This window comes from Myiozetetes cayanensis, unplaced genomic scaffold (genome assembly GCF_022539395.1).
Source record: "Myiozetetes cayanensis isolate MyiCay16 unplaced genomic scaffold, myiCay2020 scf9, whole genome shotgun sequence".
NCBI lineage: Eukaryota > Metazoa > Chordata > Aves > Passeriformes > Tyrannidae > Myiozetetes > Myiozetetes cayanensis.
The window spans coordinates 8,939,165-9,083,343 of record NW_026088185.1 but is presented as its reverse complement, the minus strand read 5'-3'; the positions used below and the strand labels follow the sequence as shown (position 1 = coordinate 9,083,343).

The following is a 144,179-nucleotide window of genomic DNA, read 5'->3' as shown; positions in this document are numbered from 1 at the left end:
GAGATGTAGAAGTTTCCAGAAAGCAAATCAGAAGAAAAACAGGGTAAAACTCTTCATTCTTTTATCCTGTAGTTTAAGCAAAGAAATAATTCTATATTATTGAGACTGATGATTTCGTGTTACCTTTCATTACATCCTTTAGAGCAGTGCCATTTTAAAAATAATTTTTCCAGACACTTTCCAAAATAATCAAATACTTTAAGAAATTGACTGCAGTTTTCCTATGGACTTCAAAGCTGAATTGAGTCCCGTTATTTTTTATAATGGGGATGTCCCAAAGTCCTTCATTGAGGAAATATTAGCATTTACAAGCAGAAAGGCTGTTGCTTTAACACAAACATTAGCAAAGAAAAGAGATACGTTTTGTAGTTGTTACAATTCAAGGAAGTGGAACAAAATACAATCACCATTGTTACTTCTGCCATTATGTTTCCAAAAGAAAATGCAAAAAAAGTAACAGCATAAGATAATCCCTTGTTCAGGCCCTTTAAGAACTGCACCAACATTGAATCATTACCTACTTTTTTTTTTTATTTCCTCTAGAGGAATTGCTTTTCATCATCACCATTCACAGTGCATCTGCAACAAGTAAACTGAATCTTGGAGGCATGTGCAGACACCTGGCTGTGCTTTCAAGCTGTATTGGTATCATGTTTACTCTCAGATATGATTTCCAGGGAAAAAAACAAACAGACATTCAAACAAACAAACAACAAGGCACAGGTAACTCACCAGCCCCAGCAGGTCCCTCTCCGGTGCCACCAGCGCTCTCCCTTTCTCCTTCTGGGCCCCAGTCATTGGAGTACCAGGTACTTCAGCCAGCTGGGAAGTGAACCCAAGACAGCCTGGCAGCTCCCTCTGAAACTGTTGTTTCTTCTCAATCTGACATTTTGCTGCCTTTTTCACACCCTTTCTTGCGAAAGACTTTTTTTCCCCTCTAAACCTCAGCTCCCCTTTTCCCACCAGGCCCTTCACAGCCCCTCACACCGTGAGGCGCAAAGGTCGCCCTCACAGCGGCCCAGCCAGGGCACGTGTTCCTCTGGGCTGGCCTCAGCACAGGACGGAGCCCTACAGCTCCTTGCTCCTTCAGAGACTCCCCATAAATTACACAGAAAAGCTACGACTCCCTACTTGCTGTTACTTTAGAAATGTCCTCCCCAAAACACTGTCCCAGTCAGGGACAGCCTGGCTGGTGGGTTGGCCCCAGGCAAGTCCAACACCCCGTAACAGGACCTGCCCACTCCCCTACCCCACAGCAGAAAGTCACTGCACCAACACTGCTCTTTACCTGAGCACACACCTGAGTGGGTAACTCCACTCAATCCACTCAAACACTCCCACAGAAGAAAGGCTCCCTACTTTTCCTAAACCAACCACCCAGCCCCTTCTGGCTCCTTCCAACACCTTCTCCGCACTCAGTGGCCTCAGCTGAGCTGGGAGCAAACTCAAAGCTTCCCTGCAGCCTCAGCCAGGCAGCGTTGAGGGACAGCCATCCCAGGTGCAGCCGGAGGCACCTTCCTGACCTAAATGATAAGGGCCCAGGAGGAGGAAATTAATGTAACGATCAAAGATGTTTCCACAGGCTATGATTCTTTCATCTAGTGAGTCACAGTGTGAGTGCTGACAGGGGCTCTCTCTGCAGGTTAGAAGGGGTTTACTGCATTTTGACAGAGGGACACCAGTGCTCCCTGACCTGCCCATAGTGAGTGTTTGTGCTGTTGATAAATGGCCCTCATTGCTGGAGAAGGAACAGTTGGAGAAAAGGACTAGAAACCATGTCAGACACTACTTGTGTTTGCCTGAGGAGATGTGCTGTCATTCCCTGGCAGGTCTCCCTGTGCCTTGCAAATCTGGGCTGATTTCAAGAATCTGACAGAGGCAGGAACCTAAAAAAGTACTAAGTTCTTACAAGCATCACCAGAATTGGAGTATTTTTTTACCTTTTGGCATACACCAGCACATTTATCACCCCAACCAGCCATTGCATTTAGAGTGACAGCCCCTTGGACATCGAGGGAAAGAAGCAGAGCATCGTTGCTGTCACTGTAGGAGGACTTAGGCACAAAGGCCATGTCTTTGCCTCAAACCAGAGTATTTTAACAAGAGAATTAACTTGTTCACTTATTCAGAATTAAAAGTAAAAATCTTTATCATCTTGAAAATAGAGTCTTTGGGAGTTGGTGCATTTGCATAGAAAGATACTGTCATGGAAGGACGATGCCATACGGCATGCAAGTGAGGGTTGTGCTGTCTCCCTGGGTGCTTAACAGGCTTTCTGGAAGGAGATTCAATAAGTCTGTGAGACAGACACTCTGTCAAGTCTGTTTTAACAGGGAGAGGGCCAAAACCTACTGTTCATTTACAGGCTGCCCTTGGCGAAAAATATTTGCCTTCAAGATTTAAAGTAAGTAGAGGGACTCTGGTTAGCAGGGCCTGAATAGTTTGCTGACTCATACTATATATAATGAAAGCTTAATAAAATAGAATATATCTAGTTCATGAAGTCTCTTGATACTGTGTTGTAATTTAGTCCACCAACAGCCTTTATTTAAAGTTGGATTCCATGAGCCTGTTATAATGAGCTAAAAAGTGCACAGATAAGCAGTTATTTCTGAAAATGTGGCTCCCTATCGATGTATATTTTGCACAGCCTGTATATCTTAATTGAATTGAAATGAGCATGGGACCCTAGGGTTTTTTAGGTCTAGTGATGCATTAAATACTCCAAAAGCACAATAAAAATGAAAAAAACCCACTACTTCTCCAAACTATTGAACCTTATTGCTTTAGCTCTGGGCACAACACTCTTACTGCCTAGCAAAAACATACAAAAGCATTGCTTACAGCCCTTCATCATCTATACTTATAACCTTAATTTCCATAGTCTTACTTATCTCCTGCCCTTCTGATGCATCCATCTTTCTGTTTTAAGTGTTCACCTGCAATGATTGGAAAAAAGCACAGTTTTGGCCAAAGTGACAAACCATTGCCCTTTGTAGTCAGATGGGGGTTCTATTTTACTTATTTCTAGGGAAGTCTGTCTCCATTAGAGTTGAATTAAGATCACATAGTCCAGTAAATTTTTGAATCACTTGTGTCATGTACATGGTTGCATATATTAATATGAAAACCAATGGTAGCCACTCTGTTTATTAAATATACAACAAATTGAGACTGGAAGAATGATCTAGCCTACAGTAAATAGTAGGAGTAAAACTCCTTTTCCAAAGCGAATGTTTTAAAAGCTTAAGAGATGTTAATTTTAAAAACAGTTCTTGTTCACTATGGTGTTTCCTGCCTTCCATATATAAGAGCAATCCTGAGTGCTCTAAGCAAACCACCAATCCACCTGTTCTTTGAATGAAATTTGGAGACCCCAATGGATTAGGCACTTAGAAGAAAGATCTGAAGTCTTGGATGTTTACCCAAATTGAGCTGAGTCTCTGAGTATTTCTGTTTGGCAATCACTCTTGGATGACACTATTTACATTGTCACAGAGGGATTATTATTGATCACCTTGCACTACCATGACTGTTACAGTGTCTATCGAAAACAAGCAGCTTGCTAACACTGAGACTCGAGCTGTACAAATGTTCTCTTTCTGGTGCTCATTAGTTTACTCCTGCTGGCATCTTTTCAGGCCAGAAAAAAAAAAAAAAAAGCAGCCCTGATGTTTTCATTCAAAACAAACAAAACTCTATGAAAATATTTTGCATAAACTTGAACCTCAATTAAGTAAAGATGGTCTTTCTTAAAAAATAAACAGAACTCTTGTTTAGGTGTTAGAATTACAAGTGATACACTGTTAAGATGTATGGGTTTTATTCTCTATCCAAACAAAGGTCGCTGGTAGTGGGTGAAAATGTCCAGACTATGGAATAAACTTGAATTTAAAGACTGAAAGATTTCATTAGGAAGAAGAAGTTGTTGCCCACAAATTAAGTTACATTAATTCAAGTGCCAAGTAGAATACTTTGATGGATTGGAGCGTAGAACTGGACAAAGAAGAAAAGGTTTACTACTGTTATGCATTGCTAAATTAATTTCACCTGTAAGGAAAAGTATATTGATTTCATTTATCTCACTCAGTTGGTAGTATGACTGAAGAATGATTCAAATTCAGTGACATCAGCTGCATCAGACACAGAAGATGGGACTGTAGCAGACGATGGCAAGAAAAGGTTATTCAAGAGTAACAAACGTAATTTCGTCAGAGGAGATCAAAACCAGTGTGTTTTTAAGAGAAGGTAGAGCTGGATGTGTGGATTCTACTGATCCCTGAGGCTATGATAACCTTTGTTAAGTCTATGGGCTTTAGCTGTAGTTGATTTTTCATGTACTTATACATAACTAGAACACACAGACCAAAACAGTGATAATGTGGGACGTTGACTCTGGATACCTGCTGGTATAAATCAGGACAAACCATATAAATCAAAGGAGTTACCAAAGTTAAGTAATTAAGTGGTGAATCAGGTAACAGGTGAAGAAATTGTTTACATAGTTTAGTAATATGGGCTCAATTCAATATCATGTTGAAATAAATTTAAATGTTTCCAAATCACATCAGTAAATTTTGGATTAAGCTTGTATACCAAGTCACAGTGAAACAACATGTATTTTTAATTTTGTTTTTTGAGAAGAAACTTTTTTGTTTTTTGAATTTGAGGTTTTGAAATATGTTTTTTCTTTTTCTTTTTCTTTTTTTCCCTCACCTTTCTTAAAGCAAAATATTATCTTCTTGTTTTTTCCACCTAAGGACTCAGTGTGGGGCAACTTAATTCCATGAATAGCCATCTTGAAATTAATGAGATGATCCGTATGCTAAAGCTCAATATATCTGGGAATTGTCAAAATCACTCAAAGTAAAAATTCAGATACCACCACAAATGACAAGATATCAATTCAGATGTTCATAGCACTTGATAAAATTCTAAATAGTTATGTTTCAAGGACACTAAAAAATCTGATCCCATCAACATATTCTGCTGAAGCTGAAATTTCTTACTTTGATGGTTTCAGCTTCATTTCAGTTAAGGATATGCAAGAAAGACTCACTCTATTTCTTATAATCCAAAGGAGTTTTTATTTCACATGCTGTTTACATATTAGGTCTCTGAAGTAAAGCATTAGAGACCATTTTATATAGTCTTATTTTGCTTCAAAGGCAACCAGTCCAGTTTATCAGAATATGAATACATACATATGTAAAAGAAGCAGGATTGACTAAACAATGTCTTTTCTCATGGTTGCCAAACAAACAGGCATGGAAAGGAATAAAGCAGAGGATAATCCTTTAAGGAAATCCTGAAAGCATTAAAATATATCTGAAATCTGACTGTTTCTCTCTTTCTTGTTTGTTTTGAAACAGTCTCTTAGAAGTAAAATTCCAGGGTTTCATATTAGAATCAGCATTTGTGAATGAGTAAATATGGGGCAAATGTATGAGGGATTTAGTCTCTTTGTGTCAACAGGATTGAAGTGAATCAATCTGGTATGTAAAACCTTATGGGAGCACCAAACCCTCTGCAGAAACATGTATTTACCTCAAAACTTTTGCTCACATCCAAGTCCAATGTGTTATTTCTTTTCTTGTTGTCAATAACAAAAACCGTTTACACACCTTCTATCTCTTCGTGGATTTACATTGTTGTCTTCTCATATGTTTTTATATTTCACATTGCAAATTTTCTTTATGTAGTAGTGAATCTCAGGTGAAGTCTTCTTGTCCAGTGTACATCCAGAAGGCAACACTTCTTTGGTTTCATTTTCACAGATTCAGGGTATCACAGAGCCTCAATGAACTAAGATATATTAGTCAGGCCAAGAAAGTAAGAAGATTTGTGCCTAACCTGAGACATAAATTTAGTGTGAAACACATTATGCCTTGTGCAATATATTGTTGGGAAAAGTTGGTGGGTGAATGGTCCCTTCTGTGGGATCCCATGCCTTAAATCTCTCTTTCATGGAGAAGGTCATACTGATACATCTCAGAATCTAATCATGGTAGCAAGACTCCTTTAGCTTTCCTAGTGTATTTTTATTCCTAAGAAATGCTAATACTGAAGGCAGTGACATCCAAAATGCAACAAAAGAAATATGAAAAGTGTTGTTTTGTTCAAGGCACAAAACGGAGCTCTGATGTTTGGAGTCTCAATATGCAAAATATCAACAAGTATTGTCTGACTTTTATAATAGCAGCTAGGAAATTGGGTGTTATTATTAGTTATAATCTGCAGTATTTGGTATTTGTAACAAAAATTTTAATTGCTTGATCTGGATCTATAATCACTGACAACAAAACAAATAAACTCTGATTTTGGTGCAAATGTTTTACGCTTCTTCCTGAATCATAAATGAAATTACAAGATAACTATCTCAGCTTGATGTTGGAACTGGAACCCTTATCACTGTAACTGACTCAGATATTAAATCTTACTTTAATATTTGTAAAAATGCAAAGTAATTTAAACAATTATCTTGAATAAATAGAATACACAGAGCATAGTAGGAATGAGAAGAATAGAAAGAAGAATGAACAGGAGGGAAAGTTAAAGCTGAGGCAATGTGCATTACTGGTCTATTCTGCCAGAGAACAGAAAAGCAGTTTCCATTCAAAGTTCTGTTTTCCTATTATTCAGAGCTGTGGCTGCAGTCACTCTCTGCTAAACCAGCATGGCAGCTGTGCAAACTCCGCTTTAAAACCTGGTATTTCACATGTTCGCTTGGCATTTGAGCTCCTTGAGGCTCCTCTTCAGTGGATTAATGCACACACCAAGCAGTTTTCTTTGAAATGGTAGAAGTCCCATAAATGTCAGTCCTTATCTTCCTAAGTGTCAGTAGATCAGAGCTAAAATCTCTAAGTTAAAGTTGATAAAGTTAGCAAAACTAAAATGCCATTTTACTGTCCTCTTTGTTCAACACATACCTAGAAAATATGAAGAGAGTTACCATCTGCCAGAAGGATCCTGGCCATAAGTATGTTCATGGCAAAATCCTCCCTGCCCCTCTACCCCTCAAAGTATCTTTACTCCCAGAAATATGGAGAAAAACAAAAAATGAAAAGGGAACAGTGTGACTTTAAAAATGGTTTTTAAGTCATACCTTCACACAGGTAAATTCTGACCACCTTTTTGTTTACCAAGTGCATTCTTATATTCCAGATATTTTATTAGGTGCCATCATTTGATCAGTCTCTCAAGTTATGGAAAGAACCAAAGCAATTCATAGCTTTCAATAGTATTTTAATTCTGCATTTTAAAGCATCAGTCTGTAGCTTGCTGCCTGTGTTTTCCATTACACTGAAGTCTGTACTGGCTTGTAGTTCATTTTCAGGTTGGCTGACTGACTTTCGATGTTCCTTCTAAAAGCATCTGTGTTGTTGCATTCTTCTGGGACACTGACTATAATGACTGCTTATTTCATCTCTATTATCACACAGTTCTTGCATATATTATCTTATAGATATCTGCAGCAGTTCTGTTACAGTTTACTGAACTGCTTGTCCTGGAAAAGCCAAAGTCACTGGGAGAAGGTATTTACTCAGACAATGCATATTAATTCAACAATGAGAGTCCCTGTTTAACACAGCAGGACTGAGTTCTTTTGAATATTCTGCATTCTGAAACCCAGTTGTCACTAATAGGCAATGCAGTGCTGATTAAATCATGAGAAAGCCCTCTATTGCCTTGCTAAACAGGACCTGGGCAGTCAGCCTACAACTGTCATCCAGCTGAACTTGCTAGACATTAGCAAAAGATAGAACAGGATGAAGAAAGTTTCTCGAGCCTATGAAAGAGTAATTTCCTTTCCATCTGCCATTGTGGAACATGATTTGCTTTTCCCAGCCAGGAAATCTTGTAAATTCCTGGAAAAATTATGCCTGCATAGTATCACTTGACCTATGGTTCTTCTGAGACCATTAGCAGCACACTTTTCAGGAGCTTTTAGTCCAGTCACTTCTCTCAGAAGTGCCACAGGGATATAATTTTAGTGCTGGTAGCTGTCCAGTGTAGAAGGAACTAACCAGTGTATTTATGTATTATGTTATAGTTATGTATTGGCTGTGATGCTAATTTGAGGTGCTAGTTTGAGTATTGCTCATGGATTGCTCAGGAATGGGTGTTCTAGTCTGAACAAACAGGAAATTCAGCATTAACTGATATCTGAGTTGTTTCAAAAGCAAACCCATCAAAATCTTCCTTTTATTCCATCTTGTTTAATTTATTGTACTTTCATATGATCAGAATAAGGAGGACTAAAATACATATGCTTTTAAAATATAGTCAAGTGAAAACTGATTGGAGAATTGTTTCTAACTACATCAGTGGAAAAACATCAGCGAAACAGAACTTTTGCGTTTACCAAAGAGTGACTTTATACAGGTACAAATGGTCATGAATACATTTAGGAATATTTTTAAAGAAGGTTTCTAGTCTTCAGAGAGATCAAATGTGAGAACAGCTTTCTAATAAAGCTTTGTAATCAACCTAAGAAATTAATCTCCATCGGTTAATGATCATGGTCAATTATAATAGCCGAGACTGACTTGATATTTTAGGGAACCCCTACCAGAACTTAATCCTGTATTGCAATCTCTACATGCTGAGGTCCTTGACAAAATGAAATTTTCAAATAAAAAGTTATACAGGAAATCACATATGAAATCTAACTTTTTGACTGTGTGTTCTCCATTGCAAACTCAAATATGAGGACATCTAGACATATGCAAGCCATATGTCTCTGTTCATATTTTACTGTCAAATCTAGCAACAGAAATCAAGGCTAATTCTAGACCTTCATGACACCAAACATGTATAAGACATGACAGCCAAAATGAACTCTGAATCCTGTTCAAACATATCTCTAAAACATCTTGCAATTAAATGAAAGATAGCAAAACTGTGCACTTTAAGATTATAATCTTTGTGTTTTCTGCAATACAGCTGCAGCAGCCTTTGGGTTTAACACATTTGTGGTGGATTCCTGGGAGGAACAGCTCTACGCGTGTTCTCATAACTAGAAATTTAAACACTTACAGGAAGTCTCAGTACTAACAGATACACCAAAAGTTTTTGTTAGGAATGTGAAAGATTTTGCAAATTTCATTGTACTCCATCTCTATAGTTTACTTGGCACTAAGTTAATTTAATTTTGAGTACTTACTCTCACTGGAATCAATAGCTAACATGCTTGGAAGTCCAGTCAATTTTGTAAGCTGTATTAGCTTAATGAGGCATATATAGGCCCCCATAGTCCTTGAACTAATATGGCGATTTTGTGATTAATACTAATTAATGATACATCAGTGCACATTTGAAGTGAATGATGAAAAAGATCACCCAACCCTGTTAATACGCTAAAGCAACACTCAAGCAAGGCATCAGAAAGGCAAAATCTAGATAAACATGCATCAGTTTTTTGCTGTGGTAAGCTGAAATCCAACAATAATTGTTTTTACATTGTAGGAGGCCCCAAACAGATCTGACTGTTTGCTTCTGCTTTCCCAGCTTGCTGTTTCTTCCCTTTTTTTAAGCTACTCCCTCAGTGTTGTATAGAATGGAAGCCAGTAGTGAGTAAAAGTGCCAGAAAGATGGGAAATGCAGATGATCACAAAATCCATCAGAAAAGGATATTCTATTCTACATCTGTTCCTAGACCAAAGGTTTAGAAACAACGTTAGAATTTTTTCAACCTTTCACTTGTTTCTCAGACTGATGGTAAAGGAATGGGAGAGTTGAACCCTGATGCCAATGAGAGAGATTGACTTTTTATGTATCAGCAAGCGAGGGGGAGAATGGACTGAAAATGGGAAGGAATATGTACATTTTGACTGTATAGCCCTGCAGACACCAGGGGGAAGAAGCTATTGGCAGTGATAAACAGTTATTTAGTTGGATAAATGGTCCCAAACCTGGGAGGGTATGTAATGCCTTTTAATGGGATTGTACAATAGCTATACATTAAAAAAAAAATAAATTAAAAATGAGCAGACCTTAAGGGGGAAAACACAGATACTTTGACATCAATAACAAAACTCTCTTCAGGATTTAACTTTGAAAAGATTTTAAATTGTTGGATAAAAGAGATTTGGGAAAAGAAAAATTCCTTACACTAAAATTTAACAGACTGCGAAAGAGTTGATAAGGAAAACATCAGAAATGCTATTCTATGAGCTGATTAAAATTTTCTTGGACAAAGCAGTTGTGAATATAGTGCTATATGTTGAATGAAATAATAGGCTTTTTTAATCTTTTAACTTTTACTACACTTGTGTAATAAAAGACACATAAATCAATTCTTTCCAGTGGTTCAAGGAATTATATCACTTTACAAAGCTAGAAATGTGCCTTTCCACTTGGCCATGTCCCTTTAAGATGACATTCTAGTAAAGTATGTTCAATTATTCCGAGTTTGAAAACTTATACTATCTAATTTCTACTTTCAAATGATTTCACACTTTCTGGACATAATTAATCTCATTGTAATTTTGTATCTTAGCTGCTAGAGAGCAGGGGTTTCTGGCTTTCTTTCTGGCTTTCTTGCAATACTACCACAGAGTGTATATATTGTGCACAAATTTATTTTTATTTGATGTGATAATAATACAATGATCTAGACAGGAAACTTGCTTCTGTAAAGTAAGTCTTTTCTTACACACTGTAAATGAAGAATTATGCTATCTTCTGCTTCTGCTGAATAGAAATTCAAAAGCAAACCTTTCAAAGAACTTAATTTTAAGTCAAATATGATTAAGCACCTCAAATGTTTAACAGAATATGACTGGCAACATGGCTTTACCTAGGAGAAAACTGAAGGAAATGACATCTTTCTGCTGTGAAGGTGGCAGAGATCATAAGTGAAGTAGGAATGATCTCCGTGCTGAATGAAGGGTTTACCTCACTCTTAGCAGGGTTAATAACGCTGATTATTCATTGCAAATAAGGAAACTAATATTACCATGTCTGAATTAAAAGTGGCTTAGCCAGCAGCAGGAGTTTTAATAAAAATTTAACAGAACACAAAATTCAGATACATTTTAAAGCAAGCCATGTCTGAAAATTGGGAGCATGACTGGAACATGGGATAAAATACAGGTAGGGTTGTAGCATACTAGCTTCGTATGAGTTTAGGAAAGCTCTGCACAGCCCTGTTGTTTCCAGATGGACTGGAAACGAGGTGTAGCAGGCTAGGAATATGGTCAGAGGGAAGGGCAACGACTATGGCTGATGCTGCCTGGTGTTGGCCATGTACTAGTCAGCCTTGCTAGTGCAGTGCTGAATTGAAGTTCATAGACCTTGGCTTTGAGCATCTCGGACTTCAGGGTTGCCTTGGCTGAGCCAGCTTGGGTCTGCACAGTGAACACCCTTCAGGAAAACACCTGAAAGGCTTCACTTGCACAGCCTGGTAAAATCACAGTGCACAGGACATGTGTAGGGTGTCTGTAAGTTATAGAGGGGAACTGTTAATTTCAGGGGAATCTTAGCACAAGAACTGATATACACCTAAGTGTGGTGAGAAATGAGTTCTAAAAGGTGAAGTGTGAGATCTAATAGACATCTGCATTTGGGAGACAACTTTTATGATTGGACTGGATAGGCTTAGGGAAAGGATTTGAGTACTGCTTGTGTTTATTCTCAGACTTTGTGACTGTGAAGGCCAAGACTGTTTCTGTTGAGGTCTCTTCTGACACTCTGATTTAAAAAGACTGTAAACTTGAAGAGTTAAGAGGGAAGATGGGGCAAATGACTTGGATGAAAACCTGACCCCAGTAAAATCAGTTCAAACTGCTGATTTGATGGAGCTAGGATTTCACCTTGACTAAACTGCTGAGATTCTCCTAAGTGTTTGTTTTGTCTGGTAACACAAAACACCTAGCAGCAGAACCACATATTAAAACATCAAAGCCTTTATTTGCTCTGTGCCAGTTCAAGGTATGCACTGCAGTTCCAAACACTTCAGCACAACTTTATTCTTCTAAGAGAGTGGTTTATTTTCCCCTGTAAAGAAGAACTAGTAGCATGTTCTCTGAAGATAGTGTCATGCTGTCCTAAGTTGCTTGCTCTAGCAATAAAATAGGCATTTTCCTAGCACAAAGAAAATGACTAATTAAAATTTAATTAACATATTGAATGCCTTGGATGTTTCTAAAGGAAGAAGTACTTGAAAAGTAATGGCTTTTACTTAGAGTTTCTGGGTTTTCTCCTTTACTGCCAAGAAAGAGCACTTAGGTAAGCTCTGTTAAAAAAAATTCTCCATATTAAGATTTATATATAAGAGAGAAAATGTAGTGAGAGGTAGTAAAAGAAAGAGCTGGAAGTATAACTGCCAATAAAACTTACAAGGCAATTTACTACAGTGTGAACCCTGATTTCTACGTTCTTAGGTCCTTAGTTTTTATGCTCACTCATGCTGAATGACATGCAGAACTGAAGTGTGTGCCTAAATCCTGATGGTTTTGCTGGGACACACACAGGGTCACAAAGCTGGTAGGGGCCATTACAGCTGAGGATGGACTAAATGAATGGTTTTGAACACATGTGTTAATTCACATATATTTAAAGCCCTGTAACTTTTCTTCTCACCAGCATGGGAAAATAAATTCTTCCTCCTGTACTTTTAAGTCACTTCCATATTTAGCAGAGGTAAAGTCAATTTCTTATTACCATTTAATTAATTCTTATACCAGATCTCCCAGACATACCTGTGATTTTATCTGAAGATGAGGGTCATATGCCATGGACCAAGAGAGGCAAATATAGGCAGGTCTCTGATGCTGTCTTATGTGTCTCAAGCTCATTGCTGAAAGTCCACTACTATGTCTTCAAAAGTAATTTCAAAATGCAAATGCACTGGCTAACAGATTCTTGTCTCAGGAAGATAGGCAATTTCCTTGCCCCGTGCTCATTTATTTTTCATAAAGAATGAAGTATAGGGCAGAATTTTATTTGTTGACAGTTATCAGCAGTAACTCAGACTCAACACTGACCTAAATTCTTCCTGCTCAGAAGCACTGAAGTAGAAAATAATGAAGGTAGTGTTGTTCTCAAATGCAAAACTTGAAATTACTGGAATGCCTGCAAGTTCAAGGCCTCTAGTTTTACTGTTCAACTCCTTATAGTAAATTCTTATGTAGAAAATTTTACCTATTTGTTAGCTATTCCTGCACTAAACTAGATAGCCTAATATAATAGCTTCTCTCCCTCCCCTCCAGCCAAAAAAAACCCCATTTCATTGAAAAGATTGTGAATATCATTTATAGTGGAGGGACAATCCACAATTTTATGCCCAGCTATATATTTTTTATTTTCATGTGCCTGTGGAATTTAGTGCTGAAGCAGAGCATAATGGAATATCTTCAAAAAGTTGAAACGATGATGATGATGCCTTGTGTGTTGCTGTTTGAATGTAATCATTTGGTCAAAGTAAATGCATGGAACTTAAATGTCTTGGTCCTCCTCTGCCTTCTTCACAAGAGTGAATATTTTCATGCCAGAGAGGATTGTTGTTTATGTGTTTGGTAGCTTCCTAATGATGTATCATTTTAAGGAACATTTCTTTGAGAAGCAACCAAATGACCTCATTAAAACCAGTGTTAGCATGTGTCGGTGCTCCTAACAATCATCACATCAGTAAGAGCAGTTTTCATCAGTGACATTTTTATTTTACTGGAATAAATTACCTCAGCTAATGGTAATTAAAGCTCTGTGTAGAGCTTTGACTGTCTCACCAGGAAATCCCACCTTTCAGCCGAGAAGTTTTGGGCTAAGATACAGATAATATGGCAAGTTCCCAGTACTCATTGCACCCTCAAATGGATTGGTAGGCAGCCAATTGTCTCATATACTGCCTCTGAATGCAAATTTATCTCAAATGTCTTCCTTTTACTGGTTCTCTTACTTCACTGTATTTACTGTAGTTGGTCAATTACTGATTTCCCTGTGACATTAGGAATTTCTTTTTAGACACCGGGAGCTGTCGACCTGTCAAAGATTTCCTTTCAGTCCCCAGGGGTGAGAGGAGCTGAACAGCATGGCTGGAGAAAATAAATTGCTCAGGAGTGTTCCCCACTGTGCTGAGTCCAATACAGAAATACAAATGAGAGCAAATAGTGTAGCCAAGGATTGCCAAGACTGTGCTGCATGGGATTTCTCTGCACAGAAGGAGAGGGAGACTTGACCTCCCTGGTATCCATAAAGGCCAGGGAGAACCCATCCTGTTAAGTGTTGCAGATTTAAGGTATGCTACTGCAATGTTCTTTGGCCATCATCTTGGAAGCAAACAATACATGCTGTACCTTTAGTTTTACTCACTGATATATCTGAAGAAAATAGAACTATTATGGTTTTTTCCTTACAACATAGTTTTGGGTGGATTTTGGAGGACTGCATATCAGGTAAAAGAACAACACTATTTCTCCTTGAAAAGGGTAATTCTGGATACAACAAGGATGAGCTTTGTGCAGCCTTGTTTACGTGAAGGATTTTTGTTCCACGGGTACATTTCTGTAGCTGATTCTACTCTGTTTCTTTAAAGGCAAAGAAAGAGACAAAAAAATTGGAAATGTTATGAAATAACAGCCACTGGGGTTAGCGATGCAAGTGAGGTGTGCAAGTGAGGGAGAAGATGTGTTCCTTGGTCTGAATGCCTAGTGGTGTTATTTTGCTTCACAGAGTAATGGTTATGTTTTCTCTACAACTTTGGTTTAAGAAATGGGTGGTGAAGGCTTTTTAAGAAAGTGTACCATATCAAATTTTCCCTGGAAATAGGTCTGAACATCATCTTTTATTTTCTCCATACACCATCATATGTGAGGAGGCCACATGGCTTTTGTATGCCTCAGTGTGGGCCTCAGCAGCTGTAGCCTTTGATGATTAAAGTGTTGCTGTCAGCTGCAATAAGATGATGGTCTAGCCCTGAGAGATTTCTTGTGCTACTTCTTCTTTTTAGGGGTGCCACTCAAATATGGTGCTGCTTAAGGGAGATCTGGGCCCCCATCAAGGCTCTGTGTGGGGTGTTTGTGTAGCCACCCTCTGCAGTCAACTCTGAGGAAAAGGAATGAAGGTGAAGGTTAGGCATTCTGCTAATATGGCTTTTTGCTGCCTCTGAAGTATTCTGGTTCACATGAAAATAGCTACTTTACCATGATATATTTTAGTACAGATAAATTTGGGAAATGTAAAAGAGCCTGGATGTGTTGCAAAAGTAGGTGGATTCATATGCTGTAGGATATTCTGCTAATAGAGGATGTCACTTCACTAATGTAATTTTGTATTATTCATACTTGCATATTGAATTTTCACTTTTCATATTGCAATTTGTATATTTCTCATTATTATGCTTTCCTAGACTGCCATACTACACTGGGGAGTTGTTAGGTTGAGTATTTGGTCTACTTTTATTTTCTTATTCCTGCTGTTCCCTTTAGAGGTGTCATTAACATGAGAATTTGATGTTCTATATTTTTAATCATTTGTGTACCTCAGAGGGCTCATTAGACCTTGTTATTTGAAAGTGTCTGTGTGTATTCAGAGACTGATAGATAGATATATATGCATATATACTGTGGTAGAGGTTGGTATGTGTGAGGGGGGAAGCTAATGACTGTAGTCCTGTATGTAAAGCAAGAAACTTAAATATGTCATTGCTATTTAGTTGGTATTAAAGTAAGAAGGATCTTATATGCTGGAGTTCCCTTTGAAAATCTAGCTACTCATGCTAAGATGACTATGGCTTAAAGTCTTTAACTGCAGAGTTCTATGCATGAGTGAACTGCTCTTCTAAATGTCGTCATGTGTTTATATTTAAAGTCCAATGAATGCATAAACATTTCCACTTCATAGTATGTCGATATTATACAAAGATCATGTTCTAAGACGTTATGGAATATTTGAAAAGTATGCCTCTTGAAACAATACAATTTGTATTTTGAAAGTTGTCAAAATCAACACTGAGACTATACAATTCTTCTTATTTTTACTATTATAATTTTAGTAATATTATTACTATTAACAAGTCTGCATTGCTAGGAAGACTGGACTTCATTTGCAACCCAGCTGAACTATCATCATTATTTCATCATTACAATCATGAAGTTTAATTTTTTTCATATTCTTTCTGGGTAATAATTATTGGTTGTTCTGTTCCCTTCTTTCCTTGTTAATACATAGAGCATACTTGTTAAGTTAGACATCTGTAGGGTACTACCTCTCTTGTATGTTTTTTGTGTGCCTCAACATTTTTTTCCTACCTTTCTTCTTTTTTTTTTTTTTTTAGTTTAATTTCCTTCCTCATCCCTACCATTGAAGGGCTAAAAGTTTAGAACAACCTTACAGAAGGTAACCTGATTTCATTTAACTGTTCCTTGTGGCTCTTTGTGCAATCTGGTGGACGAGTTTGTAGTTCAGTTTCCTTGTCAAGAACACTTCCTGACAGCCTGAGGCGAGCCTGAGTTCTAATTACACTGAAAAAGCAGCATTTTCTTTCAAAGAAATTAATTCCATGGCAAATGACACATTATTTTTCACTACAAGGCTTTCTTTTTGTGATAAAAATGGCCCTTAAATGGTACAGTTCCTCTGTGAACAAAGTGAGAAAGCTTTAAGGAGTAATCCTTATATGAAAATAGACCATTTGTTTTAGACACTTGGTAAGTGTGAACACCTTCCAGTCAGGGATTTAATCAGTAAACCTGCAAATCTATATGGAAGACATTATTTCTGTTTCTCAGATAAGTAAATGTGGGTATTCTGGTGCTCTGTGAGCTTCTGCTAAGATCAGTTTTGGTGAAGGAAAAGTCACCTGCTTCAAGGAGTGTTGTTCTGCTGCTCTGCTTTCCTACTACAGGAAGAAAAGGAGCAGATCAGGTCCCATCTAATTTTTGATCTTCTTCCGCTACAGAAATTTCATAGGAATGAAATTATGCACCTGGAAAAGACAGTGTAATCAATCCTGATTGCATTAGAAAAGAGACATTTTCCTCCAACACTGAAAATCCATTTCTTGTGCAAGAAACTCACTGGAACTCAAATGTAACCCTGGATTCATTCCTTGAGCTGCAGTGTCAGCCAGCCTGCAGGTGTCTGCTGTCTCTGCTCGCTCTCTGCTGCAAAGATGCATTTGTTCATCTGAGTCACAGAAGCGAGCATGTTTTCATGTCCTTTGTAGACAGCTTTCGACACTACTGGCATGAGCTTTCTTCCCCAGACTGCCTGTGGGCCTTTTGTGAGGGCTCTCCAGCAGCTTCAAATGGCTGGATCTGTCTGCCCTGTCGAGGCACAGCACAGTGCTCAGGACAAGGGAACCGGGAAATACGCGATGTCTGGAGGTAGCTCGAGATCAAAACAGGACGACTGTTGCTCTCTGCATGGGAATGTTAGCTCTGCAGCACATCTGATATGTGAGTGTTTGCCTCTCAGTATTGCCAGATGGGTATAAATCTGGGCTCTCAGGATCTGGAGTGCTAAATTTGTCAAGATGGCATTGTGAGGATATTAGCTGCTAGCTGCTAAATTCTTTATTCACCAAAAGGTTGCTCTTGATGCTTCCTGACAAGCTATGTGAGATGTTTGTCATTTTTTTGCCTTTTTTTTTTTTTCTTCCCCAAAGTTTCTAGCCAGTGTTTATCTTGCCCAGGATTTAAAACTATGTTTGCTTTAAGCTATGTGAAATAACATGTAAGTAAACAACATAAATATCAACTCAGCAATTTAACCATTTTCACTAAATAAAACTGTCTCCACATTTTCCCACTGCTATTATACAGTTTTGAATATCTATGGTCTTTTAAGAAAAAAAATCACATTTATTTATTTATAAATCATATTAATTTCTAATTCTCGAATATCAGATTTATCTGTAAGTTTCCTGCAAAGTCAGGCAAATATCCTCCCCTGTGCTGCTTATGCCAGGATGTACAGTAGTATCAATTGGTTTATTACCTCTGTTCTTTCTAAGCTTTTGATTGTAGTCATAAACCCCAAAAGGACTCATTAAGCTTTTTTCACTTTTAGTTCCATGTGCTTGGAGCACTTTTAAAAAATAAAGGTTTTAACCTAAGTAAAACTATTCTGATCAAGTTTTTTAAAAATCAGACCAGGTCCTAGTTCAGTAGAAAGAATTTGTGGTCTTTCAAGAAGTGCTTTGGTCTGCACACAAACCATTATTATTTGTAGGTTCTCACAATAAGGGGAAAAATAAAGATTCAACAAACAAGCAAGGATAGCTCTAATCGAAGAGTAGCTAGAAAGAGAAATTAAACACTAAACTGAAATTAGAAGATAAGATTCACAGTCTGGAGAAGTTTTGTGAGATATAAGAATTTCTGCAGATTACAATAATTTGACAGAAAGAAAGGAAAAAACATTATCTTGCATGCATTTTGTAGGATGACTGTGGTGATTGTACCTCCTCCTTTTTACATACCCTGCTGAAGTATTTTGTGTTTCTTAATGTTTTCTTTCTCACTAAACAAAACATACTCGTTTGGGGAGTTGGCCAGTGTGAGTGGAATAGTTCCATTGAAATGGACATTTGCACTAACTGGTACCAGTCAGGAGCATCCTCCTGTAGCAGGGCTATGCAGTCCTTTGTAAAATAACTGCAGTTTTTTCTGTAAGAACAGAATGCTCTTTGGGCTTTGGAAAACAGCTCAAACTTCATACAACATTATGTTCAGTAAAAATATTTGGCATAGAGATGATGGTGTTGATTTCCCCCACCATAAAAGCAGTCTTACTTCTATAACAGCTTAAATAAATTACTTGTTAACATTTACAGCTGTTAACTTACTCACTCATCCCACCACAACAGATCAGTGTCAACTGGAGTGAAAATTGTGTTAAAGCAACTGGATTAAACAAGACAGAAAAAATTAGTTCTGGAAAGTTGAAACATTTAATTACATGCTGTTTCCTGAGAATAAACCACTTGCCTTGGCACAGCAGTCCAATGACTTTCCCCAGGCTCTGGGTGAGCACAGAGATCTGCTTGTACACTGTTGTCCTAACAGTAGGACAGGTTTAGAAACAACTTGATCTTGTTCATGAATGGCCTCTCTGAAGAGATGTGCAGACATCCTCATCTCAGAGAGGCATTTGAATCCCACTGCTGTCTTTTGACCCTGGCATAGACTAGGCTAGCAAAGGGACAAAACTTGGAATCTGGTTCCTTTTTCATAGAGTCTGTGCTTTGAACTTAAAATTGGTGTTAAAGTGGAAGAATTTCCCCCCTAGTAATGCATGCAGATTAGTCAAAATTCTTGCTTTTTTTATTGCTAAAATTTTACAGGGACATGAAAAATATTCCTTTTATTCACTATTTAAGAGACAGTGTATATAAGATCCAGCCTATTTGGCCATGTTATACGTGTAATCCACTTCAGGAGAAATGGGTTTCAGATTGCTCGCTGACTTCAATAAAGAAAGGGCCTAATCTATGAACTTTAGTTAAATGCATGGTACATAGTTTATTCATTTGGAGATTTACCAGGCAGAATGACCCTTGGTTAAAAAAGCAAAAACATTAACTTTTTCTTTTTTTTTTTTTCTGTGGAGGTGGTTTGTTTTTTATGATTGTTTAACAAAAGTAATGGAGTTAAAGTAAAATAACAATCATCTGGAAAGCTGTAGTGGCTAAGCAGGAAGGCTGGTAGACAAGATGTGGAACTGAAATTCTGGAAATTCAGCATCATTCACTCTCCCAGGTCCAAGGCTTTTAGCTTATGGAGAAGTACCCAGTTGCCCCTGCTTAGCCAAGTCTATATCCTTCCAACATGCGTCTCTGCCTGTTGGTCAACTGATACATTTAAGAAAAAGCATCCAAAAAGATATTTGAAAAGAAAGTATAAAGATCTCTAGGTATTTTCTTCATTTTTTTTTTCATGAAAATGCAAGACCAGCTTCCCACTTCTTTCAGAATATGTAGTATACAACATAATGAAATTGGTAGGATGATATAGGGACATAATATGAACAAAATAAATGATAATAAATAAATCCAGAAACCTGTAAAAATACCACCCTGAAAATAATCCCTATTTTTCTAACACCTGAGGCAAACAAAACAGATCTAGGCTTCTGTACTGAAGAGAAATCCTGATGTTTAGAGCTCTAGCCAAGATCCCGTCTTTCCTTCCTATTTCTTTGGAGGCAACTGGCTTTTTCTGAGCTGAGGGTCCTGAAAACCCTCTCCTTTTTCTTATCTCTTAGAAAAGGTTCTGATATGGGGATGTCAGGGTCTGGCAGACTGGCTCAGTATGATGTCGAGAATAGGCCAGTCCCTACACAAAGCCTTGTAATAGGAGTTTTATTGGTGTGCTGTGTTTTAATTGATATGCAATGGCTAGAATCTGATCAAAATAAGGGACTATTTGATGATAATGCTGATGGAGTACACTACATTTTTAATCTCAAATATAGTTAACTGCTCAAAATATTGATCTTAATGGGATACAAAAGAAAGACAGATTTCTCTAATGCCGATTCAATATTATTGCTTTTTTCCTGGGGTCTGCATCTATGAACACTGTTGCAAATATTATGAATGCTGTTCCAAATATAACAGGTGGTCATACTGTATTTAACTGGAAATGGTTTTCAGGCCGCTTTATTAAAATAGAAAGAAAAGCAAACATGGCTTCAATTTTGTCAATGCAAATTAAAAATATGTTAAGAAAAAATCCTGATGTTGGTAATGGCCTAATATAACAAGGTTATAAATAAATTGCTCACTGTTCTCATGTATTTTTAGTAAACGAATTTGGGAATAGCACAACAAATCCCCAATGCCCAATTAAAGTCTCTTAACTAATTTAACAAATGCATTGTAAATTGGTAGCTGGAGATACTTTAAATAAACATACATTTCAGAGAGGAACTTCAATAGCCAAACAAATGGAAAATCAGTTCAAATGTTTTAGCTTTCTCAATTGTCCTTAATAAATAAGTCATAAGAAAACAAACACAATTAGCAAGCACAATCATCATACTTTATTTTATAGTTGCATGACAGCATTTTGCTGTCTGTGTCTTTCAAGAATGTCTTAACTGAGGAGCAATCTATAAAGTGATAAAAGCCTCAGTGGAGTTCTTTTTTTTTTTTTTTTTTTTTTTTTTTTTTCTTTTTACTCAAGGTTGCAATTATTTTGATGGGCTTTGCTTGTTTTGCTTTCAAATTCTTTCCAAATGAATGGCAAAAAAACCCCAATTCTCTTCAAAATCGGAGGCAGTTAACTTAGTAGTGAATAAACTCTGTGTCTGATTTAAAAAAAAGGCCCAGATCTCTCCTTTTCTCCCTTGGTAGAACCATGCCAACCAGCCAACCGATGAAATGAAACATCTGGCTTTCCAGTGAAGATTGCTCTGGCATTTTGCCTGCACAAATTCTGTGCTTGTGGAATCCCTGTAAAGAGAGCAGACTGCGCATCAGTTAAAGAAGACGGAAGGACACGAACAGCAGCTGAGCAGAATGTGTGCTGGGACTGCGTGTGATGAGACTACATCAAGCAGGAAAATCGAGTGTAAAAAGATGTAGCTGTGGAAAATTTACTCAAGAGCAAATAGTTAACAAATTGGGAGGCAGAAAACAACAGTCCAATGGGTCTTGTTTTTGTGGAGAACTTAAGGCTCAATAAGGTCGTGGATAGTGGTGAAGTTTTTCCACCTCATGATTTTTTATTTAAAAAAAAAATCTTATCAATTAGATGATCAATTAGATTAAAAAAATCAATTAGACTTTCATGGTAAGTCAGCCAAAAGACATGAACATAAAAGAAGAAAAAACAGGATTTTCTCCCCTCACTTTGAAAAATTATCAGACCTGATGTTCATAGGAACAACCAGACACAAGGTCTGCTTGTCCAGGTATCAGAAGGTAGTAGTCAGGAGGTCTTGGTATACAGAAGAATGTAGCATATCCCTCTGAGTGACATTCTGGTTTTTGCACTGTGGAAAAAGAGAAAAAAAGGCAAGACTTGAGTTAATAATTTGGAAAAGATTGGTCTCATATGGCAGTGGTGACTCAGACTCTGCAATACTTGGTTGTGATCATAACTTCAGAGTCTCGTATACGGCAAAAAAAATAGAAGGAATGAAAAAGGACTACAAAAATGGTCCTGAAAGCTATAAAAATGCCTTTCAATGCCAAAACAAAAAATTGTTGAAGTGAGTTGATAAAAAGAATGAAAAACTGCTTGATCAAGGTCAAAGAATATTCTGGACAATTTCACAATCTAACCCGAAAGAATGAGGTTTTGTAGCAAGAAATACATAATTCTCATAACTTGAAAAGTGAGATTTGACAGAAGGTGTATGGAAAAAGAAATTGTGAATGCATTTAGAAATAGTTACCTCCAAGAAAGAGTAAACTGTGAGACACCTACCAGAATTCTTGCAGGCCACATTCAGATGCAGTTCTTTAGGCACTTCTTGACTTAAAGAACATCAGTAACTAAAGTGAAGTCTTTTAGGCCACGTTTCCACACTAAGGTAAGGAATATTAGTCTGCTATTTCAGATGTATGCTTATGCATAAATGAACTTCAAATACCTATATGTTAATATTAGATGAAAAAGCACTAAATGTGTTGGTGAAGCAAATGTCACAGAGCCCTGACTATGTCCTAAAAACTGTGTTTCTGATGCAGCTTGTGCCTATCCAGAGATGCTGGAAGCGTATATTTAATAGACATTGCTAAACTGGATTTGTTGTTCAGGTGCTGAAGACAAGATTCTCTTGGAAGAAACTGCAGCTGCAGCAACAGCAGCAAAATTTCATTTATTTCCAATACTGCTTTGGGCAAGATATGGAGAATAAGAAAGAGGCCAACTAGAAAGGTGGGCAGGTGGGTTGTGGTTCTTTATCTGAAACAGTTCTCACATTGTTATATGAACTTCCAAGAATGTTTCCAAGAGAAGTTCTACACCACTGGTAATATTGCTGAGGGAAAGAAAAATCCTTTCTTCAGAAATGGGAAAAGTCTCTGATACTGACAGGGAAGAGTTAATAATTCAGTTGAGATTTTCAGCTTTCAACAAACTTCAATTTCAAAAATGCTTATGTCACAAATCTGTATCTCCAGCAGCTAACCCAGCACTAAAGAGAGGTGCATTTGAATATTCAAGTTTAGAAATAAGAACAAGGGAATGCGACTCATAAGGTCATTTTCTAAACTTCCTCTCCAGTCACATCATGAAATGTGTTTTTTTCCAATCTAACCTGAGAAGGTACCTTTGGGAACCATTTTACCCTTAGCTATCAGGTCCATAAGCCTCCCAAGCTTACACTGGTCAGTCTGTTGCTAATTGTTTTATGTTCTCATTAATGCCTAATAAAGAAAGCCACTAAAGCTCAATATCGTTAATAGAAGGATCTAACAAAATTTAATTGATTTATTTCCATTAGGTTAACATTTTGGACTGTTGTTGGTTCATCTTAATAAGGCAAGCTTATTAAAGGGAGTTTTATACAAATTGAAACCAGGCCTGAAAACAACAATGAATGTTACTGGACCCTTCCACCACACAGTCATTTTCTCTTGCCATTTTTCACACTCATGTTTTTCTGTGTAACTACAAGGACCTCTATATAGGTAAATTTTGTCCTTTTTTCCACGCTGGAGAAAAAGAAGTCTTCGTTCCTCTCTCTTTTTCCAGTTTGTTTGGGTTTTTTTTCCCCACAACTTCTTGATTAATTAATTAATTGGCCGTGGAAACAAGCAGGTTAGGAGGGAAGAAAGCTTTCCCCTGCTGCTTCTGTTGTGACCTATAGGAATCACCACAAGGCAACTCCATCTCATTTTTTTCCAGTCCTTTGTCTTTCCTCAGGCCTTCAGCATGACAGTTTATTCAGTTATAAAAGTGATTTTTTAATATGGACCTGACTCAGTCCTGACAGAATATAGCCCAGCACACTGATGACTGATTCTCTAAAATGCATCCAATGGATTCATGTAATGTGAGTCACTGTCAGCAGTTGAACCAAACACGTTTCAGACACTACCGAGCAGAGGAGAGTTTGAAGCAGTGCTGTTGTTTCCCAGTTGCTGTGCAGTGCTAAGATCAGGCTGTTCTTTTCTGTGCCTCACAAGACAAAGCTTAATAACCCTGGATGTCTGCTTAATTAGTTTGGGGATTTTCTCTGGATCTCCTCTACAGAAAATCCAGCCACTGAGGGAGGAATTAAGGATTCATATGTCTCTTTGTGGCAAGCACCTTTATGATATCTATCACATCCTCATGCAGAAAACATTTGAGTACTCCATGCTTTCAAAAGATTTCCTCTGGTACAATGTTTCATAAAAATTAATAGATTAAGGTGTGTTATTTGCTCCCCAGATCTTCTGAGGGCCAAAAAAATTGGAATGAACGAGTTGATTTAGGCTAAGCCATAGGAATTTGGCATTCATTCTGTTAAGTACATGTGTTGCAGTGTTTTGGATACTGCTTCCAACTTTAGATGTTGGAAAATACACTCTAAACATGGCAAAGAAAAGGGCACAGTTCATCTCTCACATTCTGTAGAACAAGGAAGCCTCTCGTGCTATCAAGAAGACTGTGATGTGTAAATGAATGGGGCACGGCTTTAATAACAACTGCATTTTAAAAGGAAAACCATGACAGCAGTCAGTCATGAACGATTTAGGAAGACAAACTGCAGTTTAATTTAGTTTTCATTATGCTGAATAACAGAAATTTTACATTGAGACAATATAGATGGGGGTTTTTTTAGAAATAAAAGACGATTTAGAGTAATATCTTTTTGCTGGAGAGGACATAGAATTTGACCCATCTGACTTGTAAATAGGTCATTTCTGGTTGAACTGTTTTACAGGGGGAGGAAGGACAAAATTTCTTTCTCATTTATCCAAATCATAACTGCCCTGGATTACTAAAACAGAAGATGATTTCTCAGTTGAACTTCTTGAATTTCATGTGATTTTGGCTGGCAGGATGAGAAAAACTTGGATAGTCTGCTTGTCATATAAGGCATCTTTTGTGCTTAGTAAAGAAATAGATATAAGTTGACTTAAAAGTGCTCACAAGATTTTAGAAGTGGCCTTGTACATTTGTAGTAGTTTCAGAGCAGTAAGACCATGACATTTCATGCAAACCTGAGGGCTTTATGCTTGCCATAACTTACTGAGATGTGTATATAAGAGGATAATTGAATGTAGGGAAAAATATAGCACTTGCAAAGGGCAAGCTGCACCAACATATTTTCTTGCATGAAAGTGTTACTTGGAAAAAAAGCAGGTTCATTTACCTGTGCAGTATTTCTGAATTAGTACTAGTCTGTCTTTTTTTTCTTTTTTTTTTTTTTTAATTCAGGCTCTTTCTCTCAAAGGCAAATACTGAGCAGTCTTTACTTGCACGTATAGGGAAACAAATAATTTTAATGTATTGAAAGTCTATAAACACAGAGAAATTAATCATTGTGATCCACAAGATATTTCTCTGCACTTCTTCACCTGAGTCTTTAGTCAGCTACTCTTGCTCAAATTCACAGCCATTGATAGATACCTATTTCTCTCCCAGAGAGAATCCTAAATCTGAAATATGTGTTTTGTTGGAATGAATATGCTTGGGAATCATGCCATGCTTTTAAATTCATCTTCAGGCTTACGTGCAAGTTGTGATAATAGTAGATTCGTGGTTAGTAGGAAGGAAGGAGTAAAGGGGCAAGAAAAAAGACAAACTTTCCTGACAATTAAACTCAGTCATTCTCAATGTAATAATATGGTCAGCCAAATGCTTTTTCCAAACTTGAGGTGGGAGTCTCATGACAAATGTGTGCCTATACTTCCTACTTCTTTTCAGGATGAAAATGACAGCTCATTTCTTTATGTCAGTTCTGATAAGAGCACATCCCTACATAAAGAAAGTTATTCTTTTTCTGCTCAGGTTTCATATCTCTCCACTCCCATTTGGGAGAAAAAAGGAGGAAAGAATAAGAGAAAGGGAGCAAGATCTGGAAAAGACCTAATTTCTATAGCTATCTGAAACATCACAGAAGACTGGAGGATTTTGGTACTATTTTAAAACTACTGTTTCAAATACTGTTAGCTGCAGTTCTTGTTTTAAAACCCAGTGTTTCCCTATGCAATATGGTATTGCTGTATTACTTAATCAATTCAAAGATGAACTAATGTAAAAGTGGTCTTTTGACCATATTATTAAAGTTCCCAGATGCACATAACAAAAGATTAATTTTCCTTTTGGCTCTCTGTAGGGAGGAGATATGATTATATGATATAATTCCAGTTCTGTTTCTCTTCCTCAACTTACACATGCTGGTGCTTTTGTTTATCTTAGGTTGTTATGGAAGGTGCTATGGGAAATTTATGGTAATCAGCTAATGAGGGGTTTAGAAATAAAAAGATAATTGCCTAAAAATCACTGGGGAAGAATGAGAGAAATCATCTCAATGTTGTATTGGTGAGGCAGAGATACCAGATTTCTACAACTGCAGTATCAGGTGCTGTGGAGAGGGTCAAACTTTCAAGCACCATCATTATTTTCAGTCAAAGGAAGATCATACATTAATGGTACCTGCACTAGCTTCTCTCTATCCTCTGGCCTGAAGCTTTATTTCAGGCAAGTTTTAAGGCTCTGGGCAGTATCTGCTTAAGATTAGAGAGCACTGTGTATTTGCTAAAGGCAGTTGTGTCCCTGCTCCTGAGATCATTCCTTTAGTCTGTGCACTTGCTTTCTGAATATCTTCTTCCTTTTCATACAGACTTCAGCCCCAAAGAAACCTTTTATTACTATTTTATTTGTCCCTTCTCCTATACATTTACTTCTCCTGTTTTTTCTTTCTTTTCTCCCTGCCCACCCCCAACATCCTGCCAAGGTTTATAGTATTTTTCTCTACATTTCTCTCCTTTACTGAAGATTTCAACTTTCCTTTAAGAATCCCTACCAGGATTTGTCATTGTCTTTGTCTGTTTTCCAGGTCTTTCCTCATTCCCTCATTCCTTCCTTCATGTTTATGTCTTATCTCCTTTACTTTATTTTTCTTTGTAGTTCTGTGTCTCATTCCTCAAGAAGTACCCTTATGCTGCTCTTCCCTCTCCCTCCTGACTCACTGCCAGTCTGAAAAGCTTCATGAAGAAATATGAATCTCCTAAGAAGTAGCACTTCTGAGGGCTCTAATACATGTCTGCTTTCTATAAACATGAGAGAGAGAGAAAGCAACACAGAAATGTTGCATAGAAAATTGTTAGCCATTTTCTCACCAGGGAAAGATTCACAGGGGAGACTTAGACCTCCTATTTTGAAATATCCTCCCACAAAATAGATACTGTGTCAAGATATCAGAGCCTGATATTATCACGTACACTCTCACCTGTAGAAGAGACCTTGGAATAAGATGGGAACAATAGTGATCCAGCCAATGCCCTACACCATGTTGCAAGAAAATTACCCGTTCTGGAACTGCATTGCACGATTTCCCAAATGGAGATGAAGATAAGAATAAGGCATTTCATACCTGCTTCTTTTCCCTTTCCTGCACCACACGCTGTGAAAATGAAATGCTATCTGGAAATGGTCTGTTGATCTGAGATCTGCTGCAGCTGTATGTCTCTGAGAACACTCAGTGGTCAGTCCCACAAGAGGGAAAGGATTCAGCTGGGATTAAATGACTGAAGGTCAAAGTCAGAGGGAATGGGCAATGGCACCCCTTGAAGATCATGTCAGCAAGCACCACAATGAGCAGGGCTGCCATGAAGGCAGTGTGCTCATCTGTTACAGCCTCCTGCTGTTTTAATATGTAAACAATGCCACTTATGTCTGCACTGCTCTTGTTTTTATTCACTATGCAGGTGTAAACCCATGCAAAAATAATGCATGTGCCACTGACTGCGCTGCCATCAAACATTTACAAGGTTGCTGCTGTGTATCTGCAAAGCACACTTGCTGCCAGCAGAGCGGAGTGCATTGTAGGAGGGGTCCAGGGAATCTGCAAGGCACTGCCCCTGACTGCAGCCTGTCTTGAACAAGGGTAAAAAGGAGCACCACCACTGAGACTGTGTGTTCCTGTGAACATCAATTATTGCTGTGTATGGAGACCGGCTGGGGAAAGCAAACAGCCCACGATGGCAGTGGAAATAAAGCATGCTCCCTGCTGACTTACATCATGTAAAATCTAGCACTTCCAGTTAATATTTCTTATTAATGCTTAAATTTTGAAACAACGCACTACAGCATGAGAATATTTGTAAACCATACTGAAAATGTGCTGTAAACTGTTGTGTACTCTCAGGTCTAACTCAGCAGCATTGTACATTTCTCTGCCTATAATCTGGAGATGTGTTGCAGGAATGTCTGTATATTGAAGGTCTCCAAATACCTTTTAACAATCTTGTGAATGAAGATGCAGGGTGAATGACATTTGTCAAGACTGAGATCCAGAAGGATGGTAACAGCTGAATCATCAATCACCCCTTGTGAAAAGATGCACAGAAACTTCTTATAAGAAGAAACAAGTGTGATCTATTTTCTGATCCCTGTGCTTATCTGTTTTTTTTTCTTCTAATAATACAGAACAACTGCTACATCTTCTGCTATCCACAATTTACAAAAGTGAGTCTATCTACTAATCGATAACTATTTCTGGGTTTCATTTTAATATATTTCTTGTACATAAGCCTGAAAACATTTTACAAAAGAAGCCAGCATCAGTGTCCTTGTTTTCATTAGAAATGAAATGATAAATAAATGAAATACCATGAAGAAGAGCACATGAAAATCAGCTCCATGGTAGAACTAGACCAATGGCTGTTTTGGCGTATCTTAGGTATACCACCTTCTTCTCCAGTCCTATTGACTCCTCCAGTTCAGTGAAACAGCTTCTGAAGTTAAATCTATATAGGGAACACTGAGGTTTTAGCCCTAGTAACTGAATTCTCAACTCTAAATTCTCAAGATATATCACGTCTTTGGATATAAACTTCTGCTTAAACAATTGTCCATGCAGTGAGAGTTATGAGTATCAATATATTAGGACACACAGGTAATTATTAAGGTTAAAGCAATGAATACATTTATTCTTATTTGACAGTTTATATCATTTGTGAAGTGTTCTGGGATTTATTGTTCACACTGGTTGATGAGAACTGAGTATTTAAACTAACATTTCAGAAACTACACGTGCCAGAGTTGATTTTCCCACACTGAACTTCTATCAGTAATTGCTCATTTTCATTTAAATTTAACTGTTGATACTAGAATAAATGTGAGGTCACCTAAAAAATCCAATGCGCAGGCTGGAAGGTGTAAAGACCTTCCCCGGATCTTCGCTCGCAAAGACTGGCCATTATTATTATTAGTCTGAAGAAAAATATTCAGAGTATGTCTTGAAAATATGCCCTTACAATTTTATTTTTGCATAATAAATATCACAATTGTATTAATATTATGTTGAAATTAATTGCTTGGGAAAGGTAATTGTTAACGTTTTAGTGTTTTCATAGGCAGTAAGTATTACTGTCATTATATTTCATTACAACTCCATTAAAATCTAAGATATCTCAATATGCATCTTGGCCAGGAATCTTGTGCTGTGCTAGCTAACTGCTTTTCAATAGTTTTATAATTGCTTATAATTGTATCAGACAGGGTTGTCAAAGATGAAAATTTATTTTGGGCACTTTAGTGTTTGTGTGGCAAATTTCATTTGCTTTGGAGGACTTATTTTCAAAATATTAGCATTCTGCATTTCTGAAGAATCACACATTAAGAAAAAAACCACATTTTATTGAGTTTAGGAACAAAATCCCTACAAAAGTAGTTCTTAAAATGCTGAGACATTTAAAAAGTCTTGGCTCTTTCCTGGGTTGGTTGGAAGTACCTCAGAAGTGTTATTACCACTTCAGAACTTGTAATTCAAATGCTGAAGAATTATACTGAAAGGAAAAAAAACTTCTTTGGGGAGTTAAACAGTGTTATTCCTATGACTTTAGCAATCTTCTAAGTAATGCCTTCTCTGTCTCTCACTCTGTTTTTAAATGACTTGTTTAATGAACATCTTTCCATTACTGGTGAGACTCTTCCTCTAAATAACAGTGAAAAAAGAAAATAACCAAACCCAGTTAATAAGTAGCAGGTAGGAGTCAAATCTGGGAGAAGAAACTGGCTGAATACATCCTTGTGCCACATCAGCATGGGGCACTGGTGATCACTGTGCTGTAGGTGTCCAGGCTGTTTCCTGATTCTGAAATAAAATTCATTTCTGAATAATAATAAATTAATACCCTGCTGTTTTATAATTTGGTTTGCAAAGGAGTACTCTGCCTTGTTGAAGTCAAATCACTTCAGATTTAGAGGATAAGAGAAGCATGAAATTTTAGCAGTATTGATAATAAATCAAGCTGGAGAAATGATATTGCAGTTCTTGGGGAAAAAAATGAAATAGCACATGAAAGAACCACAAGAGATATGTACATAGATTTTAGCACAACACTTGATAGTGATTCCATGAAAATAGATTTTGAAAGTTAATTTACTTTGTTTAAAATATGAATAATGCAGTTTGGGCCCAGGAAAAACCCATATAAAGCATCATAATTAAGGGACAATAAAGGGGGGCAGTAGGTGTTCCTGGAGAGGTTGCATCTTAACTAAAATTTTCATAAATGCAATGGAAGAAGAATTAGGCAACATAGTAATGGAATAGTAAATGACATTAACTTCTGAGCATTTAGGACAAGTAATCAAAAAGAAGAAAAAATCCACAACAAAAGAAATTGCAAAGAGGAGAGAAGGATAAGAAAATGAGACCTAGACTGGCAAACATAAAATGAGAAATTTGTGACGAATGTGCATGGAAAAATATGGCCACCTGGGGAAAAAAGGAAAGCTCTCCAATAAATGCAATACATTTTTTAATGTCATAATGCATTTGGAAAACACAGATATTTTGGATCATTTGTACAAAGACATGATGTCACATGGAGGGCCATTGCTAGCCAGGGCTTCTGCTTCCGTCTCATCTGCACTAAACACAAGATATTTACTTTTAAGTACAGATGTACTACAAAGCTATAATTCACAAAAAACCAGGATCAGGTTGCTAGAGAAATTGATTCATTAGAGAACTTTACATAATCTGGCAAAATATGTCCAAAAGGTTACACATAGGAATTTGTTGATAGGCTAGACATTTTTAAAGGCATTCTGGGTGAGATGGAAATAGCTGGTGTGTGAGAGTTTGATTTGCTGGTCTAGCAGCCAATACTGCCATAAAAAAAGTATAGACAGATTTCACTGACTGCTGCCCAGATATTTGCAGTAAGTATTAGAAGTACTTTTTTTTCTTTAGACGTAACTGTCAGCAGGATTTAAAGGTATTTGAATATAGTATTCTCCTACATTCCAAAACTAATGTAACAGGTAGTCAAGTATGCAAAATATACTTTTCCCAAAACTACACCCTTCCTCCTAATTTGTATGTTTGAGAAGATCCCGGGTCTTGTCTCATGCAGTCATGGACAGAAGCAGGGGGGCAGCCAAGGCAGCAGAAACACATCCTCTGATAGACAGGTGTAAATAGCTACTGCAGGGAAAGTGGGAGCTCACTTTTGTGCTTATATCCTCGACCTGAGTGACAGTTGCAGGCCAAAACTGTGTGAATGAGTGGCAAACCATATTTGAACTCATCTTTTCAGAATATCTTATTTGTGCCAATATCAGTGACTGTTTTTTTTGGGGGGTAAAATAGCTCCACTCAGAACGTTTATTTATGTAAAAGAGAGAAGAAGGGAAATAAAATACTGAATCCAATTTTGGACCAGACCTAGAATTAGTAAATAAAATAATTAATTATTACATAGGATTAGTAGATATCTGGGGAACTGTCCACTTGAAGATAGCTAGCCAGGTTTTCCTTTAGTGAGAATACAGATTTTTCCTACATGATTTTGCCTGACTTCATCAGACTTGCCTCACTTGGTCTGTCATCATGAGTGTAAGTGAAAGATCATTTGATCCCTTGAATAGCATTTGTTCTCAACTGTCCAAGGATAGAAAAGTCCCTTCTACTTTAAAAATAAAATTTAAAATAAAAAATAAAATCAGTCTTCACGCATGTAAGGGTGAAATCTGTTGGTGTTACATGTGCTTCACTACCATCATATATGGGGAAATGCACAGCAGAAAGTTTCAAGCTATTTCTCATCACATTTTAATGGAGTCTGGGGGTCTGTATTCCCTTAAAAGCGTGTTAAGTGTTGCCACAGATGTGCTCAACTAGCAGGATACTGCAAGTGTTAGTAAACATTTAGGAGCACTTGCTTGTGGCTTCACATGCAATTGTCCATTTTTCATGAGGTGATGAAATAACTATTGATCGACTCCTGAAGACATTGCTACACTTATGTTTTTTCTTTTAAAATTGGGTTGGTTACCTCAGAAAATGTTGGGTTTCAACTCATAAAAAGTTTCAGCTTTACATGGTCTATTAAAATCTAGCCTTACTTGCTTTTCCAGTTATATCTCTTTTTATTTCTGACAGGCTGCTAGCAATATAGCCAGGATGACACACACTGTTTGATATCCCACGACTAAAGCACGTGCAGAATTCAGAAACTAGGCTAAATTAGGCTCACAATTTTTAATGAGTTTTGAATTATGCAGTTAATCTATTTGTGAGTTTTACAACTCTTTCATTCTGAAAGAAAAAAAAGGAAAGAAATGCAAACAGACAGTCAAAAAATGATATCTAGTTATTGGGCCACATGTGGTAGAATGCTGAGGTTTTATTTTCTTCTGGAAATACTACCTCTTATAAAGCCCATCCATCATATGTAATGAGGGCTGTCAGGAATATTTAGCTGAGGAATAGCTACTTGATATGCTAATGGTGCTCCCTTAGTGAATTCCTTTGGTTCTGCTGCCTGACATTAATGGTTTTCATAATCTAATGAATGATGTGTGTAATAGAGGTAAGGCCACAGGGAATGACATTCTGAAACTAAGGGAAGTGCTATATATGTATTTTATAAACATATGCATTTTTTATATATACACACAAACACACACATAGATACACTCGCAGGGAGAAAACAAAATTGCTTTTTCAAGCTAGATAGAATAAACATCAGCCAGGGAGAAACTACATAGATCAAGCAAATCTTTGATATTGACACTTTAAACTCTAAATTCTAAATCTTCTGTATTCCCAGGACTTCATGAAATATCTAGGAATGTAATAAGCAGGAAGACTTCACTTTTGTAGCTCTGCCTCACTCTTATGTCAGAAACTGAGACCTCGTTCTCCAGCTCCCACCAAGGACAGCAGCTCATCTTTCCCAGCAGGCTCCTGGTGGGTGGGAGGAGCTGAGAGCGCCAATAAACACCTGCACATCTGAGCCAGGTCATCTCCCTGTTGTAAGGCTGCCAGCTGTACCCTCTGGCTGCTGTGCTGAACTTACCATGCTGATCAACACTTACAATTTCCTGGTAATGCCCTATGGTAGTATCTGCCTTATATTGGTACCTCTCTTATCTTTGGAGGAGACAGGAAATGGCTGCTGGTGCAACATCTGACGGTCAAGAGCTGAAAACTTCCTTGTGTGCTTACGTTTTGTGGGCTGTTTGTAGCCACAAACTTTTGTGGCCATCTCTCCCTGGCTAAAAAGACAGGGAAAGTAGATTCTAAGACTGATCTGGAAGACGTCTGGAAACTAATTTGCTCCTTGAAGAATTTCATCAGGTAGTACTGCTCCAAATGCCTGACAACCTCAGCTTTTAGATGCAATGGAGCTTTTGCTGCTTTCCTCCGTTTTTGTGTGTCACAGTTGTAGATGTTTGCAGGATTGATGCCATAATTTGCCCAACGCTCTACCAATACTTGCATTTGTCTGTGGCTGAATTTCTGCTGTCTTATATCTACAGTTTGATCTCACAACTAGCTCTGAGAGTCAGTGAATTAAACAGAGTAGTAAGATCTGAACCAGGAAGCTTGCACATAGAGCAGGTCATAGCATAGTCTGCCATAGAGATATGTTGGTTTAAAGCATTTCTATAGGGCTGGTCGAGAAATTAAACCTCTGGATTACTGTGGTCCTATTTTCCTCTGAAATCCTGATCTCTCTGGGAGTCTGAGAGGCCTCAGAGTGGAGTCTGAGGTGCAGCAGGTACAGGTGACATGATCTCCTCTTTGTGATGCCAGAGATTTACCAGTGTGTAAGGAGTTAGCCCCTCCTCCCCTCACCTTGATTATCAAAGTGAGTACAGATGAAAGCCCTTAATGACCTGGAGACATAAACCAGAAGTTCACAGAGGACAGACCTTGCCACTCAAACTCAGACACTGTTCTTGCAAACATGTCACAGCCATAGGCACTGGGAAGGGCATGATGTGTGTAATATGAATTACATTAATTCTTTATGTATCTGAAAATGTGCACCCAAAGCAATTGGTTTGTGTATGGACATGCAATGTACATTAGAATCTGGAAGAAGGATAAATGACAGAATTATGAAGTAGCAGTGTACAGGCTGCTACAAGAATGTTTCTTGTGTTTAATCTCATAAGATACTTGTGTTATTTTATTTCAGAGTTTCAGAGTTTTTAAAAAAGCAGAAAAATTTAATGAAAGAAAAAGAAAATGAATGCATTCCATAGATGACATTGACTTGTGAAAATTTGCAAATACCAGAGACTCAAACCAAAGGAAAACCAGCTTAAAATATAGACCAAAACCAACGGGAAAGCTTTAGAAGCTTTACAACCACTAGAAAATAAAAGTATATCTAGAGGAAATTAATATTAAAGAATACAGTGGGAGGGAGAGATCCAGCAAAGAATAGCAGTACTGAAGTTCAGGGAGATAACCTGATCAGAAATTAGAGATTATTTTGCAATTTAGCAGTGAAAATTGCAGAGTCATTAGGATGTGGATCAAAAAAATATGGTTCTCTCTAACTTTTTAGATGTAGGGGTATCTTCCCTGGAGAGGGGTGTCTGGGCAAACTGGATGAATCATCATTATAGTTGGAGGAATTTACATAAAATGAAGATTAAAAGAGAAAAACATGGTTTCTTTAGGAGACAAGAAGGGATGTTAGAAACTAGTAATGCTGAATGTGCATGAAGAAAATGGAAATGGATCTTTTATAAAGGACTGAAAGGCATGTGATTAAGAAAAACTTGTTGGGAAAATGTCTAGTACATTAAGACGTATCAGTTAGGAAGTAAAGCAATCAATGGAAACCTCATGTTAATGACAATGCAGAAAATCTCAAACTAGATTATTTCTCACAGAATATTTTACGCTGCTTTGTACAGTCTTGCTGAGGCAGCCAAGGGCCTGAGTTGGAAATGGTCTCACTGGTGTTTCTGTTTTACCTTCTGCAGGTGCTCATAAACTATTTTTCATGATTTCTTCCCACAACTCTGTTTTCAGGTAACTTGTGCAGATGTGCAGCCTGACTGTCTTGTTCGTGTTCTCTGAGGATTACTTTATCAAAGTGATGGTACTTTCTATTTTTAGCTGTAGTGAACACACCTGATTTTTAGGACTAGTTTTGTACAGCAAGATCCTGCTTGTTTCCAAAGGTTCCATGAGACCTTGGAGCTCCACAAAGAGCAGTCCTCATGGCTTATGTGACTCACAACCTCCCTTCTCCCTTTATCTTTAGTTTTTTTAAGCTTTTTAAAGTTTTTTTAATCTGTTTCTCCTATAAGGATTCCAGATCCTAAATTTTACTTCAGCTCCTATTTCCCCATCAGGTCAAACTTAGTATAGTTAGGAACTTGGATAACTGTTCCAAGGATTCTAAATTTCTTAAATAATAGAGAAGGTTGCATTAAATATTGTAGTATTATTTAAGTTAATTAGGTGATATATTCCACCTTAAGTCTGTATCTTACACATAAATAATGGCAACAGTATGTTCCCAGTTAAAAAATGTAATGATCTCTGAAATCTAATTTATTGAAAATGTTTAACTATTCCCTGAAAGATTATTAATGATCTTATCTAATTTTTATTTGTACTTCTACCTGACATATGGCACTGTACAGATGGTTTTGCATCATACCATCATTTTTTTTGTTAGTTTAAATGAATGTTTCAATTTACACATCATTTCTACATTACATTTTGTCCCTGTTGACTTAATACTCCAGCTTAATATTTAATATATTGTGCAACAGAAAGAAGCTGCAACAAGTGGGACATCTATTCTTTTCTTCTTTCTGATAAAGCCAGTATCATAGTTAATTTCTTAAGGAAAGGTCTAATTTAAAGATATCCTTCCCCATTAGAGAGAGGGAAGACAGGACCCCCTGCTGCAGGATCTGATTTTTGTAGTGAGTGGGAGTTTGTTACCAGATTTTGATCTTACTGACAAGACCAGGATCCAGGCTTTTCTATAGGCTGGAAGATGTATTACTGTGTTAGCAGGGATTTAGAAGGCAGTCTTAGGTGACAGTGGAAGTCTGTGCTAAGGCTCTGTCACCCACTTGAAAAAAATCTATAGGAGTGATGAGAAAAAATGTTCTGGAATAAAAAAACCATGTCAATAGGCAGATTCAAAGAAGAACCTGCAGCAAAATCAGAGAGCTTGAAAAGTAAATAGCAATTTTCATGTGAACAGCTAACAAATACTGTAATTCACCAGGGAGGCTGTTCTTTTTACTTTAAGGAGCGATAAATGTAATGGGTGGGCCATCATACCATGTGAAGGGTTTGGAATCAGGCCGCTTCACATCACTTAGTCGTGTAAATCCTCTTCATTGAGCAGTCACTGAGATGGTGCAGGTACGGCCCTGGCACCACATACTGTGCTAAAAATTGCTCAAGGGTCAGAATCATAGAATGATCAAGGTTGTAAGAGACCTTCAGGATAATCTTCAGTCTTTGCTACCCATATTGGATAGTTCTTTTGTTTGACTGATGTTTTTCTTCTCAAGACAGGGTCCACATGCTCCTTCAGTGTGTTGGGAATGATTTCAATAGTAGGGTTGAACTTATTAGAAATATTCAGATGTTTCTCATGTGCCTTCTTCCTGCAAGGAAGAATGAGGAGAAACATGTTTGACCCATCTTCCATTCTTTCCTGGTTTATTTAATCCACTTTCCCATAGTCTTAACTACTCTCTTGTCTCAGCCTCTGTCTCTCGATAATACAAGTATGATTTTACTTTCATACTCTTTCCCATCCAGCAAATCATTCTTGTCCTTTTTCCATTTAACAAGCACATTTAACTTCTGATTCTTCCACTGGAAGATCCTTCAGGTGTCTCTAAATTTTTCAGCTCTTATTTACCCAATGCAGCTGTACATACCACTTCCCTACCTTGTCCACTTTGATAGTGTCACTTTTTTGTGTTGCATTTATCTTTGTTCTAACATGCTCCTGCATTAAGAAACATGGGTTGCTTGTGTTTATCATTGGGCACTTTGTTACCTGTCTCCTTTTGGGTACTTTATAAAGCTGTCTCCAGCCTATGATGTCAATCTTCCTTACCTTGTTGCTAATATCTCAAACAAGCACGTTAATGTTTTTTGCCATGTTATGCCCCCAACGTGGAACAAATTTTTCGTGAACAATCAAACTTCTTATATTTATCCGGTTCCCACATTCCATAATGCTTCCCAAACCCTGAGGTTAATTTTCCCTGTGTGCAAAATCAGCTGCCTGTCTTGCCGATTAAAATATTACTGTGGTGTTCTCATGCTCTCCTCCAAATCCTTAATTCTCATTTATGTAAATATTAGAGAAAGTGTTTGTCTCTTTGTGATTTGTTTGTACCAGGTCAGCCCACTGAGGTGATAGTCCAGATCACTGTCCCGAGCTGCTGTGAGAAAGGTTTGTGTTTAGTTCCACTGTGGTGTAAAAGGAATGGATGTCATTTGACTTCATGGAAAGTTGTAAGTCATAATTTTGCTTTACTTACATTGGACACATCTAATTTTTCTTCCAATAATTTCCAATATTTGCTTGCTTATACCTCCTGGCTCTTCAACTGCCAGGTATAATCTAAGCAAAATGACCTCCTAGTTCCATTCTATGATATTGTTAACTGTTAAAGTCCTTTTTCCCCAAACATGCATAAAACAGACCAACTTATGATAAAATTTAGCTGCGGTCTAAAACACTTGGGTCATGCTGTAACATATTTTATGTGTCAAGAGGAGAAAAATGTAAGTTGTAGCCTTTACTTAAACTCAGATGATTGCTTAAAACACACAACAATTAATCACAGATGGTTTACATGGGAAAACAGCTCCCATTGTCATATATATTTTACATTTGCAGAGCAAAATTGTCACTTGTAAACAGTTTAAGCAGTAAGTCCCATATGCTGAATTCATGAAACTATTCCCTAATGGAAGTTAAATGAAAAACCTCATTAATACTCAGTAAGGCAGAGGTGCATATGAGAGACTCCCACTGGTTGATTTACTGTGGCACCTGCCACATGGGTATGGAAATAAAGGAGAGAGTTGTTTTGAGAAGTTCCAAGAATTTGTATGAGTAGAGAAAAGGTAAAAATTAGGGTACTCTGCTATCTAGGGGAATTTATACCACACATGTTATGAGCTGCTGAGGAAGATACTCTGACTCTCAGTCACTTGGTTGGAAATCTCATTCATAGAATCTGGATAAAATTTTGTTTTTATTTGATTAACATAGTTTTAATTTTAAAAAATCCTTAATATACTTTATCTTTTGAAGCACAGTAGGGCAAAAAGAACTGTTTCAGTAATCTTATATACCACAATACATTCTAGGCTAAGTCCTCTGTAAGACTACACGTGCTGACCACCTGCTATGTTGCAAACATGGTATTTTGTTAATAAGTCATTTGAAGTTATTCAGGCTCTATTTGTCCTCACTTGAGCTTAATTGTATACATCTGAAAACCTATTTTGATGTGATCTTCAGAGAGACAGCCAAGTGATGCTTATCAATAATAGGCAAATTGCCCCTAAAATGCATTGATCCAAATGATCCCTTTAAGTAAGACAGGTACTGATATTTATTTAAAGGGAGTTTTTAGCACTCTGCTGGCTTTTTAATTCACTGCTGGGTACTGAAAGAATACTGCATTCATCTCTAAGATGGGCAGAATGCATTTGACTAGGTCAAAATTCCAAATTACATACATAAATTGGTGTAGCTGCTCATTAAAGCTTTGTTACTTTATATTGGTTGTGGATTTGGCTTGGATTCAGGGAATCCACTCATGTTAATGATTTACCTGGATGTAGCCCCACTAAAAGCAGTAAAAGAGTGTTACCTCATGCTCAGTATGTTCATTTACATTCATGTTTGTTTTTCCTCCTGGTGTTTATCACACTGGAAAGTTTCATGACAAGCAAGTGGCCAACACGTATCTTGCCAAATTTCTCCATGGGAAATGTCACAAGGTGCTAGAAAACTCCAAGAAAGGTTGCTGCAGTGCCAGCCCTCACCCCATCACTCAGCAGCATGAAATGTAAAGCTCTGCTGAGAAGGTGAAGAATAAGAGTTGTACCTGATCGTAATAACAATGAGAGCTAGTCCAGACATGAACAAATGTTGACACATTTAGAGTGAAGAAAATATATTATTACAAAAGGAGTGTCATATATGATTTCGGAAAGCAAACAAGCAAACAAAACTAACAGCACAGGATATGAATTTGTTATTGCATTCACAGCATTATTGTATGGCTTCCTAAACTAATTTGTTGTTACATGATGAAGAGAGAGGGGAAAACTTCCTATTTCCAGCATGTCACCTTTCATTAAAATTGTGTTTTTCTGAGATTTTGTTATTTGCAGTTGCTCATCTGTTAAATTAGAAGTTTTAATTCTTCACAGTTTGCCACCTTTTTAATTCTGGTCTGTTGACACACACTTCTCTGCAATGCAGAAAGGCTTGAAAATGAAAATTTGAAAGAAAATTAGGTGAGAAGAGGATAACAAACTGAAGCATTGGTTCTTTGCTTTTTCTCACCAAATGGAAGATGGGCCTGGAAATCTCAGGTAGACAGACAAGAGTGGATGTTACCACCACGACATCATACATGTTTCTGGGTTTTTGACTTAGGAAAACCCAGTGTCATATTTTTTGAAAGTGGAGAGTATTGTAGGTTTGGCTTAATTATGTTGAGGAATAAGCCATTCTTTTAAACCCGTTTATCTAAAGGAATGGAGTGGTTCTGAACTACACACACACAGGCACTGTCAGTGCCATTTGCCTTTTGAGGGCAATGGCCCTGAGTACAAGTTGAAGGGATTTGCGCCTCGACTGCTTTTGTGCCTGCTGAGCGTTCCCCAGAGTGAGTGGCAGCCAGCTGGTACAAAAAACAATCTACTTTACAGAGCCTGGTGCTTCCTTACCACTGTTCAGCAGCACTGAGCGTGGGATGGACGTGTGGCTTAATTCAGGAGTGCTCGATGAACGCTTCTTGTTTTCTGTGAGGGAAATATTTCCTCATTCTCCGAAAGTGCCAACAGCTGCAGCTACTGGAGTGAATGTGCTCCAGTAATGTGTGTGGTCCAGTAGCAGATGTAGCTATATTACATGGGAAATACAGTAGCCACATTGTCCAAAGATGAGAATAAAGAGAGAAAGCCAGAAAAGTTAGGGCCTTACTTAAACTCAGAAATTTAACCAGTTTAAATAAGTGATGTTTTTCTCTGCCTAGAAGAGAACTTGATCTTTTTAAATTTCCACTGGGTTTCTTGAAATAATTCAACTAAACTGACCAACTTTAGATGACACATAACTCTGTGTTTGGCTCAGGTCTGTCAGTTCTTTGTCTTTTAGAAGGACAGAACTTTCAATGGTTCTACAGGAAATTTCCTTGAAGGAGAAACTGAGATACTCTGTAATAAACTTAGTGAAAAAACTCTATATAGAAGACAGCATTTTGGTCTAGAGTATTTTGTCCTTTTCAGTATTTTATGTCCATTTTTTTCACCTGATTTGAATGGCTGGTTTTGATATGGCATTAGATTGAGTAAGCCTTAGGAATTGATGTACAAAAGCTATTTTCCTACACATCACTAATATGGTATTAATATACTAATAAAGACAGTTCTATGATGAAATTAATTGTATATTATTTGTATCTATATCATAATGTATTAAAACCCATGACATTGAATAGCCAGATATTTTCTACTCATATTAAAAAGAAAAAAATACAGCAGTGAGAAAATCAGTAATTCTCTTTCCTTAAATTTAAGATTAGAAAACATGGAAAAATGTAAATCTTGAGCTAGATTTATATTCCAGATTTATTTTCTTAAATTAACTGCAAATTATTTCTTTTTACTAAGTTTAAAAGCTGATACGCAGTAGTCTGAGGACAGTAGTGTAGTGATTAAAATGTGTAAATAAAATAAAAAGGACATTACTGGTTTTCATGTACATAAGTGGTTTGCTGTACCAACAAGCCTCAAAGTGTTCATTCACTATCTTGTAATCAAGGGAAAATGATAGTTGCATTTCCATATGGTGGCCTGAATCCCTTCTTTACTCTTCTAGTAAACTAGTAGAATGGCAACATACAGTTTGGTGATAAATCTCATCATCTTGATGTTTTCCTTAGTGTTTAAGTTGAAGTCAGAGGTTTGATGTGTGTAGGTTCATAAATGGGAAGAATATATAAAATATTTTAATCTTATAATGACTGTGGTTATGCCACAGTACGGATAAGATTAAGCAAGAAGTTTCTCCTATGATTCTTGTATTTATTTACTTATTTAGATTAAAAATAATAAATTATGCTTAGCCAGGACCTAAGGCACTGTAACACATCATTAATATTACTATAAAATCTCAACAGTATTAAACTAATCACTCAGTTCGACAGACTCCTACACAGATTCCTTCTCATTCTTTCCTTGTGGGAAGAAAACCCTCAACACTGCCCCAAAACATTATCTTAAAAAAGTTAGACCTCAAACAAATTAGAGGTAATTCAAAGTGTAGGAAGGAAGCAATTCAAGAAACCTGAACTTTTATAAAAATGACTTGGTACAGATTCTCCTGTTCATTATGGTGAGGAATAGGATGTGCTGGGATCCTGGCTGTCTGCTGTTTAATACTTGGTGTTCCCTTTGAACTGGTGACTTGGGTCTTTTTCTGGACAAATGAGCTGACTAGTACAATGATGGAATTTGCCATGGCTGTGATGTTCTGCTCGTTTGTGAGCATCTGCTGTAAGTAGAAGTTTTGTTGGAGTGCATCTGCAGCGTTCTCGTTATGTTTCAACCAGTGTGGAGGTGGTAACAACACCCTGTACTACAGCTGGTCACATGCATCCCAAAACTTAGTGTGTATCTTGGACAAATACATTATTTGGACTTTGCCCCTTTATTACCAAAAAGCGTAGCATGGAAGCTCAGTCTGTGTTTTGTTAACTAATAAGCTGTGTGGGGGAGGCACAGATAGCCTCACATCTGTTGACGCATCATAAGTATCTCCTTGAACGACATTTATTGTTTTTATATGAGTCCATTAGTTTAGCTGAAATTCCATCAGTAGTTGTATCAAGAAAATTACACCATAAGGATATGCAGCTAGTATAATATTTTTCTTAATTTGATATCTTAATGAATACTCTGCTAAAATAAGGATAGCATTTGTGTAGTGCTTTGCATAACCAAATCACTCTAATTATGACAAGACTTGTTGCATTTGTTGAATTTTACAGGAGAGGTTTTCTTCCACACTTACACCCATTTTCCACTTAATTATCTGAATCAGAGATTACAAAGATAAGGAAATCTGTAAAAAAAAATGGCAGAACCATGATTAGATTTCACTTGTGTTTCCTTAAGCTTGCCATCAGATTGCATTGCCCTTTGGGAACAATTTAAAGAGCTGCAGACATGAAGAAGACAGGACGGAATGCCAGCTGCAGACAAGGATATTCATTAGGCATTGCCTCAAGCCCCACAAAACCTCCTGTCTTTTCTGAATATCTTTCTGGACTTCTTTCATGTCTGGAGTGCAGAAGGGTGAGTTTTCAGTATCAGCCATATGAAACAGGACAGGAAATCCAGAAGGAAACAATGCTCTTTGAGTTTGCCTGGCCACGTCCAGTCCCTTCTGACCCACACAAGGAGGAAGCAGATCAAAGGAACCATGGGGTGGTGCTGGTATCTCATTCCTGATACTTGTAGTATTTGATCCCTTTGGAGGCTGTCTTCTCTCAGCATTGGCCGAGTCAAAGCTGTTTTGTTAATCATAACATCACTAATTTCCTTTCCTGCTGATAGCTGCATGGTGGTTTTGCTGCTGTCACTCCACAGTAATGAAATGTCATTGCAGGTGGCACAAAATATGGCAAAGTTAAACAGCTGGGAACAAACAGTCTTCTCAGTTACAGCAGTTCAATGGTATGGATTAATTTGAGGGAGGTGCCTACATATTCGCAGGAAGGTTCCCCTTTGCTCTTATGCAAACAGCATTGCATAAATGGTCTGTTAATTCTCACCACCTGGTCTTTCTGTGCAGAGTACGATAGAATTTGTTCCATGCTTGGCCTGTCATTTCTTGCTAACATCTTTTCTAGTCCCTGAAACCCTCTTCAAAGAAGATGAAAGCATTCCAGTGTGCTGTGGCAGCCTGGGCCAGCTGCATCCTGCGAATGGGTGAGAGAACACACTTTGCACCCCACCTCTTCCCTAACTCAGGCAAGTGAAGGGAAAACAGGAGGAACTGTACTCTAAGTCACAGCTTCTTCCCAAACTATCTGCTTGTGTGCCAGAGCCCAAATCTGTGTTAAGTCCAACAGCTTCTTTCAGTGATTGGAAGGTTATTTTCACTTAACAGATGAATTCAAGGCATCCACAATCTGCTCCTGGAAAACTGGAGCCCAGAAAGCACGAAAGAATTTACCAAAAAAAAAAAAAAGAAGAAAGGAGAACAAGGGGGAAAAAAAAAAAAACTGTGTGCATGAAGTTGAAAAACAATTAAACAATTATAGTCCTAATGTTAATTCTCTCATATTAAGTGATTTCCCAAGGTATTTAATTTCTTAAGGAGCCATTCACATGGCAAACAAAGTTTTAGGGGAGAAATACTCTACTTGTATGTTAGTCGCCAAATCCCAGAATTATTTCAAGTGAATTTCAAGTGCTTGTTCATTATGGCAGCTGTAGGAATAATGTACTGGGGGACTCCATGTCCTCACCAGTATTTCTCAGCAGCTTCTGAGCAGAGAGAACACACTTGGAATGGTGCTGCAGAAGCCTCCTGGGCAGTTTTATGGAGCCATTGCACTCAATCTGCGCTCAGAAAATTATTGCTCCCTTGTAAAGCGAATAAAACCAGGAAAAAGCTTATAGTGAAACAATATATCTTTCCCCCCACAATCTTCTATGCAGATCAATACAAACAGTTCAAGTTGATTGAATGTAATTCTTTGCCCAGATCAGATCAAAACTGTAAAAACTAATGCACAGAGATAGTCACCCAGTCTTGGTTTAAACATAAAACTTTTTTCTCCTGTAATGCATTAATTAATCATGCAATCTGGTCGGTATATAGAAGCCATCATTTACATTTCCATTTGCAAAATGTGTGAGAGCTTGTTAGATAAATTCATTTCTGATAACTTTTTTGAAGTTTCATTTTGATGGCAGCAGAGCTTGATCGTTCCCTTTCTACATGTCAGAAATTATAGCCTCACAAGAAATGCATTCTGCACGGTAGCTGAGCCTACATTATTGTAGAAGCACTACTGCAAGCTCCACATAACCTTGTACATACAGAACCTTTTCTTTAAAATATTGGTGAAAAGAGAAACAAAAATAGACATAGGCCTACTTGAAAAGTGTCCTACTTCCTCAGAAAAGGTTCCATTAAAAATCTTAGTTAAAAGCCTCTATTAAAAGCTTTCAGGATCAAATGTGCCTTGTGTGGCCCCCTGAAGCCTGATGAAGCACCCACCAGAGTGATTTGTAGTTCAGGGGATGCACAAGCACCACAGTGGATGTTAATTGCCACCATGGCAAAGTCTCTTTGTCTCCTTTTTTTTTCCTATGGTTAACATTTTATGGGCAATGAACCGCAGGAAATAACTGCTACTGATTATAATGAAAATGCTGAAACCTCTTAAATTATGGCATCAGGCAGGAACAGCACTGATGTAATTACTATGTTAATGATCAAGTAATATTCAAGTACTCCTGTGTGATTTTCTAGTATTTTTTAGTACTCATCTCTAATGTCCTGCAGAGGGTTTAAGAGCTGTTGCCATTCCCCTGCTGGGTTCCCATGCAGAGAGTCTGATAGCTGCCTCTAGGCCCAGTTAGGTCTCGCAGCAGGGACCAGGACTCCTGTTGCTACTTTGCTCTTCTTTTCATGTGTTGTGTTGAGGAGTTGCCCATAATCACCTCTAAGAGCCCCTTAGATCCTGCTGTTGGGGTCTAAAGAGGCACCAGCACTGTGATTAGGTTAGGATTTTTATAGGAGACTGAAAGTGTCTTACTATTGCCTTCTCTGAGTCCTTTTGTACTGAAGTCAGAACTAGGAGACAAAAAGCAAGGAATCAGCAAGGCCACTTTTGCAAAGGAAATGTGGAATATGCATAGCCATAATATTGAACTTTTGCTATGCTGCATGCTATTCTTGACATATCTTTTGCAAGCTAGCATCCAGTAATTTTTAAAGTAGAGTATTAGTGTGTCTAGATACTTTTTGGGGCAAGAAAATAGAATACAGCTGTGGTTGTTCTAGTCTGATAGCTGGTTCCCCAGCACACCTGCCACAGAGCTGCCTTAACACCAACTGCTCTTCCCAGACAACTTTGAACAGGAGGCTAATAATTATTTACTGGGAAAGCAAATGTTGTGATGCTATTATTAAAAGCTTAAATCTGTTTTCTTTTTTTCTGCCTTTCAGTTTTTGTTTACAGAAATCTTCTCCAGGTCTAGTAATACACTAATAGGTTTGCAAATACCAAGAGCAAGTCTGCAATTAGATCACAAGTTAAGGAAGTTTACTTTTAAGTTGATCTTGAAAAGCCCTAGACCTGATAGATTTTTTTTCCTTTGTTTTGTTTTGGTTTTGCTTGTTTGTTCATTTGTTTGCTGGTGTTGGTGACCGGTGATGCATCCAGAATCTCTATGCTATGGCCACCAGTGCAGGACCCACCAAGGCTCTTGGACCACAGTGAAGGTAAAAGCCTCCTGCACTGGTCACAACTTTTGTATTAGCTGCCCTGCATAGAAAATTACCTGTTTTTACGCTGTGCTATTATTTGACTGGAAAAATTAATCCTGAAATTTCCATGTGATATTGACCCTTTGTGCATTCCTTTGTATTGTGACTGTTCTACCTGGGGAAACTGTCTGAGCCAGAAATCTCGTGTGTTTGGAGCTCAGAGTGGTGCCTGTCCTTTGAGGGCAGGGCTTTCTGCAGAGGTGGTGGCCTTCTCCCTGCCTCTTAAATGAATGTCCCCCAGACAAGTCCGGTTTCTCAAGGCTTGTGTAGCCATCCAGACCTTGGCTTGTTGTGACTGTCTCTATAGAGAGTGAAAGTAAAGAATAAGTACTGTGATACATCACTACTTTTCTGTTTAGGAGATGCAATCCATAGCCCTACTAATAAACCCTGATACTTGGCAGAACCTGATACCCTGAGTCTGGTAGAGCAGTAGAAACAGAGAACAAAATAGCAATCCTGCTACAATAGGGGAAAACAGATGGATGCAAAAAGGGAGCATGGAGCAAAGCAAATCAAGGAGACAGTTTGTGAAAGAGGCAACAATCTCACAGCTTTTGCAGTTTAGTCATTACTTACACAAAGCTGACAGCATGACAGGATATCTCAAAGAACAAGCCAATAGCCTGTTCCTGGGTTGAGCAGTCTAGGGAGGTTTATGGCTAATTAACTCTAACTGGAAATACTCTGTGAAAGCTGCCCTGCAGCTTTTCTGCACTTCTTCCTTGTCTGCAACTTTTCTGTCTGCATTTTGTACAACTGCAGTATGTACTGACCTTGGAGGCACCCAGGTACACAGCCTGAGCCCTGAACAAGGAGAACTGAGATCTCCTCCCCATGAGAAACAAGAATCCGAAGGCAGAGAAAAAACCTGAAGTGACAGGATTATTGTGTGAGTCAGAAAGAACAATAACATGAACACAAATGTGAGGAAAGGAGGAAAGAAAGGAAGGAAGAAAGAAAGAAAGGAAGAGAGAAAGAAAGAAAAAAAAGAAAGAGAGAGAAAAAGAAGAAAGAGAATAATATGCAAGCTTGAAGTTTAAGAGTAGAACGAAGTTAACTGAGCAGTGTAGTGGCTGAGTGAGAAAAGAATCTAACAGGCTTTCTTAGTGTCTTGCATCTGTGAAAGACTGAAAACCTGTACTTTAACAGTTCAGCAAGGATAGTTATTATGTGCCTAAGCCATAGAGCAGAGAAATTCTTCTGAGGCTGGAAACTCTCAAACTTCTATGGTTCCTGATCAGGTTTGGCAGATGAGCAGCTCTCTTGCATCACTCTTTCTCTGTAGGATGAAGTTGCCAGAAAAGTTCCTGGCTCTTATCATCCATATGCCTGTTTAGGGCTCTGCCTCCTCTTATCCAAACACTTAACATGTCTTTGACCAACCAGAATTTTAGTAGATGCTTGTCATGCTTCATTACTCACCAAAGATACCTTCTGGGATTGTTCTTTTCACACGTGTCAGGTGTACAGAGCTGGGCAGGAATTTTTCAGGATTGATATGCACTGCTTATCTGTCCTCCATAAACTGCTGGAAGCACATGATGGAGCAACAAGTGTCCCCAAAAAACCAGGTGACTAAAACACCAGTAAACAACTAAGATACTTGTGACATTTTCTTATAGGCAAGTAGATGTAGTTTGAGGACAAATATTTGAAGATGCTAAATAGCAAGCAGAATTAGTTTTGCTGCAGATAGTGATAAGTGTCTTTATTTACCTAATTATAGAGAACTGCCTGGCAGGTTTCTTTTAGTATTAATAGATGTTTTCCCCATAAATGCCAATTCAGCAAAAGGATTCTTAATTTGTGAATGTGCATCACTACTTTTGATTTTCAATCAGTAATCTCAGCCTGAGCTTAGACATGTGCATTCTGCACACATAGAAATGCTTGCATCTTCTTGTTCTGTTTTACAGGAAACAGTTCAATCCTGTACATTAAGCAGATTTTGTAAGGAATTATTCAGTATTGAAAGGAAAGCTATTGTAAATAATAATCTGAAAACAGAACTTTGCATTTTAACAACACTACAGGAGGTCTATAAGCATATTTCAAATGATATTTTAATAACTGATACTTAAATACTTTTAAAGCAACACTAATTAGATGTGTCTCTTTGAACCTTTCAGTTAAATAATTGCATACTAATGTAAAGAAAAACAGTTTTTCACAGTTTTTGCATTCATCAGCTGAGATTAATACACTTAATAAGCAGCAGCTATTAAACTAAACATTCAGTAATGAGTCATTATAACAATATTAAATTCTTAGGGCCAAATGCTACAGCTTGTACTCCTGGAAGTGGGCAAAGTTCCCACTGACTGAGTGGGAGCTTTAACTGCAGATGAAAGGTAGGACTTATCTCAAAACTGGCATGAAAAACCAAGAGGAAAAATTACACTGTTGTGAAAATAACTGAATTTGAAAACAGGTGTTTAATTTCTTACCTATTGCTTTTGCCTTAAGTCATGCACTTAAGATGTAATGTACTTGCATTACATCTGCATATATTTCTTGCACAATTCATCATCTTCACATCAGCTAAAAAGGAGGTGCCCAGTTCTAACAATGGTAATTCAATTTAACATAAGTACTTGTAAATACTGTCGTAGGAGCTAAGATACCTCTGGAGATCTTGCTCACTTTCGTTTTCTTGAGTATGATCTAGTTCTTAAATAAGAGCATCACTCAGATCTGAAAAAGGATTTTAAATCACTTTTGAATTGAAAAAAATTCTGTTAAACCCAATGAAATGCTGAGCTCAGCTGATTTAAAAGAGAGACTTTTGTAAAATTTGTTATCTTAGAGACAAAGGATCCATTTCTAAAGTATGCATTTTTCTTCATTATAAAGAACTAAAAATCTTCAACAGTGATGGTGATCAGGTCAAATGCCTGAATTTCTAACATGAACTTAAACAGTCTTATGGATAAATATTTTCATTCAAAACACAAAGTTGCAAATATTCTCCCATACTGCTGAAAATGCAATGTTTTTTCATTATGACAAACTTTTAAAATATGGAGTGGTGTCCAAACCAGCTGCAAACACATCCACTGAAGCTTAACTACAGCGTTAGCAGACCTGAGGAAGTTATAATGATGGAACAAATATATAGCAGTACTTGGTGTGGCATTCCAGTTAACAAAGATCTCTACAAAAGGACTTCAGTGGCCAGATGTGATATCTTTTTATTTAGTGGTTCATGTTGCACCTTTCTTCCATGAAATCTGACTATTACACTCTCAAAAATATTTTTACTGGATCAGTATTAGATATAGGAGTTTCAGGTTTTTTTCTTATGTATCATTTCTGAGCCATAAAGATATCTTCTATATCCCTTGTTAGCAAGAATTAACTTTACAGCTTTAAAGTACAAATATTGTACTCTCTGCTAAAGTTGAAGTGACAAGAATATGCATAGATTTATTATTCTTATGAGACATGAAGCTAATAATTTGAATTTGAAAACAGCATTCTGTCCCTTTTAAAGTTTAACAGTTGTAGTTAAGAACATTTTAGTATAGCAATAGTCCTTGAAATGTTCAAATGCTTTTGAAACTTGATCCCAGAATTACCACTTTAAAAAAGGAATTACTCCTTTTTTTTTTTTTTTTCCTTCAAATAATATTGTTTGGGAGTTCAGGCTGCACAATCCACAAATGCATCAGTGTGGATCCCAAGCGAAGTTTGTGCTTGTTATTTAAATTAGTGGTTTTGAGCTTGTTATGTGGAGTGGCATTTGAGCTCTCTCAGCCTAGTGCTCTACAAGGTGAATGACTTGCACAAGGACTCCATGGCATTCTTTTCAATTTACCTTCAATATCCCTCAAGCCTTAAAAAAATCTGTTTCCCTATAACAAGACTTTAGCCTTTAACATGCAAAGCTCACAAGCCCTTAGTCTTCAAAAGGCCAATTTAGCAGGAACAAGAAGAAAACCCACAAGACAAACTTGTTTTGTTAAGTCTGCAGGTGAACTGCGCAGTTATTGGAAATTCTTGATTGTCCCCAAATCTGACATTGCAAGTTTGAACCTAAAAGAAGAAAAGGTTAGAAGTTGTTTAGCATCAATGGATATACTCATATATGAGGCATGTCATGACATCCCACATTACAGAAATGCCTAATGGGAATGATTTGACTTTTTAACCATGAAAGACTTGGAGGTCTCCTTTGGAAGAGAAAGGTGACATGCTCCTTCATGTATCCAAACTCTGTGGATACATGAAGGAGCATACTGGAAGAGCTCCTGTGGGATTTTGACTGGGTTCACTGAGTGAGGTTTTGGGAAACTTTGGTCTCTAGTGAAATAGTTGATAGTACATTAATGGGTCTCAGTGCGCTTTTTGAAGCAGGCAGTTTGCATGCCCTCTGTGACAGAGAGGTGGGGAAACAGGCTCCAGAGCTGAGGGATGCCCAAAGTTCCACAGCATGTAATGCCTGCTGTATCCTCATTAAGTGGTTTCCTTGTCAGTCACCCTGTCTTAAAGTCCGCTGCTTATTGGAGTCATTACTGCTTGTTTGGCAAGTGCATTACACATTAAGTGTTCCCCAAACAAGGGGAACAGCTCTGTCAGTGAGCTATACAGATTCAAAACATCAGCTACAGTAACAGTAGTAGATGAAGATCTTAGCTCTCTCTAGTTGTCTGGTCAGAAAACTCACGAGCTAGTATTTTTGCAGTGAGTTTGTAAATGTTAGGCACTGTAATTCTGAGATAATATAAAAAAATAGGTCACTGTAATCTAAATGTTCAATTCTGAATATATATGTACCTCTAGACTACAGCTGTAGTACTTGCCATAGCATAATAATGGGAGTAGTAACCAACTCTGACTATACACCTAAGGTGCAAACTGGCTTCTTGTTGACTCTTACTCAATATCATATAGGTTTAAAGTATCTTGAAGGAATGACTAATTAAAATCCCTGAAATATAACTATTAAAATACACCATTGGTTCACCAAAGGCAGTGGTGGTAAAACATCCTACTGCCTTTCTTTGGTGAGGAGAATTGGTCTGTGAGTTTAAGAAAAATGGTAGAATTAATTTCTTTATGTCCTACTAATGCAACTGATACATCTCATGAGATTGTGTGGCTTTAGCTGAAGAACATCATAAGGATAGTAAGGAAGGTAAGCTTCTAGCTAATGGGAAGCTAATGATAAGTCATAAACAGTGGGAATAATTAGGTTGCAGAGGAGATATGAGTGGAAGGATTGACCTGGCATTAGATGTCAGTCAATATTTTCATCAATTATGTGACAGAAAATGAGAAGGTGCTATTGAAATTGTTAATGATGTGAAGCTGAAAATCTTCATCAGTACAGGAAATAAGCATTAGGAGGACAAGGAATTTATTTAGGACATCTTCTATTATGAGAAGCACTTTTTTTTTCCATCCTAGAGTAAGTTAAGCAAAATGATAGTCACATTCAGGATTACTTGTTTGGTGGTGTATTTGCAATTCATTGTAACAAGGTTCCAGAATCATAAATACCTAAAAGGTCTTTGGGTCTAGTATTTTGAAACAATAGGGTTTTTTAAAAGGTCATGATTGTAATGATCTCTGTGGATCTGTAAGAACATGCTACCACTGTAAGAATGAGCACATACTTGCTGGGAACCAGGTACAGCACTAGTTGCACACCGTGAGTGAGGCTGAGCAGCTAAAGAGCAGCTTACAGATTGTTTGGCTAAGCAGAACTATTTGGGAAAGTTAGATTTGGTGTCTTTACAGGCATATGACACACTGGAGATAAAACTAAGTAGTGTAAAAGCCTCACACAAAGTCTACTGAGAGCTGTACAGTTCATTCCTCCTTGCACTGATTCTAACCAGCAGATTGTCCTTCAGTAAGAACAGTGAGCCAGCCCTCTGCTCTCATTTTAGGATACAGGCCTAACTAGACCCAGATGATCGAATTCCTGTAGGAAATCTCAGCTGGATAGCTCTCGCATTTCTCTAATAGCTGTGCCAACAGGTAAAATAATACAGGCTGTGCAACAATTATTTTATAAAAATATCATCACAATGAAAAAAATCATTACAGATTGTGTAACAAACCTGATGCAGATCAAGCACCATTCTCTGTCACGTTCAGCTGTGCATACTTGGGCTGCGTGAGAACCATGCTAAGTCAGAGAGATAAATGCCTGGAGAAATATCAGGGTAGAATTACAAGCTCACCTTCAAGAATTATGTGTTTGTGTGTTGTTGGAGTCTGAGCTTGAGGCCAGAGTTCATTAAAGTATTATCAGACTGCTGCAAGAAAAGAGCAGAAAAGCACAGCTACTTGAACTTTCCCAGTGCTTTGAAAATTTTCTGCATTGTTTCTGACAAGGTTTTAAGTTACAACATCAGCCATGTCTAATGTATTGAAAGGTTGGTAAGGGAACTAATAAAAGCTTGCTATTGATCAGGCATGTGCCTTGTAATAAGAATCTGCAATAATTTGAGTAGCAGTAACAGTTTCTAAGAGAATTGCCACATACATAATGCCAGTGATTTCTAGTATTTTCGGCTCCCTGTGGGAGGATGGACGTATATTACTGGAATTTGCTGCATAATGATTCACAAGACAGGCAGTTCATAGTCCCAAATCAATTCTTAGCTGTCTTTTTAGGATCAACACTACATGTGATTAAACTTCAGAGTAGATACAAGTGTATGCTACTCCTACTCTAAAAAAATATTGTAGAAGCACTTTAATAATATTTGCTCATGGTTTTATTCTTTCCCCTTCGTATTCCCCTTCATATTTATTCTTTCCTCTTTATCTTAAACGTATGTGTTATTCAGTTAATGAAATTTAAGTCTAGCTTCTGAAAGAGAAATGTGTGCACCTTACTTCACTGAGTGGCTGAGTACAGCTATACCAATTTACGGGTTAATGTCTGCTCTCACGTGGGACAAATCTGGAATAAACTAGCTCACAATGATGAGCCTAATATCTTTTTAGTTTGGGATAAAAAAACAGGACTTGGATTCAATAACTGCTGATAGCCAGCCTGTAAATGAAATGGGGAGGGCAATGTGCACGTTGTCAGCAGTGCACGAGTGACAGTGACTTCAGCTAAAAGCAGATCACAGATACCACTCACTGCCAGAGAAACCACCATCCCACACTGCACGATCTGTTTCTCTCACAAGAGTCCTCTCTTAAACAGTCTCAGATTTCCATGGGAGCCTGAAAGCCTGCAAATGATGAAGAAATAAAACAAAAATAGATAAGCTGTAAACTTAAATATTAGATTGACTAGGCTTGCACCGGCAGTGCTGATAAAAAGCCCATGTCTCAAATGAAGCCAGTATATTAAATTAATGATCCAAATACCACACAGAAGTAGCAATGTATTTTAGTTACAGTATTTTTGATTGGCTGAATAAAATAGCTTATTTACTTGTAAATACTTTAATAGAAGCAAAACCATTCTAAGTGACTTATATAATGATCTTTCTTAAGAAATGGTGGGATATTCACTTCTAAATCTATTCATGGAGAAGAATTAATACAAGTATGGCAAGAATGGGTACATTTACCAGCCAGATGACAGAATAAGATTCTAATAGAATATACAATATCATAAAATTTTCTTATTCAGAAATATTCCTGAAATGTATTATCTGTGGTGTTTTTCCTACTATTGATATTTTTGTGGCTGTTACATAGACAAAATTCTTTAACTTAGCTTCCCATTGTGACATATGATGCATTGTTCCAAACTGACATCCTAACCTTGACTGATGTATCCCCCTGTGTATTACATTCACTTGTTTATTGAACATTTACCTGTATGGTATTTCTTTTGGCCACATTGTATTTTCTCAAGTAGAAATCATGTTTTAAGAGCTCTGGTAAAACTTGGGAATTATACATACATATATATATATATATATATAAGGCTTTAAATTAAAAGTTTAACTGAGGAATTCAGATAGTTCTTTACTAGACAATACTCTGACCCTTCAATGACAGTTTCTTCCCAACTTAATAACCAAATAACATTAGAGTCCATAATATTTATTTTGGTTTGCTCAGTGCTTTTGCAAAGTTGCAGCCTCCACCCTTGCCAAAACGTGAGACCCAGGAAATATGCACAAACTCTCATGATTTTTACTGAATGCAGGATAGCACTAGTTAAACATAGCTTACAGTGGAGGAGCTGGTGAGCTACTCCAGTGAGTCCAGCACCACCTGGAAAATCATTCTGCAAAGCTGTGTTTCCCTGTCCACAGAGGTTACAAACCTAAAACTGGATTTGCTCTGGGGTGAGGAATCTTGCAATTGCCCCTGCAGCATGGCTTGGGTGCTCTGAGGTATCTGTGTTTAGATTAGGAGAGACTTGGAAATTATTTTAGTTCTTTGACAAGTACCAGGAGATGGAGCTCCAGACTGCACAGCATAATTTCTTGATGCTGGAACAATGAAACATGCTATTTCTGCACAGTTAAATGCTTCTTTCTTTTTAGCTCATCATTTACAGGATTTCTTTGAATCATCTCTCTACTTAGGGGAATTAAATGCTCCTTCTTTGAAGCACTGAATTAACCCCAGGGAGCAATTGCTAATGTTTTTCTTCATAGATTTACAGCCTGAAGTTAAAGAAAAAAAAAGTCTGATTAGGGAGAAATCAGAACAGACATTGATTTAAAATAGTTTTGGGGGTTTATTCTGGTAGTATACAGTAACTATAAATCTATCATCTTCACACACTTTTATGAGCATATGGAAATGCTCAAAAACTAAAATTCCTTGCAAAATACTTTGTAAGACACACTATCAGATGCATCCTTACTAAATCCCTTTACAAAGGGAACACACAAAATTCTTTATGTGAAAGAATAACAGTTAGAAAGGGGATAAGGAACAACATGAAAGTTCTCCATGATACAATCTGAATATTCCTTCACTGGCATTTCAAATACATCAAATTTTGGGGGTTCTAATAATTTTGAGTCATATTTAATCACTTATGTGAAAACAAAACAAAACACCATTGCTTTGTTTAAAGCAGTGAACTTTCTTTGGAGCCATCTGACAAATGCCCAGCTAGGGATGTCTAACCAGAAAACTGCTCTCATATGTGGCCTAAGAACAACATTCTAAAAAATCCCTCAAAAAATGAACTCTTCATGAAACAAAAATAGTTGAGTTCTGGTTTAGCCTCCCACCTCATGAGAAGCCTGATACAGCAATTAACCTTGTTTTTAACTGGTATTTAAACTTAAAGTGAAGACACATGCTTTGATCTCTAATCAGATTTTTGATACCCATCAGGAGAGACTGTGTCCAACATCCCAGAGCTGCAAGTTTCTCGGAGAGTGTTGCTGTAAACCTTTTCCCAGTAAAACAGTTCCATGTTGAGAACAAAACTTTTAAAGGCTACAAAGAAGCTTAAGAACATAATTCATGCTGACTTTTACTTTTTGTGTACCTGTGAATATCTTTCCAATAGATAACATTAATTTGAACTGATTTTTCCCCCCTCTGTGCTATACAAGATTAGAATATACAGTAAAAAACAGATCTGATATTTATGCTATTTTACTTCAAAACTGTGACATTAGTTCTGGCAAAAGTTGTCTAACAAAGAGCTTTATGCTAGTTATAAATGTTTGACATAGGAAATATGTGAAAGACCAATTATGGGCTGATCAGAAATATCTCTTGACATTTCTAGAGTACACTCTGAGAAGGGTTCACCTATTTAATTATGACTTCTTCAGATAGGGTACTCTAACTCAATGGGAGTCACTGCACTTACTGTTGTAAGGAAAGATAAGATTTTTATGATGGGAAAAGGGAAAAAGAACATGTCTTCAGGCTGAAATGGTTATCAGTTTTTATATCAATCACCCTTATGAAAGTTTTTCTATTGGTAGCAAGATATTAATATATTTACAACCAACATATATCACAGTGAATGGATTGTATGAAGAAAGAAGGACAAATGATAACATACTCAACATATAGACTACAGAGCTTTTATTAAGAGTCTAAAATAAGATAGCTATAAAGTAGCATCTCAGACTGTCTCACCAAAGATTACAGCATGAAGTCCTGTTGTAGGCTTAATATTTCTTTTTCATACTTTTTAAACTGGACTTACCAGTATTCCATCAAAATTTCATTTTCCTAAAACCACTCTTCCATGCTTATACTCAAACAACTTGGAAATACAAAACAAGAGCAAATAAAGCATTATTTTCCTCATTTGTGGAATTCAGGGCATTGAACTGGCCATTTCAGCCCTGGCATCAGGAGAAGGATTTTTATTGCGAATATCACAGGTTGCCATCACATCCTGGTTACCATAGCACACCCTGACGTTACCATAGCAGTGCATAATGAGTGAATGTACACAGATTGCTGGAAGTAACTGCCCAAGGCTGCAAACAAAGCGAGATGGAATCACAGGAACACTCACTCTGTCTAGGTAGTTATTTCAGAGCCCTGCCTGTGGTCTGACACTAACGTAGGTACAACTTCTGTGTGTTCACCTACTTTTGCTGCTGGGTCATGGCACCTGTGAAGAACTTGGATTCCTCTTCACACCAAATTAAGAAACTGGGCTCAGAAAATGCCCCAAATTAGAAAATCATATTTAAATGTGTTCAGATTCCCAATTTCTTTTCTTTTGTGAGTAAGCAGTCCAAGAAAGATGGCTAGTTCCAGTTCTGGCTATTAGGAAGTGGTTGAATAAATAAAACACTGCCATAATTACTCTACTTCAGATATATTATGCAGTCATGAACAGAAGATGCCTCTTCTTGTATGCAGAATTGTAAACGCTCTGTATGCGAGACAAATCTCTGTATCAAAATACAGCTAACAATGCAAAATGATGGGAATTCCTGTTTCAGTGTGATAACAGGATCACAGAAAACACTCTTGTTACTTCCAGAGAAGAGGGTGTGTATTTATAGAATATGCCTGGTAGCAGCTTCTATAATTAACGTTAAAAAGCAGTTAGCATTGTAACTCCCTGTCTTCAATCACTTAAAACTTTATGAAACATCTCCCTTTTGTGTTGCAATTTTCATCCTGGATTTATGCCAATGTCATTGTTTTAAAGTATGAAGAAAGGTTCTTCCATATTCTCGAGAAGACCGAAAATACACGCTTAGAGGAGTGACTGCTCCATGCAGTTCTGTGCTCCAAAGTTCTATTTGAATGCTGCAGTTTGCAAAGGACTGGACCTTGCCAAGTCCCATGACTTTGTCCCAGGAGACACTGTTTTTAACACATATTTGCCAATATGCATAAAGAGTAGCACATACTGAATGAGCTGATGCTCAGGGAATTAATGCAGGAGTTTTCTTTTCCCACGTGCCCCACAGGAAGGTTTGTTGACTAAGGCAGGACAGACAAATTTTGTTAGGAAGATCTATGTTCGAGCTCCCAACTTTCTCTTTTAACTAGCACTAAGAATCGCCTTACACATCGATAGTCTTGGTTGCTTATGTCTTATTAGCAGGATACATCAACACTTGAAAAAACAGGCAAAGTTTTTATAGCTGTACAATGCTCCCACACATACTTAAGCATTGTCCCAATTCAGAATAGAAAGAAAGGAAAGATTTTTAGTGTGATAGCAGTTTTAATAAATATCTGCAAAGTTTAGACTTCTGGATGTGTCTGCAGTCGTAAATATGGCTGTTAAGTGTGCAGTTTTTAAAGGTCAAGTAGGACTCTTTAAATTTCTTCTAATTACAATCTTTGTTCTGCAAGGACAGTAACGTTTGGTTACCCTTAGAGTTAAGCCTTTTGTGAAATATAGCCAAAAATTCCCTAGGTGTCTAAAGGTACAGTTTAATCCATGGCTAAAGGAGATGTTTTGCCTAGCAAGCTGATAGAACACATGGTCCTATTTTTTTTAATTGTTGTAAACATTAAAAAGAAATTCTTTTACCTATACATACATACACTTTTTTGTGAAAGTGCATGGAAAGAATCTGGGATATTTTGTTCTTCTATCTTCCATCCTTTAAACACTCAGCAAAGGTTAAGGCTGTATTTTCATGGACAGTTTAAGTGAGCTGCTAAGGTCTTCTCTGCTTCCTCTTTAGCTCCAGCATCTGTGCCACCCAAAGAAATCCAGGAAATGCTCTATCTGAGAAAAGAAAATGAAAACTTTTATTTCAGCTACTCTTCTCAGTCCGATCTGCTGCTTTTAAGGCCCTTGGCTCTGCTGATCCGTAACTTGTTGCTCTGAGCCCAGTTGTTCTTCAGTGAATTTGCTCCAATCCATATAAGAAATGGAAGAGAGAAGTGGTGTAACTCCAAAACCATTATTTCTGTCCTGTGGATTGGTGCATGAAAATGTACCAATGAACCAGGGGCGTTTACAGATTCCCTGTTATGCTGGGAGCTGTACAAATGAAAGCACATATATAAAGAAGTCATAATATTGGTTAATTATAAAATAGAACAAGCAGAAAAAACATATTGACTTGCAGTAACTTTAGCTTGGTTTTGCACAGAGAACTGATGGGTATAGCGGCCACACTTACAAAGGCAAATCCATCAGTACTTTGTGTTCAGGAATAGGAAAGTAAAGCTTTGCTTACTCAAGGATGATTAATAATTTAACTAGTTTCCATTTTCAAAAATTTTAGGCAGCTGAGAATCAAAAAGTGGCCAGATGCATAAATATGTGGTAATTTAGAAAGGATGCTTTTAACAGTCCCAGAGCAGATCAGGCCTTGACCTTCAGTAGACATGGATGAGTCAATCATTTTCTTACATTTCAGAGTACCTCACACAGAGCTGCTGTCTGCATTGTGGGTTATTTTTTTAAAATCTTTTATTTAGTTTTCAAAATAATTTTCTGGTGATAGCTCAGTTGCTTAAGTTGTATATTAAAGGTACCAGATTCCCTGGGCAGCTGACTATAGTTATGCATGTCCTAGACTATCCTGGCAGTTTGAACACTGGGCCCCTTCAGCTGAGCCTGAAACTTGCCATTGCAAACCTAATATCTAGTGTTTTACAAAAACAATAAATGCCAAAAACAGAGAGAAATTTTTCCCTTCTCTTGATTTTGTCTCATTGATATTGATTATGGCTTCAGATAGTTTGCCTCTTCTTTGGCACCACAGGTATCTCCTAATGATCTTCCCCATCTAGGATTGGTACATTTAGCCCAAGAGAACTGGACAGGAGTCCTTTTGAGCCCATAGTACAGGTTTTTGCTTGGATAAACCAATTTTCAAGTGAAGCAAAACCCAGTTCCTCATCCTAACAAATGGTGTGAATGGAAACCTGGCCAAATTATAAGAGCAAAACCTCAGAGCTAAATAGTGGATCCAGAAGGCCACTTGTTCCATAACCTTATTGCCAATCTCCAGGCAAGGAAAGACTTCTCTGGGAACATCAGAAAACTCTGTAAGTCAGAACAACAGAGCTTCAGAAAGTGATATTTCCTGTAAATTATACAGCATACCCCTAATGATAGGAAATACGAATCTGTGGAATTAAATTACAATGCTCAGGAAGATTAAAAGTGAGCTGTTTCAGATTGATTTTAGCCAGAGGTCAAGCCAAAGGTTAAACTTGTTTCTACTGAGCAAGAAGCCATGTGCATAAGGCTCACATCTGAAGTGTCTAATTACTGTGGTTAGATCAGGTTGAACACTGGACTTGGTGTGTGTGTGTGTTGGCTTTCTCTGCCAGCAGTGCGGGTGTTAAATTATCTCTTCTGAAATCCTTTTATGGTTATTGATCTGCATTTGTTCAAGAACCTTTCAGGGAGCACTCGAGGTTGCATAGATAAGTAGCAGAAAACCACAAAAAGGAACCTGATGTGGGTGAGCATCTTCCATTCAGTGGGCTAAATCCTGATCCAAGTATTCAGTTTGGGTAGTAGTTCATTATGCTACTGAAAGTAGTGGCTGTTGGGATAGGGAGCTTCTGAAATGACCGAGTGTTGAACTCAGTAACTCTATCTTTACATATCTTCAACCCAGTTTAAGGGTTTTAGCTAATATACTAAACTTTTAAACTTTTCTGTTGGTTGGTGGTGTTATTATTTGATATACCATTAAGTAATTGCCTGATGGTTCTGCTTAAGTGGGAAATTTGACCTTTTCCTTTCTACTCTCAGTAAATTATGCCCAGCTGAACTCTAAAAGCTTCAACCTTTTATTTTTCTCTAATGAATAAGCTATTTACTTCATTAGAATGATAGTATGCTTACAGAAGTAGAGTCTGCACATGGAAGTAAAATGACACGTGAATGATTATAATGGAACTTCACGATATCCCTCTTAAATGAATGAATTTATTTTTATTCCTTCAATTACGTGTGCAAGACAGGAGGTTAAATATTGTCAGGTTGGCATCGCCTTTATATGTAAGAGTATAAGAGAATGGAGAGACCCTTACAATGGTGATATTTGCTTCCAAACAGTGATAGTGGTTTGCTGCTTATATGGCCATTGTACTGACTGACTTGCTTTCTAGGCCCAAGTCATGCTTCCAGCACCATGCTGTGTTACTCCATGCTAATTCTAGCTACCTTAGTGGAGGGGTCTGGACTTGGATGAGAAAATATTGCAGGTTTGAGGCCTTTCCAAGGACTGATAGAGTTTTATCTTTCTGACTAGATTCAATTCCATGATACTGAGTTACAAATTTCTGTATGAAGTGTGATGATGCCACCTGTCAAACAAAATTTCTCATTCTAATAATTCTAGGAAATCAGCCTGACTTTAAAGAACGGTGAGGTTTTTCTTCCCCAGCTCCAAGTTCTCTGGAGTCTTTTTCTTGGCATGCTCAGTATGATGTCTTCCAGTTTTTCAAAAGTGAGTCTCTTTGCCGTCACTCTACATGGCTAATTGCATTTTATAAAAAGTGGTTTGCACATGATTTGTGAGGGAGGTATGCATTATAGCTTGCACTTCATGTTCATTTCCAGATTCATTTATCTCACATAAATGTTTTCTAAAAGTCAAGGACTAAAAAATATAACTAGGAGTAGTTTTCAGAAGTCTATTACTACAAGTTCTGCTAAGGGAAATGAACAACGCAAAGTTTAAATGCTTCTTCACTGCCAACAGCTCCCATTGATCCAATTATAACTTCTTTACCTGTTGTTGCACAAGAGTGATTTAGAGATAGCTGTCCAGATTGATCTGAGAGGAAACGCATTAAAACATTTACGTTATTACAGTATACACAAAATGCATTAAACTAATGAGAGCAGTCTGACAGAAAGTCCTAAAATCAGACTTTCACAGGGGAGGTTGAAATGCCATTTTTAACACACCCAGCAGAGAGATTACAGCTTTTGTGGAAGACGAAATTACATGCTTTTTTGAGACTCCCTAATAAAGAATCACTCAGGCATATTGTAATGGTTTCAAAATTATATGGTATTTTAATCCTTTGCATTTGTCTTTGTATTATGTAAGTTAGATTTCTATCAACATTTCAACACCCTGTCTTCGTCAAATTATTATCTTTTCATTACTTCTTCTTTTTCACTTAGCGGTATTTATTATAAACGATCTCAGTTCTAGAGACCCTTCTTGTTCTCTCTTTTGGAAAACTAGTGGGATTTTTGTTTCAGCTTTGGTTCTAGATCAACAATGAAGCATCTTTAGATACATTATCAAAGAACTTTGAAAATTAGCTCTTAAAAACTAAAGTCAGCTCAATGAGTGTTGGCAACTGTCCAAAATCCTAATTACTCCCAACGATGGTGGAAGGTGTAAATTGTTAGGACAGCTCTGACCAGCGCAACTCCACCCTCTTTTATAGTTGTCGATTGACTTGTTCAAACTTCATCCATCTCTATGTCATAATAATTATTAACTTGATGGAAAAAAAAATCAGCTTTGCAGCTGTATATTTAAAAAATTGTAGTAAAACAACTGATACCAACTGATCACTGAACATGTTCTTTGAAGCCAGGCTGACTTACATCTCAGTGTTATAATACATAATGCCGTTGGGAATAGAGGAGGTCTGTCACTTTCTTTGGTGAGGTTAGGAGTGAAAATAGCCACAGACCCTCACTGGTAGCAATACTAACATGCATTTAGAGCTCCCAGTGCAACACTTTTCAAGTAGAAATGACTAATTCCTCTCTAACTACAAGAACAAACCAATGTTATATCAGCCTCTGCACCAACGACTTCAATCCAAACTTCTCAGATTCTTCTCTCAGAAGTAGGGTCTCCAGCTACAAACCCCATGGCAAGTTTGGCAATTGCAGCAGGATCACTATTCAGTACTTAATACAAATAGTTGTACCTCTTGGTGAACAAGAAGTTTTTACTATCAAAGTAATGGTGAGGGATAAGATGAAGGTCTTATAAATACAGTGGATGAATTGAGAGATATGGGTATTAAATATCAAGGAAAATCTGAGAATTTACATTTTTTTCTAATGCATTTTTTATGCTCATAACCCTTTGCATTGTACTATATTTATTCTCTGAACTAAGATTTCCTGTGTGTGAGAGTAAATATGAAGGATAAGGTGAAAGTATAATAAATAAAGTAGATGAGCTGAAAGATATGAGTATTAAACATCAAGGACAGAGCAAAGTATTTATATTTTGCACTAAATCCTTTTTTATACTAATTCTATTTCACTATTTTCTTATTCTATTTTCTTATTCTATCTATTGGTAAACCATACAGGTGGTCAATTGTCAATGAATGAAAATTTAGAAAAATTACAAAACAAGTAAAAACAATTTTAAAAATGAACAGATAAGTTAAAAAATCATTTTGAGAGGAGATTGGTTCCAGGCTCATCTTGTGTAATTTTTCTGGTGTAGGCACAGGTGGGGCTCAGCTCTGATGTAGGGTATGGTATCTACACAGAAGGTCTAAGCTGTAATTTAAGAGGTACTAACCCCTTCCCATTTGCCCTCTTATTAAATAGCAACCTTATTAAAAGATTACATCATTGTGCAACTTCAAAAAAGGCACAAATGTTCACTTTTTTCCTGATTCCCTGCAGGCCAGGTGAAATGAAGGTTTGGTTGAGTTCTTTGACCATTACAGCATCTTGTCTGTGAGAGCTGGCCTGGACCTTTTGCCATTGTCACTGAAACACATCATGTGGTAGCTCTGCAACACAGTTATTTCTGCCTAATAGGCTGATCAGAGATGGCAGTCATTGCTTCTCAGGGAAGGTGTAATGTTCTGATAATACTCAGGTACATCCAGTGGTACTTTCTGGGAGAATTAGCCTTATGTACATTAGGGGCTACATCCATATTTCCATGTTAGTATAGATTTCAGAAACACTTCTCCTGGTAGCCCATAAAAATAGCCCATTCTTTGGCTCACGTTCTAGATGAGAGAGGCTCCAGACAGAGAAACTTGGGTTCAGGATTTTATGCTCTCCACTGAGAGTGGATGCAACTGTCCTGCACAGTCTGTCACTGAAAACTTGAGCTTTGTCTTGCACATGTTTACCAAACACAGCGTAAATGCAGAAACACTTGGGAAAAAAATCACTCTCAGCATGAGTTCAGGTGTGGTTCAGAATGATGCATTTGAATTTTCAAAGGCATTCTTAATGCTCATTAACTGCAGAGGTTTTGTTGTGTCTCCCCAAACCAAGACACATTGCTGCTAAAAATTACTTAGTTCTTGAGGACTGGTTCAGCATATGAGCAGCATGGACTATGAAGGACTATAGTTCAAAATAACTGCTGATGAAGAAACTTCTGTGGGAAACTTGCCAGGCTTATAAAAGGAAAAGATACCATAGCAGAATATAAAAACAGATAAATAATAAATTGCATCTTCGTCTGGAGCTGTGGAGTGTGCTAGTATTTACGGTTTTGAAAGGTTTTATGGAGAAAATATTTTATTTTTTATGTTGTGAAATATATAGCAACATAAAAATGTAATGGTTGGCTTAACCTATAAAGAGTTTTCTAATCAGTAAGTTCCTGACAGAAGGTGGAATTTGTATCTCAGTGCAGAATTTATTTATTTTTTTCTTTTCCTTTTAATTTTCGAAGTTCAGGATGCCTTGAAGTTGCCTGACGTTATAGGATAAATTTTCAAAGCTCCATGCAGGAGAGATGCCAACATGAAAAACATCAAGCAAACACTGAGTTATGCTTGTGCATCTCCTGTGTTGTGTTTTGATAATTTCTCCCATATATCTGCATAAAGATAGGGTTTGCAAGCACAGTGAAATTATAGATTGAGCCGGTTATTTTCCCTCTTCCGTGTTATGTGGAAATTAATAAAGTAATTAAATGTTACATTTACTGTTCATTGAATTACTTGGTTGTTTGGTAATTATTAGCATGATTACAAAGTGACATAAACAACCGTGTGGCTCAAATGTGCAATTATGTTCAATATATGCTGAGCTGACACACACGGAACATATTTCGCTGATTTTGCAGGCAATTAATAAATGCTCATGCAAAACGACTTGTACTAAGAGCTGTAAATAATGCAACAGAGTCCATTTTTTGTTCAGCTTGCACTTGTGCTTGTACTGAAGCACACTGCTAGTGAAGTCAAACAGAGGCAATTTAACTTGTTCATTGCTAAATGTAATTTAAGTGGACAATAAAGGCAGTTCTGCTCACTGCTTACTGTCTTGCTATTTTGTCTCTGCTGCTGGGACACTTGTACATAATGTCACACTGTACTAAGACAGTGTTAATATTGGATTACTGAGGATTTTAAGGATTTATGTGATTCTAGCATTTGGTCTTGATTTCCCTTGTAATGTAGCCATGATCCTGTGAAGAGAAGTCTTCTATGTTTGCACATGGAAACATTCATGTTGTTCTTTCCTATTTTCTGGTCCGTTTACTGTAAAATAGGACTACACGTGACTGACACTGCTATCTGCTTGTAGGAGATTGTAGGAGAGATAGTGTTCTGCCATTTCCTGAAATAATTTTTGAAAAGACAGCAGTTGCTCATCAAAAATGAATGAAATCATGACTCACAAGGTTGAATCACAGCTAACCCATAACCCATAGCCATGTAGTATTTTGTAAGAGAGGTCAGCCACAACTAAACACTTTTATACCGGACATCTGGCTGGCTATATCTTTGCAAGGAACAAATAAACACTCATACGTCTTCTTTAATGTATCTGACTGTGAATACTGAGACTATCTCAATTCTAATCTACCTTTAACTGCACTGTCTTTAAGCTTGATTTTGCTGGCTGCATGCATATTAAAGAGCTACTCTAGGTAGCAAGGGTGTCAGTGGGACACACAGTCTTCTTCTGTAGTCACTTGAATTATGCAGAGCAGAACAATCTGTCCTGATACTTCACTCTTTCTCTTTCTTTTCCTTTTTCTTCCTACATCCATTCTACACTGTGCTGAAATTTTATGCTTTTTGTTGCAGTCAAGTGTTTGGCAGTTTAAGGCTGTGTATAATTCATTCATATGTCTCGACACACTAGTTATTCCAAGTAGGCTGGAGGGGAGATGGTAAGTGCAGCATGAAACTAGGACTGTACGGGTGTATTACTGATATTTTCTTCCTAAAATCACTGGAACCTGTGGGATTGTCTGACCTTGAAGCAAAATCTTCCACCAGTGCCACAGCACAGTGAGTTTGCTTCACTCTAGGCTAATGAATTCAGGCATATTTTCTGCATTGGCTCAGGATTGTATATACATCTTGCAAGTTCTGCTGCTCATGCAGGTCCAGGTGCTACTGTGGATTTTGGTGTCACCAGTTACTGGTCTTTCTTTGGTCCCTTTGTCACTTTGAATTATTTCCTGAAGAACTCGAAAAGACTGATTTATGAGAGTATTTGGCTTGTGCAGAGAAACGAAGGAGGAGGAAGAAAGGGAGGAAGAAGCTTGGTTATATGTCCCAGATAGCTCTCTATGTGAAAAGAGTCCATGCAATTCCAGGAAAAACACTCTGATCCCAAGACTTCCTTGTTAAAGTGAATGAAACCACAGTCTGTAAATTGCCACTATTGCTGTGCTCTGCTGTGCTGCACACGAAGTGTGACCTTCAGGCCTGTGTTGTACAGCACAAACCTCTCAGCTGCAGGATAAACACAGCCAGCTCAGCGTAACAGAGGAGTCTGTGGCAGGTCCCACTGGGTTCCACCACTGCCTCACCTGCACGGCCTGGCCTTTGTGCATGAGTGCAGCAAGAAGTTGCCATGTGAACATCCTTAGTGTTTGGCAGTGGAAAGGAGTTCTAGAGTTGTTTTCTTGTAAGACAATCACATAAGTTGAATGACAAATGGTATGGACAGAGTCTGCATGGTGTGCTGCACGGAGATCAGAGGCCCCTTGGGGGTTAAACCTCTCATGGTTCCTACTATCTAAAGGAACATAAAATTATCCATGCTAATTTCTTCTTATAACGCTAGCTCTAATAGGATTCTGAATTGTCCTTCACAAAGCCTGGGAGGTTTTCTTACTGCAGTCAAAACCGACTGGTACCTCCTGGTGCCGAAACGCCCTCACACTGGGGGATCAAAAGCAAGAAAATGGTGTTAAAATGAGATAACCTGAATATCATATACAGTTTTGTGTGAACTACTAATCTGCACCGTGACTTGGCACACTAAACCCGAGGTTAAGGAATTCCCTGTGTATTGTCAACTGCTACAAGTGAACAAGTATAATGGACCGAGCCAGGTTTTATTGAGTCCTGATTCATTAAGAGGTAAAGAGGCAGATAGGCTACAGCAAGGAAGTAGGATAAGCCATGCAGGGTATAATGCTCAAATTTAATGCCAGGAAGCAGCTTCTGTGAAGATGAAAAGGCAACATTCATCCTGACATTTCTCATGCTTTCTACAGATTTTTTTTTATGTAGTGGCAACCTGTGCTATTGGAGGCAGAAAATGGATGGTCTGAGTAGAAACACTTCAATAAAAAGGGCTTCTGCTACTGCCCTGCTCTGCCCTGCTGGGTACACACAATGTGGTATTGTATTAAACCCTCATAAAGTGCTGTTGCCCTCCTAGGTTTGTGGCTTTTCCTGTGGGCTTGTAAAATGATATGCACATGGGCAGTTTTTGAACAATACAATCAAGGTATTGCTTGCAGTCAAACAAGTAGACCAAGGCTGTGGACCAGATTTAAAGAATCAGATTTGTCTCTGAATGCTGAGGGGAACAGAGGAAAAACTTGTGAAAAAAGAAAGTAGTGTTACATGAATATTAACCCAGTTTCTGGGTTCATTTTCTAATTACCATGTTCTTGTTTGTAAAGTGCTTAGAAAAGCAGAAACAAAATTCGTTGTTTGTTCTTCTTTCACCCCTTGCCTTGCTTTATTTTCTCAGCACTATGGTGTGACAGACAGGGACAGGGATAAAAACCTCTGATCTAGCTGTTTCTCAAAAACAGCAACCACATGCAGTGCTTGAGAGTTTGCACTCCAGTTCTGATGTCAGGATCAGGACATTGAGTCATCATATTTGTTTTGCTCACAGGCTGACTTTCAGCTTTTTGGTAATATTTGTGTGAATGCTTTCCTCAGCTCTTTTCTGCAGACCCCAACAAAGTAGTCCCTTGCACTCTTAGAAGTTCATACTGAAGATCAGTCCTGTAGATCTTTACGTGCCATCCCGGTCAAGCTTTCCTTTCAACTGGTCCCTGTGTCTTTTTCCAATAATGAGTTATTCCTCTGCTCATTTTACTGAGGTATTTGCAAACTTTGTGCCTGCTCAGTGGTCTGGCAGAAAAGCAGGGTTTAATGCATGCTTTGGTCACTGGTCACATTTCTTTCTGGACACCTTTTTAAAAAAAAGATGGTAAACAAATATGGAAAGGTCAGAGGATACAACTGCTGGTGTTGAGATGATGTCGCTTCATGCTGTTGTTTTTTTAGTAGACAAACCAACACAGTGTCACCTTTAGATGGTTCTTTGTTATACCAAACAGCATCTTCCATTAATTTCTGTGGGAACAAAGTGCACTCAGTGCAATGTAGGTTTGGCATTGGAGTCAACGGGAATGATTTTTTTGACCTCAGTTTGCTCTGGACTGGGTCCATGGTGTCCAGAACTGAATTTACGGTGCCATCTAAACCCTTTAGAGTATGCATGAGTCATCTCCATGGTACTGAGGCAATCTCAGTAAATAAGAAGAGACAGCTTCCTTCTCAACAGGTGAACCAAATCCCCAAAGTAAATTTTTTTTTCCCCCAAGGAAGCAAAAGGTTAATTTGAACTGCTCATGGTCTTCCATGAATCAAATGAAGTAATCTCATGCCTGAGGTTTAAAAGCATCCGTAAATTAGAAGGGTGTAGTGTGCAGATCAAAAAGAGGGTTATCAAAGATTAATAAAAAGAGAGAGAGGTGAGAGAGAAAGAGACTCTGCTAGAAACTCTCTCACAAGTCCAACTAACCTGGAGAGTATAATTCACCTACTTGGGGTCTAGTTAGCACACACTGTACTGTAAAGCCCAGGGCAAGAATACAAAAAAAAAAAACATCAGAAGGAAGATATAAGATAATTTAAGAATGTGGAAAATAGAGTCTGTGAAAAACAAAATGGGGAATGAGTTAAATAGAGGAGAATATATGGAGAAAAAAGGAAAAATCTAAGAAAAAAAGCTCTTGGCTATTTTATCCCATATGAAGCCTGGTTATTTTTTTAATGCCAGCTCTATTTGAAAGGCAAATTATTTAATGCAAAGAAGTACCAGTGGAAAACCAGGATTTTTCTGGAAAAGGCATTCATTAGATGGAATAAAAACCTGATTTCTCAGGGAAAAAAAAGCTGGTTATGCAAAGGGAAAAAACTTGCATCACGGAAGGAGCAGTGAAGACTCTGTGAAACCAACCCATTTTGCATTCTCAAACAGTGATGGAAATTTCCCCAGGCCGTATTAAATTGCTGTGCATATGCAGGAGACTGCTTATGTGTCCTAATTTTTAGCTAGTAACTAATGTCCTCTACACCCCCTATGCTTAGTATTAAACAGTGTGAATTGGTTCATGCCATACCATCCGGGGTACTGGACAGTGTTTAGGAGCTAGTGTGTAAGGCAAACAAGAGTTTCCTTTCCCAATGGAGATGTTACAACAGTCCCCAGACAGGCAAGGCTTTAATCTTGCAAGGTCTTGCATATCCTTTATTTGGTCCACTTGAGCAAAAGCCATGTTGTCTCTGATAAGATAGAATCTTTCATAATGGAAACCCCACAATTCTGCTTTTGAAACATCGCATTTCAATTACTTTGCATGCTTGCCTCTGGTTAAAGTTTTATTGAAGTGAACAATCTTCAGGAGCTCATATTTTGCACAACAATCTGTGTTGCCAAGCAGCAGCTGGAAGAGCAGAAGAGGGAGCAGAAAAGCAAAAGACAATGAAAAGCAATTTCAAAACACTGTAGAAAGGTAGGAGAAATCTTATACCTAACTTGTTTTTTCATGGATAATTATTTATGATTGAAAAGCTTGGGGAGAAGATATTAACATCTGATTTGGAACAAGCTGATCCAAACGTACATCTCACAGTGGCTGTACCAGCGCCGACCTGCCAAGGCTGCAGCTGCATGAGGGTCCTGGACAGATCAGGGGAGTGTGGGTGGCACTCAGCCCTCAGTTGCTGTACTGACACCCTGAGACTTTGACTGTAATATGAGAGAGCATGTGATCTTAGATCGTTTTATCACAAACAGCAAATGCTTTTTCAAGGTTTTGATCTTAGCAAGCAGATAAAGGCCGTGAAGAGTGTTGTGTGTAAGCCCTCACTGCTGGTACCCAGCAGCAGCAGGGTGCTGTGGTCCATCAGTACCTGCAACACTGAAAGACTCTGGACCGTGTTCCTCTTTTATTTATATAAATATATATTTATTATTTCCTCTTTTATTTATGTCCTCCATCTTAGCTGAGCTCTACTGGTTTGTCTGCTACTCTGGGGTCAGAGCCTGTCTGCCCATCTCGCATTACCCCTTAATTTCTCTAGAAAGATAGATGGGAGGTGTTTAAAATGCTGTGCAGAATCTCTGTCTGTGTAGCCTGCCCTGGGCACTGTGTGCATGTATAGGGCAAGCCAGTCAATAACCTCATTCTGCATGTTTATTAGTGGGGACATTAGTCCCCTTAATGCTGATGTTTTGGGGCAAGTTAAAAGGATGCGTTCAAGTCATCAAATCTCCAGCCTAGTAGTTTTGCTTTATTTTCAGTTGATCTTGTAACTTGTCACAGATTTAAACAGTCCTTCTTGTCCATCACTGGAAGTTCTTTCAGTGACCAGGAAAAAGATGGTTTCTCCCTCCTTCAGATCTATTAGTAAAGATGTGACCTATTGCCTGTGCAAATGGCAATGAAGTGTCCTCTTGCCTAGATGAGCATTGGACTGGATCCAGAAGGGAGAATTATTCTTGCCTCAGACTGTTTAGGCACCTTTGTTTGTTGTTAAGCTTGCCTGTAAACTGCTAGAAAATCTGAGCTGATTAGTACAACAATCATAATTGTGCAGATTGAAGTCATGTTGGTGAGTCATCAAGTAACAACATTAGTGAATATGTTCAAATTTTTTCCCTCTAATATGATGCTAATTCATTGCTGAAGCATCATATTTGATTGCTTTATTTGTCAATAATTGAAAATAGTGATTTGAATAAGGGACCCAGTGGCTCAATTACAAAACTCTATTGGTATATAATGCAGCACAATGGAGATAACAGGTAATTAACTTTTAAAAGTGCACTTGAATCTGTCATTCCGTTTTCAAAAATATGGTGAATAACAAATCAAAACATTTGTCCCACACTGTTGCTATCAATTCAATTAAAGCCTAAACCAACTCTCTTCTCATCATGGCTATTCTGAAAACTTTGAAAGCTGCTGTATTTCACCATTCCCATTCACGTTCTTCAGCTTTTAGAAATTCTTTCATTTCAGAAAACAACCAAAAACTGAAATATAAACCACTATCAACTTTTTATTTCAAGAAAAAGTAGTTTCAAAGTTTATATCTACATTAATCACCAGCTGCCAGTTAAATTGCTAAATAGGCCAACTTTAAATACACCAATATTTCACCGCTGGCATTTTGAATCTGCAGTTAAATCATCCTTCATTCATTCTATTAACCAACAAATATTATTCCTATTTTCTGCAATGAAGTCATGTTCCTGATTTCATCTGAGCCTGCACTAAAGTTATGTCCAGCATGGACAGCCCAGGTGTCAGCACATGAAACAATTCTTGCCATATTTTGGATACGGTGTAATAGTAAGATTCCATCTGCTGGAAAATATCTATTAGTGCAGCTATTGTTCTGTTTATTTGTACCCCAAGTTTTTCTTTTTTTCCTAAGCTTTTATTGATTTTTCTTTTCTCACTGTTGTGTTTTGATTGCAAAAATACGTGCAGACCTCATTATGCATCTGGAGAGGTATTGGTTATTTATACTGCATATGATTGCCAATTTAATTATAAAACTTCAGTCATTCAGCCAGGGAGCAGAAACAGTCTCTCACAAGCTTGACTTCCATTTATACAATGTGCTCCATGCATAGATAAAGCCAGGGCCCTCAAATGGGCACAGACTGGATTATGCCTTAAAAGAACTTTGTTCTCCTATGGAAGATGTTTAAGCCATAAGCAGCAGAGCTGCAAATGGGACTGCCCTCCAAAACAGACCCTTCAGTCCATTCCACTTCCCTCACACCTAATTTTGCCTGCTAGCTTGTCCAACGAATGCTTCTCATGCAGCTTTTGTCCTGAAGGTAGGTGTGGAATGACAAAGGCACCTGCCAGCGCATGGGTTCTGTGGCGTTTTTTGCAAAAGTAAAGAATCCAGAGTCTGCAGTGACATGCTCGGTATGGAGGGCTGGGGTAATACATTAGAGGGAATGGTAATGTCATAAGAGCAGAAATTACAGTGGCATGCAATAGAATTACAACTTTTTTAAAGTGTGGCTTTTATGGTCACATATTTAAACAATATTTATTTGATGTGAGGCTGCTTCTTAAAGACCTCATTTTACCTAAAATTTTGACTACATGCCATGGAAATTTTGGTTCTAAGGTGCCTAATGAAAATTATGTGAGTACCCTTGAGCTTTTTAGTCCACAAATCATGGTAGTCTGCAAACCAGTTTCTCATCTTTGGAAGTAATAATGGGGCCTTTTGCACAGGAAGTGCTTATTTTTGTTGCAGTTGTGATAACAATGATAGAGAAATTGAACAGGTTTCATTCAGCTTAGAAAAAAGCCTTGATTTGACATCATTAAATAGTTTCAATCAACAGGAACATTCAGCATCTTGCAGAATAATCTAATGTTTCCAAGTGCAAGTATTGATGAATAACAACTCACAAATTTGGAGTGACACATCCTCACTCTGATTGTAATTGCCATCGACTACTTTTGAAAAGTGAAGACCTCTGTGTTTGCACACCTGCTAAAGAAACCCAGTCTCTCGACAATAGTCTGATTATTCAACTGCACAGCTGAAGCTCATCTTTAACTAAGGAGCGTTTAAATAGCTCATCATTCCACAAACTGGAATATCAGTGGCTGCATATTGCTGGGTAGGACAAGATTCACCTGTCTTCATTAACTGCCTAATCCATTGTATTTACAACTGTAAGGATAACAGTAAGGATGTGCACATAATTTTCTAATATGGAAAAATTAAAAAGTGTAAGTCAAAAACCCCACTAAGAGGCAGGCATTGTTTTCACAAATGTGTTGTTAGCTCTAGAGTAACTCTCTATCTCTAGTTAACATACATTACATGGTTTTTGTGCATAATAATTCTCTGTTTAATGTAGAGTTTCTAGGTTGATGACACTTTTTTTCAATAAATAAACTAAGCACAAAGAGTTGTGCTGTCCTCCTCTTCCCCTTATGAACCCATATAAAATAGCAGGGGCCTGTGTTACTGAGTCAGTATTGGCTAATAGAAGTGGCTGAAAATTTCATTTTGGTTTGGATAAAGCATAGATTAGGTTTAACAACCAATTGGTCACGAACTTGGTCTAATGAAGATTTCTGGATGTGAAGGCATGGAAGGAAATCAAATCAGCTGAACTGAGGTTGAAAGTTACGGAACCGCCATGTGAGGTAAGAGCACAGGGCTTATTTTCTTGGAATTAATTTGATAGGAAATTTATGAAATTTTTATTTATTATTTTTTTAGATTTGAAGGCCTAGAAAGTCTTCCTTGAATCCCATACCATGCTTGTACATTGTTATCAGTTACAATAATTCAATGTTTAGACTTAAAGCCTATTTTTTGTGATGAGCTGGAATAGAGTTCAGCATGATCTTGCCTATCATTAATGACTTTTCATTCTAACAGTTAAAACTTCCAGTTAGGAATTTTCTTTGGGCTGAATGTACAATCATTAAGACTGGAAAAGACCTCCAAGATCATCAAGCCCAGCCTTTGACCAAACATCATCTTGTCAACTAAATCATAGTAGTAAGTGCCACGTTGAGTTGTTTCTTGAACACTTCCAGAGATGGTGATTCCACCTCTTCCCTGGGCAGCCAGTTCCAATGCCTGGCCACTCTTTCAGTGAAAAAATTCTTCCTGATATCTAAACTGAAACTCCCTTCATCCAGATTGAGGCCATTTCTTCTTGTCCTGTTGCTAGTTACCTGAGAGAAGGCTGACAGTCCCCTTTCAGGTAGTTTTAGAGAGTGATGAGGTCAACATGAACTAAATCATAATATTCTGATATCGACTGGAAACAAAACACATCAAACTAAAATAACCCCACCAGAACCAAAACACAATGAAGTACTTGAATCCTCAAAATGCTTTATTTCTTTGTTTCTCAGGATTGTATTTTGTCTCTCTTTTTTATCCTTCTGCTGCTTATTCTAAGGTAGTATAAAATATAGGGGGGGTTGAATAGTTGAAATAACAACTGTTGAAAAATAAAAACATTTACTTCTTGTAAGTTCAAAAACACTACCATTCAAAAATGGTAAGAGGTTTATATCTGTCTCTAGCAAAGATACTAGAATGCAGTTCACAGTGGGTCAGTATTTTGAGTAGGATTATGTAGAAATTGGTTATTTTATCCAACATAACCATTTTGTAGTCTGAATTCTGATTCAAAGGCTGTTTGTAACCTGGCAAGTTTGCAATGGCTGAGCATATACTACATCCTGGGTAACTGTTCTTAATTCTTTTTGTCCTGGAAAAGAAAAGAAGGGTAAATAAATACTCATTCTATGTTAATGAATCAATAGATCTATTAGCTTCAGTTTAGAAGTATACCAACAATCTTGAGAGTTCAAAGACAATCTTCTGTAAATTGTGTGAACGCGACTTATGCCAAGGTACTGTGCAGATGAAATGCTGGGTCTTACATCCATAAATCTAGAGTTATCCCTTTGTTATCATTTGCTCTTTCAACAGGAATCATTTGTTACAAATTAAGCTCCAGCAAATTGCCTTGCTATCTTTGCTGTACAATGAGTTCTTCCAAACTACGTGCACATGTAGGTTTGGAAAGGTTTGCAAAGATTGATGTGATGCATTAGATGTGCATCAATAAGCTGAGATTGCTACATGTGATTCTTTTATAACAATTATCATAGATATTTTAAAGGCAGCTTTTCTTTCTTTTGTGAAACGTGGGCTGGAAAAAGAAGCACCAGACTTTTAAGCAGACCATATGATTATGACTAAATAATCTTTCCAGAGATGTTTACATTTCAGCTTGCACCTGTGAGTCTCAAAAGAAATTAGTCTTTCTGTGTTAAATTTTCTTCACCACCCCCCTCCCACCCCAACACCCCCCTCAGTCTCTGGTCCCCCATTTGTGTTTGCACCCTCTTTTAGGGCATGGGTTCACCTCAAACAGAAGGGCCACACAGACTTTCTGGGACCCATCCTGTGTTGACCCTCTGACGATGCCCTGTGGGCTTTCAAGTGATACCACTCTCTTTCAGCTCCCAGTCATGCCCTGACAGAATTATTTAGTGTACACATTTGTATCCTTTCTTCCAGAATGCTTACTCACTTGTCACAAGACTGTCATACCCATCTCAAACAAAAATATATGCCCTCAGGAGCAGGATAATCTCCTGAGTGAGCCAGCTCAGGGTTTGAAAGGGTGAGTTATTCCCATGCTGACTCTGGCCACAGGATGTCAAACTTGCTTTAGCATTTGCAGGCAACGCAGATTCTTGTGTAGCACCAGCCTTCACTGAAAAGGCTTTTTTTGTCTGTTTATATCAGCTAGCCAACTTTAAAAGAAAAGATTTTGTTGTTGTCCTTTTTTTTACGGATTCTGATAGAGGTGCATTGTCTCTATGATCTTCCAAGCTGTTACAGTTTAGCTAGACCTTATGCTGCTGCTCAGGACCCTTCAAAGAGGATACCTGCTGCACTGGCCAAGGCACTGCTGGCTCCTCAGTTCTTCTGGAAATCAAATCTGCACTCTTAAGCTGATTGTTCAAAATCAGAGGTAGATTAAAAGTTCTATACGTACAGTTCTGCCTGAGCTTCACTGGGGAAAGCGCCCATTGAGTTCAGCGGGGGCAAGATTAGGATTGAACATTTGCACGTTCTGAAAGCAAAAGTGATGCCTGTAGGGCTGCCTAGAATATCCCAACATTTTGAGTGACATTGATTTCCTGCTGTGTGCACTTGCAAAACCTGCACCTCTACAGTAAGAAAGAGAGCATCATATTTATGCTATGCCTAGAAAGCAAGTCAGCCTGCTTGCTCCTTAAGATGCACATTACGTTTATGTCTTCCTCTAGGAATTAATGAAACTTCAGGAATTATGATTGATATGGAGTGATTTATGAATGTCCATCACAGTAAGTCATTTTGCTTGTTGAGGAGGTTTCCAGGTTTTATGAATGCTGTTTTTGCAGGTTCATTGCCTCTTATATATGAACAATAAATGTCCTGTTTCATGGTGGGAAAAAATGGCTTGATAAAAAAAAAATAAAGGCAATGTCATAAGGAACATTTATAAACAACTTCAGTGTAAAGCTGTGATCTGATAATGGCTATTCAGAAAAAATGAGAAACTGTCACACTGGAAAGAGTATAGTCCTTCAGAGGAGAGCAGTGATATATAACAAAAAACAGTCCTCTTATTGTGGATTGGGAACTTGCTGCTTGACCCTACTTGCTGTAAAGTTTGATCCTTCAGTCTCTGATCTTTCACACTTAAAGTCAGTGGGAGTTTTTTGATCCTACTGTTAATCAAATCACAGGACTTTGTTGGAACTAATCTTTGGCTCTGTATGTCAAATTAAGCAGAAGTGCGAAGAATTGACAACAGAGAGTCAGAGCCCACTTGAATTGAAACATTCAACAGCGAATCATGGAGTGGAATAGCCTTTGTGGTATTTGCTTTCACTGAGAGATGGATGGTTTTTGTAAGCTGAGTATGTTTTTCTATCCCATGGCAAGCATTCAGTGATTGTGGTTGTGTTTGCAGTGTTGTATGGGCCTGACAAATCCAGCCATACTCACTTACAATGAATTTTCCCCTAATTTCATGGGTCTGTATTTTAATTCTTTGAGAACTAATCCCAGAAAAAAAAGTGTCTCGTTGGCTAGGTTTGTAGTGATGATCCCTGCCCTAACTAATTAAATATTCTGATTTATCAGATTTGGACTGCAGACCATATCAGAAAACAAATATGTGAAACAGTTTAACTGTAACAAAAACACCATTCTATCTTTCATGCTCATTTACTTCCATTAAACATAATAAGGAGTCGCGGTCTGAGGTGGTCTGGGTAGCATACCTCCCTAAAATACTGTACTGATTAGCCTTGGAAAGAAATAGACTTTCAGAGATATTATTCTCATTGTTAGCATAGAGCTTTTGGCACTGTTTATTAATTCTTTGCAACATGAAGTTGCATAAAGACAGATTTAGAAAGTAAACCTGTGTTTTGAATTTTCTCTCAATCTAATGTCCTTGGGGAAATGAAACACGTTTTTTAATTGGGATCTGGAGGCTTTGAAAAGATTTGCCATTCAAAACAGCCAACCTCAAAACACTGTTCCTGGGAGGGCAGAGCACAGCACGAAGAACGATTGATGCCTCCTCGCTTTGGTGTCACTTTTTACACAGGTCGTGGCATTCCTGATACTTAACAAATCACATCCAGCCTGTGCTCCTGCTTGATCTGCTTCTGCGAAATTCTTTGTAACTTGTTTATGAAATTAACAGTTGTTATTTGAGGGAAGTTAATAAATGCCTAGTCACTGCAACTGTGTCCTAGTTCCTCTAACTCAGTGACTCTTAAAATATGTTTCTCTAAATTTTATGTTACTTAATGAGAATTACTTTAATAGCTGGGTCTCGCTTCCTAGTTTGTGGGTTTCTCAGTCCTAGGATCCATTAGAGGGAGTGGATATTCATAAAAGCTTACTTTGATTAAAACACTGTGTGAGATATCCTGTGAGTAGGATCAAATGGGATAAACCCTCCAATAGCTGTCTTTTTTTTTTTTTTTTTTTGCCATCAGACTGCATGGCTCCGTGGTCTCTGTTTTTGCTCCAAACTCTAGATTGTGTATAGGGCACTAAGTCAATGAGGCTTAGAAAGGCTTTTTTAGATGAAAAAGTCATCTTTAATTTCAGTTATAGTGCCTGTTGATCCCCAGAACAAATATTAACTCCTCTAGAGAAGCCGTAGCTTTATGAGTAGAAAAGCTCTTCTAAATTACATTATATACTCACATAGTCCTAATAAGGTGGCATGAAAAGTTAGATGTGAAAAGCAGCAGAGATCTAGACTCTGGTGTTCATAGCAGAGCCATACATTTTTAATTTTGGTGATGCTGATGGCTGTGTGGTATTCCCTGAGTTGGAGGACTGACCACTCATGAGCAGGGAGAGAGGTGAGTTTCAAAGCTATGGGGTAACATCTCTGTGTCTTCACAGCCTGGAAAGAACCAAAACATGACTGTGGTCTGTTTTGGGGTTTAGGAATCCCTACAAGACAGGTCCCTCTATTAGGAATCATATAGCTCCATCCAGATGGGTTATAACTTGGTGTACATGGCCTAAAGCAAACACTACTGGATGTATTTGTAATTTTGTATGTAGGAACATTTCTATTAGTTTATTTCTATTAGTTTAGTTCACCAAACTTATTTTTCTGCATGTATTAGAATCTTGTTTCTTCTTGCTATCAGTTTTACCATAACATTCCTGTCAATATTACTATATTCTGCTGAACTTCAGTTGCAACTCTCTTAAAAAGGACCTTCTCGTATGCAGGGCTGTGCCAAATTCACCTGGGGAAATTTGTAGTGTCTGTATTTTTGGTATTTTCTTTGTTTTCTTCCATTTTGGTGTTTCTTTATCTTTAAATGAAGATGTATTTCTGTTACTGCTGTGGAACGACAGCATGAATTATTGTGAGTTGTGTTTTGTAAACTATTGAACAACATGAGGAGAAGCTTTATTTCTGTCTTAAGAAAACTAGTTTTGGAGATATAACAACTGCAGGTTGTGTTGTAACAATGTACAAGTGACTAACTAAAGCCCTTTTCTTTTAACCTCTTCTGCCTTGCAATTTGTGATCTTTGTGACCACAAGGTCACTGAAGTCGAAATTCTGACTTCGTTGAGAGAGATAATAGCAAAGGTGAATTTGTTATGTTCTTATTCACTCTCTCACATGCAAGCAGGAGATCCTATTACTGTTATTTCTTTCCATATTTGAAATAGGTGTGCTCTATGCTGTCAGATGCAGACTTTATTGAGAAAAGTGTAATCAAAGCTAATCAAAGTACAGGGGCAGGCAAAACTGCTCAGTGGCAGAGGCAAATTAAAGATGTGCTTACATTGCCCTGTGCTGCTTTTGTGAGTAGACACCACTTGGGGAGGCTTTTCATGCAAAATCTTTACTAAAATACCTTTTAATCATTGAATTAATATTGAATTATCGAATTATTTTTCAAAATACAGCATTGCATTGACCTGAAATAAAGGCCTAAGCTTAGAGTGTCTTTAAGAAGTTTTAATCTTCATTTTTATAAGATATATAGCAAAAAGTAACAATAAAAACATATCCTTGATGTATACACTGGTATCATTTCACTGCTACCAAGAGATCTCTGCTAATTTGCAGGCCTACAGAGTGTGCTTTGTTTGGGACTCTGCCTTCTCCAGGCAATTGTTTCTGTGTTTTTAGAATTAACATGTGAATGTAAACTGTTTAACAGCAAGGCTTGCTTTTTTACTTCCCAAATCATTTCTTAGTGACGTGCCCCGAGATGTTCAGTTCTGTAGAATTTGTGTCAGAGGGCTAAACTGCATGTAAGCCAGGAGAAATGCTGGAAACGACAGTAGCACCATCCTCTGTTTTTCCTACTACCCAGCACGTTTATTTGAAAAGCAAAGCAAGGCTCTTTCTGTAGAGGCAAGAAGGTGGGTGACCCCTGCCCTGAAGGGTTTATAATCTGAAGATCTGACTGAAAACACATGAAGGAAAAAATGGAGCCAGCATTGAAAACAGTCTGGTTGTTTTTGTCAGGTCAGTTTTTCAACCAGACCACTTCCATGGCCCAGCCTCCTCCACTATCACAGTGTCTGCCCTACAGGATGGCTGAGTTCCAAGGAAGGATGAAGTTTGATTCCTAGTAGCTACTCACACCTAAATGAGATTGACCTGCTCATGAGTACACAGATGGAATGCTGGCAGTGCCCAGCATGCCACAGATACCAGCAGAGTAAATAAATATTGACACGGAGGTCATGGAGGTGTTTTTGGCAAGAGCACAGGGAGGAGTATTCCTTGGCTAATGTTTTTACCTACTGAGAGTCAAAGAGGTCTGCAGACCCTAGAATGGTTATCTAATGCCACCTGTGGTCCCTGGGAGTCTGGTGTCAAGCATTGTGTGATATTAAAGGCCCGCTTTGTGGAGATGTCCAATAACACGAGTGTGGCAAAAAAACCCAAATGAATTTCAGTGAAGTCTGTAGCTGTTGCAGATATAGGAGTATCAGTATACATCAGACATGTAATGATGGTATCCCACAGAGCCTCAGAAACCTTATTGTAGTGGTGTTCTGGGACAAAGATGGCCAGTAATTTTTTTGAAGTTCATGCTTTTTGAAGTCAGACCTGTCAGATTTGGGGTCCCGATTTATGATTTTTGAACATTTAGATTGGCAACAGAGGGAAAATCTCTAACTTTATTAAAAAAAACCAAACAAAACCCCTTGTCCCTAGTCTCTGTAGTTTGTATTTCTGTCTGAATACAAACCCAGATCCTGAGCTACCTTCCCAGCTCACGCTCCCTCTTGGCTTGGCTGTGTCCGTAACTTTGTGTTCCCACCCCTGCATCAGGAGTTTCTTCTGGCTCGGATCTGATTCTGCTTCCCAGACCAACCACCCTGGCGAAGGGGTTGGGATCCTCATCAGTCATCATCCCGTGACTGACACCGCCCTCGCAAACAGATGGAGATCTGAGTCGTCTTAGTCACTAGTCCAAGCTTCAGGATATTTTCCTTCATTTGGGATGATGACAAGTAGAGTGATGTATTTTTTTACCCTATATTTTTTCCCAACTGCTGTTACAGAATTTTTTCTGTTGTCATTAAATAGGCAACCATTCATCAAGCGAATCTGGTGTTTCTCAAAATACCATAAAGCCAAAGGAAAAAGGCATAGGAAGATATGTGTAACTGTTTGTTTAGTTTATCTTTATGTCCAAAATGACTAATTGATTTTAAGTGATGTTTTATAGAAACAGTTCATACCCGCAGAAAAAATCTCATGTAACAAATTTCAGCACAGATGGTATTTTGGTTGCAATCAAAAAAAGTGGCATATAGTAAATGAGTAGAGAAGGTTTCAAATCCAATATAATAAGTCTTGAAAGATGGTTCAAATAAAAACACTTTATATGTTCAGAAATTAGAAAGCTGGCTTCTGATAGAAATAACACAAAACCTGGCCTTAAATGTTTTAATCTGCCAAACTAATTTACCCCAAAGATACAGGTCAGTGTGGAAGTGAACCTTACTCGGTGAGGGCAGATAGTAGGCACCTTTCCAAGTAACAAAAGTAACCCCTTAGTCTGTACCCAAAAGTATTCTTCTTACTCTCTATGCTATGGGAGCTTCCTTTGGAGGAACAATATTGAGACAGTGACAATGTTGATTTTCTGGGTAAAGGGAAATACCCGGGCTTTTCGACCATGGAACAAAATATCTTTATGTGGTGAAACCTGAGCAATTCCAGTAGAAGTTCTGAATTAGTACTCCAGGAATAATCTCTCCTAGTTCATAAGCGCCAAAATACAAAACCAAACGACACAATAGGAAAGCGTAAATGTGTGAGTGCAGATATGCCATGTATGGAAGAGGATGTGACAAAGAAGAGCAGTACAGAATTAGAAATGAAGGCTGTAATGGTTAAATAGGCACAACTGGAAAAACTGCCCAGACAGAATGCAATTAGTGCCAACTCCTCTGCAGAGAGGCTTGAGAGGATTGGCCTTCGTGTAATGTCCTGGGCTAAAAGAAGAGCTGGAAGCTGAATGCTTCCCTGGCTCGAGGGGAAGACTCAGGCTGTTGTGGGAGGGGGTGTCCGATGGATGTGACTAAGAGCAAAGAAACCCCACAGAGCTGCAGCAGTCCCTGCACTGTGGATGATTGGCAGCCGAGGGACTGTTATGGGAAGTGTCAGACTTCGTGCCACAGTCTTCAGCTCTCCCCTGGCCATCTGCCTTCAGCCACTCCTGCAGATTAGGGGCTGGGTTGGACAGATCTGTGGTCTGACCCAGTCTGCATTTTCTTCTATTTAGTGACAGGAGATGAAGGTTGTGAAAGTGCTTAACAGAAAGAGTATGTTTAGAGACAAATTCAGTGTCCTTCTGAGAGGTGGGCAAGGTTGATGTTTCACAGAACTGGGCAGATGTGTGCAAATGATTAGGAACTCAATTGAATATAAAATAAATGTACAAATAAATTTTACCTTTAAGGAATAGAAGCATTTTGGGGTTTGGTCTTGGTAGGCATGACTTTGCATACATAGCTGTGATTGAAAGGATGAGGTTTGATGGAAAGAAATTAATTCAAACTCATTGACTCTAGCTTTAAAAACAATACTCTATCATAATATATTCAGATTTTACACCGACTCTCCATTAATGCTATTTATTTTACCTGTTCCACTGCTGCTGAGGGATATATTATTTTCTGCAAGACTTTGACAGGCTCAGACAAGCATCTGCAATGGGAAATCCTTTACTTCTTGTTATCTGTAGGTTTTGTTAGCTCTTCTAAAATAAATCTCAGGACTATCTGAGGTTCACATTAATTCTTATTCTATATGGAATCAAAAATGAAACAACAATTAAAATAATATCTACAATGCTAAGGTTACTGATATTGAGAAGACAGCATTTGTTTTAGTTTCAGGATCATTTACAACTTCCATAATAATAGATCTGACATCTGAAGTAATTATTCTCCAAATAAATAATTAAACTGAGTAAAGCAGGGCAATTTTAACTATTTATAGGAGGTGTCCCAAAAGACACTAATGGCAATGATTTCTTTCTTTGAGAAAATGGGTTTACAGAATTTCTGCAAGTCATTACACAGGATGGAGTAAACCAGCAATGTCCTGTGCTTTCAATTAGAAGTCTTGAAGTGGCAATCAGTACTTTTTACTGCAGTTCATAAAATCTCAGTATTTAATGAAAATTGTGATGGAAGTTGGCAATGTCCAGGCCTTTTCAAGTGACTTCTGCTACTTACACAGGGAGAAAATTTTCCCCACTTTGATGAAAGACTATAGATCAGTAACAGGTAATTGATTTTGGCTAGTTTGTTACATTAGCTTCCCTTTGTATCTATTCAAAGAAAAGGAAAATGCTTGACTATTTTATACATCTACAAATTTCTCAGTCTGAAGGTCTATGCTTGACAGTATATATAGAGCTGTGACAGGAATTGGTGCCGTGGTATTTACTATTTCTGTCTACATCTGAGGATCTCTGTATTACCACTGGATATTTAGTTGTCACCACTGGTAGATGTCAGGATAAATTTAAGCAAATGTAAACATCTATTTTATGTTAAGATAGCCTGTGTACTAGACTCATTTACTAGATATCCACTGAATATAAATGAAGTCCAGGATAAGAACCCTAGATGTAGAAATGTGTAATGGGGAGGCATAAAATATGGTGAGCTGGTTCACTGAAGTAAAACAAGGATAAGCTTCTAAGATGACCAAGATATTTCTGTAAGAACAGACATGTGCATTTTCGCTTATGTATGTAGAAGAGGTGCACAGACATTTTAGGGTAAGTGCAATATAAAAGGCATCACTGTGTTCAAGGTTCCTGTAGTAAATTATTCAGAATGCTGCAATGTGTATTATTTGCATTCCTATTTTATTACAACAAAATTCCATTTTCAGTCTCTGGGCAGGGGAATTTTTCTTTGTTATAGGCAGTGTAGCAGTACCCTGGGCACTGGTAAGAAAGCAGATAAGAATAAAGACTCTATTAGGATCTTTGACTTTTGTTGTCTTTTAGTACCATAGGGAACTTTTTCTGAAGCCTACTAGTCTCTTTTTTTTTTAATTTATTTTTTTTATTTTAGGTAAATCATTACTCATTAAATACAATTAATATCCAGAAGAATGAAATAACTCATTTTACTTAAACCAACATCCTCTTGTTTAATCACAAACACTTTGCCAAGGGTTTCTTTGAAATTACAGCATCTCAGGTTTCAAATTAAATCTGACATTTAACCTAGCATTTGGGACACTAAATATATGACTTTCTCTAGAGAGAAACTGTCTGTTCAGTTAAAGTGCTGCTGTACCAGCAGTGACCTACCAGGAGAAGGAGAACTCCTTGGCAGCCAGCCCTGTTGCAAAGCTGCTTTATATAGCATTTGAAAAACACAAAGTTGTTGATCCTGGGAAATGGTTTCAATCTGCTGTTAAAAATGATAAGAGCTGGCAGCGTGGCTCAAAGATTTCCTTGTCTCATATACAGAGCTCACCTTATCTCCTGGCCATCACAGCGAATGGTGGGAATGTAACCATTGGTTTTATTCCATATAATCCAGCTCTGTGAAAGGGTCCAGGCCACTGACTTATGAAATCACGAGCGGTGCCTCCTGCACACACCGCGCTGCTGCCTCAGTTTCCAGGGTAATTTGTGGTAAGGGAAAGAAAGGGAATAGTCTTTTAAGTTTCTCAAACATTCTAACTTTCATGGCAAAATTGATGCAAAGTAATAATGCTCTTACCAGGAACAAGCCCTGCCTCAAAATTCCCAGTAAAATGCTAAACATTGCAACATGTTGTTGAGAATTTTGCATTTATTTTTTACGTGCCAGTGATGGCCTGAATCAAAGGGACATTTGCTGCCTATAAATCATGCTCACCATGGCACTTCCCTTGGCAGAGAGCTCACAGTTAGTGATCCAGAATGAGTTAGGATGGCAAGGAAAGACACAAAAAGGGCTTTTTTTTAAGGCATACAAAGAAAAATGTGTATTTCTCCTGTTAGCCAGCTCACCCCTGGTGCTGAAGAGCTATCCCAGACCTACTCACACATGCTGCACATGGCAAGCACAAAATTAGGATGATAATGTGTGGACTCCCATGTGCACCGGGCCTGTGTGAGATTGACCTGGCCTCTGAGCCAAAGTTTTGCAAGTTAATTTGAAGCTGAAAGGCTCAATTTGCTTTTGAGGAACTACTGTAAAAAGCAGCAGCCATGCAGATGGACAGAGCTTGGCATTTCCTGTCTTTTTCCCTCTCACGGATGATTTATAAGCAGTTTAAGTGTTAGGGGTCAGTTATTACTCTCATCTCAGTTCTTTTGCAGGTAAGATTATAGTTTTGGTCTAGCAGTTTTCTTCTTTGACTTATTTTATCAGAACTGGACTGTTAATTAGAGCCAGGGTTTGGCTGTCTTTACTGTGAAATATAATTCTGTTATCAGTGCAACCACATTCTTCCCTAGGTGATTTCCACTTTGGCTTTAATTTTTTTTTCTTTTTTTTTAATCCCGTGAAATATAAAGTGTTTCCTTACTTGGATAAGCTGGATAGCCCTTTGGTCTAAACAGAGTTCTTTCATTTTGAGATTTCTGATATGCTAAACCTCTGTGAAAGTTTGATAAAAGGTAGCTTTAAGGCTTTTAATTAATTATGTACAAAAAGTTGACAGTACTCCACTGGGAGGTGTTCCTAATAATCCATGCATGTAATATAGTGGGAACATTGTTTATAAATATAAATGAATTGGAAGGTTTGTAACCTTGGAATAATAGAAGATGAGAAATCAAATCACGGCTGGCAACCTCACAATTAAATGTTCTAAGATTAAATGACCTACTTGAAAGCTACATTTTTATCTTTGTTTTCCAGTAAGTAGAGGAAAAATAATCCCTGTAAGAACTCCTTTAAGCTCTTACTGAGAGTGAAGTAAGGAAATGTTGGTTTTAATATTTCATATCTCCCACAAATTAAAAGACACACTCTTACAGTTTGGCCTAGCTGGAAAACACACAGTTTACGTGGTGCTGAAAGAGAGGGTGGATGTCGTGGTTTTGCCCTGGCTCAATTCACTTTTATACCCCCACATACAATTACTATTAGCTGAGAGAAGGTTTATGCAGACAAAAAGAGACTGAATTAAAAAAAGTATGAGTATTTATTATTAACAAACTAAAATTAAAGAATTATATCTACAATAATTTTACTTAAGTAAAAGGTATTATGTATTTACAGAAGATACTTCTCCCTCCACTTCCCTTTATATCAGTCCAAGGAGGAGAAGCAGTCCTTTTCCATTCTCGGAATTCCAGCTTTCTCTCTCCAGTAACTCTGCAGCACTTTCGTCGCAGTTGGAACTTCTTTATCTCTTCTTATTCTGTGTTGGCCTCCAGGGCTGGGCCTACCCCCTCCTGGGCTAAAACCGAAGGCTGAGGGTTACCCAGGTCCTGAAGGGTCTCCTTCCATAGACTTGCAAGGGGACACTTGCTTACTATGGATCTTCTTCCACAGGGTTACAGGGGATAATGGTTTAAGAGTTCACCCCTGTTTCCCTATGGAGGTCCCTCCCCATGGGAGAACAGTCCTTGATTGACTTCTCGGCATGGGTCTAGTCTGGATCCCTTACTCGGATCCCAATATCCCACCTGAGCCATTTTCTGCTCCAGCGTAGGTTCTCTCTAGCACCAGCAGCACGGATCCCACACATGGATCCCAACATCCCTACCTGAACCGTTTTCTGTTCCAGCGTAGGTTCTAATACCCGTCAGGGTCATAAATCTTCAACAGCAGCAGCATGGATCTCTCACTGAGATCCCAAGCTTATCTGAGCCGTCTCGCTCCAGCATAAGCATCGATCCCTTCGAGGGTCACAAAGTCTTTAACAGGACTCTGCCTCATCTGAGCCGCTTTTACTCCAGCATAAGGTTTTCTCTGTTAAAGTTACAAATCTCTGGTGCATCCACAAGCTTCTCTGTGAGCCGCATGGGGGTCTCTTCACCCCAACAAACTTCTACAGGTGGCAGGGTGTTATTTTTCAGTCTTTACCCTGCTGAAGGGAGGAAAAGCGAAAAGGGAAAAAAAAACCAGTTCTCCCCCCTTCGAACTTTTCTTCTCTCTCCTGTGCTGCCAGCTTCGACCTTGAAAATCCTGTTATCTCATGGCTGGAATTCTTCTGCAGCGGTTTCTCGTCTAAGCAGTTCGTCTTTTAAACTTTTTTTTTCTTCACTCTCTCACAAGAGAGAAGGGAGGCTTCAGTGCTACACCTGCCCCCCTCCCCGGCCCAAGCCGGGGGAGGAGGGGGTCTTGGCCCTCCTCGGGCCCGCTACCCTTCTACATGGCTGCTACTCTTAATTTCAACTGCGCAACAACCTTCTCTTCTGTTTTCTTAAAGATGTAATTAGCAAAGGCGTCACTGAACTTTTTGATTGGTTTTTTGTCCGGAAATCACCTGGACAAAACCATCCTCAGCCCCAGGGATGGCCTGGTGGGCAAAACCACGACAGTGGAGAAGAGGGGAAAGAGAAAGACAGTGTCAGTAAACTAGGTACAGAGCAGTGGCAAAAGGAAAGTCTCAGGTAAGCAAAGGAAAAGGGTCATAAACCTGGAAAGCAAGGAACAAAAAGGCTATCTGTAGGGCAAGGGTTAAGAATACTGACAAACCAAAAATGAATAGAAAGGAATAAAGGAAAGACCAACCCTCAGATCAAATTCAATTCTATCATTGTAGCATTTGGTGGATTAAGAATCCTATTACCATTGGCCAGCATGGATTTTATAAAAAACAACCTTATCACTGTCAGTGTTGCACCTATTTTGCTTATGCTTGGCAGCAGCAGAACCTTCTGGGAAAGGTACAGTCTGTCAGCAGTATGGGACCAGCTCACTCAGAACTATGTGTTTGCAACTGCTGTTTCACCTTTGATCTGCTGGTGTCATTAAAAGGAGAATCCACAACCTGAAAATCACACTTTTGTCTGTCCTCATTAAGCTTAAAAGGAAGTGCCTTGATATTCTGGAAGTTAAAGGAATTGGGGGGAAAACAAAAATCTACTTTTTAATTATTTTCTCTCATTGCCTCACTGTTGCAACGAGAGGTTCAACTTCTTCACAGGTTACTGCACTAGTAAAGGGCCGTATGTGGCAAAGTGCCTCTAGATCATTGCAGGGAGAAAATTTGACTGAGAAAACTACACTTGTCTCCCTGGTGCCCTTTGCTGGATGGAAGTAATCATTTACTGCTGCTCTGCACCAGCAGCAAATGTTTGCTAGGCAGGTCCAAGCCAGCTCAGCCAGGCTGGCTGAGGGCTGTACCACCCCTCTGAGGCACAGTCTGGTCCCTCTGCTCTTACCTGCTTTCCTGGAAAGACTCTTATTCAACTTTTCATCTTTTAAAAAAGTGTTAATTTCAAAAGTCAGCGAGCTCCCTTGAACCCTTTCTAGCCTTCATGACAGCACTTAAAGTTTGAGAGTGCTGGGATTACTTTTAAACATTCCTTTCCATAGACAAATCTAGACACACTCCTATGTTTTTCAGACATGGAGAACAAAATTCTCAAATAGCATGCTGCCTCCTTCTTTCTTCACTGGCATGTACAGAACAGCTGATATGATTTCAAAACTCCTCCAGACAGCCAAATTCCCAGGAGTCATGTTGCAGCGTTGCTGCTACCATTGGCCAATGGACCGACAGATTTGGGAAAATGCTGTCCTGCTCTGCAAGAACAGCAAATAAAGAATGAAAAATAACTCATAGCTAATACTTTCATATTGATTTTTTTAGTATGTCAGAAATGCAGAAATGGAAATGTCAGATATGGTAATGCTCATTTAAGAAATGGAGGATTCTATGTTTGTTTTTTTTTAAAGTAAATCTCTGTTTGGGGTCCAACTCCTCATTTCCATAAGAGTCCCAATAAGACAGAAAGCCCCAGGAGCACACAGTGGGTTGGAAACAGCAGACACTGAGATTCCTTTGAGATTCCTTTTACTGCTATGCTTGTTGCTCTCAAGAGATTTTTATCAGGGTGGGCATTATAGCTGGTTCTTCAAGGATAAGGAGAAGTATTTAGGACAGTGGTCCTTCAATATCTTAATGTTTATTTAACAGCTGAGTGTATTTTTTTATTGTTTTAATAATGCAAATGTTTGAAGGAAGTAGAGAAGTACCTTGTTTTAGATTTCTGCTTTGGAAACCCAGAAAAAAATATGTGGGGGATATTTCATGACTGTATTTTTAACCTTCACATAGCACAACTGAGAGGGAAATTTGCACTTCAAACTATAGCTGGAAACAAACCGCCCACATAAAGAGATAATAAAACATCAAAAGGCCTGTGAAATATGCTGGCACATGTATATGTGTTTAAAAAGTGCACGAAAATGAAGATATCCGGAACACACAGCTAAAGTTCTTTTCTGGCTGGAGTATTAGTTATAATAAGCAAAACAAAATTTGGTAGTCTTTAACCCAAGCCCAGCTGAAGCGATATGGTAAAAATGAATGTTTTCTACAGTGTTCAGATTGCTGAACATAAACATATCTTCTCACAGGATTGAGAATATTGAAAGATACAAACATTACCCAGCCTCATTAATTCTATTTGGCCTGAAAATTGCTTCCTTGTGCTCTGGGGAATATGCTGTTTTATTAAAATTCTGAAAATGCATAATGGAAATGTTAGTACCATATTACTCATGATCTCAAGGCTCAGCACTTGTTGGCTTGTTGACTTCTGCCAGGGTAATGTGGCTGCAGGAGAAGTTCCACACACATCATTCCCTCTCACTTTGATGTGGCAACACAACAGGGAAAATTAAACTTCTGCAGTGTGGGCTGACAGAGAAGTTGCCCAGTGCATAGAGACCACAGGGCTGCTGGAGACATCCCTGCACTCCCTCATCCTCTTGGTTAGCCATGGAGATTCCTGGAGGGGGTAGGCTAAATATTTGGAAGGTTAGAAGCCAAAATAATGCTCTTGGGAGAGCCCAGGGGAGATTGCTGCTGCTGAAAACACCTCCAGGAACTTTCCTCTTCTGTCTGGTGGCAGTTTCTCCCTTGGTCTTTCTTGGGCTACTCTGTGAGCTGGGTTGAAGCCCTGGGTGTCCCTGGCTGTCAGAAATTGCAGTCCTGCTCTGCCCTCCCCTCATGCCGAGCTGTGCTGTCCCAGCGCAGGGCACAGCATCCCAGGGATTACTCTTTTGGTGTATGGCCACTGCTGAACTACATTGCTAAAACCACAAGTTTTGGCCTGAGTTCCTCGTTTTAACTTTCCACTTGAAAGTTAAAAAAAAGTTATGCTTTTATTTTATTTTGCAGCTATTACAGTACAGGGTATTAAAATAAAGGCTGGGAGTGCTGGCAAAATCCTGTACAGTGAGCTCTGCCCCGGCGCCTGAGCTCTCATTTTGAGGTAGATCTGTTATCAGACATGAAACTGGAAGTACCAGCTCTCACTTGATGGGCTTTTTTCTTTGGTAGAGGAACAAAGGTACTAAGCATCTGCAGCTGATATTCATTGCTATTTTTATATCAAAGCTTTCTTATCTACTTGGTAAGTGATTTGGGGATTTTCTCTCTCTCCTAGGTGCCCCTGCAAAGTGTTTGTTGTAATCTCTCACATATCCTCATTACACTTTTTGCTCCACATTAATAAGAAATGAAGAAGTCAGGTTGCATTAGATTCTCTTATCTTAGCCAGCTCTTTTCAGAATTTCTCCAAAAAAAGTTAAATGCCCTCTTTTCGCTTTACTTTTTCGTTTCCCTTTCCTATGAGCTTTTTTCTTCTCCATTCTGTGCTTACAATATCTCTGCTCTGTGACCTGAGCTGACCTCCCCAGAGCTTTTAGAAAATTATTAAATACGCTGTTGTGAGCTTTCATATGTGTATGCACACGCAAGCGTTATTCTTACATGTATAAATACACTTCTGCTTAGTTTTTAATCCTTTTCTTACTTCTCCCTCCCTCCCTCCCCACCTTTTTGTGCAAGTGGGTTTGCTTTATCTGTCCCAGCAGATGATGTGAGCTGTGACTGTCTCTGCTTAGCACTTCTGCCATTATCTACTGGCTGTAGTCAGATCTATTCTGCTTTCCTGCAAAGGCCAGCTCTGATGCTTCACTTTGCCTCTGCCATGAAAAATTATCTCAAACACTGATGACTTCAAACTCACAAGAAACAGAGACAGGTAGAAGCTGCGATATTTGGATTTGGACTCAGATTTTAAGTCCTACAGACTTCAGGCTATCTTGGATCTGCCCGGTATAATGATAAAGGTTGCAAGCAAAATAGGAATTTGGGTAGCTCTCTGTTCTAATGATAAGGGAGCTCAGAAGCTTTTAGTTTGACACCAGCTGCTTCTCTGAGAAATGAGTTACTTTCCAATTGACCATTTATCAGTCTTTGAGTTCTTGATTAACAAACATCATCTTTTGTAATGAGATGGGGGACACAGCTCAGAGCCATGTGACTCCTTTGTGAGTCCTTTTAGGTTTCCTTTTAGGTCCCAAACGAAAAAAAAAAAGAATGATGGCATGCATTTTGGTAAAGTACAACCATATTTCCTGACAACTCTGACATGACCTCCGAAAACATGTTACCAAAGGGGAAAATAGCACCTTTGCTGCAGCCCAAGGGGTAGGGCATGTCCCCTGCCCACCAGGGTCTCCTGCAGGAGTAGTCAGGTTGTGCATGTGCAGAGGGAGCAGTGGGGGCCCTACCTTGCCTGGGTAAATGTCCTACAAGGTCTCTGAAACACCACAGAGTTCATTGCTCTGTCATGCCAAGGGTACCAGCAGGTTCTGGTGAGGTGTTGATGCAAAATACTGTGGGATGGCTACACTAGCTGCCTGTCCCCTTGCCTACAGTACCACCCTTTGAGCCACTTTTTACAAACCCTGGAGTGGATGTAAGTAGTGCTGTAATCCCCAATGTCTATAAAAAAGGCTGTTGTATAATAGAAAACCAGCAACAACTTGTGTCCCTCCTTCAAAAGTAATTCTATAATCCACCACTTTGTAGGAGCCCGAGATGCCAAAAGATAACGGGGCAAGGCTGCAAAGTGTCTTGGCCAAGCGCAGGAGCTCCATGAGACCCAGAGGAAATAAAGGTGCTGCTCAGAGCATGATCTGAATATACTTTCATCTGCTGTCATTGGAGAGACCAGCCTATAAGTAAAAAGACACCTTGACAGCTGTAAGCCTTTTGGTCATCTGGTCCATTTTTCTAGAGCAGTTCCTCTAAATCATGGAGTTCCTGGGTTCCTTTTTATGAGCTCTGTTATCAGTTACTATGTTGGTATGTTCTCTTCGCTTTGTGAGCAGGAAGGGGTGAGAACTGCTGTTTCTGAGCTTGTGCCCTCAGTGAATCAGGGTTTTCTGTCAGTTTTCGGACTATTTGTTTTCAGCTCACACTAAAAAATTCTCTCCTGTGTTGCTGGTGCTTTGGCATAGCCTCCAGGCTCCTGCAGTGACTTGTGTCTGATGCAGCTTCCATCCGCAGTATATCTCCTATCTCACTTCAGTTGCTCTCCATTTTCTCTTAAATGGGAAGCCAATAATCACCATTCCTGGAAGGGTCTTCTTTCACATGTATGCTAAAACTATGCCTTTAACCAGGGACTTCTACCTGAATATGCTGTGAAAGACACTGAAAAAGGGCACAGTGGAGTATGGTGGAAATTTCCTTCCCTTTTTCAAGCCTTGCAGGAATGTGCTGCCTTCGAGGGATAGTGCTGCCTAGCTGTATGCCTAGGGCTGTATGTTGAGGTGGGTGAGGGTGTGAGGGTGTGTCCATATGTAAAGAAAGATGCTGACCTTCCCTTGGCAGCCCTCCAGTAAGAAATCCAGCCACTGCCAATGAGCCCTTCCATCAGCTCATTTTTATACAAGACGAGATACAGATAGGGAAAGGGCAAAGAATGCAGCCCAAGGCCTTGTCCTCTCAGTGCCAGGAGGGGCCAGAAAGTTTTGAGCAGGGAAGGAAGGTGACAATCAGGGAACTGTGGTTCCTGCCTTACCAGAGCCCTGCACCACCCTGCCCTTCCTCTGCTTCTGTCCTCATCAGAGGGCTGCACTGCATGGAGCTGGCAGTAGATCTTCTCCTCCTGGGAGAAAAGTCTTACCAGTCTTTGTTCTCCCCAACCACTATAACTGCAGGATTTGGGGTCTTTTTTATTTTTTTCATATGCAACTTTCAATTTCTTGCATTAGTTGTGAGAAAATTGAATATAATATGATCTTTCTGATCTTCCTGCTATGTTTGTATATGTTATCTGCATTTTGATCTTCATGTGTAAACATTATCTGTGTAGACAGTACCTTCATCACAGTTTTTGTAGTTGTTTTAAGTTGAATAAGCATGTAATCTCATTTAAGTCCCAGATGCTTATCCATGTGTCCTGCTTCTGAAGGCACTACTGCTGTCTTTTATTATGTCATAGAATTGAATTTATCTGAAAGTAGAAATTCAGATTTTGTTCTAAACATCTTTGCTGGTGTTTAAATTGGTGTTTTCAACACAAATTCAGCACATATTAGAAAGTCTGACACTTCTTAACTGTATCTTATGAGAATCATGAGCCACTTGTGGAGATTTATAGGGGATGTGTGGTGCTACTGAGTGTGTGTAGCATTGTTCAAGGCAGATTTGGGGCAGCTTTTCCTTTTTACTCCATGAACCCACAAATACTATCCTGTGGGTTGCCGTCGAGTGTTGCATCTCGTAACTCTCTTGAGTGAAAGCTGATGCTGTTGGGAAAGATAGTAACAAGTTGGGGCACACTTTACACCCATGGGTGTGAGGCTGTCTTCTAAGGATGGAGAATTTTTATTTCCCTGGACTTTTCTGGATGGTTTCTCAGCTAGGGACACAGCTGGTTAGCAGTAAAGACCCAACCTCTGGATAAGGGAGAGACTCGCTCCAAGAGCTTGTGTTCCCTCTGCTTGTCAAAAAGAAAGAGAAAAGCAACAATTGGTTTGAAAGATTTAGGATTATTAGTACTGTGCTGAGGTTGCTAGGCCATTCCCTTCTCATGTACATATAAACACTGATCTGAAATGGAAAAATCTGCAAGAACTACAGATTAGGAGCTTAAACAGCTAACTTGTTTGGCTTCATGTCCCCCTTCTCCAGCAGAGAAGGAAGGGCTACATCATGGATGTGAACAAAGCAAATGTCAAGTAAAGGGAGAAAAATGAGTGAATGAATATTTGCATATGTACAGGCAAGGAAATCTTGTGCAATTTTCTTATGGCATTTCTTTGCTCTTGGGATGAATGTTAAATAACAGGAAGTAATTAGTTCTTGGGCTTTCCATAAATGATGATTTATATAATTTTGCCTCTAGTCAATTCCTGTGATATATGGATGAATATATATCAATATTTTGGCAGATATATCCTCTATAGATGATTCATGGTTTTTCAATTATAAATGTATTCTTCGTGTAAAATTTTCTAAAAGTTGTCATGTTCCCCCATTCATCTCCCATTGCATCATCCAGTTTTCCCCCCACTTAACAAGTTATTTTATTAAAAGAAAATGTTCACAAATGTCCTGGAGATTTTTGTTAAGTAGGTAGGAGATGGTGATAGATGAAGGTATTTTTATATCATTTCAGTGTCAACACAGGAATTGTGTTGACATGGCAATTCTGTAGACTTAGTTCTGAAGGAAGAAACAAGTCTGGCAGAGGATTTTAACTTGCAAATAACTTGCAAAAGTAAATCAATCCCAGTAATATGCAGTTAGACTGTCTTGGAATATAGCAAGTCCCAGCTGCAGATTTATTGAAGATCTGTACCCTTTCCTTCAGTGGTGGGATAGATGGTAAGAAGAGCAATCCCATTTATAACACGGCACACCTATTCCTGTTCTCCACTTCAGTACATCTGTGCTGTTAACAGCGAATCTGCTGTTCCTCTTTAGCAGGATACACAACCAGTCTTGGATGAAACATTTTTCAAAACCTTTCAGAAATCTGTAAATATACTTCCAATACCCTAAATATAAGGGGCACAGTCTTCAAGTCTACAGCTAAATATAAATGTAAGGTAATCAGTGGCTCCCATCTTTGTATTTTTTGGCTATCATTCTTGATGCATGTTCTTTTATCTTCTTGGTTTTCTGTGTGCTTTAAAATTAAGTACATACATGTTTTAGCACAATTCAAATTAAGAAAAACACAAGCTGACTTTGGATGAAGAATATTAATATTATAAGGGTTTCTCAACCTCATAGCAGTTTTCTCAAATGAATGACTTAAACAGAAGAGGTTAAAAAACTTTAAATTTTTTGATTACAAGAGGCTGGATGTCATACAACCTTTTTACTGGTGTTTTCAAGAAGCTTTGAAAAATTTTCATTCACCAAAATCAGGTTTTCTACAAAGAATATTTTAATTTATTTGAAAATAAATTTTGAAAAAGTTGATGAGATGCCTACATAGTAACCCAGAAAATGAAAAATAAGTCTCTGCAATATTCAAATGTTAGTCCTTCATACACAGTTGTTTTTTTTGAACAGACTGCATTCTTTCTTTTTCTCTTGTCTTTTGATAGATAACCATATTATGCTTCTTTGTAGTTAAAACTGGATAGTTGAGTGATGATTTTAACGTTCAACATTTACTTCTCACTCTTGTGTGATAAATAAGATAATCAGCTTCCTATTTTCATTAATTCTGATTACTTGGCCATTTCCAACTGTTAATTATATTAGTACGATCAAATAAATTCTGTAACATTATTTTAAGGCATTGATCTGCGTAATTTTGAACTCAGAAGCCATAGCAGTTCTGCAGCAACCCCTCAGATGAATGCTGAAGTAATTGGCTCCCTCAGAGGTAATCCCTGTAATCACATAAATCAGTAACACCATCACGAGTCCCTGCCAAGAAGGACAGAGCTCAACTGGCCACGTTAGCTCCTTGCTAGGGAGAGTCTCTAAACACCACGTTGCAAAAAGATCCTCCTGAAACATGTTCCTTGAAGGAAGGACCCGGGAAGTTTTTTGCTTTTCACAGGTCCCAAGTGCCCTTATCTTCAGGAAAAATTTGAAGGCTCAGAGGGTGACTGATCTGCTTGTAGTGATGGTGCTGCTATTCCTTACTGCAGGGCAATGTCCAAAATAGCCCTGAGCACGGTGGTGAACTCATGTTACTTAACATTAGAGACAGAATATTTGTTCAGCCCAAGCAAAGAAGTGCAGAAAAGAAGGGCTCCAGAGCCGCATTCTGGGGTTCAGAGAGCTCCTTTGAGTCCCTGGGCACACCCACACAGTATGATAGAGGGTGGACTATAAATGCCTACACTGGCAGCTGGGTTTGGAGATGTGGACATGCATGCTCAGATCAAGAAGCAGTGCTCCTCTTCCTTTCACAGTGCTCTTATCAAGCTGAAGGTCTCCTGCAGTACTTCTGGTGTACGTGGTCCAAGCCAGGCAGTGAAAGTACGAAACAGCCCTCTTTGTTTGCTTGTCCCCCTTCCCACAAGGAGGGATCAGAGCTTTGGGCAGTATTGAACATGTGGGTGATGTGGGGCACTCCTTACACGCTAGCTTAAGATTCCCAGAGATCTCTTTTTAATTTTGAGTTTCACAACAAATAAATGCAAAAATCAAATTTATTTCTAGAATATCTAATTTCAATACTGAGCTGGAGGATGGACTATCATTAATTTTTTAGAGAATGACACCATGATAAAAACTGAAAACACTGGCAGAAATAAAGCAAAACAGCCTTAAACTCTTCTAAGCTTCTTCTTCTTCTGGGTCTTGCTAATGGGAATTTTACTCCCTATGACTAATTATTCTGCCGGTAAAGTAAGTCAGGGCCATTCTGCCTCCCTCCCAGCTGTGCCACTGGAGCAGAGACAGCCTGCAGACCAGTCCTGGCCAGCCATAGTGTCAGGACCAGGAGTCTGTGCTCCTCTCCTGGATCAGATGTTGTAGGAAGTGAGTATGCTTGCAAAGTGTTTTGGGAAGGAGTCATTGAAGGGATCAGGGCATTCAGTTTTCAAAGAATGGGGTTTGTGGCTTGTGAAGTTTCTCGCTATTACTGATAATTAGAAATTTTAGCTTTTTTTCTTTCAAAGATAACAGAGGAAGAGTTAAATTGAAATAAAGAATAGGTCTTCAGATTCTTCATAGGATGGGTATTGTTGTTGTGCACGGGGCAGAATGCACTGTACTTTCACTTTTCTCATTCCATGAGTCTCCAGTGATGAACACACACATCTTAAAAATATTCCATCTCCTTCAGTAAAGCTGGATGTAATGATACCAGAAATGTGTACTCCAAGCTGTTGAAGAGATTCTTCATTGAAACTGGCAGTCACATTGAGAACCCGCTGCTGGCTGTAGGTAGATCATTTTAAAGCATTTTTGAAAAATCTGGAGGATCATTCTAAATTTCTATAGCACAAACCAAGATAATTCCCTGAGTAGTCTAACCAAGAAAATTGCACAGGTTCTTGACACAGTACTACCAGATGGGATACAGCTTTTGTCTGCAATCCCTTGTACTAGAGAATTAAAGGAAGTGTAATGAATTCTGAGTGTGGGTATTGTAGTGGGTACACAGGGTGTGAAAGAAAAAAATATATAGAATGTGTTCAGTTACACTCTCAGGAAACAGTAAAAGCTCCCTGGTTTATAGAGCCAGCAAAGGTGCTCTATCGCAGCCGGCCATCATGATAAAATGTATTTTATGTCATCACAGGCAAGCATACCTTGTCTGTTGACCAAATCCCTCTGAGCTTCTACTTTATAGATACAGTTGTATTTATCTACGTTAAAGGCTGTTCAGAGACTTTGAGGCCTTTGTGTGAAACTCATTACTGTAGAAAATCAAAATATTATTATGCAATCCTAAGAATAAAACCTAACTTCCAACTCCCAGGGTGTTACTAGCTGAGAGAACTCTTCCCAGGTGAATGATATGGAGGTGAATACAATTTTGCTGATAAAGAACACATGCTACCAGCTTTGCAGTTTGAGAAGGATTTAAACTAGTAAGGTGCCAGCTTCTCCTGTTCCAGTCAGTTTAACAAGAAAGCAGAAGCTGCTCTCCACCTTTCAGGTAAGCCAAAGTATATAACATGGTGTGTTTTGAGTAGCAATTATTCACAGCTTTGGCAAATAAAACTAAGGTACCCCTAATTTTATATGAAACATATTCCAAGTAAAAGCCAAGCTTATTGTTAGAAACTTGTTTATTTAGGCTTTCTCATAGAAGTCTACTATTTGTATGTGACTAAGACATGGTATCCTCAAAATTTAACATTAAAACAGCTCTATGTTTTGGAATAATGAATTAGGAACTATGGCACAGTATAATAAAAGTACTCTTCATTTGCATGTGCTAATTAATTTTTACTTTATTGCATCAACATTTGGGAGTAGTAGCCTTATTATCAGGAATGAATTTGCTTATAGTCTGAAACTAAACACTGAACAATCTCAGTGAAGGTGACCCTTTTTCCTTTCAATTATCAAGGTTAATTATAAAATTAATTAGGTCAATTTGTAACTTCGATTAGGAGAATTTACCTTCTCTCAGCTTTGACGGAGAATCTGGATCTGCAATGAAAGATTTTGCCTTCTTTACTAAACTGAGTAGTTTTGTGACATCCTTCTTAAAAACTGTTCCAGGTTTTCTCTACTTGGATGATGTCAGTTGTTGAACTCAAATTGGAGACCGTGTATTTGTTTTATCTTGTCATTATCCTTTTCCTGGTCTAATTCAATAATGAAATCTGGTTTTATAAAACAGCTTAACAATTTAACGGGAAACAGATTAAAAATTAATTGGTTTCTGTTCTTTTCATGTACTGTCAGTTACAGTTGCGGTTATAATCTAGAGCATCGACATGAGTCATCCGTAGAATATTACCTTTATTTCTGATTATGTCCAATAGCCTTGCTTTTTCCATAATTAGCCTGAATTCTGTTCTTTGGTTTTTATAAATTAAACGAGCAATAGCTGTGGACACTCATTTTGCTTAAAGTTTCTGCTGGTGTCTGGCACACACTGGGAGCATTAACTGTGGGTTAATCCTGAATGGCATTAAGGCCCTGCCATAGATGTGCACAGGCATTCTCCTCAAGAATTTGTAGGCTAAACAAATGTGGGTTAATTGGCAAATACAAAAAGGTCTGGAGAACAAATAATTATCCCATTTACTGGTGGGTAACAGAAATTTTAATTGATTTCACCTCTGTGACAAATCTGTGCCTGGATCAATAATTAAATCTTAGTCCAAAATTTATTGCCTTAATGAGATGAACATCTTATTTCAGCTGTAATATGACCCTTTCCTGACTAGAGAAAGCATTACTAGTTAACTTTTGCAACCTTCTGCCTCTTAGCAATTAACAGAGGGACTAATTCTGCAAAGTAAGGAAGGCTTTCTGAGTGGCAACAAACATTTCTCTTTCATTGCCAAGGAGTTTGAAGTCTTGGCAATAATTAATAATAATAATAATGGCCAGTCTTCATGAGTGAAGATCCGGGGAAGGCTTTTACACCTTCCAGCCTGTGCATTGGATTTTTTTAGGTGAGACACAGTGTGGCAATAATTAAAAAAAAAAAACAAAAACCAGTTCTGAACTACTGGCTGCTTAAACATGAGAAATTAAAGTGCCAGGTCAAATAGGGAAGGATTAGGAGTGGTTTGCATCCATATCATAAGAGATAATTAAGTACTTGGACTCCACTTTGTCTTTGAGGGATGTAAAGGCATCCTGAAGAGACAGCTTCTAAAGGAAATTTCTGGTAGGTCTCCATTTACTCTGATGATCCCACTTGTCTTCTCTGCTCACACACTTTCACTATTCACATATTCCATATTTCATTTCATAGCTTTCCTTTACTCCTCTCCATTTTCAAAGCATTTTAGATTGTTTCTATCAGGAATACATTAACAGTGCAGATGCTAAGCCCATTTGCATCTTCTGCATGCATCCAGTCATTAAGGCCTGACTGATGCTTTACTACAGTCCAGTTGTCAACCTCAAGGGATGTCTGCCACTTTTCAATACTGTACATAGAGGGCATCTCTCAGCTGGGCCTTTTATGAGCAGGATTATTAGCCCCCCTCAAATCAGAAACCAGTTCAGAGAAGGAAAATGGACTGTACTCCTAATATGATTGGGAGTACCTAACACTCCAAAACCTGACTTGTTGTCTGCAAAGGTCTTGTACCTTTGTGAACAGCTTCTCTTGTTTAACCTGTCATATCCATTATAGGAGCAGAAGGGCTTTTTTTCATTTTAGCATGGCTGAGAGGCAGCCAGTATGCTCATCAATGAACTCAGAGCTTCTGTGTGAGGAAGCATTTGATAGCAACCATGAACCCTTTCAGAATAAAAAAGTCACTAAAATATTTGATATTCTCCCTTAAGCACGAGAAGCAACCCAGAAGGCATCAACATTTTTGCTGGGCCTTAGCTTAATAGAAGATAGATTTAGCTAATTGTGGTTATTTTCCTTGCCTCAAGGCTATCAGAGATAGATTTAAAAAAAAGTTACAACAAAAGTTTAAATAGAACTCTTAAGATTACCTTTTTCCCTTTTCTTATCAGTTTTTGCCATATGCAGAAACTTTATTTTTTCAATTTAAGAGATCATCACAGTCTTCTTCCCCACTCAAATTATTATATCTTAGCTAATTTTTAGCTATTGAACAGTCTGGTTTTCCCCTCTCTGCTAACTTGTGCCTTTGCATTATCTGCTGCTTTATTTGCACTCTGTGCTTTCCTGTGGTTTCTCAACTGTCAGATCCTCAATACAAGAAAATCCAGTGGCTTCCTCTTGGTCTACTATAAACTACATGTGTTATTTCCTTTCAGTATTAGAAGCAGGAATGTAATAAAATTCAAATATTTGTTACTTCATCTGAGATGAAGGCCAAATAAGTATCTCCATAACTATGCCCCTAAATTTCGTTGCCCATGGCTATCAGCACTAATAAAAGATAGACCAAGTTGTTTTCTTTTGTGAGCAATAGTCAAGAATGCCACTGTCAGTAAAATGCAGCAAACTGACAGGTACTTGCTTGGAATTTTGTTGGGGAATATTTCAGATCCACCTGCATTTATGCTGTGGCTGCAGCCTGTCTTATCTTTGCCTAAAGCTCAAGCAATCTGCAGGTGTCACCTGAGCAATTCAAGCCGAGGAGGACACACACCGCTTTTGTCCCGCTTGTTCTGCTGACCTATTTCCTTTTGCTGGTGGAGATTAGGGTACACCGGCACACCATGTAATCACAGGAATCAGCCTGTGCACTACAAGTCACAGGAAAGAAGCTTACATCTTTCTTTTAATAAGTCAAACTTGTTTAAGCATGTGCACTCCCGGCTTGTCAGCTCCCTGCTGCTGAGGCTTTGCTTTTGCGCCTCGCCTTGTCCTCAGATGAGTCCCAGAGGTCACTTGCCTACACACCAAGCAAATGTCTTAAGTGTTTCTTAGCAGAAGGGAAAAACACTTCTGCTAAATCACTGTGTAGCCCTTAAAAAGAGAGCTAGAGGCAATCAAATAATAATAATAATTTCAGTCATTGCTTTATTCTCACACTGAGTATTTAGCAAGAGCTTTGAGGTTTGGGAATACTCTTTCCAGGATAGTCACTTCTTGCCGTGTTCAATAAGCAAAGCACTTTCAAAAGCATCCTGAAAAGGAACATTTACTGTTATTTGTGGAACTGCACTGGATTTATTCCATTTTCTCCATCTATTGAAGTAGAAAGTCACGACCAAAGTAATACAGCTATGGCTCAAATACATGTGCATTGCCAAGAGGAGGGGATTCTCCACCATCAGTTTTCAGTGACCAAAACTGGGAACAGATTTGGGTTTGACTGGAGTGAAGATAACCCGAGTGGCCTGGGCACCACTGTATATCTCTGTGGCAATTCTCACTCTGCAAAAGTGACTGAATTAGTGATGGGGGAAAACACCAAAATAAACACTTTAAGTATATAAACCTCTCAATATTAACCAACTTATAATTTTTTCCTGTAATTAAACCTTTGTTTTATAGTTTATTAACTTTCCGTGCCCAAAGAGAGGTGCATTTGAAAGGAAAGCCACCAAGAATTACAACTGTGCAGCTAGAGTGCATTTTTTAAATACAAGTCAAGGTAATTTTGCAAATGGACAGTGCCTTCTCATTGAAAATTTAATCACCCTGTACATGGGGTTGATAGCTTGAGCAGAGCTAACATCTCCGTTCATTTAAGCTTTCATCTTGGGATATTGCAGCTCAGTATGCAAGAACAGCAGAAATCAGTGCAGTGACTTTGGCAATTATCGCAGTATTTATTGTGCTTCATAGGAACAAGACTGATTTATATGGGCTGCAGGTAGCCTGAAGGAATAGCCTACTAAATTTCTTTTCCCCTGATGCAAGTTCTGGATCAATGCAGGAGACAAAAGGAGCTCTACAACTCCCCAGTATCCTGCATTCATTCTTCAGGCAGCCTGAAGCTCGAGTTTGCTTCAGGGAACCACAGAGCTGGTAGCAAATACTGTACAAGAACACCAGTCTCCACAAATTCAGATGAAATTTTGGAAGATGTTTCCTTTTTTATTGGATTTCACTGAGAAGCGATGAACCAGAATTAGTGACAAAAATTTCCTCTGTACAGTGAAGATTCCCTATTCCTTTGCATAAGTGTTTTAAAGTCAGAAGTTAATAGGAAACTTTATAGTGTTTTCCATAAGTTGCCTTGTCTTAAAACTTAAAAGAATACTTCTCCATGTGAGATATATTGCAAAAATACAGACATTTGCATGACATTCAGTGTCCTTTTTGCTATCTCCTCTTGGCTGACTGCCTTTAGCTGCTTTTCTTTATACCTGCTAGAAGGTCCAGACCTTTTATCACTTCACTCCCAGTCTAAGAACTCTTTTTTTTCCCCCAGCTTAGAGTAATTGTGTAAAATAGCTTTCCATTCACTTTTATCAAAAGACAGAGCAGATTGGTAACATGAGTGATCTCTCTGGGCTAGTAGGATGCACCCACACCTCATGCCCTCATCCTTCAACTTAGTGAAAGGGAGACCTTAGAAAACTCCACTAATACACAACAACAACTTATTAATTTGGGTGGGGAGAGCTTGTTTGTTTGCATTTTTTGTTGTTGTTTTAAAAAGCAAAACAAAGCAACAGCAGCCTTTTTTTGAGGGAGCATCAGAATTCAAATGCAGAATTCTTTTCAATTAGCTCCCTTTGGAGCAATGCACTGTGGTTTGTTTCTTTATCATGCTGGTTTTGAGGAATCTTAACCAAGATGATGGCCTCATTTTTATGTATAAACACAAGAAAGAAAGTTGTATTGCAAATACAGTGGACTGACACATCACAAGTGAAAAGAAGCCCCAACAACAGTAGTCTCTGTGTGAGAGAAGGAAAGGTGGAGGGACAAACCCAGTCACCCTGAGCCTGTGGAGAGCTGGCTATAAGCATAACCTAGACATGAGACTAGTCTGTGCATTGATGGACAAATTTGGAGATAAAAATTAATGTACTTTATCTAAAGAGCAGGAGCTGTTAAGGAGAACTAGATGTCTTCATTAGGAAAGAAAAACATGTCTGAAAAAGTTTAATGGGCACACCAAGAGAGAGGAATTATAAAATATTTCTGACTAACTCACCAGCATATTGGAAAGAATTTGTATTCTGCAACAGAACCCAGGACAATTTGTGTTACTTTCTTGTAATAAAACACCATAAAGAAAGAAATGGTAATTATGTGCACTTCCTTTGTATGCAGCTGAGAGATACCTTTAAGTACTGTGACAGCTTGCTAATGTACCACTGTATTTGAATAAATACCTGAAGTAAAGAGATTTGTGAAACCCCTCATAAACTGCCAGGTGGATAAGGGGATATTATGAAAGCACTGTACCTTGCTCAGTTTTGTCTTTGCACAAGCTGTTCCTGAGCAGGTCTGTAGGTGACCGGATGCAGAGATCACAGGCGGACACCGTGACTCAAGGGAAAAGGCACTTACTTTCATATTATCAATCCACCTAGACCGCACCAGGATATGAAGACCAAATACAAATACCCTAAGGTAAATTCCTGTGAGTTGCAATTCACTTTTCAATAATTAATCTGGAACTACTAAAGCTATAATCTTCCTCATCAGTTTTCTTGGAGATAATTTGGAGGCCAGTCTTAAGAACTATTTGTTGCTGACTCAAACACCAACATGCGAAAGTCTTACCATTCAGTTTTACATGATTATGTGTTATAAAAGATACTGTTATCAATTAGAGGATAAATTTCATAATTAAAAAAAAAAAATCCCACAATGAAACCTGTACCTTTATTTGTATTGGTCTGCAGTAATTCCCAGGGCAGATAGGGTGTTACAGCAGGACCACACCATATTTTTAATTCGTTTCTCCTAAAGGAACCAGCACTGAATTGGGCAGCTTCTACACTTTGGGTTTCTCAGAAATTCAAGAATGATCCCAATCTGACTTGTTTTCTTCCTCTTGTGTCTGCTCCCCACCATCCCTCAACATCATAGAAACGTTAACACTTGACACCTCAAAGTCTTATCATTCTTCTGAGAGAGTGGATATTTTCCTATTTCATGGTAGTTTGCAAGGCAGATTGTTTTCTTGGAGTGGGCTGCATTCAGCCTCAGCAGGGGAACGCACTTAGGTAGCTCTGTCAGTGACAGGGTGGGTGGAGAAGTGAGAACCACAAGGTAGCACAGCTTCTCCATCTCCCAGTGTGCCACCTGCAAGGTCTCTTCACATGGAACCAGTCCCAGCATGCTAAGCTGAGACAGCAGTCAACATAATAGGCAGGTTTTCCTCCAAAGTTTTGTTTTTCATTCCTCATCTTCTGATTAGACATTTCTTATTTTTGTAACATTTTGTATTTAAAACACTTTATCTTGGCATGAGATGTTTGTTTGTTATCTAAATGCAAGTGGGGCTATGTATGCTCTCAAAAGAACACTGACCTTTAAGCATATGTACAACATCTGTAGGAAACAGCTGGAAAACATATCAGGTGATGATTCTTCAAGTAAAAATGCAGTGTAGTGTTCCTACAAAGCCTTTTTCAAATCTCTTCACATCATGCAGCACACAGCAGTGCTATTCATTACAAGTTGAAAAAAAAATCCTCTATTGACCTGAATATTCTAACACAGAGAATATAAAGTTGCACAGCTTCCCCATACGTGAAATTGGCAGTGCAAAAAAAAAAAAAAAAAAAAGAAAAAACCACCCAATTAACCTTTTTTCTACTGCTTTTACCTTTCAAGCACTGATTTTCTAAATAGCCTCCTTTTTAACATCCATTTTTCTCCCTGCTAAACATGTATTACTAAAATGCATACTTCAGTAATCATTCCTCAAACATTCATACATGTTAGCTAATTGGTTTGCAGGGGTTAAAGTGAGTGGTTTGTAAAGCTCAGATAATACTGGCAACATTCAGAGGTTCAGATTATTATCCAAAATTCATCCAAACTCATCTCAGCCTCCTCTGGCTAAAACCTCAGGAAGGATTGCCTTTTTTTTTTCCCTGTTTCAGATTTGCCATAAAAAGTAGGAGGTGTTTTGCTTATGGTGCTGCCTTCTAGTTTTCCTTAAGATGCTTTCTATACAGATAGGTGTTTCTCTTATTCACTTCAGATTATATGGAAAAAGACTCTACCTAAGTGGATGGCAGATTGAGAATGCCTTTGGATTCTGAAGTCAGGGCAACATGTTCTGGACTTGCTTATGCAGTCATGTGGCCATGGCAAAGCCCCCATACCTGGGCACACTGCCACTAATTTCTGATCCCTCAAGTGCAGCCACTCCAAGAATATCCACTTTGTACTGGTGCCTGGGCTCACGGATTGTTTTCCCTGCAGGATACAGCTTGTGACACTTAAGACCCCTGCATGGGGACTAAACCAAACCAGTCTTAGGCAAGGGGAAAGGTCTGTAGGTCTAAACAAAAGAACAAGGCCTGAGCCTTTTCAGTCCCCATTTCCTCTGGTATGTTCCTTTGGCTGGACCAAAGTCTTTCAAAATACTGCTTTGCTGTCTGAGGAGATCCTCTGTCCTTGCCTTAGGAGAGCTTGCTTTAACCTTGGCCACTATTATGGTAAAACCGAGCCCAGTTTCCTTAGCTACAAACATTTCCCTGCTCTCTGCGGCTCTCTGTGCACTCCCTGCTCTCCTGTTCTGCTCAGCTGGCAGGGTCACAGTGTGTGAGCAGCCACCTCTCTCCCTCCCTCAGGGCAATCTCCGATGTGTGTGTGGCCCTGGCCAGGCTGCCCGGCTCCTGGGGCACGTGTGGGTTTGCTGGGGGCCACCAAGCACTGACTTGTTCCTGAGCCAGGTCTAGCCCAGTGCATCCGTGGGAGCAAGGGCAGGAAAAGCCAGAGCCTGTTTGCTCTGCCGTGTAAACAGGCTGTAAAGCCGAGAGCCTGAGTCACTCACTCAGTGTGTTGGACTTGCACCCTTGGCCTCTGCAGCGAAAGTGAGGATAAAAGACAGTGAAGGATCTGACTGTCCCCTTTAGAAATACATGCACGCTCTCCCTGTCCCCTGAACTCTGGGATTGTATGTCATCACTATCTGAGTGATCATAGAAAGTTTAACCTGCAAAATTATGCGCTGTAAATGACAACCATTTTCCTCTCAAGGTGAAAGACTTGGAGACAGAGAGAAAGAAGGAAAAAGAGAAGACCAGTTTCCATGACAACCCTATGAAACTTATACACCATAGGAAAATGTCATTTTCTAAAAAAGACAGAACTTCATGGACAAGTGGTACAGTACATCAGAAAGGAAATGGCAGATTTAAAATGAAAAGCTCATTTGAATTTATGGTTTTGAGTTTCATTTTCTAGTTACAAGACCCAATTGTGGACAATTTAGTGGAGAAAATTATATTCAACATTTCAGGTGAATAATGTAGATTAAGATCAGGTTCAGCCTGAAGTGCATTGTGACAGACTCAGGTTTGGAGAACACTGGTGTGGATGGATTCTGCTTTAGCTGGGCTAATGCTGAGAATGCAGAGAAGTTGCTGACATTTTACACCCTCTATTAGACCTTGGAAAGTCAGGATATGTCCCTAACTGTTGAGATCCCTGCCACAACTTGCAATTTCAGCACCTAAAGTTGTACCTTCTAGATTCCATGTTACCTTTGATACCATCAATCACTATCCATTGTAAGCCACATTGCATAGGAGAGCGTTTTATGATGAGCATTAGAGTTGTAATATAGCAAAGAGCATTGTTAATGAAGCATGGAAAAAGAATAAATTCAGCTAATGGGTATATGTGTCAAATTTCAATTAGGGATATGTTGGAAAGTGGAAGAGACAGACGAGCATACAAATTAAACCTTTGACCTTCAGAGTGAAGGGAGAAAAACCTGAGAGAAAAGGGGGATGTTCAGAGATGTTTTCCTAAGTGAATCCTGGAAAGTCTGAAAACTCTGAAGTACTGTTTTCTTCTTAATTACGATTATTTTAGGAGTGACTCAGCTGGTTTACTGACAGGTATATTACTGTTTGAGCTATTTGCTGCATGGGAGATAGATGAAGATTGTGAGCAGTTTATGGTGATGGAAGAGAAAATCTCATCTTTGTGAAGCCTAAGCAGAGGATATTAAAACTTATCCTTCTCTGCCTGTGAAATGCTACTGGAAAGAACCTCCTTCTCATCCTCTTTGGCTTTCAAACAGGCCTTAGTTGATTCAAAGTGTCTTTTAATGCATAATCTGATATAACACGGTTTTTGAATGCAAACAAACAGTAGGGGAGGGGTTGCAGCAGGAGCACAGCTGAGCAAGCTGCAAGGTTTGGGCACAGCTCAGGGCACCTGGCAATTGGTAGTTCACATTTGCTTTGACACTGGGGTGAGTGATGGTGCAGATATGCAGCAGTGGGTTCATACAGGTGCTACTGCACCCCCCCACACACGTGATTTAGTATCAGTTGCTCTGCTAAAGCAATGTGTGTTGAATTCATCTTGAGTTTAATAGGCAAAATTGCCATTAAATGTACATATGTCAGGGTTTAATTTAAGCCATTTTTCTGCTTGAGGAATAAGGGCCTGTTTCACAGAGCACTGAGGCTTGTGGGGAAAACTGCTAAGACCTGAACCCAGCTCCACTGCCCTTGCAAAACCTAACGTGCTGATGCCTTTCTGACTGCTGGAGAAAGCTTCCCTGAGCACTTGTCCCAAGGAATTTAGCTGTTCCTGATACCCACATGCTCCCATGGATGCCTACTCAGCCCATGCCCCCAAGCCAGGGGACATCTCAAAATCCCTCACCTGGGCACATCATCCAGGGCCAGGCATGATGGGAATACTCCCTGCCTTGTGTGAGGGCAGTGGGTCAAACACACCAAACAACCCCTCTGTGACAGATGCAAGTTTGTGTTTCAGTTGTAGCCTTGGTGCAGCTCTCCTGCCTGATGCACACCCGAGGACAGTAACAGGACAGACACCTCTGCCTGTGCCTTGTCAGATTAAAAATGGCAAGCAGCAGATCACCACTCAGTGTCAGCCCAGCAGGGAAACAAAATCCAGTTGTATTATTTCCCCACAATCAATTAATACTTCTAAGTTCCAAAAATATTTGAACATTTGGGCAGGAGATCAACCCTTGATAGACCCTCATAGTACATTCTTGAGTTGTTGCCATGGGTTTTCATTTTCCAAGATGGACCATCATTTTGAGGAACAATCTTATCTTTATTTTGCCTTTTTTTTTTGATCACAGAAGCCTCTGGTTTCCATCTACAGACATAAAGCAGATTTTTCAAACATCACAATCCCTATTTGCTGAACACTGGATTTGTAGTAAGAATATGTAAGTGACTGCTATCAAAAGGGTATATCACACGGAAAACTGTGTTTCTCCAAAAACTTGTTTAAAGACTAGAGGAATATTGATTTTATCCTCCATTCAGAATTACTAACATTTTTTCTGAGTAAATTTTCCATTATGAAATAGTTGCAAGATTATTCTTAGCATCTGATAATGGAAGTATGGAAAGAAAATTATTCTGTTAAGTCATATGACATCATTTGTTTCATGAATGAATGATGTATGTCTCTGAAGTAGGTAAGATGGTAGTATTTTTAAATGGCAAAATTTGCTTTGACAAATCCTACAGCTTGAATACCTAAATTCTCCTTCTTCCCATCTGGTAGTATGTATCTGGTAGTATGTATTCAAAACTGTTTTTCCTTCCTTTGTATTTAATGTTACTAAGTAGCTAGAAAGAAAATATTTTCATTAGAGTATCTTCTCTAGTCTAATGAACATCTACAAGTTTATTTCCAACTATATTGATTGACTTTAATAGCCTAAATAGGCCACATTATTGTTACTAGATAAATATTATACTGTGGAAGCATATTTCCAGTGTTAAAATTCTCATTTGCAGGTCAGAGAAGAAGGAATCTTCCGTGAATTTCCTGCAACATTTGCTTTCAGCTTCTGTTTAAGTGAACATTCTTGCCAGAAAAACTTGTTCAGTAGCATATTCAGGGAATACAAATAAAACAGGAAAGGTACAACAGTGAATCTAACTACATTTCTTCATCAGGTGAAAATTCATCATGCTCTGTGTGAAATGAAAAAAGTCAGAAATCATCCAAGTAGCTGCTTTCAGGACATACTCACAGTAAAATCAGTGTTATCAATCTAAAATATTAAACATCTAAATCATTATATCTATTGGGATTTAATTCATTGTTTTATTCAAAAAGTGTCTTACCTTTAAAGACATGGTACATTTTAGAGTTTTAATTTGCTCTATTGCTTTATTAGAATCACCAGAAAATACAGTCATAGTTTTGAACTTTTAAGACCAATCCCACAAAAAACAGACTCTCTCTAAAAACAAACCCCACAAAAGCTGGGGTTCTCCAGGCAATGCAATGCTCAGATACTGCAACAGGAGCTCAGATATCTGTGGCCAGATACAGCAGGTTTTCCCTGGGAAACGAGGTCCTCCAGTGTCTCATCTGGCTCATACCATCACAGGTCCTGACACAGAGATGGAGCCAGGAAGGCAGGTGAGGGATCCAGCACTGTATTAAAGTTTCCACAGCAGCTCTTTGGGAGGTGGGTACTGCAGAGCCTCTAAAGCACTGACCACTCTGAATCTCCTCTGTTCTGCTTCCACCAGTGTTTCCCAGGGGTGGATTTAGTCCTGTTTAGGCAGATTCTTTCCAAATAGGCTCAAGCTTCAGATAATTCTTTTCCCCTACCACAAGCAGCAGAGATGATCAGCTGAGTGCTAGGGGCTCAGTCCTACCAGGCAAACTGTCCACAACTACAACACTTTTTGCTAAAGTCAGTGAGGGACACCTTGACCCAAAGCTACAGCCTCTTTCTCTCTTGCTAGTGAGGATGGAGATCTGCCCCACTTGCCAGCTATGGATTTCCGTGCTGATTAGCAACAATATCTAACGCAATTTAACTCTTGGGGTGTTAAAGAGAGACGTAGAGACGTTTCTTTAGTACATTAGAAAGAGCAGTTGAGTGAGTCAAAGCCTGCTTTAATTTAGGGCTGGGTATGCACACAGCACCAAGAGTTCAGTATGCTCAGTGTCAAATAGATCAAATGCAGTAACCTGTTGCCAAAACAAAGAATTTAGGCACAGTGGATGTGTTTACATTTCACATCTCTAATCTTGACTCTGTTGTGCAGACTTTAAAATTGCATCAGTGAGAAGAGGACAAGTATGGCTATGTTCAGGTATAAAATGGAGGGTTTAGGAAATTTAAAAGGCAGACAAAAAGGAAAAGAATGCTTCTACCATGCAAGGAATTTTCCAGGACTTCTTTGCTATTTGATGCAATATGGATTTCTACAATAGATTGTTAGGAGAATGTCATAAAACATAGATTAATGATTGCATTTTCATCTTTTTGATGTGCCATTTAATGAGGTGTATTCTCTTTCATACCTGACATCAAAAAGACAACTTCTGGAATTCTTCACATATACATCAAATGAATTTTTGTGTTAATAGGTATAATCATCTAGGCAAAAGAATGCCGCTTTTATATCAACTGGTTTGCGGCTGATTTGATATAGTCTGTCTACTACTCGCTAGAGTAAATTGAAAATGTATGTTAAAGTGCTGTGGTTTGAGCCCATTCTGCTTCCCAATCCCAAATGAAAGGGAACAAGATCTCCTTTTCTGCAAATTAGATTAAGTTTTTAATTTAAAGAATAAATGCCAGTAACCTTTAGTACCAGTTAGAAGTAGTAACTAAGGTGGTGGAGCATGTAAAAGCTGGTGAAAGCAGTTAAAGTTGGTTTTATCCATTCACTGCTCTGCCAGCACAAGTATTTCTGCATCCCTGAAGCATGTAAAGGAGAGAAGCTGATCCTGGACACTTGGAGAGAGCAGCACGGGCTGAATTTACATAGTCCAATGCTTCTACCCCTCTGAGCTTTTTCCACTTCCTGTGATCTCCCAAAAGAGAATTAAGCATGGTTTGTGGATGAGCCATTAAAAGACTTCATGTCTGGTGGTCACCATCAGTGTTCTCATCATAGACTGGCAGGTCCAAAGCAAATCTTCATGAGACTGCAAGCATACTGGTTCTACAGATAATCATATCTTCATTCTATTGGAGCCCGTATGCACACTTTTGAGCACGTCAGGCATACTTTTACTTTACAGCATTTGTGGCTTTCATTTTAATCAATATCCTCCTCTTTAAAGGGTCCTACTTTTTACATTTCCACCTTTTATGATGTCTATAGAGTGAATACAATTATTTTGAAAGAACTTAGCAAAAAATTTGTTAGGTGGCACGTTGGGAAGACGTTCAGCTTTTCATAACAGTTGCTTTGCTTCTGCAGGTAACTCTAATTTTTAAAAAACAATCACACCACATGTATCTTGAGCGAGTTTGGGCTTGCAGAACAAATTACCTCCTAGAAAGACCAATACAATATTTGTCTGTGCTGCTAAAATGCTTTCATTTCAGTCGAAAACCACGAATCTATTGGTTTTGCAGTTCAGACAAGTTTTGCAACTTTAATCTGTATTGGTGCAGGAACCTATCAGTGTTGGGAGGACATGGAGAAACTTCCTTCAGAGTATTCATTTCCATTGCCTTCAAGCAGGATTTTTAGCTGTTGGTTACCTACAAGTGCAGGGTTTGATTTCTTACACAAAGAAACGGTTGCTCCTCCGCAGGGTTCAGCTGTTCACCATCCAGCACTTGTCTTGGACTTCTTGCCAAGTTTGCTACCACAGCAGTTTTATTCCCTTCCCTTGCTATGGGCTTCAATATGGTTTGAACAAGTGTCCCAGCAGATAGCAGTGTTGCCTAAAAGTGTTGGGAATTTGTATGAAGAAAGCTTTCCACTATATATTCCCAAAATTTATGCTATACCTTAAGACTATTCATTCAAACACAATATGGGCAAATTGAAGGATGCCTCCCAAAATGTAAGCTGTAACAAATATGGATTTTGACATTCATTCCTACACATTTATGCATTTTATCATCCTCTTCTCCATGCCACCCAGTCATTTACTGCTTAGATTCTAAAAGCATTTTACAAGAACTATGGGATTATTTTTTAAAATATAATGAGAAAGAAAGCTGTTTTGTCTCAGAAAAAAAAAAAAATCAAATTGTGATCTCTGGTCTCTTTATAGTGATTGGATATGCAAAAGCTGTTTTTAAATTCTGTTTCTTTCTCATCTCCAGTGGCAGGCTCAGCTGCCTATTCTCTAGAGCAACACAGGGGACTTACTGTTTTGCAGATGCATCATTTTTCTGAAGTAAGGTGAAGGTTGGCTTGTGTAGAGCTGCATGCAAGTGAGTGAGCACAGCCACTAGTGCCGGTATAAAATTTGTTCTTGCTGTTATTCCAGGAGACATCACAAATGTTTAGGTTTTTTAATACAAATTGGTATTATAATAATACATGCCTATTTGTCACTGACTGGTTGCTCATCTCTGACTATAGCTTCAGGTCCTAAATTTAACTACTGCTTTCCCAAGGTGGCAATAGCAAGGGGGTATATGACTAAAAAATATCTTTTGAATCATGTTTGTAAATAAGGCAGGTGATTGCTTACTTGTTGTTAGAGTATATGTTGCCCAATTTTCTTAAGTTTAATATTAGCAAGTCCTCTTGCCATGACAGTGTACTTTAAATATATATATGTATATGCTTATACATACATATATATATATATATATGAAGTTTAATATATGAAATTCTGAAGTGTTAAGCTGAAAACTAATGCTATTCAGTGTTGGAAGCTTTGAGCTAGAAGCCCATTCTTCCCACGGACCTTAGACTGACAGGTGGCTTTGAAAGAGTTTTTAAATATATCTTTGAAGATTTAAAAATAGTTTTATACCAGAAGGCAAATATACAGTAGCTTCCTCTGTGAAGCTTATCTTTCAATTGGCAATAAATAGTGCATGGCTCAGGGATTTTTGATCTAGTTTGAACTATTTATTCTGTTATACCTGAATAGATTGCTTTAATATACTATTGAGATGGGCTCCCACTCTGGAAGGTCATTATATGGTAATGAATCACCATCTCTTATCCCAGAACTGAAGCCCAGCTTTCTCAGGCTGCAGTGCTATCAACAGGGGTGTGCGGGGAGAGGCCGGGGGGGAAGCACTTCAGGCCAGGGGCTGTAATCTGTGAGGCACGGCCAGCCAGTGAACCTCTCCTGTTATCAGCCAGGCAGCTCTCTCCTCGGAGGGTGCCATGTCTTTAGCACACAATAGACTGTAAAGCAGAGCTTTTCCCTGGGACTTTCTCCTGCTAACTTCATGGGGAAGGGCGACATTTAAAGTTTCACATCGTTGTCTTTAATTTTGGTTGAGATACTCTTCTCCACAACAACCCCTCCTCCACATTTCTTTTTTTTTAACAAGGACTCATTATGAATATTCCCTGCAGTAAAGCAGATTTGAGAGAAAAAAAGAGGTTTGGTTTGGTTTGATGTTTTTTTCTTTTTTATGTTACAACCATAAAGGACAACCAAATGTGGTTGCTATATGACAGTCATATAGGCCATATGTAATGGCCTATAACTGAAAACTTTGTTTATCCCACGTCTCACTTTCCAAGTCTAAATGCATATTCAGTGAATAAGATGTCTCACTTGAACCAAATTGAACACTAAGGTGAATCTTGGCAAGACAGGTTTGTGTATTGATTGAAGTTTGTCATTATAAGAAATAGCTAAAATAGCTTTTATTTCAGTATAGATATTTACCCTTAAAAATATATATTTATTTATTCATCAGGAAAATATGTGTCCTGAAGAAGACAGTCTGTAGTATTAAGAAATGCCAACCAATACATAGATAACTGAAGGTGAATTACATGTGAATTTCTTTTACACAAAACTCTTCAAATGCTGGCAATAACACAGTCATTCTGATAAATAAGCCAAAGAGCAATTACTGAGAAGCAGGATGGTTAGCTACCACCTGAAGGCATAATTCTGCAAGACAAATGCACATGGACTTTGACAACTGATAAGATTTCTGATTTTCTACACAGCAGAAAAGTCTCCCCATCTTACCACGATACAATAACATTACTTGTTTGATTATTATCATTCATCTTTTACATTACAGGGAAAAGTAGTTCTAGTGGAGGTAAAATACCTTAGAAATTACCCACTCTTTCCTTTTTATAGGTAAAAGCTATTTTTCCTTGTACTATACTCTCATACAAAATCCTTTCATTCTGAGAGATGAGCCACGTCCCAGCTGATCCATAGGGCTCAATTTTCAAGAAGTCCAAAGGAAATTTCTGTGGGTGATCTGCCTTATTTTAAGACAGAAACTGAGCTGCAGAGGTGAAATTCATCAGGTTTCTTCTGTTCTGAGTTAAGCTACTGTATCTGATTTAGGAAATAGGCTGGAGGAAAAAGAAAAAGAACCATGTTTGGCTTGTTTAGATATCACCTATAAATATAGTTAATTTTATACAGGTTAAGTATGGTTGTAAGGTGTAAGGTGCCAGGAAAGTACATGATGCATAAAACATGCCTTCCAGAAAATAATTCTACAGCAAATTTTACTTCATAACGAGCTATATATAAACTACACAATGAGACAAGTCACATCCATATTGAACCATTGAGTAGCTTGCCAAACCTGCTATTATTACTTCTTTATTCTTGATTCCCTTATTTCCCACATGATTCTATTGTTTTTCACTTTAAAAATATGTTATTTTCTCTATAAAGCTCATGAAGGTCAAGAAAAGTATTACTACAAGTACATACTGCAAATGGCCTGAATTCTTTGCCTTGTCCTTGCAATCTTACGGAATAACAGCAGGATCAAGTTTTACAGATCCATAGATGTTTCACAGAACACACGGTAGAGACTTGGTGTAATAAGCAGGTAGAGTCTGTTGTCTGCATTTTAACTTCTGTTTCTTCTGTGGTGGTGGTAAATTTTAAAAAAACTTGAATATGAGATTTGTTATCTCGTCTAAGGAGGTGCGAGCATTGGCATTCTCCACTTCCATTCTGTCTCATTGCATGAGAATGAGTGAGGCCTCAAGAAAGTGTTGCTGGAAAGGGGAAAGGGCTGGTCAGTGCAATCCCTTCGCAGTTATTCTCTGTGCATCCTGGCAGATAGAAGCTTGGCTTTCATAATGTCACGTGCCTATTTATGTAGCAAAGATTAAAGGCACATTTTAACAGACATTTGGGTTCAAAACTTGCTTATGAAAAGGAAACAATGACTTTTTTTTCCCAGGTGATATTTTAATAGAATGGGAATCATCAGAACGAGCAATGACTTTCTGAGCAGGTGCTTGGCATCATTACCCTGTGTTAAGAAACGTAAAGACACGATATATAAAAATGAATCTCTGGTGTCACGTACGCTCTAGCTAAATGAAAAATAATTTCTCTCCTGTCAGTTGAGCTTAGGCAACATTAAATTAGTGCAAATGAGGTCAGAATCAGGCCCAGAGATTATTCAGTGTAACGAAGAAGAGATGGTGAAGTGTATTATCTGTCATTTAATTAATTTTATGTTTCCCCAAACAACTCTTATTGGCGTCAAATACAATGAAAATATTTTAAATGTAAATTCCAAATTCCATGAGTACACTTCATTTGTGTGAACCATAAGTTAGAACTTGCTTTTGCTGCTAAGAGTGGCATTAGCAAGGTATTTAAATAAAAGAAAAATTATTATAGAAAAATTATTACCAAAGAAAACAGTAGCAAAGTATGCATGGCTAGAAAACCTTACATTAAGGAAACAATGCACAACAGAAATATACTGAGAATCCCTGCTAATTGTTTGTTCTTAGACCATTCTGCAAGATTGCACCATAATCCTTGAAGGCCAGAACCAAACTATTTTCTTGCTGAGTTACATTCAAAGACAATAATTCTCAAAATCATTTTGATGTAAAAAGTTAACATACAGTAGTTCATACTCTTAGATTTGGTCTTAGTTTTCTTTTGTCTGTATGAATTTTCTTGATTATTGCTTGCCAAAATTGAATATAAATTTATATGTGACTAAATGACATAGCTGACACACAAAGTTCACATTTATATATAGTTTCTTAGTCTAACAAACTCTAGCAATCCTTGAAAAAAATCTGGTCTCAAATTACTAGCCACGCAATTAATTGTTTTCCTGCAGTGACTGGAAGCCTCACAACATTCTGCTGTTTTTTAATCAGAAACTGTTTCCAAATTAAGGTTCTCTCTCAGAATTTGTGCCTGTGCTTTATGCTTTCCAAGAAATTAATCTTAATAGAAAATGATCAAGTAAATGTACATGTGCTCTGAAATCCATGTAGTTTAGGAGATAAGGTGCTTTTTCATGAGAAAAGCTGCACCTCAGATGAGTTCGACACATTAAAACATTTCCCACCACTTCCTCTGTTCAGAGTTGCTTGGACAAGATGGTGTAGACTGAACATTTCTCTTAAAATGGGGTTTTGACTGTGTAGGTACCAGGGCAGCCTTACACGAGGTTGTTTTTTACCTTGCAGTTTCACGCCAAGATGCTAGTCCAACTGATGTAATTAGGAATTCAACACATTTTAATTTTGGAAAGCAAATAGCATTCTTAGCGCAAACCTTTACTTGGGAAAAAAAATCCCAAACCAAACCAAACAAAAAAAACCACCCCAAACCCACACTAAGCTATAATTCCCAGAAGTTGTTGAGAGAACATTTTAAAGCTGGCAGAGCAGAGATAAATGCAAAGAAAAGAAAACACTTTGAAAGTGTGTTTCAAGCAAAACATTTCAAACTGCTACCAACAGAAAGCCAATAAGGTCTTCCATTACCACATCAAAACTGTAAACCTGTGCAAATAATTTTTCTTAAAAGAAACGCACAACCTCCTCTGAGGAGTGACCACCCAAGCAGTCCTAATAGCAGCTGTCTGGGAGTTCAAGAATTTAGGTGATGAATTACGGAAATAGTCCAACTGCTGACTCACTTCACACAAAGATAATTGCAGATGACCTGAGCAAGATCCTGCTTTGAACGAAATGGGAAAATGTCACAGAAAGGGGCTCAGACAGGTTCTGTTTCCCAGTGTGACAGCTCATGGGACAAAGATAACTATCTCTTGGGTTTTAAGATATTGGTGAAAGGAAGAGCACCCAGCAAAATATATGTACGTATTGCTAAGAGGTGGCAAGATGGTATCTGAAAATATGAGAAAACAAGGGTAAAGAACAACAAGCAAGGCAGGGGGAGGAAAGCCCTTTCATTAAGGCAGATACTCTGAAAAAAAAGTCAAGTCCCATTTTGTCCTCAAATGCTGTGTGGTCATGTGCAATGGCAAGATCTTACAAGGAGATCAGTCAGCAATACAGAAACTACTGTTTTGGGAAATCTCAAGTGTTGTAAAAAGGCGCTACCAGAGAGCATTTATTTTACTTGTGTTCCCATGACTGACAGGGTTATCTTCTCCAAGTCCTCTTTTGCACTTGTGCATCGTGACATTCAGGAATAGTGGAGGGAAAGTGGCACCCTTCACACAAGATGCACTTTCAGATTCTTCTAACTACCTTCATTGTGAGACTTCATTCAAGTTAAAATAGCATCACATAAGCTGAGCCCACATCAATCAAGAAATCATCCTTCTGTTTTCTTAGAGAAATGATGGATTCAAAGGTACTAGTTCAACTAGGATACTAAGTAGGTATTCTGGAATCTATAACCATCAGAAAATACAGACTTCCTCTAAACCCAGTAGGATCAGAACAATACTAGTGGTTCTGGAACTTCAAAGGAGAGGAAAAAATGGCTGGATGCTGCAGAAGAGTGTAGTTTCTGCATGCATTATCCAGAGACCCTCTATCTTTAGGAAGATCTCTTTGCAAAAGCAAAACGAAGCTGGGATTTTTCTAGGGCAGCCTAGAAGTGCTTGGAGATACTACTTCTATGAGCACATAAAAGCTGAAAAAATAAAAGCAGGTGGTATAGGCAAATATTTTGTGTAGCAGAGAGCTGTTTGCATTGCAGAGCTGCACTTGGTGTTACTTTCCAAATGCATCTGCACGTGGAACTGGATATTGCAAAACACAGAATACTAGAATGGCTTGGGTTGGAAGGGACCTTAAAGCACATCTAATTCCAATGCCATGGGCAGGGATGCCACCCTCTAGACCAGGACACTCAGGGCCCCCTGGTCTTGAATAAATCTGTTCGTGTACAAACAGGTTCCTCCCTCTTCAACATCCAGGGAAAGCAAGGTACAAATCTCAGTTTTATTTATCTTAGGTGTAGCAATCTGGAGTGCAACATCTCAAAAACCCCACTGAGTCAAATCTCAGTTCCTTAAGTCCCCAAGTAAAAGACACACTGCACCTAGGGTGGTTATTGTGGGAGCCATGCTTCATCAGAAGACGTGCTGAATGACCATGAAAGGACTTCAGACCCAGTGTTTGTTGTTGGCTGCTGCAGAAACAGGCAAAAACATCCTCTCAACAGGGAAAACGGGGAATGTTCAAGATGAAATCCCTTTGGACTTTTTGCCTCAGGGTAGGATTAATACGATCCCTTTAAGGTGAAGGCAGCTGCATAAGGTAAATTCCCTTCCAGATTTAGAATTAGCCTGATGAAGGGAATTATTGATTACTGATGAAATGCTAATACCATGCTAACTGTAATTTATTCAAGAGTAGCTATTCTGTTAATGAACAGACACATTGCTACTAATGAACAGACACATTGTTATACCTGAAATTCACAGGATGATGTAAAAAGTACAGGTCCTGCTCAAGGTGGTCTTACAAGGTATTTGAAGATCATTTTTAGTTAAAATAACACATAAAAATTCTGTGTTTCCATTTTTAATACTGTTTTGTTATGAAGTCTTTATTTGGCTGGAAGTAAGAAGTAGCATCAGAAGCAGTTTTACTGGTCAGCCTGCTGCAGGTGTGGGGTCATCCACAGAGCCCATGGCAGGGGTTTGGGTTCACTCTCTGCACCAAGGGGGTCCGGAATGGGACTGGGAACCCAAGAACAGTCCCAGGATGTGAGCCATGGGAGAGGACTAAGTCAACCTTGAAAGGGAGAGAAGAAGAGCAGAAAAGCAGCTGACTTGCTGACAATGTGGTTTTTAGGGGAAATTTGCAGGTTTTGTGAGAATGACAAAACAGTCAAATGGAGCTCAAAAAGGTCGAGAAACTTGGGGCAGCAAAGTCAACCCTTCTCTGTGGCACTAAAACTTAGCATGGAAATTTTTGCAGATGACTTTTACCTCTCTGAAAATAACATCTGATAATGAAACTGTGGACTTGAGTTTAATGATCCCAGTGTGAAAGGCCGTCTATAAAATGATTTCTCCTTTTGTTGCCTGCTTCTACCCAGCATTTTTGAAAAACATAAACAATTTACAGCAACAAAAGCTTTTTCTTTTCTCCCCTGACCTGAATGCAATAATTGCTGCATTTACTTTATGTCTCTCCTTTTGGAAAAATAAAATAGAATCGATGATGAGCAGAGCAGAGGGCATGTAGAGCCAAACACGATAAGTGACAGATGGTCACTGAACGACCACACAAAGTCACAACATCAGAGATCCTGGAAAGGGCTTTGGTCCAGGGGATGGGTAGCATGGCATAGTTTCCTAAACTTAAGTAGGTACTTTTGAAATGTAACTCTAAAATCACTCCGAAGTATTTTTAAAACTCCTCAATATTGTGCCTGTGGGGGAAGCTATTTTTTGTGTGTTGGCGGTGATTTCAGGAGTGAATTTTGGCATGATCAGCTGAGTTCCCTCACTGCACAGTACATGGTAATGCTCATTATGATTATATCAAATACTATCCATTTTGTGCAGAGTTAAATTTGATCTAATTTTGATATGAATTCAAACTCCTAATGCCCAGGTGTGTCCTGGAACCAAATTTTTCTCGGTAATTAGTCCACCACTTGATAGTTGATTTTTAAAATTTTGTACAAAACTCTTATTGCATTTTACATTACTGCTCTTTGAATGGAAAATATTTATCAGAGCAACAAATGGGTCCTCTAGCCTACCTTTGTGTTTTAGAGGCCAATAAACCACAACAGTGGACCACAGAGATCCCCAGACTCGCTAAGAGCTCTGCTTCTGAAGCAGCAGAATACCTTTCTAATATCCAGGGCTGAAGCTCCGGAGAGTTTTGAGTGTTAAAAGTTTCTAATCTTTATTCTGCTTTCCTTATCTGGCAATACATATTCATGAGGAAGGTCATTATAGCAGCACCCAGTAGTGTGGCTCCGGTTTCGAACAGCGGCACTCAACGCTTAACAGCCAAACTCACAGAAGAGCATTGCAGAGCTGAGCACCAAGGCAGTTAGGAGAAAGCAATTTTCTGAAAACTAATGAAACCAAAAAAAAGTTTTCATTTACGTTATTGGGCTACCAGGGGGAAAAGAGTACTCTAACTTATTTGAGTCTGTCTTCCTACTGATTTTAAAAAGGCATTTTTGCCTCGAGAGTGCTCCGACAGGGTGCTGCATACTTGTATTTTTCAGGTGCAAGAGGACTGCTGCACAGGGCAAGTGGGGATGGTGGGCTGAGTGTCATGGATTCAAATAGCATGGTCACCAAATTTCAGGGAAGAGTGATCTGAAAAATAACGCAAGGATCAACTTTGTTCTGCTAAAGCTCTGGCTTGTGACTCCTCCAGATCTTGGTAACGGACTCGAAGACATCAAAAAACTGTTAGTGTAAAACAAACTACCAACTGAGAGAGCTGTGAGTAACAGTTAGATGCAGAACTGAGAATTTAGAAGAACATCTCAGAACATTCGAGATTGAAGGAACTCTGCGTGTACCAGAGGTCCCCCAAACTTGTCCACTGGTCCCAAAAGCAAGCACGTACAAATGCAACATCAGGGTTTTCCTCCGGTAAATGACACCTCTCAAATACCTGAAAACCCAGTCACCTTTCAGTACCCTGCCTCACATCAGTCTATTTGTACTCTCAATACAGTATAAAACTATTTTTCTAGTGATTTATAGTTTCATGATAATAAAACTGTATGCAGATTACCTAAAGACTAATATATGCTTGATAAAATGTTGTTAGCATTCAAATAAGTATACTTGCTAATATTTCAGTCAACCATTTAATTCAAGTTAGTGCCTATATCAATGTCAACACATTTCAATGTAGATAAGTGTGGGTGTGTTTGGATGAGTGGGTGGCAGTAAATGTATAACCAACATATTTCTATACCACAGACTGGATATTACTCTCTTACAAACTGTATTTGCCAGAGCATTAGTTTGACTCATTAGATTCAAATATTTGGGCATGTATGAACAGCAAAGAATAACAGCAAGACAAAAGAGAGCATTCCTATCCCCCAGCTGACTTTATCTCCTATTTTCTTTCATATTCTGCAGGTGTAACCTTGATTGCTACCCATAGCACAGAGCAGGAAGGCCCTTTCCACTCATTTTTACATATTTGTGCCTCAGCAAGTGGAACATGGAATGCTGATGTGGGAGGCTGGTGCTACAATGCATTTTCTGCAGGTGAACTACAGAAGCAAATTAAAACAAAACAAAACAAAATGGCAGTGAGTCCCTTGTATGCAGTCTGGGGCTGCTAAGATCTAAACAGAGATCTCATTCCCTCTGCTTTTCTAGTACCTGGCAGCTTCTGGAGGAATCCTGCCTCTTGTTGGTACCTATCTTTCATTTTGGGATGGGTGATCAAGTCTGGGTCCTGAGTGTTTTTCCTTTTCTCTAGTGTCAGCTATTATCTTCACTGTTCCAGGGGATTGGCTGTCTCTGCACTGCAGTCAGGGTCCCCACCTTTTTATTTCAGTGATTATAAGGTAAGATTTTATTGTATTTTTATCGCTGCTGTGGTCCTGGAGACAGTTTCTCTACCTTCCCTCACTTATCTGTATTCTGCCTATGATATTGATCTGAAAAATTGTTTCTTCTCTGAACGCCACCTTCCCTGCTCTTGAGTCTGTGCCAAGTGACTGTGCCTGACACATCTCCTCTTGGCCTCCTGGCCTGTCCCTGGCAGTGGCTGGCTCACTGCAGGGTTAGCTGAAGTGCATCCAGAGGTCTCCCACCAGCCCTGTGGAGCTGCATCCACGCTGCAAACCCCCATCCAGCTTGGGGCTCCCAAACACAGAGTTACCCCTGCAGAACCCCAGGGTGCTCCCAGGCCAGGGCATCTCCTTCAGGCTCAGCTGGCCCCACACCAGTGTGGTGCAGAGGGTGGTTTTGCATAACCGCTCCTTTCTACTATTTGCAGCACTTTTGTGGCCAGGAAAATGGCTTCTCTTTCCAGTGGTTTTAAAATGGCAACTTAATTTTAGGTGTTTTTGAAGGAAGAAGTGATTTTCCACAGCAGAGATAGCTTTTATCAAAATATCCTGAATATTAAACAATGATGCCATTCAATGAGTTAAAACTACCACCCTCTAGAGACTATTAAAAATTCAGTAACCTTGGCAACAAAATAAAATTCAATTCTGGTTTAGTTGTTTCAAATGAGGAAAATACACCCTTACATGTGTGAACATATTGTTAACAGATTGGTTTGGGTAGTTTTTATTTTCCTAGTTCTATAGCTCAATCCTACATTTCTTCCTCTTACTTCCTTAAACATTCCAGTATTGGAAAATAGCAATTTTCTTCATATAAAACCTGTCCTACCTCACAGAACATCATCTGATTAGGAAAAAAACCAACAAAACACAACAAACCAACCAAAACACTTCTCTCTGAAACAGAAACAAGAAAGTGCTCAGAAAATGGTGCAGGAGCGTATAGACACTCTTATGAATTGACTATAAACAGAAAATGAAAATATGCACTCGGGTGATTTTTCAAGGCATACTGAGTAGTCACTCATTATTCTTTTCATATCAAATCTTCTAGAGAGTGTATAAAGTTGCTGCATTCCATAAAGAGGTAGATATCCAATTCAGGTTAGGAATCAAGTACAGGAATATTCCCTTCAAGACTAAAATCTTGATAAGCCGCATGTTAAGAGACAGGATGGTGAGTTTGGACGGTGCTGCTAAACACAGAAATATGTGGGACTGGTGGGAAAAGCCTGGTTGGCTGTGTGTCCCAGCATCGCAGCATCACCGAGGTCACTGCTGCTCTGCACCTCCACAGGGCTTTGCAGCTGAAAATTGTGCTTGTATTTGGCTGCCCGAGGCTTTGTATTTGCTTTTGCAAATTATACCAAAGTATTACCCTCATTCATTTAGGGGGCTTGAGGCAGTAAGTTCAGGCCATCTAACAGCAAACTACAAAAAGTGCTGCATGTTTTCTTTTTTTTAAGTTTGTGAAATAATTTGTTTCCCCAAGCTAGTGATAATATGGATTTGGAGCACAGCTTTCCCAGATTTATTTAATAGAAGGCTACCATTTTTCTTCTAGCAGAAAGAAGCAGAGAAAAGAAAGCTATTCTTCTCCACACAATAGAAGGTAGGATTATAGAATAAATGCAAGGCAGATAAGAAAGGTGAATCAATTTAAATGACCTTTATTCAAGCTGCATTGAAACAAATGAATAAGAGGATTTATCCATCAGAAAATAAAGCAGAAATAAGAAAATAATGACCAAATAGCAAACTAAAGGAAAAATTCTAATTATATTGAAAGAGATTTGTCAGGGTATCTTAGTTTAAAATTAAAATCAACTAAGAGCATGTTAAAATGTATAGATTAAAGCTGAGCAAACATAATAAACCACTTGGACAGCTAAGCTAGGAGTAGGATGTAATGCAGTGCTCGCAGCTGAGAGACGGCTTTGCCTATTTGCATCATTAACCTTCTAAAATTTAGTCCTCCTACCTTATGGATCAACTGTTTTAGAGATTAATTGACTCACTAATCCTGTGAATTCCTATTTTCATATTTATCACATAGGACAGGGCCCTTTAAAGAGTCCATTGCAGAGCTAGGCAAAAAAAGCAAGTGGAATAATTTTAATGATGTCGCAAACAATTGCCGTGGGGCTCAAGGTCCAGAGCACAGGCTGAACCTTAGCCCGGTGCAGGGGATCCTCAGCCTGACATTTGCCTGCCTGGCTGTGCAAAGCAGAGGCATCCCTGAGGCAAAGTGCCAGGTGTACAAACACCCTGTGCCTGGTGCTGGGTGCTGGTGGGAACCCACTGGTGGTGAGCCAGAGTGCACCGACACCCCTCGCAGCTCCTGGGCAACCCCTGGAGCCTTTGCTGGTTGCAAAAAATTTTTTTTCATATTTTGTAAAAAACCCACCTTAAATTAGTAAACTGCACACGCAGTTCTTCTGGAGCCATTTTTGTTTGTTTGTTTGCTTGTTTAGCTTAAACCTTACATCTTTGCCTCATTTTGATATGGCAATCAACCAACTAAAACCATTAATTACATGGTGATAACTTTCTGCCAGTGCACAGATCCAAGGGTAATAGGTTTAAGCAAAGTGATGGAATTTGGCAGCTTTCTCTTCCTAGCAAGATTATGTCAGTTGCTCCTAAATCCATCGATCCAGTGAGACAGTAATTAGTTAATTTAATGAGAATCAAAGGATTTTAGCCTGCGGAATTTGTAGTGCTAACAAGACAGGTTATTATTAGAAGCTATTTCCAATAAAAACACTTCAATCAGCCAGCAAGAATATTGTCTCTTGATTAAAAAAAATGGAGCATCATTTATTGTTAGGTTAATGCTAGAAAATAGCCTGCACTTACAGTGGCATTGGCTACAGTTAGAGAATGCCTGTTTTGTTTTAAGAATGTTAATATGAATCACCTTTTTGAACATCTTAGGGTGCAGCCATGTGCATGGATGGGTTTGCTTTTTCTTGTTAATTACTTTCCCACCACTGAAGAGATTTCTGCTGGTGCCTGACTGCTGTGGCTGCCAGAGAGCTGCCAGGGGCAATACAGTGGGCAGGGGAAACAAGACTGAATTGGAAAAGGCAGATTTGCTTCGCAGCAAGATGTGCCCAAGAAATATTGGTTTCAGCTGAGGGGATCAGCGCAAGCCAAAGGTACAGGAAAACTGTGTTGAACCTGCATGATACTGGAGTCTATCTTTACCATATCTCTGAAGCACAATTAATTGTTCTGAAGTGACATCCTAAGCCTGGCATTTAATTTAACTCTACAGAGATGTAGCACGTCTGCTGTTAGCAGAAACAAGCAAAGAAACCAAAACTGCTCAGCAGAAGAGCAAACCAAATAAAGCCAACCAGGAGCCAACTAAATGAAAAATGCAGCCCTCAAGCCTCTGTTCATTCACCTGTGCTATGCAGGGACAGGTATAAAAGCATCCCAGACAGACAGACACACCCTACCCCCATCCTCCCACCCCCACTCCCAGATTTTGACTGTGCAAGGAACCTCTGGGTAGCAAATATGTTCTGTGGAGAAGTGTTTCCTGGAGCTGCAAGAATTCAAGGGTAAGGTAGTCTCCACACAGTTTGGATTGCTATAAATCCATACCTTTCCTTTTGTAGACCGTGCTTACAGCATGCTTCGACCACGAGCTGTGAGCAAGCTGCAATATTGCTCATCTCTGGAACTGGCTCTAATGTTGGCTTTCACCACAAACTTCATGGCTCCTTCTGTGGATGGCGTTGTTTATTCTCCAGCACCCATTCTGCAAATAGGCTGAACACTTCAGATGGCTTTAAGGAAGAAATGTGAAGATGAGACATATTTTGTGGCAAAACTTTTCTCACAATATAATTATTTAGAGGGGTATGAATTCCTGATGTGTTTATTTAAAAGCATCTTCAGTTTACAGTCAGCTCCAGAATCACTGCATAATATCCCCATCATACAAGTAGTAAGTCAGTTTGCACATAAATATAACAAGTTTGTCTCTTGTATTTCTCTTTGCTTACATAAAATAGACATTTGAGTATAAAAATATTGTGATTAATTTGGGGAATTAGTTGGCTGAGTACTTAAACAATTCCTCTACCAGAAAAATAAAACTATTTAACTTAGAGAAGAGTCAGTGTCTTCTCTGAGGATGCTTTAAAAGATTATTTAAATCTCATAAATATTTAAAGACCTGCATAAAAGCTAATGGATTTTTAAGGAAAAACAAAGCAACAATGTGTTTTTGAGAAACAGCATCTTCTACTAAACCAATTAAATAAAAGAGTAAATCCTATGTTGTGACTGTGTTTTGAAAATTACCTCAGTTGAACTAGGTGGTATCTTTGCTGAAATACAGTCAGGATTTTGCTGAAAATAATGCAAATGCATTTCAGCTTTAACAGGTAAAGCTGCTGCTATAGGAAAATTACATGGCCTTAAAGAACTAATGTGAAGGTGCATGTTCCTCATCCTTCCCTTTCTTTCCTGCAAGTAACAGGCTCTGGCCTGTATCTGACTCCCATGCTCATTTTACATTTTATGTTGCCTGAAGACAAGACTTTAATGGTTTAAAAGAGTAGCCATGATGTTTCTGAAAGGGGTTAAAAGAGTAACTAAATCTGTTTTACTTTGATAATAAAACTACTCAGTGCAACCACTTATTTCTCCAAGGATAGTGACTGAGTATATTTAAGCATATAGTGCATATTTACAGAAATCCACGTGCATTTGAAGGTGAGAACATTTTCAAGAGTGTGGAGCAGCATTTGGTTAAATAGGGCCTCACATGGTCTATCTTGGCCACTCGTGGGGAAAGCTCCCTAAATTCTACAAAATCTCAGCTTTCACAGAGACCAAATGAACCTGAACACATAATTTTTGGGCAAAACCCCCACCCATTTCATTGTGCGCTACATATGCGTTTTCCAATTAACAATTAAGCTTGATCATGGAGAAAAAACCCATAATTTATAAATATTTTTAAGATAAAACAGTAGTCTGATTTCATTTACTTCAGTACAAAGCTGATGTGCACCACGCCTAAGTGAAAGGCCTTGCTACTACAGCCTTTGAATCTGTAAGAAGTTTAAGGTGATGTGAGTGATGGGGGGTGGTGATGTTTTTTCTCAATGCTCTGCTTTATTCTCACTGAACACACTGACAAACGTTAAGATGAAACCTCAGCTGAAGGAGATTCTGAAGAAATACTGGACCCTTAGCAACACTGTTACTATGCACATGGAGTACGTAAAACCTTATTCCCCTAAAAGACCGTGTCTGAGAAAGAAATAAAATTTTATTTTCTTTTTAAATAAAGATAAGGTGCTTGCAAATGTTTCACAAACCTCTAAATATACTGTAAGCACAATTTGAATAGTTGCAGGATTCATAATATAAACTCAAAATGACGACCGCGGTACCGAAGCAGATAACTAGTGGAACCAGAGATATAGATCTTTTCTGTGAAAAGCACGTTTCCACCTCTATGCTCTGGGAGAAACAGAGCATTTGATTCTGATTCCAGAGAAATAGAAGTAAAGAGGACAATAGCATCCACAAAGGGTTGCTGCTATAATAAGAGAGGGCATGTGAATGGGAAAGGCTTGAGGCAGCCTAGTTATCGCCTAGAAGAGGACTAGGCCCTGCAAAGAGAGATGGTTCACAAAAGACAGTCCTGCAAGAAAGCAAAGTGAATAGGAGAGGAAAATGAATCTTTTCACTGGATAGATGAAGGATGCGCTCAGAATAATGTGCCACTAGGAATAAATCCTCTTTCTCCTCTCTCAGAAGCTGACTTGGGAATCAGAGCCTACAGTGTATTAATGATTGCAATGAGTTAATGAACAGATGCTGTGTTGGTGCAGTTTATGAAGCATCCAGCAATTTTTCAAAACTTTGCTTTTTCCTCCGAACTGTTGCTAAGAAAGAATGGTATCACTATAAATCTCTAAGCAAATTCTTTGAATATGTTGCTTTTAGCAATTTTATATTTTCTCTTTATCGACCAAAGCATTAGTGAATTGCTGTATAGTGTCTCAACTTGCTTGTAAAAAGTAAGATGCATAGGTTTATATACATCTGGTCACCAGAAACAAAGGGTTTCTTTCTGTTCCAAAAGCACAACTGCACACCAAAAGCAGATTGGACTGCTAAGGACATAACTAAGGGTCATGCATGCTGATATCCTGGGGAGAGAGATCCAAGCTCCGCTGCACTCACAGGCCCTCAGGCCCTCGGTCGCCTTGAAGCTGGCAGGGCTCTAGCCCTGAGTGATGGTGCACAGCAACACCTTTTGTTTGATGCTCAGAAATGGCTGTTTTGTACCCTTACTCCCCATGGAAGCAGGGATCCAGGTCCCAGATAGCTGTACTGCAGAACCCCAGCACTGCTGCCCTCACCACCTTGCAGGGACATGCACCCAACAGGTTCAACAGCTTCTGCCGTAGGGAAAATGTTGGGGTTTTTCTTCCCCCTCTAAAAAAGCTATTTCCATCAGCAGCCTCTCTGTGGCCTATTTTACTTTCCCAGCTGAGCAGGCCAAGTGTCAGATGCAAACCGATGGTGTGCTTTTGATTTTGTACACCCACATTCACAACAAGTCTCCCTCAATCAGCATTGTTCACACTTGCAACAGAGGTTACCAATTATACTGCATGTTTTACATGGCAACTGTTTACAAGAAAATCACATTGTTTATATATTTTTGCTGCAGTTAACAAATTATCCTAAATGTCAAATTGCTTGAACAGAAATAGGGGAGCCTACTCTATGCCTTAAAGCACTACAATTGTTGGTAAATTGCACTCAGCACAGAATTATAGACATTTAAACATCATTCGGAAAGAAAATACTTTCCCAAGGGATTCATCTGACATCGTAAACTATGAAAGTGAAGGCTTAACAATTTATAAATGTCAGCAGAACAAAACCACCCCATCTTCTGAGCATGATTGGTCACGTGCAGTTAACAGTTTAATAGTTGCACTGTACTGCTATTGATCTTGCATAGCTTTTGTGAAATTAATTTGATAGATGCTCATTTATCATTAATTGCGCTGTGAGCTTCAGAGGGGATTGAGAGCAGGAAGGAGGTAGGAGGTTGGCTCATGAACTGGACCCAGGAGTTTGTGGCGTAATGAGAAAAAGTGAGCCACATGTATCATTCTGCATGTAAGAACCATCCATAACCATCATCCTCGTCCTCACTGCTGTCTTCTCTGTCATTCTGGCAGCACTTTTTATCAGCTATCAGCTATCAGGGTCATTAGGCACTTAAAAAATCAGTGTTTTCTGTTTTCATACAGAGGTCTTGACAGTCAGGGGCTGTGGCTGGCTTGCAGGTACAGTTCAGGGCAGCAAGGAGCCAACTCAGTCCTCTGCTCAGGCACTGCTAGGTGGTAGGAGCATCAGCATAGCACGTCCACCTCTCTCAGCTCCCCAGGCAAGTTGGTGAATCCCAGCTGCTTCAGAAAACCACCACCACCTCAAGACATTATTGGTGGTACTCTTGTCTCAAACTGACCAGTGCCTTTTCTTCTCAAGGCTGACTCACTGCCTGGGAAGATCTTACTCATCTGGAAACCTGCCATGTCACATGGTGTGTGTACAGTTGCCACTTCTCCTCACTCTCCTAATAGCTGCCCATAAACAATCCAGCTCTGGGGAGCAAAACTGCATTTCAGTGCTCTTGTTTTCCTCCTGGAGTCCCCTTTGCTATGAGAAGATCATCATCATCATCATCATCATCATCATCATGGCTAGGCTTCGCGAATGAAGATTTGAGAAGGGCTCTACCCACGCTTGCTACAAGCGCGCTGATGTATGAGAAGATAAGGTCTCATGGTCTGCTCACAGTCCCCACGCAGCACCTAAACCTGTGCACACTGTGGTGAACTGCCCGTTGTGTTCAACCGCTGCTTATTTGGGACACTGCCACCAGGATTGTAGATCAAAGGTTTGGGTAAAGGAATACAGTTTGTCAGGATCAGAAGGACAGAATGCTCCCCGAGTGAGATCTGCAATTTGCTTTTCACTCATCTGGCCAAGCGTGGGTGGAGCAGTGGTCCACCAGCACCACTGTTCATGGGAATGACTCCATCACAGACCTTCATCACAGGTCAGAGGCAACAAGCCAGAACTCCATGCCTGTCACTTTGCTTCCTGACACTGCACTGCTGTATTTCAGCAGGTTGAGAGTATGGTCTGTTCCACAATATGACAATTTACCACTACTTGGTACTTCTGATATAAATCCTTGTGTTTTTTCTAGTTGCAATGATAAATTATAAATATTTGCTCTAGTCTTAGTAATGAGCATCATTCTAAAATTTCAGAAGGGCCTCATTAGTGCTCTTGCCTGTATTCACCCTATTTAAATTGAGTAGCAAATGGGGATAGACAGTTCACACAAAATTGCACTAGCAAACCATAACCCATCTCTGTATCATACTTTACACTTTCCAAGCCAGTGGTGTCTTTCTGTGCTTTTTCAGCAGCAGATCCGTAGTCACTGCAGAGGGAGCTTTACTATTAATTATGATGATAATGCAGTATGATTTGCATTTGCTTCATACATATTGCATATTTCATATGGATAATAAGGGACATAGTGCAAATACCCAAAGAAAAGGCATAATGGGTTATAATACCTAGACAGGGAGTCTAGAAAGAGAAAGAAAAACATAGTTGTTGAGAAGTATTTTGGGGAAATCTGAACCAAAGAGAGTCTTAACAAAACTGACCGTGGAGACAGGAATTAGAACAGCCTCAAGAAAGGTGCTATTTCCATGTATTTTCTCCCAACTAACTGGCAATTTAGAAGATGAACGTCCTATGCAGGCTGGCATTAAAAATTAAATTGAGATTAAATTGAAGAAGAGAAAGGAGAAAGGAGGAAAAATGTTGAAAACAAATGAAAGGTGAGAGAGATGCACGCATTAAAAGTAGTAAATTGTCACTCAAACGACAGTGACAGGAGTGTGACAGGTAAACAGAAGGATTTTTTTCTTCCCCAACAACAGAATCATTTCAAGCATGTTTCTCTGTGTCTTCTTATTTACATTAATATCTATTTGATCATTACAGGTTATGAAAAATGAAAAATGACAAGCAACAATTTTCTTCAGCTACAAGGACAGCAAGTGCTAATGAAGCAAGATCAGCCTACAGCAACCCTGAGTCCACAAACAGCTGATGACAACTGGTCGGTCCCAGTCAAGTCCCTGCCCTCCATGTGCCTTTTCTATGAAGTGAAGATTGTATTTGTTACAGCTTCTTTTCTCTGAGCTTTTCATATGGGATACCAGCCCATCTATCAGATCGCATTTCATCATCTCTCATGGTAATGCTTGGGCCATATATCATATTTTCTAATAAATCTTAGCTTTGCCAGCCTAGCAGAGTATCACATTACCTTTTAAAATACTGCTTTCAGCACTGGATACACAGGGGCTGCATCTTTCACGTGGTTGTTTTTTTTTTTTGAAGTTTATCAAAATGAAACATGACTTCTACTGTAAACGATATTCCCATTTAGTGTTTAATGATACATCTGCTTCCCATCATCCACAAATTCTGATGGTTTGCTAAAGAGATATTTTGTTTAGTGTCAAGCTGTATGCCAAGCTGAAGATTCGTTATCTTCAGCCTATCAGCAATGGAAGCTGGTGTAATTATGAGTTGGGCCTAAGGGCTGAAATAGCTTAGTTATTACAACAAAAACCTATTTTACAAGTTCTGGATTTAACATCACGTTGACAGAAAAAACATCAGCTTTAAAATCTGAGGTGCCATCAAGCACTGTTATTGCTTTCTACTCAAAGGGTAAAAATGATGTTCTGCCATCAATTACTCAATCCAGAAGCTACCGCTATTGGGGTGGAAAACATGAGAGAACATAATGATATCTTTTCATCAGCTTCTGTTGTACTTGATAAGCCACGTGGACACATTCAGAATTTCATGGGATAACAGAGCACAGAGAAACCTGTTGCTGCAGCCCAAATCTGTGCCCTATTCCACAGTCTCTGGGTTGGGTACCACTGTCTGCTGTCCAGTGGGCACCTCAGCAGGGTTCAACACCCAAGATTTAGGCAATTATTTTCCAAGGGTGGCAGAACATGCAAATTACAGTAGACCTACAGTAAGGTAATTTTTGCAAGTTAAGCCGTGAAAAAAGTTAAACGCAATTTATTAATTTCCATCTAAATTAACTCTATATTTTCTTCTTTTTATTTTCCTCTAGACTCTAAGACTTTTCAAAGAAATTTTCTGAACTTTGATAGAATCAGTGGAAGTCTCAGTGGTGTAAATTATCTCTTACCTCCACGAAAACAATAATATGAAGGAGTTAAATGTACATGTTTTTGTTGCCATGCATATTGAATAAAACACGGTTACTTTGTGATTGGTATCCTAAATGTACATCCAAGACACATTGCTTATCTTGTTATATTTCTTATAAGTGGTTGTAGCATTGCTTTCAAAATGGTTCATAGAGATTTTCATTTTATGGACAATTACACTGAGTTGACTCTCAAAAAAGGAGACTTATACTTGCAAGAGTGAGAAGGAATAATTATTTTCTTGATTTCAATTACTTTCTAAGGCAATCAAAACCTTGTTTGATCAAATAAAGAACAGTACATAGATCCATATTTAAAATATGCTTCTTGCACATTGTACATGTAACTTTACATCAGGGTAAATAGGGTGATTTCTATGAACTGACAATAGGGCTTTCCATGTAATTAGTATAAATTGTTTGCATAGACAAATGATGATTTCAAAAAGAATCTTAATAGCAGAAGTTCATGCCATGACCTAAAATGAAAAACAGTCTCATGGCCACAGTTACTTTGACCAGCCATAAATTAAAAAGCCAAGCTGTAATTTGATTCAGATTCAGCTCCAAACAACTAAACCTGTTCAGTTTGAGTGTTTCAAAGATCAGTAACTAGAAGGCTCTTTCTAATGTTTGTTTCAGAACCATGTCCTCACCCTGAGGTTGTCCCTGGAGATTGCATATCTATATCTGGGGGACAAAACTCAAGGGCAGTTCCCTCTTCCCTCTAACACATTGTTTCCCTGAAAAAAATATGCAAACCACAGACAATCCAAAGTTAATTTCCACTTCCATTTTTAGGATCTAACCTCCCTCAGCCAGGTCTTGCTTGATATCACCAATTTTAGAGCTGCTTCACATAGTAGCAAACTATTCATACCATTATACCCTTAGATTTAACGAAAAGTTATCCATTATGGATAGTTAGCCATTTATGGTTCAGGAATGGAAATGGCCAATGCTGTAACCGTGTCTGAGGCCCCAGACCTCCTGGTTTACAATGATGACAATGTATTTGCAAAGAAGAGGGCTCTACAGCTCTAGAAAAGAAGATATGCTAAGGAGAAGGAAAAAAATCTCCATTTTTATCATTATTTTTTTATTAACTGTCACTCAGTAATTTCCTCCTAAGAAAGCCAATAGCTGAAGAGACATACCATGTTAAGGCACCTGTTCCAAGGTAGAAAGTAGCAATCCATTATTCTGAAAGACAGTTCAATATGTAATGAGAAATTCATGGTTTTTAAATATTACCTCTTTTCTAAGTGAAAACTCTACAGCCACTTGAGAAGATTGTATCTACACCCGTACCTAAAGTCTCTAGTTCTGCAAAGATCTCTTTCTGCCATGATCATGTCTTTTTTCTTGACACCCACAGGAAGTCTGCGAGTGGGGCAGTTGTGGTGAGTGCAGCCATTTCTACACATCCCATCCCAGACTGGGGACTGAAAGCTGGATTCTATCTTCCCTCCCACACAGACCATCAAAGTGATGCTCATTTCCCTGTGCTATTGCTGCCTTTGTCTTGTAGTGACACTGATGCTTTAGCTGTCACCTGAATGCCATCCCTCAACCCTCTCCTTCCTGCCACCGCTCCGGTCCCATTGATGAGTGCCATGGCACAGGAATGCTGCTCGGAGCTAAACCACCATGGTAATATTTCACTTCCCTTCATTTTTCACTTGCTGTTCTCCAAACTGGTTTTACTTCTCTCCCTCCAGTTCAGCTGCCAAATGAAAAAGAAAAGGAATAAAAAAGTTCATTACCTTAGACAGGTGACTGAAGTTCTTCATTGCACTTCTCAGACCCATCCCGGAATTGCACGGAAACCTCTGTAGCCATTAAAGGAAATTCACTTCACATGGACAGAAATTTCCAACTCAGGAGTAGAAGTTATGTTAAAAACAGCTTGGCTGTGTAAAGCACTTGATGAAAGGAGAATGTGATGGCCAAACTGCCTTCTCTCATCTGTGTCCCTCCTTGGCCTGTCACAGACTCCACGGAGATGAATGGAAAGACTCCCATTGATGTCAATGGGCTGGGGATCCAGCCCTTGATGTCTGTGCTTTGAGGGACTGAGCAAAGAGCACCTTTGTACTGCATATATCTAGGTAATTTTAATTGTGGAAGTGCAGTGAAACAGCACCTGTACCTAAAGGATGGAAAAAGAAATGTTAACAAGGGGTTGTGAAGTGCTGCAAGACAGGGGGAACTGCCTGTCAGTGAAAATAATGAGGAGTCTAGGAGAAGTGTTTGGTGTTTTTTTCAGAGAATATTTAAACAGCCTCTGCCTCTTTGTATAAGTGCAGTATTGGCTTTAGTTAATGCATACACTGGATGGGTATGTCCTTCCTTACTGAGATGTAGGAGAGGCATCTGCACCTCCCCAGCTCTCCTCCTCCCTGGCCAGCAAACCAGCTTCTGCTGGACGCAGCTCTGCTCCCCAAAAGCCAGACTTAATCACCATCTATCTGCCAGATACACCTTTTCTCCTCTGAAAGACTTCTCCTGCCTTCTCTGTGCTGAGAGTTTCCCTAGGGATGCAGGGCAATTTCCTCCTTTTGCTGCCCTACGTGAATTGACACCACATACATTATCTAGAGGACCTCCCTGAGAGTGCTGCACACGCCTGACAGTGTGGGGAGCACATGCCCAGAGGATTAGCAAGGGCTTGCCACAGGGAGCTGTAACTACTGCAATTTTCCCTCAGGACAGGAGATCCAGTCTATCCTGCTGCTTGATCCTTAAAATAGCCTCTTTATTTTCCTGCTTGCAAACTAGTTCAATTTTCTGAAGATTAAATTCTCTCTGCATTAATGATGGAGGAAATCAGCTTTCTTACAAGAAGTTTCTTTAACATTTCCCTCGGCTACAAACAAATCTGAGCTTTGAGAAGTTATCTTTTAGCAGGAACGTCTGGGAGCTTGAAATGCTCTTACTCTTGCTGGTATTACAGGTCACTGCCCTTCTCAGCATTCACCAGAGCTGAAACACTAAATAGCTTGTTATTTCTATTTAGAAATGTGTCTATGCTTGCACCCCCTAGTAACCCTAGTGTAGCAAAGAAAGATTAAACATTCAAGTAATTTAGCTTAGTTCCAGTTCATTTTCAATTAACAGGAGAAAATCCTCTCAGACATAATAGGCTATTTTTGGTTGGAGGTTAGTTTATTTGTCTGACAAAAGTAAGCATTTAGGCTTACAAGTTAAACTCACTAGTTTTTTTACAAATGTAGTTTATTAAATAAAAAAAAAAATTAATGAAAAAAACAGAGAAAATTAAAATACTGATTTCAAAGGTATTTTCCCTTTTCAGGAAGTTTTAAACTAGTAAATACCCTAAAATAAAATCAATATAAAACATTTCAGGGAATAAATTGTAGTATTATTATATAAGGTTTTATTTCTTAACCTCTAACCTTTCTATATGTTTATTTACTATATTTAGAATGTAAAACCTGCCCTGGACCAATTTAGCAAAGTCAGCTTGTGTCTTACGATACCATTCTTGTAAAATCTCATTTAAGTAGCTGCATTTGAAAACACAGATATCTCAGTTTTGCTGTTTTTTCTATTAAGGAATCCTCTCCAAATGTCTTTTCCCTGAAACCAGCAAGACTAGAACTTCCTGCTTCACCCACTCTCAAGCTGCCAACCATTATGTTTTGTGTTTCTCCCTGTCTTTGAAAAGTTATAAATCCTCTTTTTTTTTTTCTTTTTTCTTTTTTTTTTACAGAGTCATATTGTTTTCTGAAGCAGGGCAGAAGTCATTGATGGGCACATATACTGATATGCATCCAGAGAGGTATAATGAAAGAGGATAACAAAATACTATGAAAAATGCAGGAAATCCCAGAGCACTTATAAGCTGTCTGATACACTTCTGATTTACACATCTGGCAAGAACTCTGGCAAGAAGTAATGAGAAAGTTACAGAGTATGAGGAATCAGCAGTGCAGAGGACACTTCGCATCTGTGAGAAGTGCAGGAAAACACCACCACCATTCTCACTCAAGCTGGTTTGACAGAATTAAAAATGAACGCTTTCATGAAATAAGCAAGCATCAAAGTCACCTCTCCTCCAGCAGTTCCCACCGACCAAGCATTTCCTCTCGCTGCCTGACAGAAGGAAAATCTGTGTCCCCAGTTCCTCAGAGACACAATATGCTCCAGTTCCAGGGCGACCTGTGTTTAGAAAATCAATTGAAGTGAAAGGGAGAACGATAAACATTTGAGATCACTGGGGAGCTAATGATCCTCTTACAGTCCAAAGACACCACAATTATAGTAATCTTTACACAAGACTGAGAACAGCAGCTCCTACCCTGAGCACACATGTGGGAAACCTCCCCTGGGACTGAGTGCTCCTGACAAGCCAAGGTGTCACAGGGGAGCTGTATCAGGCAGTCACTGCTCTGGGGTGAAAGGCAGGTCTGTTCGGTGCCATGTTTATGATAAAGGGACACATATTCTCATCTATAAGGTACATTAATCTTTTTTGATTCTTTATTTTTTTGACTCACCTGTACCTTTGGTGTTTTTGTACTTTGCATCCCCTGTTACAGAATGGAAAGATGAGGAGACAGAAAAATAGCCATGCTGGGACATGGCTGGCTGTATCTAGGCAAAAAACCTTGTTTCAGGGTGAGGTTTCCTACAGAAAGCTGCTTCTTCAGGGAGGGTTTTCCTATAGAAAGCTGCCTGGTGCCCTGGGACCCAGCCTCTCCCATTACCTCCCCATGCCTGGCCATTTCCCAGTCTCTGATAAGGGAGTGCTGATGAGGTTCAGATGTGGAGTTGGCAGCCATAGGTCCCAGTCGTGCTCTGCCTGCCAGAAAGCTTCAGAAACCAAACATATTGAGTTTAACCAGTTTCCAGTGACAGAAGTTTAATTTTTCTTTCCTTTGGCAAATCTATTTAGCCTTTTTTTCTTAGTTGTTCTGGATAGATAAACACGGGTTTGAATCACAGATTTCGAGATTCACACATGAGTCAGAAACTTTGCTCTAGTTTTCTAATTTTATCCCTGTGGGTTTTTATTTTATCCACTTGTCCTGCATAGCTTGTTTATCTCCTGTATTCTTTCAGCCCACTTCTGTTTGCTTCGTGATTTGTCTCTTAGCACGTTGCTATTCCACCTTCCTAAAAATAAAATCTTAATCTTCTCATTGATTGCTCTGCCACCCACAACTGCAATTTATAAAGGCCTGTCACCACATTCAAGTGCCAATCTTCCTCAGTGAACAAGAACCACTTGACGGTGTTTTACATCCTTCTGAAACCTCATATTCTGCTCTAGATCTGACAGACCCAGGCTAGTATACAAAAACTTGGAAGTCAAAATTGGATAGACTGGGTGGGAAGGAGGTAGCATCTTTCTGGAATAGTTTGTATGTCCCATGGACTGATTTTTCTTTCAGTCTGCTGTCTCTGCACACTCACCCTTTATACAGGAATCTGTCTCTTTTTTTCACCTGCAGAAAATGGAGTGCCATAAATAAGTTACCATCTCCCCACTTACAAGTCCACCTCTTTTTAGAAATCTGTGCAAATAAGAGACATTTATCAGGCGCTTGATATATGTTTTCCTCCTTATTCTACTTGTTCAGTGCCCCCCAGGCAAAACCAAAAAACCAGTAACATACTTAGCCCAGCAGGAAATTTCTATTATTCACTTCAAAGAGCATTAAATACAAATTTGAAGTCTGAGTACTAAGATGACCCATCCTTGAAGAAAATAATTCAGTTGAGTAACTATTTTACACAGTGATACTATCAGAATTATCCAGAGCTTATTCTTACTGCCCCCCGTGCAAAGCCCATATGTAGAACAACAGCTGATATCTTTCTGAAGACCACCTAGTCTTCAAACACAGATTCAGTTGAGTAGTTAAACTATCTCAATGCTGAAACAATCTCTTTTCCCTTTATTATTGACTGAATATAGACAAATTTGTAGAAATTGCTCTCTGAAAAATAGTCAATTGCATTCAAGAACATTTGTAACTCTTTAAAAATACAGGTCATAGAGACAGTGCTTAAAATTACGGTTTCCTACCTCTTTTGCCTGTACTCCTAACTTAAATTAAGGTTTACATACTGGGTTATTTTAAGCAGTGAGCAGACTTTACTAGAAGTCAAAACCAATGCAGTTTGTCTTTCCTAATTAAAAAAAAAAAAAAAACAACCAGAAAATCCTACAGCAATCACCACGGCAAAGCCCCAGTATTATGCTTGTGAAAGGAAACAAAATGACTTCTCAGAAAAGAAGATGGGCATCTCAGCAGAACCATTTTAATCTACAAAGTAGCAAATTGTGTGACTGAGTGGTTTTGACTCCAAAGCAAAATTTATGCAGTGAGGACTTCTGGAAACAGCTGGGTCACGCTCAGTCCAGAGCCCAACTACTGGGACTGAGGCAGTTTTTTCACTTTTAGATGATTCTTTGAAAAAAAACCACAAACCACCCAAAACATGAGATAGAAATCTTAGTTTTTCATTTGTAAGAGGATTTTCTGCAATTTTCTAGTTAGTTTTCTCTTTTTAACCTTCCTACAGAGTTTCCATCCTTTGACCTCTGTTAGACTTTGCACATGGATTACTTCTTTACTGAAACTTAAAAATATATTAAAATTCACTACAAGTTTTAGAAAAAGAGATCTGAGGTTTTCTTTTACATAGTAAAAAAAGTTCAAGATGGAAAATTTTTGTTGAGTCAAACAGAGTGCTTTTCTATATGAAGAATTTGAGTCTGATGTTACTCTCATGCTTGAAAAAATGTAGAGTCTTTGAAGTCACTCTATCAAAGTCAACAACTACACAGTAATAAAGAAAAAATTGAACTGTTTGTCTTCTTTTTTTGCTTGTTTCTTCCCTTAATTTGAAAAAAAATAATAAAAATTGTCTGATTTACGTTTGTTCTTTGTGTATATAAGGCATGACAAATACATTCAAATATGCAGACCAAATACAGTTCTGATAAAAAATTCAGGATTCTTTCCTTTCATTTTCATGGACTGAGTTTCAGGGTTTCATTTTGATATTTTTTGGAATTCACATTTTCCTGTGTGGTCTCCTTTATCTGGTTTATTAATATTTCTTGTGTCTTGAACAGAAATGACAGGTTCTGCTGCACTTTTGACACTAAGAATCGAAAACATACATCAAATCAATGTTAATGAAGCTCACAAGTTTCTCTGCATTCTGTATTTTATGGCATAAGGGTGAGTCATAGCTTTGAAGCAATGGTGAACTTGGATGCAGTGGCTGCAAGAAACACGTGAATAAAGTGGAAAAATTAAACTCAGAAGAGGACTGGATTAACTAAAATGAATTAACTATTTTCCCAGAAATGAGATTAAAATAATTTTTACAGAAAGAAATGGCAAGTGATTCTAACTGTATAAATACAAGTGGAATACTGGTGCTTTACTCTAGGATGTTCTTTCATTTAAAAAAATAAATAAATCAAGGTATTTAAAGCCTGGATGGTTTTTTGTTTGTTTTTTTTTTAATGAAAAATTCAATTATGGTGATTACGTTGAGAACAACGAGATGAACAAGGCTCGCATTTTGGCAGGAGCTGAATGTACCTGTGCCAAATTTTCCACACATAAAGATTATACAAGGAAATTTCAAATGGAGGAAAAATGTCAGAGTGGGCTGTTGGGCTGTGTGGTGTGACCACTGCCCAGTCTGCCTCACAGCAGAGAAACTGGAAAGGCAAGAGCTGATGATGCTGGCACCCCTACTGTGTCCCTTCTGATGTCTGCAAGGTTCATCACTAACTTGTTTTCTCCTTCGTTTTGGGTTTGACAGCCAGGCTATCTTTCCTTTCTTTGCTCTGTCATTTGTGTGTTCATGGTTAAGCACACAGAAAGCAGCTTGGAATACATTCCAGTGCCTTCTGATGTCTCTGTGGAGGATTCCCCAAACTTCCACTGGCTGAATCCTGGCTTTTCCTGGTTGTACACAAATGCCCTTCTCCGTGCCACTGTGAAGACCTTACTCCCTCAGAGGGCTGGTTTTATATTTTTAAATCTACCACTAGCACCAAATTGCCCCCCAGATGCTGTTTTCGAGGCTACATGAATGAAGGCATGTATTTTTATTAACAAAATGCCTTCCCCCTGCAGGAGAGAGGTGCTCCAGGTATTCTGTGAATTCAAATATGCGCTGAACAAGTGGTTTCCCACAGCCCCTCATATCACTTGACTCTGCCTTATATTGTGCCCTTGACTCTGCCTTATATTGAGAATAGCTTTCCCAAAGCAGTTCTGGCATGGGAAGGTACCAGCGAGGACACTGAGAAGTGCCAGCAGAAAGGTTACTGCAGTTGTACCCAGAGCAGCCAAGGACCTCATTTCATCCATCTGCCTGCACTTCAGGACAGGCCGAGGAGCACCAAGAGCTCCTCAGTACAGCCAGGGTGGTGGGGGAAAGACTGAGAGAGACTTTCCCTGTTTCAAAAGCAGAATATATTAATCCTCTGAATAAGTCATACGTACTCTCTTAGAGAAAGCACGGGGAAAAGCATCAGCCACTGTGCTCAGAAAAAGAGAAGCAATGGAAATGGCAGTAGGTCCAAAATCATGAGGGACCAGCCAGTGGGGTGCCACCAGGCACAGTTGCAATGGATATGTCTTCATTTTTGAGGAATCTCTCCCTCTTAAGAGCTCAGCAACACTTGAAGTGCTTGGCATGCTGACCTAAATCAAATTGACTAGAGAAGTAAATTTGCTTTAGTTCGGGTAGAGAGAGAGGACACATTTTCATACACAAAACTCTTTGGGGATCTGAATTATCTTTCTTTCCTTGCAGTCCAAAGAAATATGTGATCATTTCCTATGCCTGTGCATGGTTAGTGGCTCCTGGGGGAAAGAAAAAGATGTTATGCTTGTTGCCTGGCTAGCATTTTAGAACTCCCCAGATGTGTTCCACTTCTGTGCATCCCCAGGAGGGCAACTGCCACGCACAAGCACAGGCAGATCAGTTGACGATTCTGTTGAAAGGGAGGTGAACGTTGTCATCATCTCACACAGGACCTAGAGCAGCTTTTGCCAGGAAAATGCAAACTATGACTTTTGGAAGGAAGCAGAGCCACAAAGCAGTGGTGCTGAATACAAACACGACACCAGTCCTGCAATAGGGGTGATAGCACAGCAGGAGCAGAAGGAAAAGTGCAAGTTTCAGGATTTCATCTACAGTATTTAAATGAAAAAGAAGAGGCAGAAATGTCAAAGAAGTGTATTTTAATTATGATAGGGAGAAAGATTATAGCTATATCTGCATGGAAGATGTAAAACCTATTTTACAAAAAGGGATTATTAAAAATTTGACTTCAAGTACAAAAACGTTCAAAAGCCTATCCCAAGATTTTTCTATAAATAAGCAGAGAGGAAGTTTTGTTTAAGAGCATGAGGCTTATGTGCAGTATAACTAAAAGATTTAATTCCTAAAAATATAAAGGATAATCAAAATTAAAGAAACTCCAACAATCTCTTAATCCCTAACAGACCTAATAATTTTAAAATATATCTTCCTACATCACCTTTCTGCCCTGCCCAGTTTTCATATCAGTGACATATTTGCAAAGGCTATAGAGACTCCAGTGAAATCACGTCCTGTGGTCCAAACAAAGGCTTCCCATAGTTTCCATGTCTTGCTCTGTCCATGGTGGTAAACAGACAATATAAATAGACTGAGCCCTTTCACTCCCTCTCGCTAACTAAAATGCAATCAATACCTCATCATCCTTTCTACTGCACAGCAGTCCACAGGTTATTTCGCTTCTAAACACAACTATTGAGACTGTGAGCATCAAAGCAAATGGCAGGATTGTCCTGCACTAATGTGATTCTGTCCCTAATGTGATGGCCTGTGAAAATAGGTTGCCTCCATCCTTGTGATATTCAAGTTGCACCTTTACCAATTCCTTCCTTTTGGTCCTACAATTGTTTTCTTTTGTTGTGGGAGCTCAAGACGTTCAATGCTCCTTTAATAATCCCTAATTAAAGATCTTCAAGAATTACTCTGGCAGCTTGTGTCTGAGAGGATCTCCTAGTGGAATCCACTCAACACATCACTGCCAGAGCTGTGGCAAAGGAAAGAGGGGTTCTGGGGCCCTGAGCCTCCTCTGTTGTGCCCAGAGGGTCTGGAGCTCAGACTCCTTTTAGAAAGTTTTTTTGTGATCTCCATTCACTGAAGATTAAGTGCCAGTTTTCGTGGTGTAGGGATTGGTAGCACACAGATCACTGTGTGTTTTTGGAAAAAGTGGAAATCTCATCCTCCCCCCCCACCACATCCCCCCCATCCCTGCTTCTGAATGGTTTACCCTTGTCTAGATCTTCTCAGTTTCAGGATGAAAAAGAAATTTAACAGGTGCACTCCTGCTTAATTTGATTGAAGTTCTTTGTTAATGCTGCCAGATTTTCACTGAAGACCAGCTTTGTTGTGCTCCACCTTCACAAAGAACAGGCCTTTCTGATGTTCGGTGCTATTACACTTTCTGGCAGTTTCTGTGTTCTCCAAAACATCTGCAAAACAGGTCAGATGATCCTGTCCACAGTGTGAAATATAATTGTAAGATGCACAACTCAGAAGCATAAACTCATGCTCAGAGAACCTCAGATTTTGCATGATGGAATTATCATACTCTGCAAAGCTGTTGACAACTGCCAAATACATTTCATTTATAGTGAAGTCTGAGAAAAACATAATTAGCACCTCATATTAAAAAGAAAGCAGCATGCTGTTGACAGTAAGCCAGGAAGTTTATAAACACAACTTCCTCAAATTAAATTTTCCTGAAGAGCCTAGATGGGGACATAAATTCTAAAGAGGCTGGTGTTAGCAGCTGTGCAGTACAATCACAATTAAACTCCAAACCCTAACATTACCACTTACTCTTGCAATATATATTTTCAGAAGATTTTCAAATTACACCAAGCAAATTTAATGTTTTTGGGTTGGGGGCCTCTGAGTAAGGAATGATTTGCTACAATAAACACCACTCAAAGAAGAAGCACATAGTTGCTGAAAAACTCTTGTCATTCCAGAGTTAGTTGTCATCTGTGTGTACTGCTCAGTTTAACATGACTTCCTTTTTGTGGCTATGTAGAAATGTAGCTTTTGAAAATAGAGATTCCCTTAACAGGTACAGCATATTTAAAAAGAGAGAAAGAAAAGAGCCCATATGCTACTAATTGTTTCTCTTCCATTGTGCCTATTTTTTGTTATTCATATCCCTGTAGTTTACTAGTCTTTTTCTCATTGCACAGATGTACACAGCAGCTTTGAGGTAATTTTTATGTATTCGGTGCCAAGCTTGCCCTTAATAAATATTAAAAGACATACACATGTACACTCATAAATCTGAGAGAAGATGAAGGGACTGATTTTTAGAAGCACACCAGAAGGCTGCCAATTTTCTTTGACTTGGTCCCAAATGCTACCTGCAGTTCTACCAAAATAAGATTACAGTGGGTGCAGCTGCTTTTGGTGATGGAACTGCCCTGGCAATGTGCTGCATTTCCTCTGAAACCGACAGGTGAAAGGAGAAATATTAAGAACAGAAACTCCTATTACCAGTAATTCCAACAATTTTTGTGGGTATGTAGGTATACCTGATATCATGGTGCAGCTCAGCAGTGATTGCACAGAATTGTCTGTTGGCAGTTTGTGCAGAGGGTGAAGAAGGATTTTTCATTTCATGCATCATTTGCAACTCCCTTCAATAATTCAGCAAAGTCAATACATAGCCTTGATGCACAGTTAAGAGAAAAAGCCTGAAGCAAACAAAAGTAAGTAATCCAGAGGGTGACCAAGCATAGCTAAATCCTTTTAAGCTTTGTTCCTCCCTGCTCCCCTGCCCCTTTGCT

General features: G+C 38.7%; 1 long non-coding RNA gene across 1 annotated transcript; it reads left to right on the top strand.

Annotated features, from left to right (window-relative positions):
* Positions 1-69,436: 69,436 nt before the first annotated feature.
* On the top strand, positions 69,437-138,059 carry LOC126652721 (uncharacterized). Its single transcript, XR_007632030.1, has 4 exons — positions 69,437-69,516; positions 131,043-131,298; positions 133,679-133,953; positions 136,037-138,059. It is a non-coding gene; the product is annotated as an uncharacterized LOC126652721 (long non-coding RNA).
* The last annotated feature ends 6,120 nt before the right edge of the window (positions 138,060-144,179 follow it).